Source organism: Garra rufa, chromosome 24 (genome assembly GCF_049309525.1).
Source record: "Garra rufa chromosome 24, GarRuf1.0, whole genome shotgun sequence".
Taxonomy (NCBI): domain Eukaryota; kingdom Metazoa; phylum Chordata; class Actinopteri; order Cypriniformes; family Cyprinidae; genus Garra; species Garra rufa.
The window spans coordinates 35,014,489-35,132,528 of NC_133384.1; the positions used below are offsets into that span (position 1 = coordinate 35,014,489).

The 118,040-nt window shown below is 33.3% G+C and overlaps 10 protein-coding genes across 12 annotated transcripts; 5 read left to right on the forward strand and 5 right to left on the reverse strand.

The window, feature by feature from the left end:
• Positions 1 to 17,878: 17,878 nt before the first annotated feature.
• rhbdl1 (rhomboid, veinlet-like 1 (Drosophila)) lies at positions 17,879 to 35,280 on the forward strand. The gene is made up of 7 exons (XM_073831163.1): positions 17,879 to 18,091; positions 22,279 to 22,503; positions 25,495 to 25,643; positions 27,477 to 27,589; positions 31,564 to 31,664; positions 33,675 to 33,735; positions 35,009 to 35,280. Exons 1-7 carry the CDS (start codon positions 18,026 to 18,028, stop codon positions 35,278 to 35,280), a joined length of 987 nt encoding a protein of 328 aa, XP_073687264.1. The 5' UTR covers positions 17,879 to 18,025.
• A 10,984-nt stretch (positions 35,281 to 46,264) lies between these two features.
• Positions 46,265 to 51,219, reverse strand: LOC141300984 (uncharacterized). Its single transcript, XM_073831260.1, has 6 exons — positions 51,183 to 51,219; positions 50,955 to 51,096; positions 49,434 to 49,527; positions 49,077 to 49,236; positions 46,706 to 46,858; positions 46,265 to 46,637 (listed from the first exon to the last, which is right to left on the reverse strand). The coding sequence occupies exons 2-6, from the start codon at positions 51,092 to 51,094 to the stop codon at positions 46,438 to 46,440; spliced, it is 747 nt and encodes a 248-aa protein (XP_073687361.1). The 5' UTR covers positions 51,095 to 51,096; positions 51,183 to 51,219; the 3' UTR covers positions 46,265 to 46,437.
• A 124-nt stretch (positions 51,220 to 51,343) lies between these two features.
• On the forward strand, positions 51,344 to 68,181 carry wdr24 (WD repeat domain 24). Of its 2 annotated transcripts, none has more exons than XM_073830883.1 (14): positions 51,344 to 51,372; positions 52,895 to 53,015; positions 53,221 to 53,291; positions 53,471 to 53,578; positions 55,217 to 55,577; positions 55,717 to 55,894; positions 56,954 to 57,378; positions 59,248 to 59,513; positions 59,814 to 59,923; positions 60,013 to 60,113; positions 63,101 to 63,205; positions 63,282 to 63,619; positions 65,507 to 65,691; positions 67,698 to 68,181. In XM_073830883.1, exons 4-14 carry the CDS (start codon positions 53,477 to 53,479, stop codon positions 67,864 to 67,866), a joined length of 2,340 nt encoding a protein of 779 aa, XP_073686984.1. In that variant the 5' UTR covers positions 51,344 to 51,372; positions 52,895 to 53,015; positions 53,221 to 53,291; positions 53,471 to 53,476; the 3' UTR covers positions 67,867 to 68,181. The 2 variants fall into 2 exon arrangements, with proteins under 2 accessions (XP_073686984.1, XP_073686985.1); XM_073830884.1 differs by having other exon boundaries at positions 63,285 to 63,619.
• A 2,580-nt stretch (positions 68,182 to 70,761) lies between these two features.
• anks3 (ankyrin repeat and sterile alpha motif domain containing 3) lies at positions 70,762 to 85,484 on the reverse strand. Its single transcript, XM_073831056.1, has 15 exons — positions 85,305 to 85,484; positions 83,011 to 83,209; positions 82,777 to 82,898; positions 82,183 to 82,264; positions 80,765 to 80,882; positions 80,545 to 80,682; positions 78,127 to 78,252; positions 77,918 to 78,030; positions 77,686 to 77,835; positions 77,483 to 77,607; positions 76,090 to 76,231; positions 73,544 to 73,775; positions 72,178 to 72,237; positions 72,004 to 72,099; positions 70,762 to 71,651 (listed from the first exon to the last, which is right to left on the reverse strand). The coding sequence occupies exons 1-14, from the start codon at positions 85,481 to 85,483 to the stop codon at positions 72,017 to 72,019; spliced, it is 1,869 nt and encodes a 622-aa protein (XP_073687157.1). The 5' UTR covers position 85,484; the 3' UTR covers positions 70,762 to 71,651; positions 72,004 to 72,016.
• Positions 85,485 to 86,422: 938 nt separating this feature from the next.
• c24h8orf33 (chromosome 24 C8orf33 homolog) lies at positions 86,423 to 89,165 on the reverse strand. The gene is made up of 5 exons (XM_073831181.1): positions 88,930 to 89,165; positions 88,441 to 88,643; positions 87,934 to 88,024; positions 87,280 to 87,426; positions 86,423 to 86,794 (listed from the first exon to the last, which is right to left on the reverse strand). Exons 1-5 carry the CDS (start codon positions 88,952 to 88,954, stop codon positions 86,571 to 86,573), a joined length of 690 nt encoding a protein of 229 aa, XP_073687282.1. The 5' UTR covers positions 88,955 to 89,165; the 3' UTR covers positions 86,423 to 86,570.
• Positions 89,166 to 90,252: 1,087 nt separating this feature from the next.
• h3f3d (H3 histone, family 3D) lies at positions 90,253 to 94,520 on the forward strand. The gene is made up of 4 exons (XM_073830790.1): positions 90,253 to 90,382; positions 91,379 to 91,525; positions 93,750 to 93,903; positions 93,997 to 94,520. The coding sequence occupies exons 2-4, from the start codon at positions 91,398 to 91,400 to the stop codon at positions 94,123 to 94,125; spliced, it is 411 nt and encodes a 136-aa protein (XP_073686891.1). The 5' UTR covers positions 90,253 to 90,382; positions 91,379 to 91,397; the 3' UTR covers positions 94,126 to 94,520.
• A 130-nt stretch (positions 94,521 to 94,650) lies between these two features.
• uqcc4 (ubiquinol-cytochrome c reductase complex assembly factor 4) lies at positions 94,651 to 96,880 on the reverse strand. Its single transcript, XM_073830789.1, has 2 exons — positions 96,748 to 96,880; positions 94,651 to 96,406 (listed from the first exon to the last, which is right to left on the reverse strand). Exons 1-2 carry the CDS (start codon positions 96,825 to 96,827, stop codon positions 96,064 to 96,066), a joined length of 423 nt encoding a protein of 140 aa, XP_073686890.1. The 5' UTR covers positions 96,828 to 96,880; the 3' UTR covers positions 94,651 to 96,063.
• Positions 96,881 to 97,147: 267 nt separating this feature from the next.
• On the forward strand, positions 97,148 to 108,194 carry chlsn (cholesin). The gene is made up of 6 exons (XM_073831171.1): positions 97,148 to 97,211; positions 97,522 to 97,676; positions 100,972 to 101,067; positions 105,502 to 105,737; positions 105,821 to 105,902; positions 107,591 to 108,194. The coding sequence occupies exons 2-6, from the start codon at positions 97,605 to 97,607 to the stop codon at positions 107,771 to 107,773; spliced, it is 669 nt and encodes a 222-aa protein (XP_073687272.1). The 5' UTR covers positions 97,148 to 97,211; positions 97,522 to 97,604; the 3' UTR covers positions 107,774 to 108,194.
• LOC141300954 (G-protein coupled estrogen receptor 1-like) lies at positions 101,466 to 102,789 on the reverse strand. The gene has a single exon (XM_073831229.1). It carries the CDS (start codon positions 102,594 to 102,596, stop codon positions 101,466 to 101,468), a length of 1,131 nt encoding a protein of 376 aa, XP_073687330.1. The 5' UTR covers positions 102,597 to 102,789.
• A 1,017-nt stretch (positions 108,195 to 109,211) lies between the features above and the next one.
• Positions 109,212 to 116,695, forward strand: decr2 (2,4-dienoyl CoA reductase 2, peroxisomal). 2 transcript variants are annotated; one of them, XM_073830928.1, is made up of 10 exons: positions 109,212 to 109,339; positions 109,577 to 109,684; positions 109,818 to 109,886; positions 111,501 to 111,552; positions 111,639 to 111,774; positions 112,418 to 112,542; positions 112,683 to 112,776; positions 114,831 to 114,935; positions 115,020 to 115,260; positions 115,578 to 116,695. In XM_073830928.1, the coding sequence occupies exons 2-9, from the start codon at positions 109,584 to 109,586 to the stop codon at positions 115,238 to 115,240; spliced, it is 903 nt and encodes a 300-aa protein (XP_073687029.1). In that variant the 5' UTR covers positions 109,212 to 109,339; positions 109,577 to 109,583; the 3' UTR covers positions 115,241 to 115,260; positions 115,578 to 116,695. The 2 variants fall into 2 exon arrangements, with proteins under 2 accessions (XP_073687029.1, XP_073687028.1); XM_073830927.1 differs by having other exon boundaries at positions 115,020 to 115,208.
• Positions 116,696 to 118,040: the final 1,345 nt, after the last annotated feature.

The following is a 118,040-nucleotide window of genomic DNA, read 5'->3' on the forward strand; positions in this document are numbered from 1 at the left end:
TGTAATATGCATTGTTAAGAACCTAATTTGGACAACTTTAAAGGTGATTTTCTCAGTCTTTTTGATTTTTTTGCATCCTCAGATTTCTGATTTCAAATAGATGTATCTCGGCCAAATATTGTCCTATCCTAACAAACCATACATCATTAGAAAGCTTATTTATTGAGCTTTCATATGATGTATAAATCTCAGTTTTGTCAAATTTAACCTTATGACTGGTTTTGTGGTCCAGGGTCACATATACCAAAAAAATTATAAAACAAACCATTTTTTATTTAAACCTTAAAATGTTAAATATAGTATGCAAGAAAATAAAGAAATGGCCAATAAAACATTGAATTAATGTTATTAAATTCATTAAAATTTGGAGTAGATACACTAAAACAGTATTTTTTATTGTGAAACATACTCCAAAAATCTTTGTTTTATTTACAACTTGTTTATTTTTTTATATCTAATTTATTTATTTATGTATTTATTTACTTATTAAATGGAAATGAATGAGATCTCAAATCAAAATCAAAGTGAGTTTTAAAGCCAACAACAATTCGAGCGTATTGTCATACAATCTTGTGTCTGAGAAAATCTCCACAGCCTGTTTAGCCTCGGGTGAAAATCTGTTGCGATTTTTAGACTCGCTTTTATTTGTTACACTATTTGAACAGACAGTCTTAATGTAAAACGAAACAGAATGGTTCATTATACCAATTTAGCTGCTTTTAGTCCATGTTGACTCGATCCAAATCTAACCGTGCTAAAATGATGACCCAGATATCTAAAAAGAAGAGCAGCGAATTTACACAAGGGGTCAGTACCTCTTTACCAGACCACATCCACCCCATATGCCATCCTAGTTATTAAAAAATCCCTCTTTCACAATAAAAATCCCCGAAAGCTTCTTAAAAACATTAACATCAACTATATTACTTTTATTTACTCACACCGCACATAGCACATAGACGTTTTAGACTTTAGAGATTCATCTTCACATTTATTACCACACTTAACCAGTCCTCAGAGATGATAACCAAGCCAAATGGCTTCATTAAATAGTAAGCTGCTGTACAGAGGCATGCCAAAGTTTAGGAGCCCCTTGCAGAATCTGTGAAAATGTGAATAATTTGAACAAAATTAATACAAAATGCATGTTATTTTTTATTTAGTACTGTCCTGAGTAAGATATTTTACATAGAAGATGTTTACATATAGTCCACAAGACAAAAAAAACCTTACTGTGTGTGGTTACCTAAATGATCTACGACTGTTTTTGTGTGTGTGTGTGTGTGTGTGTGTGTGTGTGTATTTTGTGATGTTTGTTCATGAGTCCCTTATTTGTTCTGAACAGTTAAACTGAGCACTGTTCTTCAGAAAAATCCTCCAGGTCCTGCAGGTTCTTCATTTTTCCAGCATCTTTTGCATATTTGAACACTTCGCAGCAGTGGCTATGATTCATCTCTTCACACTGAGGACAACTGAGGGACTCATACACAACTATTAACCCGTTTAATCCCATTTTTTTTCCCAGACATGAAGATATCCACATGATGTGTCATTATTACCCCTTTGAAATAATCAATAATATATATATTTAAAAAAAAAAAAAAAAAATCCAAATTATTGTATATACTGAAGTAACATTTTTCATAAAAACTGTTATATCTTAGCCCAGGTATTTTAAACTCATTGATCACATTCTATGGTTACTATTATGCATAAAAAACCTTATGCAACATTGATAGGAGCACTAAAATAAAAGACAAAAACATACAACCAGTAACATATTTTAAAATTGTTACCTTTTTGTTAAATATAACATAAAATTATGTTAGTGCTACCAGTATTAGAACATCAATATTGTAAAGTAGAATTTTTTATTTAGTGCAATATTTTGCCATTGCAACATTTTAGTGTAATTTTCATTAACAACTGCAACTGGATTTTATATTGTATACGGTACCTAAGTTCAACTGTTATCCCACCGCTCACAATTGTGACCATCATCAGCATGTTTACTCATTCTATGACAACACTCAACAAAACTGAATATATGTGACCCTGGACCACAAAACCAGTCTTAAGTCGCTGGGGTATATTTGTAGCAATAGCCAAAAATACATAGTATGGGTCAAAATTATTGATGTTTCTTTTATGCCAAAAATCATTAGGAAATTAAGTAAAGATCATGTTCCATGAAGATTTTTTTGTAAAATTCCTACTGTAAACCTATCAAAATGTAATTTTTGATTAGTAATATGCATTGTTAAGAACTTAATTTGGACAACTTTAAAGGTGATTTTCTCAGTATTTTGATTTTTTTGCACCCTCAGATTCCAGATTTTCAAATAGATGTATCTCGGCCAAATATTGTCCCATCCTAACAAACCATACATCAATAGAAAACTTATTTATTGAGCTTTCATATGATGTATATATCTCAGTTTTGTCAAATTTAACTTCATTACTGGTTTTGTGGTCCAGGGTCACATATGTGAATTTATATAATGTGGACCAAAAATCTTTGTCATATGTTTGTTAACATACTTTACTAGCCTTATGTTTTGGAGCTTTGATGCAGCCATCAACTTCTCAAGGTGCAAACAGGAAATAAACTGCTCTGGTCATGTGACAATTTGCACTAATCATGTGAAACTGCACATATTTAATTGAGACCCTTTATTCCATATTTGCAGGAAGTGCATTAAAACATCAGTCAGTAAGGTTTTTAGAGCTTTATCAATGAAAACCTTTTTTTTACGGTCACAGTTGTGGGGTTAACTAGTGGGATTAAATGGGTTAAAAAAAAAGGTTCAAACATTCACTGATGCTCCAGAAGGAAACACGATGCATTAAGAGTTTTGCACAGGATGAAGATGTTCAATTTTTTTTTTTTTTTTTTGAAATATCATTGTTATTTGCCCTTCGGAAGCAACAAAAGTCACTTGTGTGTTTCCCAGAAGACAGATTAAGTCAAATTTATCTTATTCTTCAATTCAAAAAGCTTGTAAAGTAAACCTTTTTTAATAGTTGTGTTTGAGTCCCTCAGTTGTCCTCAGTGTGAAAAGATAGATCTCAAAATCATACAGTCACTGCTGGAAAGGGTTCAAATATGCAAAAGATGCTATAAAAAACGAAGAATCTGCAGGACCTGAATTATTTTTCTGAAGAACAGTGCTCATTTTAACTGTTCAGGACAAGGGACTCATGAACAACCATCACAAAATAATTCCGTTCACAAAAAACAGTGCTCTGTCTGACAGCTCTGACTCTGATTGCTCTGTCAATTCGTCGTCATCAGTCAGGAACCTAGGCGTCCTATTCGGTAGCAATCTATCCTTCGAAAGCCACATTTCTAGCATTTGCAAAACCACATTTTTTCCATCTAAAAAATATATCAAAATTACGACCTATGCTCTCGATGTCAAATGCAGAAACGTTAATCCATGCGTTCATGACCTCAAGGGTAGATTATTGTAATGCTTTACTGGGTGGCTGTTCTGCATGCTTATTACGCGGCTCTTTGGAATGCTTGATTCTGATTGGTCAGTTGAGACATTTGCAGGTTCGTTCTTTTCAAATAATCACCGCTCCAAAGTAATAACGCATAGCCGGTACTACTTGTATGTTTAAAAATCCCTCCGTGCCAACAAAGATTACCGTTTGGCGCCATCTTGTGACAAACACTGGACAACCACAATTAACAATGGAAAATTTCGACATTAATCTATTTAAACTGTCTTACTAATGTACATAGTTTGAATTTTAGTCACGTGGTACTATATCGTTTCGCGGAAGGATAACAATGTTAATTTAAAACAAATATGCCAATAAAAGGTTTCAAATTCATATTCATGTCCAGTTTTTTTCCTTATGTGGCAAGTAGCCGTGTAATAAGCGGGATAATGAATCCCTTACTTATTAAACAAACTCCAGCTGGTCCAAAATGCAGCAGCAAGAGTTCTTACTAGAACCAGAAAGTGTGACCATATTAGACCAGTTCTGTCAACACTGCACTGGCTCCCTATTAAACATCGTATAGATTTCAAAATCTTGCTAATTACTTATAAAGCCCTGAACGTTTAGCTCCTCAGTACTTGAGCGAGCTCTTATCATATTATAGTCCCTCACGTCCGCTGCATTCTCAAAACTCTGGCAATTTGATAATACCTAGAATATCAAAATCAACTGCGGGCGGCAGATCCTTTTCACATTTAGCGCCCAAACTCTGGAACAATCTACCTAACACTGACACACTCTGTCAGTATAAATCTAGATTAAAGACCCATCTCTTTAACCTGGCCTACACTTAATACATTTCATAATCCAAATCCGTTAAAGGATTGTTAGGCTGCATTAATTAGTTCAACCAGAACCAGGGACACTTCCTATAACACCTGATGTACTCGTTGCATCAGAAGAAGAATTGCATCTACGCTAATATTAGTATCTTTCCTTCTTATTCCAAGGTCACAGTAGCCACCTGTATCCAGATCAGACGGTCACTGCAGTCTCCCGGATCTAGTCCGTGCCCATCAGCACTCAGAGATATCCTCTACGGCCCTGAATGCCAGCTGAGACCACATCACATCAAGACCGCGAAAACCAGATGAGTCCTCTCCAATCTAATTTTGTGGCAACTTGGAACTCTTGCATCTACATTAATATTAGTCTGTTTGTTTCTTATTCCCAGGTCACCATAGCCACCAGATCCAGTCCGTATCCAGATCAGACGGTCACTGCAGTTCCCCGGATCCAGTCCAAACCAAGAGCAGACGGTGGATCAACACCTACAGCCGAATGTCAGCAGATACCGTGTCAACTAGATGAGCCCCAGAGACAGATCTTCAAGAAAGAACTCCTACCCTAAACGGCCACAGGAACCAGATGAGTCCTCTCCAATTTGACTTTGTTGCAATATGGAACTCTTGCATTATTATTGACATTTTATTTTATTAATTTTATACTGTAATGTTGCTTTGACACAACTTGTATTGTAAAAAGCGCTGTATAAATAATCTTTTATTTATTAATCTTTTATTAAGAAGGGTTCTCCCAAGCTTTCGAACAGGGTTATATTTACTATATGTAAACATCTTTTATGTAAAATATCTTACTCAGGACAGTACTAAAGAAAAAATAATATGCATTTTATATGATCTCTCTTATTTTGGTAAATTAATAACATTTTCACAGATTCTGCAATGGGTTCCCAAAATTGTACATGCCACATTCGTGATCATCGGCATACAGCCAGTGATTGAACGCCCTGAGAATGTGTTTTAGGCTCCGTAGTATCTGCTGCGTTTGATTAATGTCTGATTTAGGAAGCCTGAGTGCGCCTGCGTGTCGTGTGTGTGTGTATGTGTGTGTGTGCACTGCAGTGAATGTGTGTTTGTGTGTTTAGTCTCTCTTTAAGACTCCTGCAGGGTAGATGGAGAGCTGCAGCCCTTTGGACACGCCCCTCTCGCTTCCGATTGGCTGGAGACCGCCGCCTCCTTCCCCTCCTTCATTGGTATTCAGGTAGTACGGTCTTTGTGGAGGACAGAGGAGAGAGAGAGGGCAGGAGGGAGAGATTTACAGAGGTAAAGGCGATAGGAGCACAACGCGACGGGCGAGCGGAGAGGGACGGGCGGAAGGCTTGAGAAAGGAAACTAGAAGAAAAACAGACAGAAGTGGACAGACTGCAGGCTAAGGGGCGATTTCGAGGTGGATGGAAGCGGGTGCGAAAGTGCCACAGGAGTCTGTGGGTTCTGGACGGTGAGTGGCAGTTTGGATTTTAACCCAGCTGGAATCAAGCAAACCCTAGACTGACGGCTCTGCTGGAGGACATCCTGCGGATTCACCGCTGGCCTTTACTGGTGCGAGCGTGCGAGGGGTCTCTGTCCCCCCATCGGGGAGGCGTGCCGCGCAGACGGACGGACGGACCGCTGGCGTGTGTGTGTGTACGTGTCTCTGCGTGCCATTTCCCCCTATGTCCTTCTTTTTGTGGCTGTGTGCGCACCAGGGCCCAGTATATGGATAGAAGCTCTCTGTTTCAGCTCATACAAGAGCAGGTAAGCAGCAGCAGGTTGCTATGGTTACTGCATCCTCCTATGCATCGATGTGTGTGTGTGTGTGTGTGTGTGTGTGTGTGTGTGTGTGTGTGTGTGTGTGTGTGTGTGTGTGTTTCTAGGCCGATACGGTGCGAGATGGACAGTCGGAATGAATGAGTATTGGTGTTCAGTCAGTGGATGTTACTGTAGTAGTACACTAGATAACAGCACTGGTGCTGGACACATGCTTGGTTATGTTTATGCTGATGTATGGAAATATGTGGATGTGTACACCTACATGCATGCTATTTTATCACTCTAAATCATTTAAACACACTACGGTTCAAAACTTTGGGGTTGGTAAGATTAAAAAAATATATGTTTCTAAAAAAAGTCTTTTCTGCTTACCAAGGCTGCATTTATTTGATTAAAAATACAGTAAAATCAGTAAAATTGTGAAATATTATTTCAATTTAAAAATAGCAGTTTTATGTTTAATTTTTTTTAAAGATATAATTTATTTCTGTGATGCATTTTCAGCATCACTACTAGAGTCTTGAGTGTTACATGATTCTTCAGAAATCCTTTTTTTTTTGCAAATGTATGTAAATATGTGGATGTGTGCACTCGCATGCTATTCACCCAAAATCATTAAAAAACATACTACAGAAACAAAAGTTTGGGGTTGGTAAGATTAAAAAAAAGAAAGTAAAATAAGTATTTTCTGCTCACCAAGGCTGCATTTGTTTGATTAAAAATACAGTAAAATTGTGAAATATTATTTTACTTTAAAATAGCGGTTTTCAGTTTACATATTTCTTTAAGGTATAATTTATTTCTGTGAAGCAATGCTGAGTTTTCAGAATCATCACTAGAGTCTTGAGTGTCACGTGATCCTTCAGAATTTTTTTTTTTTTTGTGAATGTATTTAAATATGTGGATGTGTACACTTACATGCATGCTATTTTGTCACCCAAAATCATTTAAACACACTACAGTTCAAAAGTTTGAGGTCGATAAGATTTAAGAAAAAAATTTTTTTTTGCTTTTCTGCTTAACAAGGCTGCATTTATTTAATTACAAATTTGAAATATTATTTCAATTTAAAGTAGTGTTTTTCTGTTCTAATATTTTAAATAAATATAATTTATTTCTGTGACGCAAAGCTGTAAAATTGTGAAATATTATTTGAATTTATAATAGTGACTTTCTGTTTGAATATTTTTTTAAACAATTTATTTCTGTGACGCAAAGCAAAATTTTCATCATCATTACTAGAGTCTTGAGTGTCACATGATACTTCAGAAATAATATTTTTTGCTAATATATAGAACGGTGGATATGTGGATGTGTGCATTTGCATGCTATTTTACAACCCAAAATCATTTAAACACATACTACTAAAAATACAGTAAAATCAGTAAAATTGTGAAATATTATTTACATTTAAAATAATGGTTTTCTGTTTGAAAATTCAGCTTGCATTGCAAAAATAAATTATATTTAAAAATATTCAGTGTCAGATGATCCTTCAGAAATAATTCTAATATGTTAATTTACTGCTCAAGAAACATTTTCAATGATAAAAACAGATTTACTGCTTCATATTTTAGTGGAAAGAATTTTTTCAAAAAATTCTTTGATGTTTCTTTGAGTTTAAAAACAGCATTTATTTGAAATAGAATTAAATACAATATCTGTTGTAACATTATAAATATATTTGCCACCATTTTTGGTCAATTTATTGCATCCTTTCTTTAAAAGAAAATCTAATGACCCCACATTTTTTAACAGTAGTGTTTATATTTCAATATAATTTTTCTTAAATAAAAGATTGTTAAATCTAGCTCATTTCATTTCAGAGCTGCAAAACGATTAGTTGTGATTAATCGATTTCAAAATAAAAGTGTTTACATACAATTATATGCAATACATATAAATATTTTTTTTAATATATACATATGTGTGTATTTATATATATATATAATAAATATACACAGTACACGAACATATAGTATGTAAATGTAAAAAACTTTTATTTTTAATTGATTAATCGCGACTAATCGTTTTGCTGCTCTACATTCAACTCAGTTCTGTTCCGTTTAATTCAATTTTATTGATCATTTTAAAATGGATATTTCAGTTCAGCTTCATTGGAATTGTTTCCAAGTTGCTATACTCATAAAACGTATCATCCACTGGATGATAAGAACAGGGAAAACTCCTTCAGATAAATGAAAGGAAAGAGGAGACCCAAAAATACTCGATACAAGTCATCACTGATCAAAAAAGAGCTTTAGTAGATGCAGCAACAGACACCAAGAAATACCAAAATATGTTTAGTCAAAAATGATGTGTTATGTTTCTAGCACAGTGGGGTTTTTTTTTTTTTTTTTTTTACAGCTGGCAGATTACACTGCTGTTTGTGTGCAAACACTGCAAAAACATGACTTATTTATACCTTCAGTCTGACCCGCCAGTTTGTAGAACGCATTACTCTCTACGTACAGAAGTAGAAATAGAAGGAGGTCAGTGAGAACTTTAAAGTAAGAGTTTTACTGTTTGAACAGTGAGATGTTCTGGATAAGCACTTCTCGTTCAGCTTTCTTGGCACAACCAAAAAAACGGGAAAGCTCTTTGTAAGTCCTGGCAGCTCACATCACAAGAGTTCAAAAATTCATCAGGATTCAAACAACAGCTTGGTTTGAATACATATACATGAGCATATGCTAATTAGTTTCATTCTTGAAGCAAAAGCAGCTCTTCAGACATAAAATTCAGATTTAAAGGTTCTCAAATAAAGGTCACGCTTTCTGGTCTAGGTTTATAAATGGGATGCCATTTGCAATTCAGTGTTTCCGACTGATTATTTTCACACCTTAAGTAAATATTAATAAAATGTATAATAATAATAATCAGAATGTACGCACTACCAGTCAAAAGTTTTTAAACAGTAGGATTTTTTAATGTTTTTAAAGAAGTCTCTTCTGCTCACCAAGCCTGCAATTATTTGACTTAAATTTTGAAATATTTTTACTATTTAAAATAACTGTTTTCCATTTGAATATATTTTAATATGTAATTTATTCCTGTTATCAAACCTGAATTTTCAGCATCATTACTAGAGTCTTGAGGGTTACATGATCCTTCAGAAATCATTCTGATATGCTGATGAATTTTATATTATTATCAATATTTAAAGCAGTTTGTATTTTACAGAATACAAGAGAGAAATTATAGAAATTAATTTCTTTTATTTAGCAAGCATGCGTTAAATTGATCAAAAGTGATAAAAAAAGACATTTTATATATTTATGCAAAATATTTCTATTTCAGATTAATGCTGTTCTTCTTGAAACCAATGAAACCTAAAAAAAAAAAAATTCTAACCTGCTTTTTCCAACATAATAATAAATGTTTTTTGAGCAGCAAATCAGAATATCAGAATGATTTAAAAGGAGAAGGATCACGTGACTGGAGTAATGATGCTAAAAATTCAGCTTTGAAGACACAGGAATAAATTACATTTTAAAATGCATTCAAATAGAAAACAGTTCTTTTAAATAGTAAAAAAACATTTCCAAATTTTACTGTTTTGCTGTACTTAGGATCAAATAGATGCAGAATTTCTGAGCAGAAGAGACTTACTTAAAAAACCTTAAAAAAACTTACTGTTCAAAAACTTTTGACTGACAGTGTATGCTTCTTCTAACATAATTCATTAGTTTGCCAAAAAAAAAATGTAACAACTCAAGAGTTGAGCATGCATGAAAACATTCTAAATACCGTAGCAACCATGATATAACACTCCAGCAACATTGTAAGTAGCAAAAATTTGTGGCAATAGCCAACAAAATTGTGTGGGTCAAAATTATCAAATTTTCTTTTATGCCAAAAATCATTAGGATATTAGGTAAAGATCATGTTCCATGAAGGTATTTTGTACATTTCCTACTGTAATATACTTTTTAATTAGTAATATGCATAGATTTTTTTGCACCCTCAGATTGCAGATTTTCAAATAGTTGTATCTCAGCCAAATATTGTTCTAACAAACCATACATGAATGCAAAGCTTATTTATTCAGCTTTCAAAAAATTGACCCTTATGACTGGTTTTGTGGTCCCGGGTCATGTATATCAATAGCTGCTTTTTTTAGATAATAATCCGACATATATATTGAATGCATTTTCAATGTGAGTAAATTGTCAACACACTGATTATTTTTAAACTGTGATTTGAGGATGCTGGCAGTCATATTAGGCAGTATCAGTGTGTGTGAATGTGTGTGTGTTTGATTTTGTTGTCTAATCTATGCTGATGCTGAGAGATTAGGTTGATTGATGGATAGGAAAGGCAATCATTCAGTCGGAGGGGCAGAATTGATCCTTGCCTCCGGGAGATGAGGGACACACATACTCGCATCTGAGAGTCATCAGCTGAGTGAGTGAGTGTGTGTGTGTTTGTGTTGGTACAGAGTGGGTGTGTTTCATATGTTTTCACTTCTGCTCCTGATTTTGCTTGTACAGTAAGTGTGTTGTCAGACGGAAGCAATGCCGGATGGTTGGCTTGTGTCGTGTGGGTGTGTGTTTAAGTGTACGTATGGTGTGATTGTGCTGCAGCTACTGTGTGTGTAAAGGCAAGATGCTTAACCTTTCAGTTTATTATGATTTTTTTTTTCTTCCGTAGGAAGCAGTGCTGAGCTCAGACTATTTCTGGCTCTAATGCACACGCACACAGTTCACACGTGCAAACACACACACACACACACACACACACACACACACACACACACACACACACACACACACACACACACACACACGTACAACGCTCTGTGTGATAAACTGAATTAATGAAAGACAGCTCTAAATTACAGAATTACCCGGTGTCTCTTCTCACCGACTGGAGTTTAGTTAGTGCTGCTTGTGAAAGTAAGGATCGCTGTTGCTTATACACTCAGTGTTAAAGGCTTGTTCAAGGTTTTTATAGGTAACTAAAAATGGTAGCACTTTACAATAAGGTTCATACATTAGTTAACTTGAACTAAGAATGAACAATACTTCTACAGCATTTATTAATCTTAGTACATGTTCATTTCTAATAAGTCATTCCGTGTCAAATCAACCAAATCTCAAAAACTTCCCCGGCTCATTTTTTTTATTTTGCTAATATTTATTCTGAGGAAAGCCATTTGTTTGATGAAAGTACATTTTTATAGAAATTACTACTTTTATTTAGCAAGGATGCTTTAAATTGATCAAAAGTGATGATAAAGACATTTTCTAATGTTACAAAAGATTTCTTTTTTGAGGTAAAATCTGTTCTTCTGAATTTCTGTTCATCAATGTAACCTGAAAAAATTGTACTCAGCTTTTTTTCAACATAATAAATGTTTTTTGAGCAGAAAATCAGTATATTGCAATGATTTCTGAAGGATCATGTGACTGGAGTAATGATGCTAAAAATTCAGCTTTGAAATCACAGAAATAAATTACATTTTAAAACCTATTCAAATAGAAACCAGTTATTTTAAAAAGTAAAAATATTTCAAAAGTGTGCTGTTTTTGCTGTACTTTGGATCAAATAAATGCAGGCTTGGTGAACGGAAGAAAAAAACATTAAAAAAACTTTTGACTGGTATTGAATGTTTCTTCTGACTAATATAATTCATTAGTTTGACAAAAAATGTAACAACTCAAGAGTTGAACGTGTGGAAAACATTCTAAATACCATAGCAACCACAATATAACACCCTAGTAACAACCTTAGAATTCCGGTGGTCACTTCTGTAACCCTGGACCACAAAGCCAGTAAAAATGGTAACACTTTACAATAAGGTTCACACATTAGTTAACATGAACTAAGAATGAACAATATTTCTACAACATTTATTCATCTTAGTTAATGTTAATTTCTAATAGGTTACATAAAAAATATACATAACTTCCCCGGCTCAAATTTTTGATTTTGCTAATATTTATTCTGAGGAAAGATAGACATGCATAGTGATGAAAGCCAAAATATTAAATGTCATGGATGAATATTTACTGAGTAATCCACTATTTTGTAGAGGGTGGTCAAAACGGCCATTTTCACCTTAGATTCAGAATCAAGTTACAGGGGGTTAAAGTTTACTTAGGAAAGATGGCAGCATCTTATTTTTACACAGAGATTGGTAGTACTATTAGTAAAATCTGTTGACTTTAGCAAGCTTTGTTGCATTATGTGCCAATGGTGACCATTCAAAAATGGGGAAACAGCACTTTTCAAGTTTTTCTCCAAAGTTGGCATGTCTGTAACTCAAGTAGTATTAAAGATATTTGAATGCCCTTTTAGATGTTGGGTCTTAATAAACTGTCCTTTTGGCATCTTTATTTTTAATTCCCTATGAGATTCGGTTCCAGAGATATTGGAATGTCAATATGGATCCAGGAGTAAATCATTCAAATGTAGACATTATCAGTGGTCGAAAACCAAACGTGGGTCAGTTTGAAAAAATACAATACTTATTTTCTTTTAAAAAGGAATGTCTGAAGAATAAATATTGTTAAAACTAGAGATGTATTATGTTTCTTTCAGTCAAGACAGCTTTATGTTTGTAAGCAGTCTTTGCTTTGGCACCAGCTGTTGGGAGAGAAAGAAGGCAGTTGATAGTTGGATTGCCGCACCATATTTAGCATTATATTTGCATAAAATAGCAGCAGTTTGTCCTCTAAGACTCCTCCTCAGTGACCAGCTGCAGCGGTAGAGACTTCAGATGTTTCTCCTGAGAAAAAGACCACAAAACCAGTCTTGAGTAGCACGGGTAAAAATTATCGATTTTTCTTTTATGCCAAAAATCCTTCCTTCATTCTTCCTTTCTTCTTTCTGTTTTTTTCTTTCTTCCTATGGTCTTTTGCCTTCCCTTTCCTTCCTTTTATTTCCCATCCTTCTTTCTATCCTTCCTTCTTTGCATCTTTTTCTTCCTTCCTTTCCTCTAATTTCCCTTCCTTGCTTCCTTCCTTTTTTCCTTTCCTTTCCTCTAATTTCCCTTCCTTCCTTCCTTCCTTCCTTCCTTCCTTCCTTCCTTCCTTCCTTCCTTCCTTCCTTCCTTCTTTCTGTTTTTTCTTTCTTCCCTTTCCTCTAATTTCCTTTTCTCTTCCTTCCTTCCTTCCTTTGGTCTTTTGCCTTCCCTTTCCTTCCTTTTATTTCCCATCCTCCTTCCTTCCTTCTTTGCATCTTTTTCTTCCTTCCTTTCCTCAATTTCCTTTCCTTTCTTCCTTCTGTCGCTTTCTTTCCTTCCCTTCTTCTAATTTCCCTTCCTTGCTTCCTTCTTTCCTTCCTTCCTTCCTTCCTTCCTTCCTTCCTTTCCTCTAATTTCCCTTCCTTCCCTCTTCTTTTCCTTTTCTTTCCTTTCCTTTGTTTCTTCTGTTTTTTCTTCCTTCCATTTCCTCTCTTGTAATTTCCTTTCCTTTTTTCCTTTTCTCCTTTCCTCCTTCCTTTCTTCCTTGCTTCCATCTTTTGCCTTCCCTTTCCTTTCTTCTAATTTCCTTCCTGCCCTCCTTCCTTCTTTGCATCTTTTTCTTCCTTCTGTCATTTTCTTCCCTTCCCTTCTTCTAATTTCTCTTCCTTATTTTCATTTCTAATTTAGAATTTTCTCTAATTTCTTTCCTATTTCATATGTATGATGTTCCATGAAGATATTTAGTAAATTTCCTACTGTAAATAAATCAAAACTTAATTTTTGATTAGTAATATGCATTGTAAAGAACTTCATTTGGACAACTTTAAAGGCGATTTTCTCAATATTTAGATTTTTTTTTTGCACCCTCAGATTCAAGATTTTCAAATAGTTGGATCTCAGCCGAATATTTTCCTATCCTAACAAACCATGAATCAGTGAAGATCTTATTTGTTTAGCTTTCAGATGATGTATAAATCTCAGTTTTAGAAAATTGACCCTTACGACTGGTTTTGTGGTCCAGGGCCACATATAAGCAAGAGTGCATTCAATTAATCAAAAGTGACAGTAAAGACATTTATAATATTACATAAGATATCAGTTTCAAATAAATGCTGTTCTTTTGATCTTTCTGTATTACTTTAATAATAAGAAACGCCTCTTGAGCAGCACATCAGTATATTAGAATGATTTCTGAAGGATCATGTGACGTTGAAGACTGGAGTATTGATGCTAAAAGTTCAGCTTTGCATCACAGATATAAATTACATTTTAAAATATATTCAAATAGAAAACAGTTCTTTAAATTGCAAAAATATTTCACATTTTTAATATATTTTTGATTACATAAATGCATTCTTGGTGTGCATAAAACACTTAAAATCTTTCAAAGGTGTGTGTGTGTGTGTCAGTGGATGCCATTTGAATACCCTGGTATTTATTAGAGCACTCTAATAGTTTCACCTGATGCCGTCATTGTACCATGGTACTGCTCCAGAACTGCTTTGTAAACTTTACAGTGTAAATCTAAGATCATTAGTGATGAGAAAGCTGACATATTTTACTACTAACACCATATCATTGCTCAGATGTTTCTGGGCTCAGCCATATGGTGTGTATTTTCAGAAACCATGGCAACAGTAAGGCTCTTTTTAGCACACTTTAGCAGTGAACACCAGGCGGAGGGAAACGGCTTTGTTCAAGCTCATGTAATCAATGAACAGACCATCGGCTGCATTCAGACTGACATGCACTTACTAGACTGATGCTTTACTACAGCTGGAATGGCAAGCAGATTCTGTTCACCGTAGTATTTAGATGGTAGATGTGCTGTGTTTTGGTGATTTGTGTACATGAGGTGACAAAAGTGGATCAGTCGCTGACGGTGTTCACATACGCAAGCGATGTCAGTCTTTCTCGGGGTGACACATTGGTAATTTGTAACCATGGTAACACGGCAGCGGCTGAATCGCCTCACTAACTGATTCTTTTACTTCCATCCTTCGCTCCACATGTGTCTGCTGCTCTCATCCCTCCATCCTTCATCCTCCGCTCATTACACAGAGCCCTCGCGTTCACCCGCTCGCCTTCCTCTTCCTCCTCCTCCTGTCTGTTTCAACATCATTACAGGCTAGCACATTATTTATTAGTTTGTATGTGCTTCTTTCTTTTTCTTTCTTTCTTGTTTTCTTTCTTGCTTTTTTTCTTGTTTACTTGGAGCCCATGTTTTTCGTCCTTCTTTTTCCTTTCACTTCCTTTCTTGTGCTTCTTACTTTGCATTCTCTTATTCCTTCTTTATTTTTCTTTCTAATTTTCTCTTTTTCTCTAATTTCCTTTCCCTTTCCTCCTTCTTTCCTTACTTCCTTCCCTTGTCTCTAATTTTCCTTCTTTCTTCTTTCTTTCCTCCAATTTCTCTTTCTGCTCTCCCTTTCCTCTAATTTCCGTTCCTTCATTCCGTATTTTTCTTTCCTCTAATTTCCTTTTCTTCCTTCCTTTCCTCTAAAGTCCTCTAAATTCCTTTTTGCATTCATTCCACCTTTTTCTTTTTCTTTCCTCTAATTTCCCTTCCTTCCTTCCTTCCCTTTGTCTTTTCATTTCCTTTCCTTTCCTTTCCTTTCATTTTCTTTCCTTCCTTTCTTTCCCTTCCCTTCCCTCTGTCTGTTCATTTCCTTTTCTTTCCTTTTCTTTTCTTTTCTTTTCCCTTCCTTCCTTCCTTCCTTCCTGATTTCCTTCCCTCCTTCCTTCCTTCCTTCCTTCCCTCTGTCTCTTCCTTTCCTTTTCTTTTCTTTTCCCTTCCTTCCTTCCTTCCTGATTTCCTTCCCTCCTTCCTTCATTTCTTCCTTCCTTCCTTCCTTCCTTCCCTCTGTCTCTTCCTTTCCTTTTCTTTCCTTTTCTTTTCTTTTCCCTTCCTTCCTTCCTTCCTGATTTCCTTCCCTCCTTCCTTCCTTCCTTTCTTCCTTTCTTCCTTCCGTCTTTTCCTTTTCTTTTCTTTCCTTTACTTCTGTCTTTTTCTTCCTTCCCTTTCCTCTAATTTCCCTTTCCTTCCTTTCTTTATTCCGTCTTTTCTTTTCCTTTCCTTTCCTTTACTTCTTTCTTTTTCTTCATTCCCTTTCCTCTAATTTCCCTTTCCTTTCTTTCTTCCATCCTTCCTTCTTCCATTCCTTCTGTCTTTTTCTTTCTTTCCTTCTTTCCGCTTTTCTTCCTTTCCTTTCCTTTTTTCACCTTTCCTCTAATTTCCCTTTCCTTCCTTTCTTCCATCCTTCCTTCTTCTTTTCCTTCTGTCTTTTGCTTTCTTTTCCCTTCCTTCCTTCCTTTCCCTTCCCTTTGTCTCTTCCTTTCCTTTTCTTTTCTTGTCCCTTCCTTCCTTCCTTCCTTCCCTCCTTCCTGATTTTCTTCCCTCCTTCCTTCCTTCCTTCCTTCCTGATTTCCTTCCCTCCTTCCTTCATTCCTTCCTTCCTTCCTTCCTTCCCTCTGTCTCTTCCTTTTCTTTTCTTTTCTTTTCCCTTCCTTCCTTCCTTCCTGATTTCCTTCCCTCCTTCCTTCCTTCCTTTCTTCCTTCCGTCTTTTCCTTTCCTTTCCTTTCCTTTCCTTCTGTCTTTTTCTTCCTTCCCTTTCCTCTAATTTCCCTTTCCTTCCTTTCTGCCTTCCGTCTTTTCCTTTCCTTTCCTTTTCTTTCCTTTCCTTTCCTTTACTTCTGTCTTTTTCTTCCTTCCCTTTCCTCTAATTTCCCTTTCCTTCCTTTCTTTATTCTGTCTTTTCCTTTCCTTTCCTTTCCTTTCCTTTCCTTTCCTTTACTTCTCTCTTTTTCTTCATTCCCTTTCCTTCCTTTCTTCCATCCTTACTTCTTCCATTCCTTCTGTCTTTTTCTTTCTTTCCTTCTTTCCGCTTTTCTTCCTTTCCTTTCCTTTTTTCACCTTTCCTCTAATTTCCCTTTCCTTCCTTTCTTCCATCCTTCCTTCTTCTTTTCCTTCTGTCTTTTTCTTTCTTTTCTTTCCTTCCTTCCTTCCTTCCTCCCTTCCTTCCGCTTTTCTTCCTTTCCTTTCCTTTTTTCCCTTTCCTTATTTCCCTTTCTTCCTTCCTTATTTTAATTCCTTCTTTTCCTTCCTTCCTTCTCTTTTTCCACCCTGTTCTTTTTTGTCCTTTCATCCTTTCCTTCATTCTGTCCTCATTTCCCTCCATTCTTTCTTCCTTCCCTTTTTATTTTTTCCTTCCTTCAATCCACCCATAATTTGTCTTTATTTTACCTTCCTTTCTTCCTTTTCTTCCTTCCCTTTCCTTTTCTAGAATGCTTCCTTCCTTTCTTTCAATTTCCTGATTTCCTTCCTTCCTTCCTACTTTGTTCCTTTTCTTCCTTCCTTTCCTTTTCCTCTCTTACTCATCTACCCCCTGAAATTTAAATATAGCATTCAGAAGTAATTCAGAGTAAACACAGACAGCAGAAACAGCCGCGTGTGTGTCCTCCTGGGTTGTCTCTTTACTGTTTGGATCTGTTAGTGAAGCGCTTCAGGCTGATAGTCACACACAAACTCACACAGTAATGTGAAATACTTAGAGAACCTCTGTGTGAGTGTGTATGTCTGTGGCAGACAAATGAATGTGCAGAATGACTATGTTTGAGTCACAACCGTGTTGCTTCAACTAACCACGTATGTGTCCATTTTTAAGGGGTCATATCATGGAAAACAGGATTTTTCTTGCTCTTTTTCTTGCTTGAAGAGCTTGATGTACTATAAAGGCTATAAAAAGCATTCTGTAGGTTTATCCATCATATATATTCACCCATGTACAGCAGTTTCACTGTTCACCTACTGGGAGTCGTTCCACTAGCTTTTTAGTGTCACATCATTTTTAGGTTTGTCTTGTGTGTTGCATGTAATAAATGCATGTTAGTCCTTAATGTTTACTGTATGTGCATGCATATAAATTAAACACTTATTTGCTCTTTCTTTCTGTTGTTCAGCTGGACCCAGAGCAGACTGGTTTTATAGCAGTGGAAAATTTCACCAGTCTAGCTGAGCACCATGAGTTACAGCTGGACCCCAGTAAACTGGAGATGCTGCTGGCGCTGGTACAGAGCAACGAACACGGACACGTCTGCTACCAGGAACTCATAGAACTGGTAAGATGATTTTATTTATATGAGAAACTCAGTTACAAGTTACCAAGTATAGCCATATCTCACATCTACTCGTGTGATACTGTATTTATACAACAGTTAGACGACACAAGTGTGTAATTACATAAGCAAAACTATAACAGAGTGTCTTTAAAAGCCCTCTTTTGTGCAGAACTACTTCCTCCCTTCACGGATTCAAATCTAAAGTTGACGGTTTAACAGCTGAGACTAAGCCTCCGTTACTGATTCAAAGACGTCACTTTAGAACTAGTAATGAAGGAATGTTGCGTTGCTTCATTGAAAACTTCTGTATTAAAAGCTCACTGTATTACGTATGGTAGAGTATTATGAGAGAGAGATGGACTGGGCGAGCGTGATTACCTGCATCTGATACAGCATTCATTCTTCAGATCAGTCTCGTATTCACAATAAACATTGGTTTGAATATCTGCTTAGGGAAAACGTTATCTTTGTCGTAACGTTAAAATCCTTATATCTGTTAATGGTGATTTTGCTGCTCAGTGTATTTGTTTGCTGTGTCAAGCTGTTGCTGAAACTAAAAATAACTTCCGTTTATAGTGATAATACGGCTATAACACGATAAAAACAGTCTTTTGTTGCCATCTAACATCTACTTCTTACAGCGAGTGTCATGGCAGACCGTATATTTGGGAATACCGTAAATTTGGTTGTGCTAGCATGTGTGGAAATATTTAAACCAAGTGTGTTAGAATTAACCCCGCGTTAGTCTACTCTATGTCTGTTTAAATGTCTGTGTTTAACTACAAACGGCGTCTTTGATGACAGTATTCTATAAAAATTATTTGCATTCCGATTTTACCATCAAAAGGCACAAATACATTTTTTTCTCTTATTCCATGGATTTGACCCGTTTACCTCCACTTGTTACCCGTGTTTTTCTGCAAGCACTGTGTGCGCGCATGTGCAACTGTGACATCTACTGTAAATTTGGACAATATATACAGTCATATCTCACGTCAACTCATGCGATATTGCTCATATATCTCATGTTTAATCACTAAAGAGACATCAGAGCCAGCGGTAAATTCAAGAAGATCTGGCCTGAGTGAGGTGCTATAGTGCGGGTTCATGAGTGCAAAACGGGCTCTGACGATCTGGAGCTCACATGTCTGAAAACGTCAACGCAAATTTTCAAATAGACGTTATCTTTATTAACAAAGTGCATTTTTGAACTATAAACAAGTACATTCTCGCCTAAACCTCTTAAATCTACATTTCGTGACACAAAAACGGTAATAGACACTCGCTGTAAGAAGTGATACGATTACAAATGGTGAAACAGCTGTTGGAGTTCTGATATCACTCTAATATCACACTCTTATCAGCCAATCAAATTCAAGGACCAGAAAGTACTCAATATGTGCTTAAACTGCGTCCCAGTGTAGCTGCGAGCCGCCTGTAATGGCCTGGAGCAGATGAATGCTGTTTGCGTGTGTGTGTGTTCATGAATGAAACACTCTTCGCACAGCCAATAATAGACTGCAGGTCTCAGCTCTGTAATTTCTGAACCTCCACGTGCTTCCTTTACAAATCCAGCCGTGTTCCTCTCAGGACCTTCTTCGCTCTCTCACACTTGATACGAGGGGGCGTAAGTGTTTTCGCTCTGGCACAGACAGTTGAATCAATTTTGCCGCAGGCTCTTTTAATATACACACACACACACACACACACACACATATGACTGCGGCGCTCTGTGTTGAGAGTTTTGGTGCTTTAGCTAGACTCATTCAAAGATGTGATACGAACCCTCACGTAATCACACCCCGATGCACGCGCACAGATGCCGTAGTCTCTCCGTGGCTGGAATTCAAGGCGTACGGTGATTTAAAACCGTGTTCTACAGGAAGAGAGACTGAGGCAAAGGCGGAGAGAAGGCTATGAATTTAAAAGGATTTGGGTGAAGTGTAAATCTGGGGCATGAGGGAGATGGAGGAAACGGGGAGAAGAAAGATGAGAGTGTGAGAAATCCTGCATACATGGAGTAATCTGGAAGAAAGTCACAGTATTAAACTGTTTTGTGTCTTTAATTGTCTCTGTGTAAGTGTGACTATTATAAGGTCTGTTAAAGAGTGAATATACATAAAACCACACACAAATACACTGTAAAGACTAGTACATTTTATATTTGGAAGATATATTAAAATACACAAGTTAAATGATTAATTGTAAGCTGTAATATTGTGTTATTATATTATTAAATTATATATGTGACCCTGGACCACTTAAGTGGCACGGGTATATTTGTAGCAATAGCCAACAATATGTTGTATGGGTCAAAATTATTGATTTTTCTTTTATGCCAAAAATCATTAGGATATTAAGATCATGTTCCATGAAGATATTTAATAAATTTTCTACTGTAAATATATCAAAATTTAATTTTTGATTAGTAATATGCATTGCTAAGAATTTCATTTGGACAATTTTAAAGGCGATTTCCTCAGTTTTTAGATTTTTGATTATCAAATACTTTTCGACCAAATACTGTAATGGTTGTTAACAAACCATTCATCAATAGAAAGCCTATTTATTATTAAAAGACAGTACTTGGCATAGTCAATTATTGATGATAATAATTATAATTTTAATTAATTCATTATTAACGAATAAAAAATGTAAACTATGTAAATTATATAATTGTATTTATATTAAATTATTAAATATTCTATATGTTAATATTTATATTTACATTATATAAAAATGAGTATATTTATATAATTATGTAATATAAGTATATTATTGAAAAAATTAAAATAGTTAAATTAAATCAATTAAATAACAACAATTACAATTATAATATTGAATTATACAAATTATATTTATATAATGGTATTTATATTAAATTATTTTGTATTTTATATCCTAAATATTAATAATTAAAAGATATAATTTTAAATTAAATACATTATATTTATATATTTATATTTAATTATTTTGTATATTTTAAATATTATATTTTAAAAGTCAGTATGTCATTTTTTAGCTATAAAAATATTATAATATTAACCATTAAAAAGTTTAATTTATTTCTAAAATTGTATTTATATTAAATTATATTATATTTTATATAATGTTTATTATTTATAATTGCATTACATTAAAAACATTATATTTATATAATTCTATAATATAAATATATTATTATAGAAAAATATTTAAATAAATAATTTAAATAATTAAATATTACCAATTTTTTATTTATATTTCTATATTTATAGTTACATTTATAATTAAAACTAATAATTTACATAATTATATATAGTATTATAGAAAAATATTAAAATAATTATTTAATTAATTAAACAATTAACAATTAAAAAAATATTTTAAATAATATAAATTATACTATTGTTAAATCATTTTGTTTGTTACATTTAAATATTATTTATCTTTGTATTAAAATTAATTATATGTATATAATTATGTAATATAAATATATTCTCATAGAAATAAAGAGAGTAAAGGAGTTTGCAGAAGTGACTGAGTGACTTATTATTTTTGTTTATTTGTTTTTGTATTTTTGTTTTATTATGCTCTGTTATTATTCTCTGATGGTGTTTTGTCTTTGTTTGTATAACACTGTGCATATCTAACACATTTTTTAGGAAAATAAGAGTCTAAAATTGCATTATTTAGAGAAAACAACAAAGATAATTTAAATTTTTATTACAATCATAAATAACGTAAAATACTTACCCAACCTTATACTTACCTATCCATGAAATTAAATTCAAGTATAAACTAAAAAACTATTGTGGCAATCATTGCAAACAACATTTAAAATCATTTCAGGTGATAAAAGATGTCACTTATATTCTGGAAAATACAGAATATGTCATTTTTGCTGGAAATGCCGCATTGTGATCTACTGTGGATGCATTTGTGTTATTATTTGAGTACTGAGCAGATTATTGTGGTTTAATTGAATTTTTGTTGGTGTATTAACATTATCATTATTTAATAATATATGTTTGTTTATGAACTGAAACAGTTATGAACCACAGACGTACAAACATTAAATTACACAATTTCTCACTTTATAAAGAGCTAATGGGATCTCTCTCTCTCTCTCTCTCTCTCTCTGTCTCTCTCTGTCTCTCTCTCTGTCTCTCTCTGTCTCTCTCTCTCTCTCTCTCTCTCTCTCTCAGCTGAGCAGTAAACGTTCCAGTAGTTTTCGCCGAGCCATTGCAAATGGGCGTCGCACCCTGCAGCGCGAGATCCTATTGGACGAGACGGGCCTGGGTGTGTATAAGCGCTTTGTGCGCTACGTGGCCTATGAGATTCTACCATGCGAGACGGACCGCCGATGGTACTTCCATCAGAGCAGACTCTGCCCACCTCCTGTGTTCATGGCCATCATTACCATTGTACAGGTACACCTTGCTCTTTATATTGCATTATGGCTTCATCTGATCAGCACATTTGGCTCTTTAATACACCAGTAACTACAGCGAAACGTTCTTGCCAGAAGCTTTCGGTTAAAAAATCTAAAAAAAAAAAAAAAAACGAGATTTAAGTCGTAATATTTTAAGAATAAAATTGAAATTACGAGAATAAACTTGAAATTATGAGAATAAAGTCAAAATATTATGAGATTAAAGTAAATACTACAAGAATAAAGTCGGAATACTGTGAGGATAAAGTCGAAATACTATGAGAATACAGTCGGAATACTGTGAGAATAAAGTCGGAATACTGTGAGAATAGAGTCGGTATACTACAAGAATAAAGTCGGAATACTGTGAGAATACAGTCAGAATACTACGAGAATAAAGTCGGAATACTGTGAGAATAGAGTCGGTATACTACAAGAATAAAGTCAGAATACTGTGAGAATACAGTCGGAATACTACGAGAATAAAGTCGGAATACTGTGAGAATAAAGTCGAAATACTACAAGAATAAAGTCGGAATACTGTGAGAATAGAGTCGAAATACTATGAGAATACAGTCGGAATACTATGAGAATAAAGTCGGAATACTATGAGAATAAAATCGGAATACTACGAGAATAAAGTCGGAATACTATGAGAATAAAGTCGGAATACTACGAGAATAAAGTCGGAATACTACGAGAATAAAGTCGGAATACTACGAGAATAAAGTCGGAATACTACAAGAATAAAGTCGGAATACTGTGAGAATAAAGTCGGAATACTATGAGAATAAAATCGGAATACTACGAGAATAAAGTCGGAATACTACGAGAATAAAGTCGGAATACTACGAGAATAAAGTCGGAATACTACAAGAATAAAGTCGGAATACTGTGAGAATAAAGTCGGAATACTACGAGAATAAAGCCAAAATACTACGAAAATAAAATCGAAATATTACTAGAATAAAGTTTAAATACTACGAGAATAAAGTCGAAATATGTGGAGAATAAAGTCAAAATATTATGAGAATAAAGTCGAAATACTACGAGTATGAAGTCGGAATACTACAAGAATAAAGTCGGAATACTATGAGAATAAAGTCGGAATACTACGAGAATAAAGTCGGAATACTACGAGAATAAAGTCGGAATACTACGAGAATAAAGTCGGAATACTACGAGAATAAAGTCGGAATACTACAAAAATAAAGTCGGAATACTGTGAGAATAAAGTCGGAATACTACGAGAATAAAGCCAAAATACTACGAAAATAAAATCGAAATATTACTAGAATAAAGTTTAAATACTATGAGAATAAAGTCAAAATATGTGGAGAATAAAGTCAAAATATTATGAGAATAAAGTCGAAATACTACGAGTATGAAGTCGGAATACTACAAGAATAAAGTCGATATACTACGAGAATAAAGTTTTAATAATATTTTGAGAATAAAATTTAAATTATGAGAATAAAGTCGAAATATTACAAGATTAAACTTGAAAATTTTTGAGAATAAAGTCGAAATATTACAAGATTAAACGTGAAAAATTTTGAGAATAAAGTCTAAATATTTTGAGAATAAAGTTGAAATACTATGAGATTAAAGTCGTAATATTGTGAGAATAAAATTTAAATTATGAGAATAAAGTCAAAATATTACGAGATTAAACTTGAAAACTTTTGAGAATAAAGTCTAAATATTTTGAGAATAAAATCAAAATACTACGAGAATAAAGTCTAAATATTTTGAGAATAAAGTCGAAATACTATGAGAATAAAGTCGTAATATTTTGAGAATAAAATTTAAATTATGAGAATAGAGTTGAAATATTACGAGATCAAACTTGAAAAATTTTGAGAATAAAGTCGAAATATTTTGAGAATAAACTCAAAATACTATGAGATTAAAGTCGTAATATTTTGAGAATAAAATTTAAATTATGAGAATAAAGTCTAAATATTACGAGATTAAAGTCGAAATATTGCGAGATTAAAGTCATAATATTTTGAGAATAAAGTCGAAATTATGAGAATAAAATTGAAATATTATGAGAGTAAAATTGCAATTATGAGATTAAAGACGAAATATTACAAGAATAAAGTCAAAATACTACGAGAATGAAGTCGAAATACTATGAGAATAAAGTTGAAATATTTTAAGAATAAAGTCAAAATACTACGAGAAGTAAAAAAATTTTGAGAATAAAAGGCCTACCTTGTGCACCTGTAACTGGTAACATGTAATATTAATAATTTGTTAGAAGGTGTTTTTTTATTTTATTTTATTTTATTTTATTTTATTTTATTTTATTTTTTGTGTGTAGTTACTTACTGACTTATTGGTTAATTATATTTATTGTATTCCACTCTATATTTATATTTATATTTATATTATTGATCAACTTGTTATTGTTATTCAATCTGTATTGTCCCACAAAAGACCAATAAAAAGATTTGAAGTAAAAAACATTGTGAATAAAGTTGAAATGTTTCAAGAATTTACCACGTTATCACCACAATAAAGAGTGTGAAAAGCACATTATTGTAATAGACATATTGTTTGTATTTCCCAATAAAACTGACAGATTTTGAAAGCTGAGACTGAATTTCTTCCTGTTGCTCTCAATCTGGGCCATCTGCATGCACAATAGGATAGAATATACTCTCGAAATATTATAACTTCAATCTCGTAATTGCTACAAATTAATTCTGATAATTTTGACTTTATGCTTGAAACATTTAGAATTAATTCTTGAAACATTTTATTCTTGTAATTTCGACTTTATTTTCGAAATATTTTGACTTTATTCTCATAATATTTTGACTTTATTCTCAAAATATTATGACTTTTATCTAGTTTTTTTCTTTTTTTGTTCTATTTTAACGTGACACTAAAACGCTGTCATGTTTTTCTGACTACCTTGTGATATATGAGGCGTTGCAGGTTTAAGAGTGTTAAACATGTCTGTGTTTGTGTGTTCCAGATCATAGTGTTTATGTGTTACGGCGTGATGCTCAATAAATGGGTGTTGCAAACCTACCAGCCGGATTTCATGAAGAGTCCGCTGGTGTATCATCCTGGACACCGAGCACAAATCTGGAGGTTCTTCAGCTATATGTTCATGCATGTTGGGTAAGACCTTTGCACAAGCTAAACTCTAGTTTAGATCTCCATTTATAAATAAATGAGCGTCAGCTGTAGTGCACTTGGTTAATTATGCAACTAGCAACTGTTCTTCAAATAAACCATGTTCGTATGTGTTCAGAAACTGAGTTTTACAAGCTTTAAAGTCAAACATTAACATATTTCTTCATGCATGTTCCTGGTTTTATTGTGCACGATTTATTCATTTTTAACCGTTTGTCTTCATCTTTTATCAAAATGCAATACCTCTGAAATGACTTTGCTTATCTACTGATGGCACCAAAACCATTTTCAGCCTCATGCTTCAATCATTTGTCATACTGAGATGCTTTTCACTGTGCAGTCAGTTCCTAATGGACAAAATTTAGTCCTGTTTGCATTTTTTCTGAGAAATACATCACATTACAAAAGTAAAATGGGTTGTGAACACCATTTCACATTCATTTTGACTTTAAATGCACATTAATGCAGGCAACATATTATAGAGCATTCAGTACATTTATTATTCTGAGCATTAAAAGTAGGACCCTATAAAATCTTTTTTTTTTTTTTTTTCAAATTCTGTTTTTTTTTTTCCAAATGCATTTTTTCCAGTTTTACTCTGTTTTAATGGTTAAATGACAAAATATTAATCAAAAAGCATGTCTATTTAAAGAAATCATGACATTTACAGTATTTAACAGCAAGTTTATTACCAAAAATTTAATTTTTAAGGCCCTATGAAATATGTTTTATTTTTTTTTCTCAAAGTCAGTTTTATTTTGACCAAATTCTGTTTTTTCATAATTTTTTTTAGACTGTTTTAATTGTTTAATTAGAAAATATCAATCAAAAAGCATGTCTAATTAAAGAAATTATGAAATCAGTAAACAATTTAACAGCAGTTTATTTACAGAAATTAAAAATTTAAGGCCCTATGAAATACGTTTTATTTTTTTTTCTCAAATTCACCAAATTCTATTTTCCATATTTTTTTAAGACTATGTTTTAATGGTTAAATGACAAAATATCAATCAAAAAGCACATCTAATTAAAGAAATCATGAAACATACACAATTTAACAGCAGTTAATTAAAAGCTAAAAAAACGTATAAAATACGTTTTCTTTTTTCCCAAATTCAGTGTTTTACATTCATTTTTTTAGAGTGACAAAATATCAATCAAAAATCATTTGCATTTATGTATTTACATTTTTCTAGTAAATAAATTCTGATAAATAATATTTCTGATTAATATTTAAGTATTGACCCTTCGCAAACAGCTTGATTGACAGGTGATCTGACCAATCATAACACCGAAACATATTTCATAAGGGCCTAGGTTTTCATTTCTCAAAATTCATTTTTTTTTTTTTTTTTTTTTTAACAAATTCTGTTTTCCATTAGTTTTCTGGAATCAAATGCTGTAGTCCAAAGGAGCCGTTCATTGTAGTTCTTGAAAAGGGATTTTTAAAAACCTAAATATCTAAATATAAATACACCACACAGTGGCTAAAATTCAAAAAGTCAAAAAGCATAATATGACCCCTATAATGAAAAAAAATGACACTGTTGTAACAGATAGATAATAGAGTACTCAACTGGTTTATTCTGTCTGTGATTCCATAGGGGGCACCCATGTGTTTTGTAAGCGTTTGAGCAAGATTAGGTTCTTTGAAGATGAGAGACAGAAGTTTGACTTTGTTCAAAGGCTGATGAGAATTTCATAGTGTTCGTCTGTCTAAATTTAGCTGTACAGACTAAGTTTCACATTTGGATGTGTGTATGTGTGTGTGTGTGTGTGTGTGTGTGTGTGTGTGTGTGTGTGTGTGTGTGTGTGCAGGTTAGAGCAGTTGGGTTTCAACGCTCTCCTCCAGCTGATGATTGGAGTTCCTCTGGAGATGGTTCATGGGATCCTGAGGATCAGTCTGCTGTATATGGCAGGAGTCGTCGCCGGTGAGTTAGTGCGCGTGTGTCCGCATACATCTTGCTGTCCTTGCACTCTGACGAGTTCACCAGGAGAATGTGCTCATATTTATGATGGACATGTCACCAGTGGGCAATGACCTAATCAATAGCCTCTGAATTATTCACTCACTCCACACACACACACACACACACACACACACACACACACACACACACACACACACACACACACACACACACACACACACACACACACACACACACACACACCATGTCTCGTCACACACCCTCCAAAGCGGCAAATATACCACCTCTGGAGTCAGTGTGTGGTGTAATGGAATACATTTACATTTTAATGCTAGCTATGTTCTTCATATTAAAAGACAGAGATATATATTGTTCCTTTATCAGGGCTATTTCATTCCTAGAGGGCCGCAGCCTTGAGAGTTTCACTCCAATCCTAATTAAACACATCTGAAACAGCTAATCAAGGTCTTCAGGGCAAGTGTGGTTAATTAGAGTGGGGAATATATATATATATATATATATATATATATATATATATTAACAGCACTCTATTTAAAATACTAGGAATATATATATATATATATTATTTTTTACATTTAAACTAAAGCAAAATATCAAGTAAAATTCTTATTTAAATAAAACTATTTTTAATTTAATTAAAATAACATGTAATTTACTAGAGGTTCTGACAAAGTGTTAATTGTTCATTATTAAATTAAATAAAATTCAAATGAATAAATTCAATAAAATTACATTTTTTAAATTAAAATAAATAAAAGAAATACATTTAACAAATATATATAAAAAAATTATATTAATCTGAACAAAATAATTTTGCATGGAGTCAATGTCTCATTCATAAAGAAAATAGGAGATATACAGATGATGTCCTGCTGTTACTGTATATTCTGTTAAATTCAGAGCCCAATCAAACAAACCTGTCTGTAATTAATAAATAATCCTGAAGACCTTGATTAGCTGCTTCAGGTCTGTTTAATTAGAGTTCATATAAAACCCAGCAGGATGTGGCCCTTCAGTCCAGGAACAGAATCAAATAGCCTTGATGTTGCATAATACAACTTAACTATTGCAAATGACGATGCTAAGGTCAGTTTAAAGAAAAGGACAGAAGAGAAAATGCATGTGTGAGAAGAAAGAGTATTGAGAAAAAGCAACATAAAAAGAGCAGAATGATGAAGACGATGGTGGAGTAAGAGTGCTGAGCGCAGCACAGCTCAGTGTCTAACGCACCGTATAGACGATCTGTCACACACAGGATATGCCAATATTCAATTATCTCACCCGCTTCTGCTGTATTTTGCATGCATGTTTGCTTTCCTTTGAGATTTTAGTTTAAAGTACACCATTAGCTTTACTCGATGTGTTTTGTGCCGCTGTGGGTTTTAATGTTCTGTATTAAATTAAAGTGCACTTGGGAATGGCCACCTAATGACCAGCCAGAACATCTTAGCAACCATATGGCAAGTTTTGTGTGGGAAAAAAGCACCCATTTTCCACATATAATGTCAAAATGTAGTATAGTATGTGTTTAGACTGGAGCACTGAGCCGCTCTGTATCCTATAATTACATGACAACTATTAATTACCTTTATTATATTCATTAAATGGGTCAGCAATAGTGACGCCAGTAGTGTAGAAATACAGGTCAGGAGGGGTTTATATGCATGCATATGTGACCCTGGACCACAAAACCAGTCTTAAGTCGCTGGGGTATATTTGTAGCAATAGCCAAAAATACATAGTATGGGTCAAAATTATAGATTTTTTCTTTTATGCCCAAAATCATTAGGAAATTAAGTAAAGATCATGTTCCATGAAGATTTTTTGTAAAATTCCTACTATAAATATATCAAAATGTAATTTTTGATTAGTAATATGCAATGTTAAGAACTTAATTTGGACAACTTTAAAGGTGATTTTCTCAGAATTTTTTGCCCCCTCAGATACCAGATTTTCAAATAGATGTATCTCGGTCAAATATTGTCCTATCCTAACAAACCCTATATCAATAGAAAGCTTATTTATTGAGCTTTCATATGATGCATACTTCTCAGTTTTGTAAAATTTAACCTTATGACTGGTTTTGTGGTCCAGGGTCACATATTAGGTATGTCATTTTAATGTGTTAATTTTTAGTGTTTTATGAAAGATAACACAATAAAGACTAAAGCATGCTTCCTGAGCTGTATGTAAATACTGTTATTTAAAATAATTTTTTATTAAATTGATTAAATTAAATACATTTGATGACATGTACAAATTGAAACTTTTGCAACGATGCTATCATAACATTGTTCCTGGTTACTTAATAAACTAGCTACAGGGAAATTAAATGAAATTAAATTAAATAGATTCAATAAAGTCAAATAAAATTAATTAATTACAATTACATTTATTACCTATATTTATTAAATTTGATAAAAATAAAATCAATCAATTCAATAAAATTTAATTTAAATGTATTAAATTTGGAGTCAGTTCAATAAATTAAATAAAATTACATTTATTGATGTTGAAAAATAAATAAATAAAATTTAAATATATGAAATAATGTATTAAGTTAAACACAACAAATAATAATGATAAATTTAAATTTTATTACATTTATTTTATTACAATTTTGAAAGAAAAAACATTTTTATTACATTTATTAAATACATTTGATGACATATATAAATTTGAGTAAAATTAAAACGTCTTTTATCATAACATTCTTCCTGATTTATTTATAAACTACCCACAGGAAAAAATAAATTTAATTTAATTTAAAATGAATACATTCAATAAAGATAATTAAAATTAAATGTAATTAAAATTACATTCATTAAATACATTTATTAAACTAAATAAAAATAAAATGAATCTGTTCAATAAAATTTCATGTACATTTATTAAATAAAATTACATTCAATAAAGTTAATTTAAAATTATTAAAGTAAAGGAGTCAGTTCAATAAATATAATAAAATTACATTTATTAAAGTTATTAAATGAAAAATAATATTTATAAATAAATCAAATTATCATATCAATTAAATAAAAGGAAATGTCTTAATGTATTAAATTAAATAAACATAGTAATAATAATAATAAAATTAATTTTTTATTTATTTATTTTATTACATTTTAAAATTTGGAAAAAAAAATATTTAAAAACTCCTTATAAAAACTTATTTAGGTAAATGAGCCAGTTAATAAACTAAATTAAATAGACATAATAATAATAATAATAATAATAATAATAACAATAATAATAATAAAACTAAAATTTATTTACATTTATTTTATTAAATTTGAAAAATTTGAAAAAAAAATACATTTAATATTTTTTATTTAAAAACTCCTTATAAAAACTTATTTAGGTTTTCAATTATTCTTAAGGCAAGTAAGACAGTTAATAAACTAAATTAAATAGACATAATAATAATAATAAAACTAAAATTTATTTACATTTATTTTAATAAATTTGAAAAATTTGGGGAAAAAAATACATGTGATATTTTTTTAAATCCTAATAAATAATAATATCCTTATAAAACCTAAATGTAGGTTTTATTCAGTTATTCTTAAGGCAAGTAAGACAGTTATAAAACTTCAAATAATAAAAAAAAAACTGCGCCGGTGGTGTACAGGTCTCTATGCGGGACCTCCTCATGTCATTATGAGCCAATTATATTATAATTAAATTTGCCAATCAACAGCAATTTTACTCAATAGGTGCTTTCTAAAATCAAAAGTGTTTTAACGTTGCACAAAGGTATTTAAAAGAATCACAGTCGCAGGAAACAATGTATCACATGCTCGAATTTCAAATGTATCGATTCAGATGATGTCATCACTCCACATGGAGTCACTACTTGTGGGCGGGGCTTTTGTGCAGGACCAAATATAACAAATAATCCTAGTGTTGGTCAATACAGAAGGCTAACCGTGTGTCCTCGCGTGTCTCCTCAGGTTCACTGACGGTGTCCATCACGGATATGCGCGCTCCGGTGGTGGGCGGGTCCGGCGGGGTCTATGCACTCTGCTCAGCACATCTCGCCAACGTTGTCATGGTAACCGAAACTAACTGCTGCCATGGCGACGTCTGTCAGAGTGAATGAAAAGGGGGAAATCAGGCAGAGGAAGAGAGAAACGCGGAGGGATAAATCTCTCCGGATGCTTTATATTGCGGCTTCCCTAAAGATCAAAGAGTCTCTAATCACTCGCGCGCAGACAGATACAAACAGGCCTCAGAGAGTCAGAAAGTCTCTTCAGAGTCTGCTGCGTGCTGACGGATGCGTCTCAGCTCTTCCTCTTCCCTCATGCCGCGTTGTTAAAGCGCCTTTTAATTTGTGTGAGAGGAATTTAAGGAATGTTCTGGATTCGGTGCGCTGTCAGTCACAACAGGAAATCATTTCAACTTGTTCCTCAAGCAAAATCCACCTTTAAAGAGGTGTAGTTTTACCTCTAGGAGGTGATTTCGAAACTTTACAGCTCAAATAACACATTTTTTATATTTATGAATTAATATAAGCACAAAGTCTATATAAAATCAAATTTGTCTTATTGGTTCATTCATTATTGGTTCATTGGTTCTAATTCGTTCATTTTGGTTCATATTATAGTATGTATTGTTCACTTTTCACAATTTCCACTAAATAAAATCAAGTCCTGTCTTACATTTTTATCATTGAATATTCTATTTTACTCAAAAATATCATATTAACAAAGTTAAATAGGTTGCAAAACACAGTCAGTGTTATTTTAGTGTAATACTGTTTATATACTATTATATTATATATTTTTATATTTTTAATTTTAGTGATTTTATGTACCGTTTAATATTTCTATTTAGCTGTAATTTATTTTTAATTCAAGTTTAGTGATTTTAGCACTTCAACCTAAATGATTTCAGTTATTTTACCTACTTTTTTATTATTTATTTATGAGTACAATCAATAAATCAATTGATCAAATTAAATTACATTTATTAAATAAATTATTTTTTTTAATTAAACACATTATTTAAATTTAATAAAAATAAAGTGAGTCAATTCAATAAATTAAATAAATGTAATAAATTTATATTAGTAATAAACATAAATTAAAATTAAATTACATTTATTTTATTATATTTTAACATTTTGAAGCAACATTATAAAACCTAAGTAAGTTCTATTAAATAATTTTTTAAGGCAAGTAAGTTGAATTAGCTTTTATTTTTATATTTTTCATTTTAATTTTAGTGATTTTAAGTACTGTTTTTTTTATATTTCTTTTTAGCTTTAATTTATTTTTAATTCAATTTTAATAATTTTAGCACTTTATTTGCAAAGGCATCATTTTTAATTTCTGAATTCTGTTTTTTTCTGTATAATTTGTATTTTATTTTATGTGTCTAAATTACATACATTTAAATTAAAAGTCAAATGAACACAATCAATAAATCAATCAATAAAATTAAAGTTACATTTATTAAATTAAAACTAAAGTGAATCAGTTTAATAAAATTAAATTTAAATTTATTAAATTAACGAGTCAATTCAATAAATAAAATAAAATAAAATGTCTAAATGTATTAAATGAATAATAATAACAATAAATTAAAATATTTCTGCATTTTTTCTATGTAAATTGTATTTCATTTATATTATTATAATTTTTTTATTTTTATTTTTATTTTATTTTTTTTCAATTTTCAATGTTTTAAATTTATTAAAAATACAGATCTTTTTAATTTTTTAAGTTCAAGTTAACAATAATGATACTGATGGCACTTCACATTAGCTTTAGATTTTAGCTTTTAAAGAAGTCTGACATACACTACCAGTCAAAAGTTTGGACAAAAGTTTCCCCATTCTCTTTGATAGGGAAGTGTGTCCAAACTTTTGACACTTTTTTTTACATCTCTAGAGAGACGTCTGTCATTTCAGAGGAAGGAGTTTTTATTTTATTTTATATTAAACATTTTAAGATAAAAAAAAATTAAGAAATGCATACATGGATGAATAGTTTACAACTTACATTTACAAAATAAGTACTTCTTCACAATGCCTTTTAACACATATGTGTTTGTGTTTCAGAACTGGGCCGGAATGAAGTGTCCATACAAATTGCTACGGATGATTCTTGCACTTGTTTGCAGTAAGTAACTTTACTTCACAGACTGAACTGGTTGTGTTCTCTTTATGACTTGTCTTTAAGTTGAATACCTTGTCCATCGTATTCACCATAGTATATACTATTACTGCCTACTGTTTTTTTTATTGTTGAAACATTATGACTTTATTGACAAAACATTACGACTTTATTCTCGAAATCTTTCAACTTTATTCTTGTAATTTTGTCTTTATTCTCTAAACATTTCTACTTAATTCTCTAAATATTTTGTCTTTACTCTCGAAACATTTCGACTTTATTCTCAAAATATTTCGACTTTATTTTCATAATTTAGTCTTTATTCTTGAAACATTTCAACTTTATTCTCAAAACATTTCAACTTTGTCCTCGAAACACTTTGACTTTATTGTTGAAACATTACGACTTTATTGACAAAACATTACGACTTTATTCTAAAAAAAATCTTTCAACTTTATTCTCGAAATCTTTCAACTTTATTCTTGTAATTTTGTCTTTATTCTCCAAATGTTTAGACTTTATTCTCGAAATATTTTGACTTTGTCAAAACATTTCGGCTTCGTCCTAGAAACACTTCGACTTTATTGTTGAAACATTACGACTTTATTGGCGAAGCATTAATACTTTATTCTTGTAATATTTTGACTTTATTCTTGAAACATTTTGACTTTATTGGCGAAGCATTACTACTTTATTCTTGTAATATTTCAACTTTATTCTTGAAACATTTTGATTTCATTCTCAAAACACTTCAACTTTATTCTGGTAATTTTGTCTTTATTCTAAAAACATTTAGACTTTATTGTAGAAACATTACGACTTTACTGACATAACATTCTAAAAATCTTTCAACTTTATTCTCAAATTCTTTCAACTTTATTCTCAAAATCTTTTGACTTTATTCTTGTAATTTTGTCTTTATTCTATAAACATTTAGACTTTATTCTCGAAATATGTCGACTTTGTAAAAACATTTTGACTTTGTCCTTGAAACACTTCGACTTTATTGTTAAAACATTACGACTTTATTGACGAAACATTACTACTTTATTCTTGTAATATTTTGACTTTATTCTCGTAATCTTAGTTTTTTTTTTTTTTACGTGGCACTAAAACACCGTTGTAGGATACAGTATATCACACATTTGTATATTGTACTTTTTTGCCAAACAGTCATCTGGTAGATCCCAAAAATGTTATATATTGCAGAAATAGTTTAATTAATAGAGTAGTATGCTGTCCCAAACATCTGCCAATCTCTTTCCTCTGTGTTTATCAGTGAGTTCAGAGGTGGGCCGCGCCGTATGGCTGCGTTTCTCCCCGCCCCTCCCCTCCTCCGGACCGCAGCCCAGTTTCATGGCTCATCTGTCGGGCGCGGTGGTGGGCATCAGCATGGGGCTGCTGATCTTGCGGAGCTATGAGGAATCTCTGCATAAACAGTGCTCCTGGTGGGTCCTCATCTTCTCCTTCATCACCTTCCTCCTCTTCGCCATCTTCTGGAACATTTTCGCGTACGAGCTGCTCGGGGTACAGATCCCGCCCCCTCCCTGATGACACGCCCCCCTCTGTGGCCTCAGTAAGCCACGCCCCCTCCCCCGTCCGACACAGGTCCGACCTCAATCTACTCCGCTCGACCAGCAGCGGAGAAACGGACATGAAAACCGGAAAGGAAGGATTTCGGAGGTGTGAAAGGAAAACGAAACGCATTCTCACATTCCATACAGAAGCAGCGAATACAAACGGCGTGGTATTTTTAATGAACACCCGGAGGCAGCTCAAGGGTCCGGCGAGCTTATTTAAACAGACCGTCTGAGGAAACATGCACACAAACACACACACACACACACACACACACACACATGTACATCAGATTTGTTGTGTATTTCAGCCCGAGGCTCCTTCATGATGCCTTTCTGTATTGTTTTGATTTGACAGCCTCATCTAAGCCTGTTATGCATTACAGATACCATCTGTAGTAGATGAAACGCCGTCACTTGAACCAGGAATCTCGCTGACTAAAAACAAAGCCTTACGCTTGAAGACACGGCAAAGTCCTCGGTGAGGTAGGGGGTTGATGTTGATGTCATTTGATGCTGTTTGTTTTGGGATAATTACGAATTGGATACGGTGAAACGAGGTGCAACTCCTTTCAAAGGGTAAAAAGTATGTTTCTGAAGCTTTACTTTGTTCCTCAGCTGAACACAAACATTAGCTCTGTTCCAAATCATAGTGGGCTTTCTATGTAGGCAGCATGGTACAGCTGCATTCTAAGAACCTTTTTTCTCTGTAAATTATTAACGCAGAATTCTCAATAAAGTCTAAAGAATCTATGGCGACAAGCTCCAAAAATCGTTCAAAGATCTGGGGTTCGTAATGTTTTTGAAAGAAGTATTTTATTTTCACTAAGGGCGTGTTCACACTTGACGTCTTTTTTTCAAACTGCCAGCGTCTGTTTTACATTATAATCCTATGGAGTAAACTGTGTTTTTACAAAAGTGAACGCTTTTTTAAACGCCACCGCCGGCGTCTTTTTCTGCAGCTCGGAGCATCTTTTCAAGTTGAAAAAATGTTAACTTTTCTGAAGAAAACGCCCTACGTCAAGCGTTTTTTTGAGAGCTGACCAATGACAAGCGAGTAGCTAGACCTGTCGTTTCCATAACAACAAGATAAAATGGGGAAGGTGCCGTTATATAGACTTTTATTTTATTGTTGTGAACTGGATCAAAGTCCTTTTAAGACAAGTCATGTCACTCGGCGGCCATCTTTGAAACGCCTCTCGGGCAGCCAAGTGCAGCTCCTATCTATTTGAATGGAGAAAAATCAAATTCTCCAAAACTGTTAGCCAAACTAAATCTCTCCAAAGAAATCCAACAAGAACTGCCTCATAAATATAGTTCCTTGTGCTTTAAAAGCGTTAAAAAAAACGCTTATTTTTCCCGGCTAGATGAGCCAGTGCGCATGCACAGTACTGAACGCACGTCTTAGAGCGCAGACTGTTTCTATAGCAACCGGGACTTCTAACGCGCTGACTTTACTAATTAACGATTGGCTCTTTCACTAAGAAGGCGGAGCTTCGCGGCCATAATGACCGTTGCATTTTTCCCCATTCAAAACTACACGAGTGACATGTCTTTGGTATTCTATAGTCTTTGACTGGATTCGCCTCCCCGTTAACTTCAAAAACCGTCGTGCAGCATTGTTAGCTTCTTGAGCCGCACATTGACATGTACAGTAGCGTCGTTGCACTTCGGGCGTTCCTTTTTCGAGCAGACCTTTCCCGATCCCGTCCCCCTATCTCTCTCCCACTTCGCTTCCTGTCTAAATACTGTCCTATCAAATAAAAGGCAAAAATGTCAAAAAAGAAAAGAGCCAGCTTCCTCTTTTATCGACATTTCTGCTCCACACATAGGCTACTGTTGCAGCCGTTGTTATAGCAACAAAAAGACGCCCTCTGCTGCAAAGCGTCCAGATTTTTTGTTACTAAAAAAGCGCGCCTGTCAACTTTTTCTTGTCAGAAAAGACGGCAAGAGTGAACACGGCCTAAGGCTGCATTTATTTGATTAAAATGCGGTAAAAACTTGAAATATTATTACAATTTAAAACACCTACAATAGCAACGTGCAGTAAACGGTAAAACTGTTTGCAGTACAAACCAGTGTGTCCATACACTAGTTTACAAAATCAAGCCGCAAAATGAGCTGTTTTGTACTGGACGCAGATGACACTGGAAGCCAGACCCATAAAATTTACAAAATGGCTTTTACAGGAAGAATCAGGTGGATTGTAATATGTTTTAAAATTGGAGATGCACCGATCAACCGTCTTCAAGATGTTTTTCGCCATTTTCAGCACCATTGCAATGTGACATTGATATTATACAATAGTAAGTAAATAAACAAGAATTTAATATTAATTGACTTACATTTTGAAAGCAGTATTGACTGTTTTGGCTCAGTTTCACTGAGGAAAACCACTTTAATATGCTAATCATGGTAAAAACAAGCTTGCAACATGCCAGTAAAGCTAAACATGCTCGTAACATGCGAATCATGCAATGAACATGTTAGCAACAGGTTAACAGCATGTTAATCATGCTACTTAAATGATAATCATGTTAAAAACATACTAGCAATATACTAGTAACTTTTTGATCATGCTACAATCATGCTAGAAACATGTTATCATGCTAATCATGCTAGCAGCACATTAGTAACATCCTAAGCATGGTAGAAAAATGTTAGCAACATGCTAACTACATATTAACATGTTAAAAACAAGCTAATAGCCTGTTAATCGTGCTTGCAAAATGCAAATCATGCTAAAAACATGCTAACAACATGCCAGTAACTTGTTAATCATGCTGGAAACATGCTAATAATGCTAGTAACACATTAGTAACATCTTAATCATGTTAGCAACATGCTAATTATGGTAGAAACATGATAACAACATACAAACTACATATTAATCATGCTAGCAACATGTTAATCATGTTAAAAATATGCTAGCAAAATGCTAATCATACTAACAACACGATATTAACATGTTTATCATGTTAACAACATGTTAATACATTGCTAATCATGTTATCAACATGATTATAGCTTGCTAATCATGATAGCAACATGTTAATAATGCTACAAACATACTAGAAACATGTTAACATGCTAATCATGGTAGAAATATGCCAACAGCATATTAAGTAAATAGCAACATGTTAAAAAACATGTTAGCATTGACTAATTATACTAACAACATGCTATTAACATGTTAATCATGTTGGAAACATGTTAACAACATATTAGTAACGTTAACAACATGCTTGTAGCTTGTTAATCATGCTAGAAACATACTAAAAACATGCTAACAAGTTAGCATCATGCTAATCATGCTACAAACACATTAGTAACATCCTAATCATGCAAAAAACATGCTAGCAACATGCTAACCATGCTAACAACATGCTAGCTACATGTTAATCATGTTAACATATTAGTAACGTGCTAATCATGTTAATAAAATGCTAGTAAATTGCTAATTTTGTTAGAAACATGCTAGAAACATGCTAACCATGCTAGCAACATGCTAGCTACATGTTAATCATGCTAGCAACATGCTAGTAAATTGCTAATTATGTTAGAGACATGCTAGCAACATGCTAGTAAATTTGCTAATTATGTTAAAAACATGCTATCAACATGCTAACCATGCTAACAACATGCTAATCATGCTAACAACACTTTTAAAACTACTTTAAACTTTAATCCATTTCAGAGTGAAAATCGTCAAACTTAAAACTTGAAATCTTTGAAAACTTTTTCAAACTTTCTAGTCAGACAAACTTTTTTTTATCTAGTCGTTTAAATTCTAAATTTCCTTTATTTCATTTATTCCTGTGATTCAAAGCTGAATTTTCAGCATCATTACTCCAGTCTTCAGTGCCACATGAACCTTCAGAAATCATTCTAATATGCTGATATAATTAGATTTTTTTCCCATTATTTATATCAATGTTAAAAACACTTTTTGCTGCCTAATATTTTTGTAGAAACCATGATACATTTTTTTTGTCAAGATTTTTGGATGAATAAAAAGTAAAAAAAAAAAAAAAAATTTTATTAATTTTTAAAAATGTTTTTACTGTCATTTTTGATCAATCGAATGCATTCTTGCTAAATAAAAATAATTAAAATATTACCAAAAAAACACTAAATCATCTTACTGACCCCTTCTGAACTATTCAAACAATAAATATTCTACCTAATATTTTTATGCGTATTCAAATATTGTTTTGTAAACACTCCAAATCAGGTTCCATTTCTCAAGAAACCCTTCTAGTACACAACAAGAAACCTCACATGATTTGGAACAGAGTCCATATATCTAACCCTTGACCTTTAAAAATAGTTCTGGTGAACACAAACACAAGCCAGTGAGAGAGTCAGGAGTTTACAAGCCACTATATCTGTGCCACATCTGCACTAATGATTTCTTCAGTATTGCTGTGCAGATTGCAGTTGTTATGGTAACGTGATTCAACAAGATGCTTTCGACATAGAAACGAGTGTCACGACCACCAATACCGAATGTTTTGCAACTCCAGTCATGGGGAATTTCCATCAGTGAAGGGTTGTTTTAATAACAATGATGACTGGGTTTATAGGAGGATTTACTTTTAAAATGAAAAGACGGAGTATTTCACGACCCTTAACTCTAAGACAAAAAATTACAGAATTCAGTAGTGCCAAGTTATCATTCGCTAAGCTGCTAAAAGATAATTAAAGGGAATTAATTAAATCGCTAAAGGAAAGATGTGTATAAGATTGCCGTTTCTTTTCATTTTCGAAAAGCTCGATCGTGTGTCTGTTTAACGTCGTGGATTTTTATGCCATAGTCCTATATTTATATTTATTCAGAGTGGATATCGTTGGATTGTGGCGTCTGTAAAGATGGTCTTAAACTGAAGAATGCAATGAAGATGAAGATGATGAAAAACGAAATGAAAAGCATGTACAGAAACAGAAAGTGCTGAAACAAAGAATATTAACAATACAAAATGTTTAATTAATAAATTCAGCTGTGCCCAAAGGTCACGCTTACGTAACAAAACACATTAATGCTTTCCAGGGAACATGAGAGTTAGTTGAATATTTAAAGTCAGCATGAAACAGCACTCGCAATCTGTTTCACTGCTATAATGTGACACATACAGTCAAGCTCGAAATTATTCATACCCCTGGCAAATTCTGACTTAAAGTTGCTTTTATTAATCCAGCAAGTTTTTTTATGATTAGAAATGACACAGACGTCTCCCAAAAGATAATAAGATGATATACAAGAGGCGTCATTGTGGAAAAAAATATTTGTGGGAAAAAGTGGCATGTCCAATATTATTCATACCCTTCTCAGTAATCAATAGAAAAGCCTTTATTGGCTATTACAGCAATCAAACGCTTGCTATAATTTCTGACCAGCTTTATGAATGTCTCCACTGGTATTTTTGCCCATTCATCTTTAGCGATGAGCTCCAACTCTTTCAGGTTGGAGGGTCTCCTTGCCATCACCCTGATCTTTAGCTCCCTCCACAGATTCTCAATTGGATTTAAGTCAGGACTCTGGCTGGGCCACTGCAAAACGTTAATGTTTTTGTCTGCTAACCATTTCTTCACCACTTTTGCTGTGTGTTTTGGGTCGTTGTCGTGCTGAAATGTCCACTGTTGCCCAAGGCCAAGTTTCTCTGCAGACTGCCTGATGTTGTTGTTGAGAATTTTGATGTATTGCTCATTTTTCATGGTGCCGTTTACTGTGATTAGGTTCTCTGGTCCACCGGCTGAAAAACACCCCCAAAACATTAGATTCCCACCACCATGTTTGACAGTGGGGATGGTGTTCTTAGGGTTGAAGGCTTCTCCTTTTTTACGCCAAATGAAGGCCAAACAATTACATTTTTGTTTCATCTGACCATAAAACAGAAGACCAGAAGTCGTCTGATTTGTCCAGATGAGCATTTGCAAAGGCCAAGCGGGCTTTTGTGTGCCTTATCCGGAGAAGTGGTGTCCTCCTTGGTCTGCGTCCGTGGAACCCAGCGGTGTGCAGTGTCTGTTGGACTGTCTGCCTTGAGATGTTGCCACCAGCAGAGCTCAGATTCATCAGGATGGCCTTGGTGGTGATCTTTGGATCTTTTTTTACCTCTCTCACTATCCTCCTGGCCAGCACAGGTGTCACTTTTGGCTTCCGACCACGTCCTCTGAGATTTTTCACAGTGCGGAACATCTTGTATTTTTTAATAATACTTTGCACTGTAGCCACTGGAACTTCAAAGCATTTAGATATGGTCTTATAGCCCTTTCCTGACTTGTGAGCAGCCACAATGCGCAGCCGCAGGTCCTCAGTGAGCTCCTTTGTCTTAGCCATGACTGTCCACAAACCAACAGCAGAGAGCTTCTGTTTTTCACCTGTTGAGTTGATTAAAACAGCTGTTCCCAGTGATTCAGGGTAATTAGGATTCTTTAGAACAGCTTGGACTATTTAGAATGGTATAGAACTTTGGATTTTTCCATAGACTGTGACAGTTTGCAAAGGGTATGAATAATTTTGGACATGCCACTTTTTGTTCAAATGTAAATAAAAGCTGAGAAATATTTTTTTCCACAATGATGCCTCTTGTACATCGTCTTATTATCTTTTGGGAGAAGCCTGTGTCATTTCCGGTCCAAAAAAACCTGGTTGAATAAAAGTAACTTTAAGTCAGAATTTGCCAGGGGTATGAATAATTTCGGGCTTGACTGTATGTAGGTAAAAGCTGATATTTGAGAAGAAAAGACTTGATAAAGTAGGTAAATAATGTCAGTTTTGGTTTCAGGTTGACTTTAAGTATTCTGATCCAGCATGCAAAAGTGTTTTTATAGAGTGAATTTATAGAGTTCCTCTAATATTCATCTGGCTGGCACTTTTAGACAGGTGAGAAATGAAACGCTGATGAATATTTATCAGACACGCTTATAAACACTGAGAAAGAGAGAGAGGGATGTTATAAAAAAAAAAAAGCTAAAAGCCGTATTGGGATATGTGGGGAACAAAATGAGGTGAGAAAGACGGGACAAATTGCTGATGAAATGAAGGAAAATGGAGAGAGTGGTGAATGATGGATCTGTTGTTTTTTTGGACACTCATCAAATGGATGCTGGAAGTGTGTGTGTGTGTGTGTGTGTGTGTGTGTGTGTGTGTGTGTGTGTGTGTGTGTGTGTGTGTGTTAAACATGCTTTAATGTGCTGTATGACCATTGTTGGATTTCAGACTGTTATAAGCACAGATGCTGTAGTCTGTGTGTGTTTTAGCGGTACGTGAGCGTGGGAAACAACAAACCTTTGGACCTTTAAAACTGCTGGGTTGTGTTCTGAGTGGAATACTAGCATACTTACTGCATACTTTGCAGTTTATACCGTATACTGCCTACTATTTTTAAAATGTAATGTGAAACAGTGTGCATTTTGCAATTCTGAATGTTTCTAACAGTGGTATACAAGATGGCCATGTGACATCTATTTGTCATATTTTAAATTAAATTTAATTTTGAGTAAGACAAGAAACAATATTAAGTAAAACTAAATGTTAAAAGTTGATTATGTGGTTTATTTAAACACTATTTTAGTATAATTATTTTGAAACTATGATACAAAATTATAGTATTTATTAATGTTATTTTTTTCATTTTTATATTTTCAGTTTTTTAAGTTCTAGTTATTTATTTTTTTCTTATAGTTTTTGTCTTTTTGTTTATATATATATATATATATATATACATATATATATATATATATATATTTTTTTTTTTTTTTTTTTTTTTAAATAGCTCTTTCAATTTTAAATCCAATTTTGAAAAATAAATGAAATAATATGAAGTAAACTGTCTTGATCAAATAATAAGACTAAACTCAAATAGTTCTTTCAATTTTAATTTAATTTTGAGAAAGAAAAGAAATAATATTAAGTAAAACTAAATGTTAAAAGTTAATTATGTGGTTTATTTATTTTCAGAACTGTTAGTATTATTTATATACTATTTTGGTATTAATATTTTGAAACTATAATTCAAAATTTTAGTATTTATTAATGTTTATTATTTTTCATTTTTATATTTTCAGTTTTTAAAGTTCTAGTCTTTTTTGTTGTTATATATATATATATATATATAGTATTTATTTATTTAAAATAGCTCTTTTATTTTTTTATCTAATTTTAAGAAATAAATGAAATAATAATAAAAATGAGGTCTTGATCAAATAAGACAAACTAAATGTTAAAAGTTGATTGTGGTTTATTTATTTTCAGAACTGTTAATATCATTTATGTACTATTATAGTATTTATTAATATTTTGAAACTATAATACAAAAGTATAGTATTTGTTAATATTTATTTCTTAATATTTGTAGTTTTTTTGTTTTTAATTTAATTTTAAGTTCTAGTTATTTAATTTTGTATTATAGCTTTTGTCGTTTTTTTAAATATTTCTGTTTTAATTTCAGTTTTAGATTTAGTCATCCTAGTTTATTATTTAAAAAAAGAAAATAAAAGAAATATATATATATATATATAAATTTAATATATTTTTTATATTTTTAGCTATTTCTATATAGCTTACGTATGTATTTATTTAAATACTAATATAAAAACTAATATATTTTTATTTTTAATTATTATTTTTTATTTCAATAATTTTAGCTGCTGTATTTATTTATTCATTTCTTCTTTTTTTTGTAATTTTAGCACTTCAACTGTGCTAAAATTATATATATTTTATTTATTTTTATTTTAATAATTTTAGCACTAACTCTTGAGTTCCCAAGGCAAGTGTGTGTGTGTGTGTGTGTGTGTGTGTGTGTATATATATATATATATATATATATATATATATATATATATATATATATATATATATTGTTTTTGTTTTAGCCTCAGTCATTTTAGTACTTTTTCTAATATTATTTTAATTGTTTTGTTAATGATAACAACACTGTTGCAGAATGCAGAGTCCATTCTATGATGGGATACAGTTTTTCCAGTGTGCTCTGTTGTATGCTGCACATTTGGACAAATATCACCAAGTCATCCACGTATGCCATTTCTACTAAACATTAGCATAATGTGCCAGTATGCATACTAGAAAACTAGTATGGGTAGTATGGTAGTATGCCACTCTGAACATACCCTGGATGATGAAGTGTACTCAATCTTCTTACAAGCCAATCTGGGAACAAGCCTATTTACCAAGGACCGCCCCCCTTAACCCCGCCCACATTACGTCCCAGCCAATAGCTGCTCTCGAATCTCATGCTTCATCAGTAGCAGGCCAATCGGCACAGATCTCGGTGTCGTGCGTTTATTTTTCTCCATGATGTTGTAGGTGTAGGTCGCAAGAGTGTTGCTTTGAGCTCATCGCTGCGTTCCAGTGAGATCCTCTGTGTCGCCGCTACACCTGTAGTCCTACTGAGAAACGTAGTCCATTTACAGATTTCAAAATGGTGCCAAAAGACGAGAGACGACAACTCGTTGCAGTAAAAGATTCTGTTTACAAAAAAAAGAAGTTAAAGCTAAAAATATACTATAAGGCTAATAGTTTTCTCTGGATCAGATGATGATTAAAAAAAAGAGATGTAAATATTGATAGTTTCTATCAAATTCTTTATCATTTCATGATGTATTGTACTAATGAAATATTGGGACCTGAGGCAATTTTGTTTTTGTAGTTTTATTTTGTATGGTTTTGTGTTTGCTTTCATTTCTCAGCTGTATGAAATAAAGACCATACTGTGAGGAGACATGTCTGTGTCTGTTTTTGGTTTTTGCTTGTTTATTTCTTGCATTTCTGACTTTTCTTGCAAATGGTAGTTTATATCTCACAATTCTGACTGTTTTTCTCACAATTGCATGATATAAACTCCCAAAATCAGAATAGCTGGATATAAATTTGTAACTGCGAGAAATAAAGTCAGGATTGCGAGATTAAAACTCAAAATGCATAATAAAATCTTGCGATTCTGACTTTTTCTCGCAAATGCTAGTTTGTATCTCGCAATTCTGATGTTTTTTTTTCTTAATGGCTTGTTTCTCACAATTTTTGTTCTCGCAATTTGACTTTTTTCTCGCAATTCTGACTTGTTTTCTTGCAATTGGTAGTTTGTATCTTGCTACTGTTTTTTCTCGCAATTCTGACTTTATCACAATTGCTAGTTTATATTTCACAATTCAGACTTTTTTTTGCAAATGCTAGTTTGTATCTCACAGTTGTGACTTTTTATCCCAATTGCTAGTTTGTATCTCGTTATTCTGACTTTTTTTCTCGAAATTGCTTTTTATCTCGCAAATCTGACTTTTTTCTTGCAAATTGCTACTTTGTATCTCGCAATTCTGAATTTTTCCTCTTAAATGCTAGTTTGTATCTCGTTATTCTGACCTTTTTTTCTCACAATTGGTAGTTTGTATCTTGCAATTCTGAATTTTCTCCTCAAATGCTTTGCATCTCGCAATTCTTTTTTTGCAAATGCTAGTTGATATCTCACAATTCAGAATTTTTTCCTCTCAAATTTAGATAGTAATAGTTTGCATCTCATTATTTTCTCGCAATTGCTAGTTTATATCTTGCAATTCCGAATTTTTTCCTCTCAAATGCTAGTTTGTATCTCGCATTTCTTACTTTTTTCTTGCAATTGCTACTTTTTATCTCACAATTTTGACTTTTTTCTCGCATTTGCTGTCTCCCGATTCTGAGGGGAAAAAGAATATGTTCTCAGAATTGCAAGTTTATATCTCACAATTCAGACTTAAGAACTCACAATTGCAGTTTATAAAGTCAGAATTGTAAAAACTTGCAGTTCTGAGAAAAAAAATCAGAATTGCGAGATATAAACTGGCGATTGCGAGAAAAAAGAATTGTAAGACAAAAGTCGCAATTAGCTTTTTTATTTTGAATTCAGTGGCGGAAAAGGGCTTCCATAAGCAACACAGCTGTTTACACCACTGATAATAACCAGCTGTAATCTTTACAAAGGTTTTATTGCATTATTAAAACATTTATATATAAACAATTACAAATTCAGAGAAGAAATTGTGAAGTGCATTTCGTGATCTTGGACAATCTTACAAAGGAATGTGCTGAAAATGACCTCCAGATAATAATATCCAGATCATAAAAGAGAAGTGCTGCTCTTTAAGATCTCTTAGTCTTCTGTCTCTTTGAGGGCTCTTCATCAGCCGTCTTCCTCTTCTCTGGCTTCTGATTGGCCACTGTTTCTGTTGCTTCCGTCAGACTGAGCTCCTGGAATAAAGAGGGCTGAATCTGATTGGCCACGGCCCAGGCCCATAAACACTGCTCCACCTTGTGAGGAGTCCAATCCTGCTGGCCGTCCGCTGAGACAGAAACATCTCAGTTAGCTCCTGATAAAAAAACGCTTTAACATGCATCTTAAATGTCTTACCTTTATTAAGCTGGGATGTTTTATTCAGTATTTTCTGAAGGAAAAGTGCATAATGTTTGGCCGTGTACTCGACCGGTCTGAGCTCGGCGATGCTCTCCACAGCTTCATCAGCCATGAAAGCCACTTCATCCGGAGCTCCGGCCGCTAGAACGGCTGATAGAGACAGTTTGGATGCTTATTAAATGTACAGTGGTGTGAAAAGGTGTTGGCCCCCTTCCTGATTTTTTTTTTTTTTTGCATGTTTGTCACACTTTAATGTTTCAGATCATCAAACTAATTTAAATATTAATCAAAGATAACACAAGTACACTGTAAAAAATGAACATGAATTTAACGGTAAAAAACTGTAAAAATGCTACAGTAAAAACCTGTGAAATGGTTAAAGGTAAGTGCCCCTTCTATATATACGGTGAAAAACTGTGTTGGACATTGCATGTAATTTTACGGTAGTATACCGTTTTTGGAAGTGAAAAAGAAGGTTGAATTTACAGTGAATGTTTTTTGCATTATTTCAGTTTTATGTGTGTTACCATGATGGTCTTTAGTGTTTGTGTGAATGACACTGTGCACCTTCTATATATGCTATTATTTAAAACCTCCTTGTGATGGGCTTTGGTTCATCATGTTGTCATCACCACCTGCTTTTGGTGGTTATCAGTGTATTACAAAGGTGCAAAACAGATTTCAGTAATTCAAAATTTCAGTATTTTCACATTACCATTATATCAGTTAATGAAATTTAAGTGAAAACCATAAAACATTGCTACCATATTTTTTACGGTAAACTTCTGGCAACCACAGCTGCCAGTATTTTACCGTAAATTTTATGATTTTTTTTTTTACAGTGTAAACACAACATGCAGTTTTTGAATGAAGTTTTTATTATGAAGGGAAAACAAAACCCAAACCCACATGGCCCTGTGTGAAAAAGTGTTTGCCCCCTAAACTTAACAACTGGTTGGGCCACCCTTAGCAGCAACAACTGCAATCAAGCGTTTGCCATAATTTGCAATGAGTCTGTTACAGCGCTGTGCAGGAATTTTGGCCACTCATCTTGGCAGAATTGTTGTAATTCAGCCACATTGGAGGGTTTTCGAGCATGAACCGCCTTTGTAAGGTCATGCCACAGCATCTCGATAGGATTCAGGTCAGGACTTTGACTAGGCCACTCCAAAGTCTTCATTTTGTTTTTCTTCAGCCATTCAGAGGTGGATTTGCTGGTGTGTTTTGGATCATTGTCCTGCGGCAGAACCCAAGTTCGCTTCAGCTTGAGGTCATGAACAGATGGCCAGACATTGTCCTTCAGGATTTTTTGGTAGACAGCAGAATTCATGGTTCCATTTATCACAGCAAGTCTTCCAGGTCCAGAAGCAGCAAAACAGCCCCAGACCATCACACTACCACCACCAGATTTTACTGTTGCTATGATGTTCTTTTTCTGAAATGCTGTGTTACTTTTGCGCCAGATGTAATGGGACACACACCTTCCAAAAAGTTCAACTTTTGTCTTTGTCAGGCCACAGAGTATTTTCCCAAAAGTCTTGGGGATCATCAAGATGTTTTCTGGCAAAACTGAGACGAGCCTTTATGTTCTTTTTGCTCAGCAGCAGTTTTCGTCTTGGAACTCTGCCCTGCAGGCCATTTTTGCCCAGTCTCTTTCTTATGGTGGAGTCATGAACACTGACCTTAACTGAGGCAAGAGAGGCCTGCAGTTCTTTAGATGTTGTTGTGGGGTCTTTTGTGTCCTCTTGGATGAGTCGTCGCTGCGCTCTTGGGGTAATTTTGGTCGGCCGGCCACTTCTGGGAAGGTTCACCACTGTTCTATGTTTTCGCCATTTGTGGATAATGGCTCTCACTGTGGTTCGCTGGAGTCCCAAAGCTTCAGAAATGGCTTTGTAACCTTTTCCAGACTGATAGATCTCAATTACTTTACTTTCTCATTTGTTCCTGAATTTCTTTGGATCTCAACATGATGTGTAGCTTTTGAGGATCTTTTGGTCTACTTCACTTTGTCAGGCAGCTCCTATTTAAGTGATTTCTTGATTGCGAACAGGTGCGGCAGTAATCAGGCCTGGGTGTGGCTAGAGAAACTGAATTCAGGTGTGATAAACCACAGTTATGTTTTAACGGGGGGCAAACACTTTTTCACACAGGGCCATGTGGGTTTGGATTTTTTTTTAACTTCATAAAAAAACCTTCATTTAAAAACTGCATGTTGTGTTTACTTGTTATCTTTGATTAATATTTGCATTAAAGTGTGACAAACATGCAAAAAAAATTAAAAATCAGGAAGGGGGCCAACACTTTTTCACACCACTGTATATTATTAGAGTAATTGCATGCATGTGTGATTTGATAGGTGTTTGTGTACCTGATGCCGTCGCTGGCCCAACACCTTTGAGTTTGCACAGCTCTGTAATCGCCGCTTGGACATCTGGCAACAAACCGAACGCTTTGCTGGTCGAGCTTTCAACCACCTCCTCACTGTTTGAACCAATCAGCTGCTGCAAACGAGGCCTGAACTTCCCTTTCTGGGTGAGAGAATTCATCATCAGTCAACAAAGAGAGAAACACACTTGTGCGTAATTGTTGTATCTATGTGCACGCAACTGATCAGATGACATGGGAGTGAACGTCACCGCATGCAACCAATGAGCGAGACGCCTGTTTCCGGCACCACGTTTCTTGTTAATTACGTAGGGTGTGAATCTATTTCTATTGTGCTTACAGTCAGCTTCCACTCCATGAGTTTGATGAGCTCAGCGTGTGTGAGGGAACGCTCGGATCGGGCTGAGATCGCTGCCGGCAGATCCTCCTGAAACCTGACAAATGAGAGACACAGTGTCACTATGATTTAATTATGTATTCTGTTCTGATGCAAAAACAATAATGAACAGAAAATGTGTTTGTGAGAACTGAAATCTATTTTTTTTGGAATCTTCAGTTTTTATTTATATAATTCATAATTTACCTATTTTAATTCCTACAAATTTTTGTCATTTATGGTTATTAATATATAAATTATTATTCAATTCTATTCATTAAAAACAATAATGAAGAGAAAATGTGTTTGCGAGAAGTAATTTGTTTGTAAGAATTATTCATAATTTAACAATTATTTCATTTACACGATTTATTTTTTGAGATTTTAGTCATTTATGATTATTAATATATAAATGAGTATTCAATTCTATTCTGATGCAAAAACAATAATGAACAGAGAATGTGTAAAAATGTAAATATATATATTGTTCTATTTATATTTTTCATAATTTAATATTTTAAATTCTACATTATTTTGTAATTTTAGTAATTTATGATTAATAATGTATAAATGAATATTCAATTCTATTCTGATGCAAAAACAAAGAACGTGTTTGTGAGAATTTAAATATATATATATATATTTGTGTGGTTGTTCATGTGACTTTTTTTGCTTTTTTACTTATATTAATCATAACTGAACAATATTTTAGTATATATTTTAGTCATTTATGATTATTAATATATAAATGAATATTCATTTATTTTCTAAAACACACACAAAAAAAAAGTGTAGTTCCTTTGACTATTTAAATGTGACCCACATCAAATAAAGGAAATGCAAGTGAAGCTGCATTTAATGTTAATAGATAATTATAAGGAATAGGCACAAATTATAAATTAAATGATCAGGATAAAATTAATGCAATCATTTTAATTCAATTTTAAAAGGTAACAATATTTCAATTTATATAATTTATTATTTATCTTAATTATGTATATACTTTAGTTTTTGTATCTGTAATTTATGATTATATTTAAATGATATGGTCTATTTATTTTAAATGTTTATATTTTTAAATGTATAGAATTAAGTGTTTATATTTGTAATTTATTTCAACTCTCAATAAAGTTTATTATTCATAGTATTTAAAATTTATATTATTATTAATATTCATTTCTATTCGGATACAAATACAATTATCAGCATTAAAACATATGTGGCCCATATCAAACAGAAGCAATGCTACTAAAGCTGCATGTTAATATCTAATTATGATGAGTAAGCAAAAATTAATTAATTACAATTATTACAATAATTTTCACATGTATATAATTGATCATTTAACAAAATTTAACTTAACATAAGTTTTTTTTTTTTAAATGTATACATTTTAGTAATCTGTAATTTATATAATCAATAATATACAAATACTGTAATGAACATAAAAACACATTTTCGGTGTGTGTTTGTGAGAACTCAAACCATTTGTCCAGTTTCAAGAGTTTTCCAGCGGTCTTCCCCTTCACAGCTGACTTTGCTTCCACCACAGTCCAGTATTTCTCATAAACTGCTCTCCACACCGCTGCATCTTCACATTTATACAGTCTCTCATTCACAGACATGGCTGACAGAGAGAAACATAACGTAAACACAGACTTTATAACATTCACAAATAAATGTAGCAATCTAAATAGCAGCATATTATCATACCAGGATGTGTTATGACAAATATTCAGTTGTGTGAACTCTCCTGCAGTGTGTGACTCACTTTAGCAGCCTGACTGACTGAGAATGACTGACTGAAGGCGCGCGCCATGAGACGGGAGATGACGTCAGCCGCGAACGTAAACAATGATTCTACATCCGCTTCTCGTGAACGGACACATTTGTTTTTAAAAGGGTAAGTTCTGCGCGGTTATTTCGCTAATATCTAAAATCATATTATAGTTCGACATTCATATTCGAAAGCTGTATTACTGACTCGCTTGGCATGAGTTATGACTGCTGTACTGAGGTGTTTTTTATAATATTATAGCCACTTTTTTGTGACAAGTGACTGCTGCGAGTTATCAAACATTAACTTACAGTATATTCTAGGCATACAGCTGTAGTTTCACTGTGTTGCAAAATGTATTGCATTTTTATAATCTCGAAGGACCAATCGGTTAGTGTGCTTAAGGTGAACATAAATGGTTAAAAACACTTACAGAAAATCAATTACTTTAACACACAACAATAACACAGACAAAACACTCCGCTCATTTTCTTAATGTTAATAAGAAAGTAATATTTCTATATATATCTATATATAATATTTGCAGTGAAAATGCATGCACTGTAATAACAATTATGATAATGTCTATCCATTTGTAATATATATATATATATATATATATATATATATATATATGATTAATTTAATGTGTTTCTTTATTAATTTAATCAGTCAATAATTAATATAAATTATTAATTATATTATTAATTATTAATAATAAATATTCACTTTAAAAATACTGTTTTTGGGTGCTATTCAACACACACTGTAATAACAATTATGATAATATCTATCTATTTTAATATATATATTATTAATTTAATCAGTCAATGATTAATATTATTTATTAATAATTATATAATGAATTAATAATAAATATTCACTTTTAAAACACTGTTTTTGGGTCCTTTTTAAATAAGATAGGTTAACTTGTGATTGATCAAAACATATTCCCAGTGGTGTTTGCTAGGCAAAATATTTTAAATATTTTAATTTGATTTTTAAAAAATATTTATTGTTATTATTTTTTACAATTTTAATATTTTAATATTTAAGTTATATGATTATTAATAAGTAAATTAATATCCAAGTGGTCAATTACTCATATCAGTAAGTAATAATTCAATGTTGATAATAAATATTAATATTCAAAATACTATTTTGGGGTAATGTCATTAGAGACAGTTAACTTTTATGTTTCAGTTGGTAGAATTTTTTTAAAAATTTATTTATTTTAAATGTTTTACACTTGAGTGATTAATATTTGTAATTTATATGATTATTAATATGTAAATTAATGAATAATATTTTAAATATAAAAAAGTGAAATTGCAGGCCGACAGCAATCAAATACAACATGCACTGTAATAATAAATAGGATAATACCTTTTTAATACTACTACTAATATATATATAGATTATGTAATAATTAATAATACTTCAGATTATATGCTTTATATAAAAGTTCAAAAATACTAGACTTTGTATTAAGCAGCAGCTAATTGTACAATATAAAATCAGTTTTACACTTCCTTTTTTTTTCTATTTTTGTCTTTTTTCTCTCTTTTCTTTCTTTTTTTGCTAATATGTATTGCTGTCTGATGTCCCGTTGTATTATTAATATTGCTGCCTTGTTTCTGTTTTGCAGATGGGTGTGTAATTCCATATGAAGATGTTAACCGTGATCTCGTGAACGTGTGCGTGACGTCACGCTCTGACTGTCACGCAAGGTGTCATTTTTATTTTGAGCTGTGAGGGAGAAACAGACGGTGAGATGCTGAAAAACTGAATTGTGTTGCAGTAGCATTAATATTTGTTATTATTCAACTAAACTATTTGAAAAAAAAAAGCATCCAAATATCTACTCATTCAAATATGGTCTGTAATGAATAATTTGATCAATTATTTATATTTGTTGTAAAATAAACACATTAATGGAATGTCTTTGCTGATTCTGGCCTTATTTTCCCATAGGTTTTGGTGTCAGTGAATGAGAAAGTTAAAGGTTATTTTAAGTGTAAAAGAGCAGGCTTTGAACACAAAGCGTAAGTGTGAATCTTTCTCTTCATTCCTGTATGTTTTTACATTTATTTGTGATATTGATGAGTCTGTCCTCCACCTGCTGGCCGGCCTGAGAAGGAACTGCAGCAGAGTCTATTTCATCTCTCTCATCTCTTTCTTAATGTCCTCCATCTATTTTACTTTCTTGTTTTTGGTTTTGCAGCTTGAGATGGAGAAGATGACCAGGGTCAGCACCATCAATGGCCGTACCATGTTTTGCCACCTGGATGCACCTGCCAACGCCATCAGCGTGTGTCGGGATGCTACGCAGGTGAAAATGAGATGAAAATTGTATTCATAACACAAGTCAAAGACACCGTTTTTTTTTTTTTTTTTTTTTTTTTGTGATGGTTTACATAATCAAAATGATTATTACAATAACTTTTACATAATTTATGTATTATATTTATATTAAATTCACTTTTATATAATTTTTTTGATCAAATTCAGCAATATTTACAATTGTATAATTTATTATTAAATCAGTTTCCTATTATTTATATTTATTATTATTAATTTATTATTATTTATTACCATAAACTTATATATTTTAGTAAATTATAATGATTAACGATGTAAATTAATATTAAAATTTTATCAATCTAATATCAATTAATAATAATTACATAATAAATGGTCAATTATTAAATATTTCCTTTCAAAATACTATTTCTAGGTATTTCAGGTGGTGTTTGCCAGGCAAAATAATTTAAATATTTTAATGTGTATAATTTATTAATTCATGGTTATTTATATTTATTGTTATTAATTTATTATTAATGAATGTAGAATTTAAGTGCACAGAATATAATAATTTATGAAGTTATGTGATTATTATATATATATGTAAGTCATTAATCAATAATATTGTAAATAAATATATCTAAATTTATTTAAATATTTAAAATATTATTAATGATTTATATAAAATATATATATATTATATATATATATATATATATATATATATATATATATATATATATGTTAATAATAACTTAATAATATAAATAATAATATAAATATAAATATATATAATATAAAAATATATATTAAAATGTTATATATATATATATAGTTATATATAAAAATTATATAAATTAATATTAATTAATTAATTATTTTTAATTAGTTATATTTAAAATATTTAATATATACAATTTTATTATTATTATTCAATTAATTTATTATTATTTATTAATTTATTATTATTAATTCATGTATTATTTTACTATGTATATTTAATAATATGTAAATGAATATATACACATAAATATAAATTTCATATATCAATGAATTAATAATATTTTAAATATTTAATTTATTTATATATATATATTTTTAAATTAAATTAATTTATATTATTCATATTTATTATTATTAAATTATGTTATATGTTACTATGTGTGTGATTATATGTAAATGAATATATATATATATATATATATATATATATATGTGTGTGTGTGTTTTTAAATGAATTCATTTATTATTATCTATATTTATTATTATTATTAATTTATGAAATATTTTACTGTGTGTATAATATATATTTGTAATTTATGTGATTATTATTTAATGAATAATAATATTTTAAGATAGATATATAATATAAATAATATGATATATAAGTATTAGGGCTGGGACACGATTAATCGCGATTAATCGTGTCCCAGCCCTAATAAGTATATAAATCTAAAATTAAAAAAAATATTATTTATATTTATTATTATTAAATATTGTTGTATCCTAACAAGCCATACATTAGTGTAAATATAATTTATTCAGCTTTCAGATGATGTATAAATCTCAATTTCATAAAATTGACCCTTATGACTGATTTTGTGGTCCAGGGTCACATATTCAGTCTGTCATTAGATACAGTTAATTTAATCGCGGCATGTTTCAGGTGGTGGTTGCCGGGCGAAATATTTTCAAGATATATGGTCTGGAGGAAGAGGGTTTCGTAGAGCGACTCAACCTACGTGTGGGACGCAAACCCTCTCTGAACTTCAGCTGTGCGGACGTCATGTGGCATCAGATGGAGGAGAACCTGCTGGCCACCGCCGCCACAAACGGAGCCGTGGTGACGTGGAATCTGGCGCGGCCGTGCCGTAACAAACAGGAACAGCTGTTCACTGAACACAAGCGCACAGTCAATAAAGTCTGCTTTCACCCTACTGAGGTCAACATGCTGCTGTCCGGCTCTCAGGACGGGTTCATGAAGTGTTTTGACCTGCGGAAGAAGGAGAGCGTCAGCACCTTTTCTGGTACGTACAAACGTGCAGATGTGCATCTCTGACTTTACCACAACATCAGCACTATTTTCAATGCACTTTAATTTGAAAAGCACATTTAGACTCTAAATCTGATGCTATAAACAGACTGTACACAATGTGTGTTTTGCAGGTCAGTCTGAGAGTGTGAGAGATGTGCAGTTCAGTATAAAAGATTATTTTACATTCGCCGCCTCGTTTGAGAATGGAAACGTGCAGCTGTGGGACATCCGCAGACCCGACCGATACGAGAGAATGTTTACTGCGCACACCGGACCTGTCTTCTGCTGTGACTGGCACCTTGAGGACAGGTGTGTGAACTAAACTAATAATAATAATAATAATAATAGTACATTTTTTTTATTTCAACAATAACATTTTTATTTGAATAGCACCTTTTAATATGTACAAAGTGCTTTACAGGTCAGCAGTAAAATGAAAATAGGAAGATAAAAACAGAGGGAAGGGAAATGATAATAATAATAAATATAATTCTATATAATGAAGATTTAATAAAAGGTTAAAGATTACAATTTTACTATTACAACAATAATTAGTAAATTAGTAAATTTAAAGTAAAAAAAAATAAATAGTGAAAATTAAAAAAGGAAGATTAAGTGAAATCGAAATGTTTAGATTTTTTGTATTTATATTAACAATAATAATAATAATTATTATATCATTAGTATTATTTATAATAAATAATAGTAATAATAATGATACAAAAATAATATTTAAAATTATTAATAGTGACGTCAAATAAAAGTAAAACAGTTTAAAAGGTTAAATAATAATTATTACTATTATAGTACAAAGTTAAATAATGACTTAAGAAAAAAGTGAAAATTAAAAAAGGAAGATTAATGAAAAGGAAATAATAATAATAATAATAATAATAATAAAATTCTATAAATAGTGATTTCAAAAACAATAAAAGTGAACATTTTAAAAAAAGTTCAAAAAAAAAATCTATAATAATAATAATAATTATTATTATTATAAATGAACTATTATTAATAAAAAATATTTTCATTATTATTTACAATTAAAATTTTTACATTTTTGTAACTTTTAAAATAAAATTCTAAACTTAAAGTGGAAATAAAAATGAAGGAATTAATAATAATAATAATAATAATAAAATGTAAAATAAAATTAATAATAATAATAACAACAAATTCTAATTAATGATTAATAAAACCAAAATAAATAAAATTTTATATAATTTCTTAAAAACAAAAACTTCTACTTAATACTCAAAAGCAAACTTAAAAATATATTTTTACCTAATTTTAGCGGGTTTACCTGCATTTTAACCTCAACCTCTTTGACTCTATTTTGTATATATAACGCTTTTCTCTGTCTTGTAGGGGTTGGCTCGCCACAGGTGGACGTGACAAGATGGTAAAAGTCTGGGACATGTCGACGAACCGCGTGAAAGAAATCTACTGTGTTCAGACCATAGCATCAGTGGCCAGGGTGAAGTGGCGTCCGGAGCGCCGATATCACCTGGCCACCTGCTCCATGATGGTGGACCACAACATCTACGTGTGGGACGTCCGCCGGCCGTTTATCCCCTTCGCCACCTTCGAGGAGCACAAAGACGTGACCACAGGAATAGTGTGGCGGAACCAGCACGACCCCTACTACCTGCTGTCAGGCTCCAAGGACAGTACACTGTACCAGCACATGTTTAAAGATGCCAGCAGACCGGTCGACCGCGCCAATCCTGAGGGACTCTGTTTCGGGCTGTTTGGTGACCTGGCGTTTGCTGCTAAAGAGAGTCTGATGACTGGTGAGTGACACAAATGAACTGCAGTAAACCCTCCTATTTTTGTGTTTTGGGCTAAATTGAAGTGCATTGGTTTCCATGCAACTTCTCAAATATTGATAAGCTTTAATATTTAGTATCTTGTATCTGTTAGATTTCTTCTACTTCTGTTTTTTCTTCCACTCTTGAGTCTATTGCCGCCCATAGAACCGCTTGCGGGAAAGTTATGAAATTTGGCACACAGATAGAGGACAGTCTCAACATTAACTATAGCAAGTTTGGAGTCTCTAAGTCAAACTCTCTAGCGCCACCACTTGTCCAAAATTTCACTCATGTTTATTCTAATAACTTTTGAATTGTAGAGTCTAGAAGGAAAGTTATTTGTGACCTGGGACCACAAAACCAGTAAATAAAATAAAAAAAAAATAAGATTTATACATAATCTGAAAGCTGAATAAATAAGCTTTCCATTGATGGTTTGGTTTGTTAGGATAGGACAATATTTGGTCGAGACACAACTATTTGAAAATCTGGAATCTGAGGGTGCAAAAAAATTCAAAATATTGAGAAAATCACCTTTGAAGTTCTTAGCAATGCATATTACTAATCAAAAATTAGGTTTTGATATATTTACGGTAGGAAAATTAACTAAATATCTTCATGGAACATGATTTTTACTTAATATCCTAATGATTTTTGGCATAAAAGAAAAATCCATAATTTTGACCCATACTATGTATTGTTATGTATCGTTACGAAACTAGGTACGTGTCTTCAGCACCGTGCCCTGACAGTACTCAAAAAGTTTGAGGGCATAGTTATGAAGACATTTCAAAACATGCTAATAAAATAAGATTAAATTGGCCTATTGTAATCTCAATATATTCCTTGGGTCATGCCAAGAACATTGATACCAATTATGCCAAAATTGGCCGAATGCAGAATGTCCAAAACCTACTTTTTCGAACTCCTCCTAGACCACTGCTCCAATTTTTTTACCAACTTTGTCTTGGATCATCTTCAGACGATGCTAGCAAAAAGTTATGGATTTCGTGTCAATATATGAAATGGTTTTCATTTAACACATCAACGAATTTGTTGAATTTGCAGAGCCTGTTTCTCTGCAAAGCTTTGAGATATTAACACCAAACGTTTTCGAGAATGGTATGTATGTCACCTCATATTGACCACGCCACATCAATTTGGTAACAGCGCCGCCTATTGGTCAAAAGTGATTTTTATTGCATTAGCCTGTTGTAATGAAACTCAATATCTCAAAATATTCCTTGGGTCATACCGACAGCATACATACCAATTATGCCATTATGTCCGCCATTTTTATATTTGTTGAAACCAAAATTGAGTCAGATCATCTTTAGACTGGGCTGACAAAAAGTTATGGATTTCATGTTGATAGACAAAACTGCTTTTTTTTTTTTAGGCATAATGCCAGACTACGTCTGAGGCTTTATCTCTGCAAAGCTTTGACATATTGACGCCAAACTTTGTGTGTGCCATTGTCTCCTTACACTGACCACGCCACATCAGTTTGGTAGCAGCGCCACCTATTGCTCAAAAGTGATAATCCATTAAATTATATTACTAGTAGTTTTATATGATTTTTCAGCCATTTGGACTAAAATCGTTTCAAAATGGCATCAATTACTCATTGCTACAGTTGGTCTGATGCTTGCTCCTGTAGTGCGTGGCCCCATAATTGCTGCTTGCAGCTATATTTTGAACTGTTTTTGTCACCTACAAGATTTTAAGTTTGTATCTCAATGATTTAACAACACATTTGCATGTTTGTGGTTCTTTGTTGTTGATGTCCTATCTGTAGAAAACTGTTGGGGGAAAAAAAAGTTCTAATCTGAACATTGTCTTTCTTCATAGCTCCCCAATCTGTAGGGGACGTGGGGCGTAAAACCTACCCGGGCGGTGATCGGCGGTATCCCATCTTTTTCTTCAAGAAGCCTGATGTGACGGAGCAGTTTGCACAGGTGTCGAGCGCACTCAGCGTGTTTGAGAGCGAAGCGGGCAGCGGCGTTGGGATGGACTGGTTCATTAACACCGCAAAGAGTTACCTGCTTAGTGGGAAACCCTTCGGTGAACTTTGTGAACACAACGCTCAAGTCGCCAAGAGACTCAACAGACCACAGGTATAAATGGAATTTGTCAGCTGAACTTCTTGAAGTCTCCCCTTGAGATTTGAAGTTAATATCTGAGTGATTTAACAACACATTTTCATGTGCATGGTTCTGTGTTGTTGATATTCTTTCTTAAAAAAAAAGTAAAAGAAAAAAATATATATATTTCTGATATGCAAGTTAACTAACTGAAATAAATAAATAAAAAATGTAAAAAATGAAAAATTAAATTAATACATTTTGCAAAAAAGTATGATAATTCTGATTTTACAGGAGTTTTTGTTTAGAATTTTATGTTTGTGTGTTATACAGGAATCAACCACATGGACGATGCTGCGAATCATGTTTTCAGAGCCGGCTAATCCGTCCTTGTCGACCAACCACAATCTGAATAAATCAGGAAACCTCCCGCTCGTCAACAGGTATGTGTGATTTTTTAATTTCTGAAACCTAACTCTAATATTGTTCATTGATGCTCAGTTCTGTCTTTTACCTGCTTCCTGTACTCTAGCTTCAGTATGAAGGAGATGAGCGCTGCTCTCAATGAGAGAAACAAAGAAAACAGACAGGACAACCTCCACAGTCTGGAGACCAACCTCAACAACAATGACGGTGAGACAAAGACACATAAACACACAGGACTGCATCCTGCATCCTGATGAGAGACTAATTAAAGAGAAATGCAACGTAGCAAGTTATAGTCAGCTAGATTGTGTTGACAGAGCAAACTTTGTGCATGCTCTCTCAAAACTTCTGCATTCCCTCAAGAAATGTTGCCTTCGATAACAAAACCTTTGCATTTCCCTGGAAAATTTTTACATGCAAAACCTTTGTGTTTCTTTAAGTTTTCTTACAAAACCTTTCCTTTTACCAGAGAACCTTAGCATTTGCTTTTAAAATCCTTGCATTTCCCAGAGGAACTTTGCTTTCTCTCATAAAACCTTTCCATTTCTCTAAGAAACCTTGCACTTGCTTGTAGAAACTTTTCTTTTGCTTGCAAAACTTCTGCCCTTCGAAAATCATTGTGCTTCCTTGAGAAACTTTGCTTTCACTTGCAAAACTCTTGCAGTTTCTCCAATATACGTATGTAATCGCAGAACCTTTGTGTTTCTCTAAGAAACCTTAGAGACCTTGCGCTTGCAGGTATAAAAACTTCTGCCTTTCCTTGAGAAACTTTGCTTTCACTTGCAAAACCTTTGCTTTTTCCCAATAAAATGTGCAATCATCTGCAAACCTTTGCTTTTACCTGAGAAGCTTTGTTTCCTTGAAAAAATTCAGTTTCCACAATAAACTTCGTTTGCTCGCAAAATCGTTTCCCAGAGAAACTTTATTCACTTGCAAAATTTCTGCATTTGTCCAACAAACTTAATTTGTTTCCCAGAGAAATGTTGGGCTGGCTTACAAAACCTTTCTCTTTGTCTGAGAAATTTTGCAGTTGCTTTTAAAGGTCCCATATCGTACACATTTCTGGAGGTTTATTTTATTTGTTGATGTCCTTAAGAATATATATTTGCGGTATAAGTGCCAAAATCCATCTCAATATATTTTTACAGCTCCTTTTTTAGGAGCTCTGTCAAAAACAGGTCGATTTTGGCCCATCTAATTAATATTCATGAGCCTCTCTTCTGATTGGCCTGTTGTTTTCTGAGTGACGCACAACCAGGCCAATCACAGGTAACTACGGTCATGTATGCTGTAAGCGTAAGCGAGCTCAGAGCAATAGAGAGAGCTGATACTCAACAGGATATTTTAGAATGATCATTAATGTTTTTTCTTTTACAAACACCGAATGCAGTAAGCTACATAACTGTTGCTTTAGTAAAGCCCCTTTCACAATGCGCGCTGATTCTGGAAAATTACGGGAACTGTGTGAACCAAAGCCAGAACCTAAAGGCAGTGTTGTAGTAATGATGCACGTTATCAAGCGACTCTTCACAACGAAAAATAACGTTACGTGCAAAGTGGAATGAAGCAGCGATCATCAGGCAGAGTCAGCTCCTCACTATCAGCGCTGAAGCACAGTTTGTTCAGGTTAGTTTCAGTTTAGTGAAACGTACGCGTCGCATTACATCTCACATCCAAACGTCACATGTCTTTATGGTTTGTGTGTAAAGCACGCACAGATCCCGGAAAACAACTGTGAATGAACCAAATTAAACAATTCCGGAACAAATCGTGGGACACATTATCCGTGTATTTACCGGAATCGCTGTGTGAAAGAGGCTGAAGTTGACGTGCCGCTGGTCTCTTATATTAACGTTGTTCTGAAGCCTGTGTAATGATCGTAGCTTGACATCTATCGACTGAACAGGGTTTTCTCCACTTGTTTTCCTGTTGTTGTTGCTCAATGGAATGGATGCGTTGTTGTCTGGGGGTTTGACATAAGGAGGGTGGGACGTTGGTTTGTGACTGAAGGCGGTGAATGAGTAGATCGGACGTCACATCGTTACGGAAGTCACAGCTGCTCGTGAAAATGAACAGCTACTTTAAGCAGGCTGTGTGCAGTTTACTGTGGATTGACTGTTTTGAAACTCATATGGTAGTTAGATAGCCCCTAGACCTTAGTTATCATGAAAAAAGCCAGGAAATTTTGATTTTGACGATATGGGACCTTTAAAATTCCTACATTTTCCATAGAAACTTAGCTTTTTCCCAATAAATTTGTTCATCTGTAAAACCTTTGCATAATCCTGAAAAAATTCACTTTCATTCGCAACTTTTTTCCACGAAAAGTTGTTCAATTGCAAAACCTGTGTTTAAGAAACCTTTCATTTGCTTGTAGAAACTTTGATTTTACTTGCAAAACGTCTGCCTTTCTTTGAGAAACTTTGTTCGCTTACAAAACCTTTGTTTCCCAGAGAAACTTTTTGCTTGAAAAAGTTTCCACAAGAAACTTTACATTTGCTCGCAAAAACTTTCAAAAATCTTTGTTTCCCAGAGAAACTTTTTTTCGTTTTTCACAAGAAAATGCATTTTCTCGCAAACCTTTGCATTTACCAGAGAAACTTTGCATTTGCTCACAAAACTTCTGTTTCCCCTGAGAAAAGCTGCATTTGCTTACAAAACTTAACACATTTTCCCAAGAAACTTTGCATTTGCTCACAATACCTTTGCCTTTTCTAGATAAACTTTAAGTTCACTTGCAAAACGTTTGCTTTTGCACAAGAAACTGCATTAAGTCCCAATACCTTTGGCTTTCCCAGAGAAACTTTGCCTTCACTTGCAAAACTTCCATGTTACCACAAGAAATTTTGCGTTTGCTCGCAAAACCTTTGCTTTTCCCAGAGAAACTTTGTGTTCGCTTGTAAAACTTGTGCATATTCCCAAAGAAACAAAACCATTTCAGTCCCCTACAAAACTTCACTCACAAAGAACTCAATAGTTTTGCAAGCAAATGCAAAGTTTCTCAGAAAAAATTTAAAACATCTGCAAGAGAAGGGATAATTCACTCAAAAAATATATTTTATGGTGCTTTTTCAACTTTTAGAAACTTGGATATTCTTTCAAACATCAATTATGTTCCACAAAAGGCATAAAGTCTGTCAGGAAATCGTTCCAAACACTAAAACTGTGAATAAAAGATATATTTCTGTGTACAGAAAATGAGGAGACAGAGGGCAGCGAGGGTCAGGCAGAGTATCTGTTTGGAGATGCTGAACTGGACGACGATGATCTCTACAGCATGGAGCATGACAACCAGGCAGGTTAGTCAAAACATCCAAACACATCCCACATGTTTAAGTTTAAAAAGTGCAATCAAAAAGTCTCTGTTCTCTCCAGCAGAGGAACCCGAGTACCTGCTCCCTCAGGAGGCGTTCCCGTTACGGCACGAGATCATGGACCATCCCTCGGCCCCAGAGCCCATGCAGGAGAAGCCCGAGTCGCCTCACGTGAGCGGGAGCGAAACCGAAAGCTCGTGCCTGACTCCCATGGAGTCCTTCAGTCTCATTTCCGTCTCGCAGCTGCTTTTCTCACCTCACCTTCCACCCAAGTTCTTCTGCCCCATTGTGAAGGAGATGCTGTGTTACTACGCAGAACAGGGAGACGTGCAGATGGCCGTATCTGTGCTGATTGTACTGGGTGACCGCATCCGTAAGGAGATCGACGAGCTCACGCAAGTAAGAAAAACCGCACCAGTTTGATGTTTTACGTGATGTTTTAAAGGAGTAGTTCACTTCCAGAACAAACATTTATAGATAATGTATTAACACCTCTTGTCATCCAAGATGTTCATGTCTTTCTTTCTTCAGTCGTAAAGAAATTAACATTTGAAGATTTCTCCCCATATAATGGACTTCTATGGTATCCCTGAGTTTGAACTTCCAAAATGCAGTTTAAATGCAGCTTCAAAGGGCTCTAAATGATCCCAGCTGAGGAAGAAGGGTCTTATCTAGCGAAACAATCAGTTACTTCCTCAAAATTACAATTTATATACTTTTTAAGAATATACTTCAAATGCTTATTCGACATACCCTAACTTTATTGAACCGCAATACACATAGTTCACACCATAGACTGTAAAAAATATGGACATAGTGTCCTTGATGTCACCCGTAGGTTACTGAAGAGCATTTTTGAAGCTCATAGTGGGCGGGAGTCAGTCGTCGCCATCTTGGAATCGCGCCATCGTGCGTCACTCCCGGATATTCGAAAATGGGCAAAGACAGTGCGCGACAGTGGTGACAGCAGCGGCAATCCACCTGTCACTCAAGTGGCCACGCCCTTAAAGGAACACTCCACTTTTTTTTGGAAATAGGCTCATTCTCCAACTCCCCCCTGAGTTAATAAGTTGAGTTTTACCGTTTTGAAATCCATTCAGCCGTTCTCCTGTTCTGGCGATATCACTTTTAGCATAGCTTAGCATAGATAATTGAATCCTATTAGACCAATAGCATCGCGTTCAAAAAAGGAAGTTTGCTGCTGTAATATGGCCGAAGCAGGCGAAGTATTATCAGAAATGAGTTCCCAGCTAGTTTAGCATTTGCACATGTGCTGCGTGATATTACTGCGTCTGCTTCGGCCATATTACGGCAGCAAACTTCCTTGACTATTACGCCAGAATGGAAGTGTAGTTCCTAATCTCATCAGCCTAGAAACTCGCAGCTTTGCATTTCCACCGGTCTTCGTAAACGATATAACTACAGAAGAGTCAAGTTTAAACAGGACAAATATCGAAACTCGTTGGTCATTTCTGAATGACCAATGCTATTGGTCTAATAGGATTCAATGATCTATGCTAAGCTATGCTAAAAGTGATATCACCAGAACAGGAGAACGGCTGAATGGATTTCAAAACGGTAAAACTCAACTTATTAACTCGGGGGGAGTTGTAGAATGAGCCTATTTCCAAAAAAAGTGGAGTGTTCCTTTAATTATGCAGAACTTTAAGGCTTAATATAACTTAAACGGATGAGTTATAAAAAATTCACCCCCCTCACAGTTGACAGGAAGGGCAAAATTAGCTATATAACCACCTTTTGTACCAGGCTGTACACATATTTTTTTCTGCTGTAAAGTTGGGCATTTTAACATGGGAAGTCTATGGGATTGACTCCCTTTTGGAGCCAGTCTCTAGCAGCCAGTCGATGAATTGCAGTTTAAGTCACTTCCGTATTGGTTTCAATTGAGAGCGGGAGGTTGCCACTTGGTTCATGCAAAGCTAGACAAGAGAAGCATTTGAGGTTAAAAAGTATATAAATTGTAATTTTTTAAAGAAAATAACCAATTATTTTGCTAGCTAAGACCCTTCTTCCTCGGCTGGGATCGTTTAGAGCCATTTGAAGCTGCATTTAAACTGCATTTTGGAAGTTCAAACTCAGGGGCACCATTGAAGTCCACTATATGGAGAGAAATCCTAGAATGCTTCCCTCCGAAAACATAATTTCTTTACGACTGATGAAAGAAAGGCATGAACATCTTGGATGACAACGGGGTGACTACATTATTTGTAAATTTTAGTTTTGGAAGTGAGCTTCTCCTTTAATCTGTGTGCGTTTGTGTTTCAGGAGCACTGGTACATGTCCTACATCGACCTCCTGCAGCGATTCGAGCTGTGGAACGTCAGCAACGAGGTGATCAAACTGAGCACGTGCGGCGCCATCATGTGCCTCAATCAAGCCTCCACCACCTTACACATCAACTGCAGCAACTGCAAGCGACCAATGAGCAACAAGGGCTGGATTTGTGACCGGTATGACCTCCAATACCCAACTTTTTCTTGTTTTTCTGCTTTGTCAAGTCAAAAATCAACTAAGATGTGAGTTTTAGTCCTTTATCTAATGTGTTTAAAGGAGATTTTTTATTTTTTTTTCCCTTTTAATATTTATAGAAAGGCTTATATACATGCCTTATGAACTTTTAAAATGAATTTTTTTATTACAAATTTGAAGTTGAAATTATAAATTATTATAAATGTGTTATAATTTATGATATTGTTATTCATTATAATTCGTTTATATAAAAATAGCAAAAAAGCTATATTTTGTTTTGTTTAAATTCTAATTATAAATAAATATATTTACTGTTATAATATTCATGATGTAATATTTATATTATTTAATAGGGATGCACGATATATCGGCATGAATATCTACATTTTTTAACCGATATCGTACCATGTCTTTTAAATTACGGTTATGTCACAGTTCTCATTTTTGTTTGAACATTTTTATAGATGGGTCTTAAAATTGACTTGTTTTTTTTTATGTTTGCTTGGTAGAAACCTTGTTTCAGGGTTTGGACATTTACATTTACATAAAAATGTGCACGAACAGTCAGGATATGTGTTGGATATTTTGATTTAGCCTTTTTCCTCAAATTTGAGTTTAACTGGAGTGCACAAAGCTGAAAACATGTTACCATGAATACTGGCATGCTTGATAAGTGGTAAAAGTTGGTTACTTATGTTTTATGGTAGCCCTGTAACCTTGTTATTTGGAAATAAAATACATTCTGAAAATAAAGGAAGAAATTAAGTATGTACAATATTTTATCATCTCAGAAACATTTTTTAAAAACACATATCGATATGGATAAATATCGGTCATCGGCCATAACAGAAAAATTAATATCGGATATTGATATCGGCCAAAATTTTCATATCGGTGCATCCCTATTATTTAATACATTTATTGTGAATGTATTACAATTCATGGACTATAATGTCACTTTTAATTTAATTTAATTTATTATTAAAATATTATAATTTGGAAAAATTAATAGAATTTTACACACTTTAGGTTCACTTAATAAATATGTATATTAATTTTAAATTATAATTAAATAAATGGTATAGTGTGTGTGTGTGTGTGTGTGTGTGTGTGTGTGTGTGTGTGTGTGTGTGTGTTTTATATATATATATATATATAATATTTTTAAATATTTTTTAAATAATAAAATAAATACATTTAATTTTATTATACATTTAATAAAATAAAATTAATATCATTTTGAAAGATCACTACAATTTTAGATAATTTTACACAATTTGGGTTCACTTTATAAATAAATAGTATATACATTTTAAATTATAAATAAATACATTGTATTATATAATTATATAATAATAATAATTTATTTTTATATTCTTTATAAACATGATTTTATTACAATTCACTATTATATCACATATAAATTAATTTAATTGAATTAAATTTTACACAATTTGGTCCACTTTATAAATAAATACAATTAATACATTCAATTTTATTATACATTAAATTAAATTAAAATATTATAATTAGGAGAAATAGAGAATTTAGAGATTTTTAGAAAATAAATTAAATATTAATTTAAAAATTATAAGTACATTTTATTATATATCTGGAAAATTAGCTAAAATATTAGAGAATTGTACACAAAAAAATATAGATATAATTTATTATAATTTACTATTTTACCACTTATTAATAATTTATATATATATATATATATATATATATATTTAAAAAAAATCAAATATTATTATTATTTGTAAAATTTGCTAAAATCTTATTAAAATATGTATTATAATATGTAATTAAATATCTTTTTTTTTATAATTTATTATAAACTTATTTATTATCATTTATTTATTATCACTTATTCACAAGTGTAAAAAATACATTCTAAATGATTTAAAAATGTTATAATTTAGAGAAAAATGTCAAATATATTTATTGATTGATTATTTGTTGATGTATTTAAATCCGTCCCCAGGTGCCACCAGTGTGCGAGCGTGTGTGCGGTGTGTCATCACGTGGTCAAAGGCTTGTTTGTGTGGTGTCAGGGCTGCAGTCACGGAGGACACCTGGAGCATGTGATGGAGTGGCTCAAACAGTCCAAACACTGTCCAGCCGGCTGTGGACACCTGTGTGAATACACCTGACGAACACACAGACACTCTCTCTACCAGAGGAGCGACCAGGCTGCTACTCAACTAATGATTAGATGATAATCAAACACAAAGGGAATCTGTACACACTCAATGTGTGGTAAAACAATCAGCCAAACTATTTTTTAGTTTTTGAAGATTTTGTTTTATAAATACAATCTAATGTATATAAACTGTGGCTGAAATGCACTTGCTTTAGGAATGTGATTCATTCACCTTGAAAACTGTAAATGAAGAACACATTGTGTTGAAATCAGATTTATTTAAAAAGAAACACTGGTGTTTGCCAATAAAGCCAGTCTTTACTAATCACCTGTTTGAGTCTGTGAAAACAAAAACTAACTTTCAGTTACATTTTTGGGAACTTGATGTAAATGTAACCACTTTATATATAAATCAAATATTAATTTGAAATTATAATTATAAGTAAATATTATAAGTATATCTATTAAGCTATTCAAATTGTAGAGAATTTTACACAATTTGGTCTACTTTGTTAATTAATTAAAATTAAATAGTAATATTATAATTTGGAAAAAGAATTTTATACACTTTGGGGTTCACTTTATAAATAAATATAAATTATAATTATAAATAAATACATGTTGTTATTATATATATATATATATATATATATATATATTATAATTTATTGTAGATGTTTATTACATCACATAATTTACTATAAATTAAATCAATTAAACTATTATCATTTGAAAAAATTGTTAAACTTTAAGGGACAATTTGGTCCACTTTGGAAATAAAAAACTGAACACGTTTAATTTTATTATATATAAAATTAAATTAAAATATTATAAAAATACTAAAATGTTTGAGAATTTCACACACATTAGGTCTACTTTATACATAAAACTAATATGTTTTATACATTACAATTATAAATATTTGTATTGGGTTATTTAAAAATATATAAATTAAATTAATTAAAATATTATCATAATATATTGGATCATTTTTATCATTTGCTACATTTTTGGAGAATTGTACATAATTTGGTCCACTGTGTAAATAAATAAAATGAATACATTTAATTTTGGAGAATTTTACACACTTTGGGTCCAATTTATAAATAAATAAAATATAATTTTAAATTATAATTATTATATTAATTTATTATAACTTATTTAATATCATTTATTTGCTAATTATTTTAATGTATTAACTAATGTAGGCTGATTATATATAAACGAAAATAATAGATTTAGCTTTGCATTAGTTACAGTACATAATATTAAACGTAGTGTCATTTATTTTTATTTTTTCAAAATATTTGACAAAGTTTAAAATTTAGAAAGGTTTAAAATGCTAAAAGTGGGCGTGGCCATGTGTACATTTTATGGGTGTGGCTACTGGTCTCATCAATCCAGCTAATTTTAGCTGTACAGAACAGCTAGCTTCACTGCTTGAATTGGTGTATTACCATATTATTTTAATGTATTACTTTGATTATAAGTACATTGGTTTGTAGTGCAAACAGTTTTACCGTTTACTGCCGGAAGTCTCGCCCATAAGCTTACTTTTGCGTTCATTAATGTGATTTTCAACACCTGTGTGAACTTGAGGAGTCAGAACAATCGCCTCATCACCAGCTCAATAAACCTTATTGCTAAAATCCTGGCAACATTTTGCCATTAACTTTACTATTTTGCTAATTCAGATGTTGTCTTAAGTGTTCAAACTAGTTTGGAGCAACAAGACTATCTTCCACTCCTCAGATGACTAATTTCTGTGTTTTTGGCTCAGGTAAGTGTCTTCTCTTTAATTATATTGTCTATTATTTCCCTTTAATCTTGCAAAGACAAATACGAGATTTAAAGTAGCTGAACGTTTCATACCTTGAAAAATCAGTTTATGGTGGCACACGGACTGTGTTTATTTTTGACGCTTCACTCCAAATATGTGTTCTATCAGTCAGGGTTGCCAGGTAAATTTAAAACGCGGACTTGGCAACCCCCTGCAAGTTTGTTGAGCGGGAATGAAATTCCGAGGAAATGGCGGCTTGTTTTATCCAGCAATAAACACGTGTTTACAGCTTTTCCAACGTAATTACGACGGTGAATTCCAGCAAAGTCCCTTTAAGCGTATTCTATAGTCCTTAATTCCAGTCACTTAAGGGGAGACACAGCAGGCAAAAACGTTTTTTTTTTCATGCACCTGTCAAGTTTGAGATTTTGGGTTTTTCATTGTGTTTTTTTTTTTCATACTAGTGGAAAGAAAAAATAAAATAAAAACAATGTTAAGTGTTTCTTTTGTAGCACTTTATCAATTTGTGTCAATAGATTTCAATCCATATTTTTAAAGGCTGTTTTCTCAAAATTAGTTTTTTTGTCTTAAACTGAAAAACTTCAGTAGCACTTACACACACCAAACTTTACATTTTATTCTTGTCTATATCCTGAAGGTTTTAACAGAGGGATTTGTTCATGATTTACTTGATTTTATACAACATTTTATTCCCCAAAAATGGTAAAAAAGTGTATCCTGTCTGTTCTAATTGTTCTGAATTATGTTGTGACGAAATGAGATACCCAAAATCTCCTCTGTAAAAACATTTGACTCTAATATGTCAAAAAAATTAAACAAGAATTTTGAAACTGACCTCATCCATTGTTTAGATATTTGTACTAGAAATGTTTGCAAATTAGCGCATGCATCATTTGCATATTTAAACATTCTAACATTTTAGAAAACTTGTAAAACAAAAAATGTTTGCAATTATCAATGTAATCAATTACCTGGATAAGTAAGGTGATAATTATTTTTTTTCCCTATTCACCTGCAGTGTCTCGCCTTAACTGTAGAAGGCAAAAGTCGTCCAAAGTCGCAAAAATACACAAAACTACACACAACTTGTTTCAAATGGTTCATTTTAAGACATTAAAAGACTTGATTCATGTACATTTACTGACATTGACACAAAAACAATAAAGACTTTTTTCCATAATTGACAAACAAGCTGATTAACACATAACAATTCTCATTTAAAATTGATATTCAGAGTATTTTTTACACATTTTAATGATCAAAAAATATATAAATGTACAGTAGCTCCAACATAAATGACCATACACCTGGACATAAAGACCAGAAATGGTCCTTAATCATTAAAACACCAGCAGAAATAATTTCTGTGTACATTTTTGAATCAGAATAAACTGAATATTCAGTTCACAATGTTCTCATGTGTTATTGTTTAACTTAAATTGTCACGTAGTAATAATAGTAAAAATATACAGTTCTATTTTTCTGCTTATATTCTCATCTTTGCTCGTACTGTATTACTTAGTCATGCCAATCTGAATGAATTCAACTGAATATGGCATTTTGATTTAAGACTCAAACAGCCTCATTATTCAGGCTTTAAAAAGGCTTATTTCAAATCTAATCTAATTGAGGTTTGATTCGTTGAACAGCAATAAACAGTATTTGTGCTTGCAGTTTTTTCACACATATTTCTGTGTGCACTGAATTCCTGACAGGAAATTCAAATCCTCTGGCTCCGCCCTGTCTGACACAGCTCTGTCTGTGATTGGTCGGTTCTCATGATGCATGTATCATGCGACTGGAGCACAGGCGAGAGATGCTCTTCGCCCGCTTGTCGTTTTTGGCCGCCTACTATTGTCTTCGGTTCTCATTCAGCCCGTCGTCTCCATCTGAACTTGTCATGCTGGAGCGACGCGGCTTAGCTCTCTGGCGCGTTTCTGCAGCCGTCTGTGTTCAGGGTGTTTTTTCACCCTCCGTCGGTAAAAGCGAATATCCTGCAAGGACAAAAACATCAGTTAGAACATAATTCAGACAGAAATGATCTAAAACAAGAAGTCTTTTTTGCTCACTAAGGCTGCATTTATTTGATGATAAATTACCGAAAAAATTGTAAAATTGCGAAATATTATTACAAATAAAAATAGCTGATTTTTATGTGATTATATTTTAAAATATAATTTATTCCTGTGATGCAATTCTGAATTTTCAGCATCATTACTCCAGTCTTCAGTGTCAAGTGATCCTTCAGAAATCATTCTAATATGCTGATTTGCTGCTTAATGTTGAAAACCGTTGTGCTACGTAATATTTTTGTGAAAAATAAACAATAAATATTGTTCAACTGACCCATTCTTAGCTGTTAGGATTCTTCCCAGTTGTGTGAGCTTTTCTCTGAAGTGCTGAGATGCTGCAGACTCTGAAGGATTTCCTTCAGACCGTCAGCTGGATAGAGAAACACAATATGAATTCACACGTCCACGTGAAAACATCATACACGCATGCAAAAAACAAAAGTCTTACTGAGCTCTGCCATATGAGACTCCATTTTGGACAGCAGCTGAGAGCACATCAACCCATCACCTAAAACAGACACACATCAGATCGGTTATTAATACAGCTGTGGTCTGACAGATCAATGCATTACGACAGCCTGAAGTTAACCTTCTGTTAAACTGTTTAAATCTAGAGCTCAACAGACAGACATAAAAATGTTATTCAAATCATATGCATCTTACAAGATGGTCCTGCCATGAGATGCAACTAATGTCTTTTGCACAATGATTAAAAAAAAAAAAAATCAACATTTTTCACTCTCAATATAATTAACTAAAGTTTCTGAAGCAAACCTCCTTCAGGAAATTACAAAAATGCATATATAAATAAATAATTGTTTTGATCAAATAGCTTTGATACCTCTTTTTAATGCAAAAAAAAAAAAAAAAAAATGTATACTGCAGAAAAAAAATTAATAAAAAAACAAATAGAGATAAATAAAACGGTAAAAAAAAAAAATGAATTAAAAACAAAATATTCATGAAATAAATTAAATACATTTTAAGAAAATTTAAATAATACTGTTAAATAGTGACATTTTTAATTGCATTTTTGAATGCAAACTAAAAAAAAAAAAACACAAAAAATGTTAATACTGTAGAGGCCACAAGTGGGTTGTTTTACTGATGTGCTGACGTTAGTGATGATTGGGCGATGCAAATGTTGGAGGTGTAACTATTAACGATCTTGGGGATGTTGCGTAACAGTCTATTATGTTGGAATTGACCTATTTTTCGGTGGTCTTTTGCAAACACTACATTTATATAAGACGGAGGAAACGATGGTGTTTGAGACTCATGGTATGTCATGTCCATGTACTGAACTGTTATTATTTAACTATGCCAGGGTAAATTCAGTTTTCCATTCTATGGCACCTTTAATGTTACCACAGACAGGACAGTTAAATATAGGCTGTGTGTGGGGTAAAAAGTGCGTGAGATAACAAGACCACAAAAATCTGTTAATCTGTTAACGGTCTAAACATATACATTTGGACTATATTTTTTAGATACATACGTTTATATGTATTTAAATTTGAAAGTAAAATAAATTACAATATTTATGTTATATCATAAAATGCGTGACCCTGCCGTTGATTTGCTTTGATGACGTTCCAGGACATTCCAAATGAGCGATTATTGTCAGCGAAGTCCACTTCAACGGATATACCGTGCATAGAGAGTAGGGAGCAGTGAACACTGCGTAGGGACTCTGTCGATCGGAACGCACCTACTGGTTATACTGCACAATTCGCAATGCATTCTGGGAAGTAACTTGTGAATTTCCTTGTTCGGATTTTATGCTAATAAAAGCATTAGCAGTTTCGGCACACCTTTTCCCGTTGCTCGAGCGTCCTCCTGCGCAACCTGCGTGAGCTGCGTGTGAGTGTTGCGTAGAGTATGTAGTTTCCCACTCAGCGTCTGAATGCGTTTGCTGTTCTCCTGCAGCTCCGCCTGAACGCTCTTCCATGCCATCTTCTCCTCCATCAGACATCCCTCCATCACGGCACGCAGCTCCTTCTCTTGACTCACCTGACCTTGCAGAGACTCCGCCTCCACACAACGCTACACACACACACACACACACACACACACACACACACAAAGAAAAGCTTAAAGGATTAAATTACTTCCAGAACAAAAATGTACAGATAATGTACTCACCCCCTTGTCATCCAAGATGTTCATGTCATTTTTTTTTCAGTCGTAAAGAAATTGTTTTTTGAGGAAAACATTTCAGGATTTCTCTCCATATAATGGACTTCTATGGTGCCCCAGAGTTTAAACTTTCAAAATGCAGTTTAAATGCAGCTTCAAAGGACTCTGAACAATCCCAGCCGAGGAAGAAGGGTCTTATCTAGCGAAACGATCGGTTATTTTAAAAAAAAGAAAGAAAAAAGACAATTTATATCCTTTTTAACCTCAAATGCTCATCTTGTCTAGCTCTGTGTGAACTCTGTGTATTCCAGTTCAAAACAGTTAGGGCATGTAGAAAAACGCCCATCTCATCTTCTCCAACTTCAAAATCATCCTACATCGCTGCAGAAGTACCAACCCAGTGTTTACAAACTGAACATGCAAAAAAGAGCAAACACCCTTTACAAAAAAAGGTCAAACAGCAATGTTGGATGATTTTGAAGTTGGAGAAGAAGATGAGATGGGCGTTTTTCGCCATTCCCTAACTGTTTTAAACTGGAATACACAGAGTACACACAGAGCTAGACAAGACGAGCATTTGAGGTTAAAAAGGATATAAATGTAATTTTTTTTTTATTTTTTTTTTAAGGATAGACCCTTCTTCCTCGGCTGGGATCGTTTAGAGCCCTTTGAAGCTGCATTTAAATTGCATTTTGGAAGTTCAAACTCGCTGGCACCATTGAAGTCCACTATATGGAGATAATTCCTGAAATGTTTTCCTCAAAAAACATAATTTCTTTATGTCTAAAGAAAGAAAGAAATTAACATCCTGGTTGACAAGGGGGTAAATTATCTGTAAATCCAACGCTCTCCATTGACTTTTTATTACAGAAAGCTGCCTCCTTGTCATTTCTGACTTAAAACAAAAATCAGAACAATGTCTTAAAGCTGCTATGTGACAAGGTGTACAGTAAACAAGCTAAAAAAAACACAAAACTACATCTTTATAAACTGTCAACATAAAAACAAGCATTTAAGTACACAAAAGTAGAGCGCAACGTGTCTTATTACTCTGAGAACTACGCCCACTGGAGGGAAATTTAACGGCAACAGTAAACATTCATTATTTTTAATCATGTCAAAGGATTATTTCAATACCCTGAAACGAGATATATTGAGAAACAAAATTTTATTGGTCTATGTCAGTGCACATTTTCCTTACCTTCCTTTTGTTGGAGAAATGATCCAACTGAATGGCCCAACATGAAATACCTACAGCTATTTGTGTCTTTAAACATTATTTTTTTTAGGTCGACAGCTTATAAAAACAATTTTTTTTTTTTTTAACTTGTTTACTGTACACCTTGTCACATAGCAGCTTTTAGACATTGTTCTGTTTTTTGTTATAAGTCAGAAATGACAAGGAGTCAGCGTCCCGCAATACAAAGTCAATGGAGAACGTTGGATTGTTTCCCCTCCCTGCGGTGTGGGCATGGCCTAAATGCAGTCTGTCTCTATACGGTGTGTATTCCATCAACTGGCAACCCTGTTGTGTCAAAACACTATTGGTTAAATTGGCAGTGTGCGAAGTCACACAAAACAAAAACAAAAACAGACATTCCGACACGGAACACACATTTCGGAGAAACAAGTATGTCACCTTAGCATGTTTTCTAAATATCTGCAAACATATCATGGTACTTTTATGCTTCAGTACAGTCAAAAAATTACATAAAGTACTCTTACGTAATAAGAGAACCACACAAATCACTACAGCAAACTTGCAGATGTTATGTGGTAAATTTATGGCAATGTTGTTGCCAGAACTGTGCTGTTTTTACAACATCAGCTTTATGCATGGCAACCCTTGTGCTCAACTCATTTTGATAGACTGTTTTTATAGCATGTTGTTCATTTTATTGTGACCCATTACACAACCAAATGGATATAAAGTCCAGTGAAGCTCTGAAATTTTATACATTTTAACCTGGTTATATAGCAACTCTACCTGTTAACATTTAACAACTGTGACATTATTTGGTGAAATAGGTTTAGAAGGTCAGTCTTGTCACTCTGCGTACATTCAGAGATTTTTGTATTCAGTGTTGATTTTACTGTTCGCACTTAGTCACAAAACTAGGTGCCAATTCTCTTCCCTAAGCTTCAGTTTTACAATTCTTCTCACATGCAAATGAGGTTAATGAGGTAAAGATCTTATGAATGGAAGTCATGCAGTCAGTACCTTATGAAGCTGAATGGCCATTTCCTGCATTTCTGCCTCTAGTTGGTCTGCATATGCCTGCTCTAAAGCATCACTGGGCGGCCGGGCGTTACTATGCCAGCGGGCTATTGCTGACGTCATCTTCCTCTTAGGACCAAACAGACTATAAAGAGAAAAAAATTAACAAAACAATACATTTGAATAAAAAAAAAAACCACTCTCTCTCTCTCTCTCTCTATATATATATATATATATATTTTTTTTTAATTGTAGTATAATATAGTAACAATTAAAATATACTAACAATTTAAATGGTGATAAAATTAAATGCAGTATAGATAAATTATGAAAAAAAAAACATTTGAATAAAATAAAAATAACTATATAAATAAAAAGACAAATAATATTAATGAAAAAGCATATTTTAACAAAAAATAAATGTATTTTAATAAAATAAAAATAAAATGTAATACTTTTTTAATTAAAATAAAATACATAAAATATTACTTAAGTGATCAATTTTAATTAAAAAAAAACAACTAACAATTGAATAATGAAAAAAGTGCTAAGATTGTAAAATAAAACAAAATATTAATTTATTTTTTTGTTTTGAAATGACAAATGTTAAAACAAATTAGTAACAAGTTCTAAATTTTAATCAAATAAAAAATTAATAATGAAAAACAGATGGTAAAAAAATATAGAAATACTGTACAAATAAAATAAAAATCTAAAATAATATAATAAAATGTATTATTTATTTATTCTAAATAAAATACATTTTAACTAAAATTATTTTAATAAAATAAAACACTTAATTTAATTCAAATATTTTAATAAATTTAAATAAAATTGAAGATAAAATTAATTTTAATAAAACAGAATGACATTGGTTTTTAAGATTGTGATTAATTGTAATTAAATGAAAAAAACATGAAATACAATACATTGTAACAAAATGTAAAAAATACAATAAAGTGATTAAAATTGAAGAATTTTTTTATAAAATAAAACCAATTTTAATAAATCATTTAAATAAAATTTAAAATAGAATATTAAAAAGAAAAAATATATATAAATAAAACAAAAAATTTAAATAATATTAATGAAATTAAATACATTTTAACAAAATCAAAAATACAATAAAGTGATTAAAAAAATAAAAAATAAATATGTAATAAAACACTTTTTTTAAATAAAATATTTTTTAAAAGAAAAAATAAACAATTGAATATTAATTAAATAAAGTACATTTTAACAACAAAAAAATTCAAGGAAGTGATCAAATTGTAAAAAATAAAAATAATAAATAAAAAAACAAAATATTAAATACATTTTAATAAAACAAAATAACATTATTTTTTAATAAAGTGATCAATTTTAATAAAAATGAAATAACAGTGCAAAGACTCACGTGATGCCAACTTCCTTGAGGTCGTTCTCAGTAAGCGTGAGAAAGATCCTGAGGTCGATGTCCTGCTCCTCCAGCAGGGGAAGGTACTTACTAAACCCGATCTGCTCCAGGAACTCCGCAAGATCCTGTGAAACGTAAACACACTCTTTATTGGTGCACCTGAACTCTCTCTCACACACAGAAGTGACTAGAAGAACACACACCTTGGGTCCAGTGTATGAAGGAGGAGGTCCAGAAGAAGATGGAGCCTTGCGGAAACCCGTGCTGCCACTGCTGTTAGCAGGACTCCTGCCTTTGGAGTGCTGGAGTTTGTTGGATCGACGTGGACAACTTCTCTTCGCCTGATCAGAGTCCTGTAAACATGATGAGATGTTAAGAGAACTCTTTGCTGGAGATGTTTGTTGTGAGTTGCAGTGATGCATGATGGTTTCAGACCTCGTTACTCTCCAGTGACGCCTCCCTGCTGAGTCCGAGGAGATGAGACAAACCCTCGCTGCTGCTGCTGCTGCTCCTCATGGTGGGCATGTCGTTATCAAAGAACAGCTCATCTGCATCCAGAAAGGAAAAGCATGGAATCACATTACATTGCATGTTCTTAGCAGATGCATTGTTGAGAAGGACTGACATCCTGCTGAACTTCACACCTCTGCTGCTGTTGCTCTGTCCATCGAGATCATTGATAGGGGATGTGACGTCACGATTGCAGATTCCCTCGCTCTGATCGCCAACGTCCTGGAAGGTCACGTATCCGGGCGGAGCCACGGGAACCTCTGCAATGAAAGAACACATTATATAGATCCAACATACCCTTACACTATTTTGACTTATTTTATTTTATTAAAATGTATTTGTTTTTATTTAACTTTAAGTAAATATGAATACATTTATAAATTAATTTAAACATATTTACAATTTAATATAATAACCATTTCATTAAATATTTTTTTATTGTATTGTATTAAAATGTATTTAAAATATTTAACTCTAAATAAAAGTATTTATACGTTAAATATTTTAAAAAAAATTATAAAATAACAATTTCAAAAATATTTATTAATGTAGTGAAAAAAACACTTTTGTCTATATACTGATTCAACATCCCCTTCCACTATTTTATTGTTTTATAACCATTTCATGTATTATATTTTTTTATAAAATATATTAGTTTTTAAAGAAATCTGAAAATATTTATAAAAAAATTCAAACATATTTACAATTTAATATAATAACCATTTCATTAAATATGTTTTTATTGTATTGTATTAAAATGTATTTTAAATATTTAACTCTAAATAAAAGTATTTATACTTTAAATATTTTTTAAAAAATTATAAAATAACAATTTCAAAAATATTTATTAATGTAGAAAAAAAAAAAACACTTTTTTTGTCTATATACTGATTCAACATCCCCTTCCACTATTTTATTGTTTTATAACCATTTCATGTATTATATTTTTTTATAAAATATATTAGTTTTTAAATAAATCTGAAAATATTTATAAAACAATTCAAACATATTTACAATTTAATATAAAAACATTTAATTAAATATTTTATTTTATTGTATTCAAATGTAATTTTTTATATTTAACTCTAAATAAATGTAAAATATGTAAAATTGTATAAAAGAACCATTTTATTCAATATTTTTTGTATTAAAATGTATTTTTTATATATTTAACGTTAAATATAAATATATTTAAAATACTTTAAATATATTTAAAACTGCAAAAAATAACCATTTAAAAAATATTCATGTAGAGAAAAAACACTTTTGTCTATATACGGATTCAACATCCCCTTCCACTATTTTATTGTTTTATATTATTAAAATGTATTTGTTTTTATTTAACTTTAAGTAAATATGAATACATTTATAAATTAATTTAAACATATTTACAATTTAATATAATAACCATTTCATTAAATATTTTTTATTTTATTGCATTAATGTATTTTTTAAAATATTTAACTCTAAATAAAAGTATTTATACTTTAAATGTTTTTTAAAAAATTATAAAATAACAATTTCAAAAATATTTATTAATGTAGTGAAAAAAAACACTTTTTTTGTCTATATACTGATTCAACATCCCCTTCCACTATTTTATTGTTTTATAACCATTTCATTAAATATATATTTTTTAATAAAATATATTAGTTTTGAAATAAATCTGAAAATATTTATAAAACAATTCAAACATATTTACAATTTAATAAAAAAACATTTAATTAAATATTTTTATTTTATTGTATTCAAATGTAATTTTTTATATTTAACTCTAAATACATGTAAAATATGTAAAATTGTATAAAAGAACCATTTTATTAAATATTTTTTGTATTAAAATGTATTTTTTATATATTTAATGTTAAATAAATATAAATATATTTAAAATACTTTAAATATATTTAAAATTGCATAAAATAACCATTTAAAAAATATTAATGTAGAGAAAAAACACTTTTTTGTCTATATACGGATTCAACATCCCCTTCCACTATTTTATTGTTTTATATTATTAAAATGCATTTGTTTTTATTGAACTTTAAATAAATATGAAAATATTTATAAAATAATTTAATATATTTACAATGTAATATAATAACCATTTCATTACATTTTTTTTAATTGTATCAAAATGTATTTTGTTTTTATTTAACTTTAAATATGAAAATATTTATAAAATACTTTAAATACATTTAAAATTGCATAAAATAACACTTTTTTGGTCTATTTATATATTAAACATCTCTTTCCATTTTTTTATTTTATTAAATTTTTTGTTTTTTTACTTTTAATAAATGTAAATGTATTTCTAAAAATTTCACATATTTAAAATTTTATAAAATAACGATTTACAAAACTTCAAGTAAATATGAATATTTATAAATTAATTTAAACAAACATTTTTTTTTTTACATAGAATGATTTCTGAAGGATCATGTGAGTAATGATGCTAAAAGTTCAGCTTTGCATCACAGCAATAAATTCCATTTTAAAAATATTTTTAAAATAGAAAATGGTTATTTTAATCATACAACATCTAGTGTGAGTACCGTGTTTGGAGCCGACTCTGAAGCGTGCGATAGCTTGAGGCCCGTCGTGAATGCTGGGTCCTCTGGTTCGGCTCCGAGCTGAACGGACCCTAGGAGTCGTACTCTCTTCTTCAGATGAGCTCAACTCCTCATACAGAGCTACAAAGACAGATCAGATTGTGTTAATTTCTGCATTCATGACAAAGAAGGTCAATTACAAATGCAAAGGTGCGTGACTGACATGATTTGGCTCTCATGACGTGCATATCGATGAGGCTGGCTATTTTAGTGTGTCCGTACATCATAGCCAGAGCTCTCGCCGTTTCTCCTTTAATGTTCCTCTCCTCCGTTCGTACACCCTGAAACATACACAGGACCAAAAATAATGAAGACACGCAAGCAGTTTTTAATCATGAAAATTTGGTCGCAATTAAGTTTGATATTATTCTTTATTTCGATGTACGCCACTAGTCAAAAGTTTTTGAACAGTAAGGTTTTTAAGTCTCTTTACAAAATTACAAAATTTTGTAATATTTTTACTATTTAAAATACTCTTTTCTATTTGAATATATTTTAAAATATAATTTATTCCTGTGATGCAATTCTGAATTTTCAGCATCATTACTCCAGTCTTCAGTGTTACATGATCCTTCAGAAATCAATCTAATATGCTGATTTGCTGCTCAAGAAACATTTTCTTCTTCTTATTATTATTATTATCATCAATATTTAAAATATTTTTATTAGGATTCTTTGAATAAAAAGACCCAAAGATCAGCATTTATCTAAAATAAAAAGCTTTCGTAACATTATACACTATACCATTCAAAAGATTGGAGTCAGTATATTTTATTTATTATAGAATATGTATTATATTTTAGAAATTATAGAAATTAATACTTTTATTTAGCAAGGATGCTTTAAATTGATTGATCGAAAGCGATGATAAAGATTTTTGTAATGTTACAAAAGATTTATATTTATGATAAATGCTGTTCCTCTGAACTTTCTATTCATCAAAGAAACCTGAAAAAAATATACTCAGCTGTTTTCAATAATAATAATAATAATACATGTTTTTAAGCAGCAAATCAGAACATTTAAATGAGTTCTGAAGGATCATGAGACTGGAGTAATGATGCTAAAAATTCAGCTTTGAAATCACAGGAATAAATTATATTTTATAATATATTAAAATAGAAAACAGTTATTTTAAATAGTAAAAAATATTTTACAATTTTACTGTTTTTGCTGTACTTTGGATCGAATAAATGCAGGCTTGGTGAGCAGAAGAGACTTATTTCAAAAAATATTAAAAATCTTACTGTTCAAAAACTATTGACTGGTAGTATATAGCTATTTAAAAAAACTAGGCTTTAAGTAAGTGTAACTAGAAGGTTAGTTTATACCCAGAAGTAGTTTTGGATTAGGTATGGACTTTATTTTCAATAAGAAATGTTAATAATTAATTATTTAACACTGTGAAACTGCTTTGAGACAATCTGTATTGTATAAAGTGACGTATAAAGGTGATTATTCGATTTTATAATTGATGCATTGAGTTTTCATTGCCAGACTGATGCAAATCCATAATTATTATACATACAATTTAATTTTTAATTCAAAATAAGTCACAATTTAGTGTAAGGTCACACTTGCATGGTTAAGCAGGTACTGAACGATGATTTCATGGCCGGACGCAGCAGCTTCCATGAGTGGTGTGAATCCCGACAGCGGCTCTCTGTGAAGGCAAAGGTCAAGGATTTAACATGCTTACTAGCTGTTCAAGCAAGATTATGTCCAGAATGAAACACTAGCATTTATTGCATACTAAGTAGTAAATACAGTACTGTTGATGTATAAACTGTGGTGTCACATGAGCAAAAAAACAGAGGAGCCGAATGTCCAGAAATAAAAAGATAAAAAGTTTTCATTTTTAAACCTGTCAGCAAATGTATAATAAAAAAAAGTCAAGAATCTGGTGATACCACTTTTCATGTTATATTTTCATGTAAATTATATATTAAAAAATATTTCAATAGAAAACAGTTCTATTAAATTGTAGTAATATTGTGATTACTGTAGTTTTTACAAATGCAGCCCTGGTGAACATAAAGACATTTGCAAAATCTAATTATTCCGAACTTTTGACTCATAATGTAAACAGTCTGTTTGTGTAAGAAAGAAGATGAGTTCAAGAACATATAAGGACATTTATTTTGCTTTATATGAATGAATGCAATTGTTCCTCACTTGATATTTGCATTGGCATGATGCTCTAATAAGAATTTGACCATCTGCTGATGTCCTGTAGCTGTGCTGTGCAGTAAAGCCGTCCATCCGTGCACATCCTTACACTCGAGCTGTGCTCCTTGCTGTACAGAGAGAGTTTCATTCAGTATTACAAAGTTAATTTGTTGCAATCTGGTACTTTTCGTAGAAAGAAATCACATAAACCAACTAACAACTTGATCATGTAAATGTGACCTGCAGTAGGAAGTAGGCGATGCTCTCGTTTCCGCAGCTGGCGGCGAGAATCAGGGGTGTGAGTCCTTTAGACGTTGTGGCGTTGACACTGACGCCCGTCTCCAGCAGCAGGTTAGCGATGTTATCGTGACCGATATACGCAGCGTACATCAGAGGAGTCCAACCGCCAATGTTCTTCCCATCCAAATCCACATCTCCTCTGAATAACGATTGGATGAGAGACAGTGGAGGTTTGGTAAATAGATGTCTTTTTATTGCTGTTTTTGCTTACATTTGGTAAATGAGATAGACATCTGTCTGTCTATTCATCTATGTACAGTTGAGCTCAAAGTTTAAATACATCTTGCAGAATTTGTGAAATATTAATTATTTTACAAACATAAGATGGATCATGCAAAATGCATGTTATTGTTTATTTAGTACTGACCTGAATAAGATATTTCAAATAAAATATGTTTACATATAGTCCACAAGAGAAAATAATAGTTTATAATCATTTATAAAAATGACTTTGCTCAAAAGTTTACATCCCCTTGATTCTTGATGATTTTTTTTTTTGTTTACTGAATGTTTATGAGTCCCTTGTTTGTCCTGGACAGTTAAACTGCCTGCTATTCTTCAGAAAGACCCTTGAGGTCCAACACATTCTTTGGTTTTGTAGCATTTTTGTGTATTTGAACTCTTTCCAGCAATGACTGTGTGATTTTGAGATCCATCTTTTCACACTGAGGACAACTAAAGGACTCATATGCAACTATTACAGAAGGTTCAAACGCTCACTGATGCTCCAGAAGGAAACAAAATCGATTAAGAGCTTTGTTTTGGAATCGACTTTTAAAATTTAAAGATCAGGTTAAATAAATTTGACTTATTTTTTCTTCTAGGAAACATGTAAGTATCCTCTGTAGCTTCTGAAGGAGAGTACTTCATGGGGAACAATGTGATATTTAAGCAAAATACGAAAAATGTACACATCTTTATTCTGTTTAAAAGTTTACACCCCCCAGCTCTTGATGCATCGTTTTTCCTTCTGGAGCATCAGTGAGTGTTTGAACCTTCTGTAATAGTTGCATAGTCCCTCAGTGTCAAAAGATGGAGATGGAAAATGGAAGTAGATGGTTTTAGCTGGTCTCCCATCCTCTCCAGCTAAGGAAGTGGCCAAACCCCATTGAAAACCAGCTTGCTGTCCAGATATGAACAGCAAAGACCAGCTAAAACCAACCAACCATCTTAGCTGTTTTTTTTTTCAGCAGGGATACAATGCAATTAAATATAAAAGTCAGCAAAATGACTCGTATCAAACAAAATGCATCCCAAAGAGTTAAACTGCCTGCTGTTCTTCAGAAAAACCCTTCAGGTCCCACAAATTCTTTGGTTTTTGAGCATTTTTCAATTACTGTATGATTTTGAGACCCATCTTTTCACACTGAGGACAACTGAGGGACTCATATGCAACTATTACAGAAGGTTCAAACACTCACTGATGCTCCAGAAGGAAACACGATCAGTTAAAAGCTGAGTTTTGGAATCAACTTTTGGAATTTGAAGATCAGGGTAAATAAATTTCACTTATTTTGTCTTCTAGGAAACATGTAAGTGTCTTCTGTAGCTTCTGAAGGGCAGTACTAAATGAATAAAAAATATATATTTAGGCAAAATAAGAAAAATGTACACATCTCCATTCTTTTAACAGCTCTTAATGCATGTTTTTTTCTTCTGGAGCATCAGTGAGTGTTTGAACCTTTCTGTAATAGTTGCATATGAGTCCCTCAGTTGTCCTCAGTGTGAAAAGATGGATCTCAAAATCTCAGTCATTGTTGAAAAGGGTTCAAATACACAAAAATGTTTAAAAAAAATAATAATAATTTGTGGGACCTGAAGGATTTTTCTGAAGAACAGCAGGCAGTTTAACTGTTCAGGACAAACAAAGGACTGATAAACAACTATCACTAAACAAAACAAAAAAAACAGCTGTGGGTCATTCAGGTAACAACACAGTATTAAGAATCAAGTGTATGTAAACTTTCAAATGGGGTAATTTTTTATAAATGTAACTATTATTTTCTCTTGTGGACTATATGTAAACATCTTTAATGTGAAATATCTTATTCAGGTCAGTACTGAATAAAAAATAACATGCATTTTGTATGATCCCTCTTATTTTGCTATAATAATTAACATTTTGCAGATTCTGCAAGGTGTATGTAAACGTTTGACTTCTCAACTGTATCTATCTATCTATCTGGATTAGTGGGAGACATATACAGTATGAACAGCAGATTCTTCCATCTGACCTGCGGATGCATTCAGCCACAACATCATACTGTCCGATGGAGCAGGCGGTGTGAAGATCCAGCGGCACGTTCAGCTCCTCGGGGCCGATCAGAGCGTTTCCTCCATCCGCCAGCCACACGGACAGACTCGAGCCTAACTGATCCGACTCACTGCTCGCCTCGTCGTTCAGCTCAGACATCCTCCTCTGGAAATGAGGTTTGATATTGAATATGTACAGTTCTTTGCAATAGATTAAACTAATGTGTGTCAAAATAAAACTTTATTTTATCCTTTTATTTAATAAACGTATGTTTCGTTATCTGGTATCAGACATTTAAAGCACTGTTGTCCGTCAGTTAATTCAACACGGATAAATGTTAACGTTACCTCATACTAATATTTGTATTTGTTTATAACACAGTTATGAAGCTTAAAAGTTACAGTTGCAAAAAATTATGGAAATGACAGGCTTTAACGACAACCGTTGCCATAAACGTATAACTCAGCAACCAAATAAAGCACACGAGAAATAAAACTGAACAAACCTTGAAATAATATAAACTTCCTAAACTGGCAAATCAATGTTTTGTTCAGAAATTCCAACAGCAGCGGCAACTCAAAGGAAGTTTTGTGTTGCAGCCGGGGCGTGTTGTTAAATGCGTCGAAGGGAGTTGTAGTCTTTTATCTGCTTCTCATAATACAGTTTAAACGGCTAGCGCACAATATAAGACTTCAAATCCCATGAGCCTCTGCGTCAGCACTCATATCTTACGTGCCTGACGACATCAAACAGCAACATGCTTGTTGATAAAGTGCAAAAGAATGCTACACATAATAAAATATCTAGAATAAAAGATTGGTTTTCACTTAGAGCATTGACTTGAGGTGAAAATAACGTACCTAAATTATGAGAAATAAGTTGATATTTCTAATATAAGCCTTTCAAATACGTTGCCATAGCAACTCCTAGTATACATCGGTAACACCAGAGCCATATAAAAAGATATGGCTCTGGGTAACACCAAAGTCTTTGGTAACACGCTACATTTGCACAAATTAAATGTATATTTTAATCATAAATATTAGGCAATAAAAAAAAAGACCTTGTTATTAAAAGTAAATAATTACTTTTTGGTTGTATTCGCTTTATTTGGATTTTGAACATTACAAAAAGTGAAATCTAGCAACAATGTATTGCTTAATTAATTATGCAATAGAAGTACATAATATTTGACCATGCATCTGCTTAAGGCACAAATCCTGCTGATTGATGTTACTGTGTCCAATCATAAATTGAAATTAAAGCGAAACTCTTCTTGTGTTTTAGTGAAAACAAAAGGTTTTGTGTCCTCATCAGTCTTTGTGTGTGCATTTGTCTCCTGGGGTTCTTCCAAAGTGTGTGTCTCTTGAGATTTGTCTGTTTTGTTTGTGGGTTGTGTGTTCTTCTCAGCTCGTCTGTGAAACACTGGCTTGCGCTCAGGGACACTGGTGACTCGGGCGGAGGTCATTGCTGTGGAAAGAGAATTTTTTTAAAACAGAAATATGTAAACAATATTTGTCCGAATAATGTAAGGCAAGGGTTTTAAAAATGGGGTATGTGGGAAAGTTAAGGGGAAAAAAAAGGATTAAATAAATAGATATATTAGAATTAATTAGAAAAAAAATTCAATTAATAAATATATGTTTTTCTAAATATAAATTAAACAATCATTTCAAAATACAAGTTAATAAAAAAAAAATCATTCTAAAAATTATTTTAAAATTATTAAATATTCATAATTTAAAACACATACATAATAATTTTCTTTAATGTAAAAAAATATTTTCAAAATATAAACCAGTAAAATTAAATATTTATGAATAAACACGTATTGCATTTTATTAAATAAATCTTCATTATAAATATTTGGAACACCAATTACACACACTTTCAATTGCAAGGCACATCAAAAATAGGTATAGATATATAAATGTACATCTATCCCACTGTCTTACCTGACTGTATGAGTTTAAACTGTCTGGCTTTTTCCTCTTCCATCTTCTTCCTGTAGTCTCCAGAGACAGCTCGCATCACCTGCCTCTTCTTCACTAAGGGTGCTTTGGAGCTGCGTAACGTTTTCAGAGCGCGGCTCGCTTCTTCCCCTAAATGGAGGTGTACATTTAGACAGGACAGAAGGTGAGGGTTTCTTTTTCTTTTGAGTTTGTGTAAACTATGTATATGACCCTGGACCACAAAACCGGTCATAAGTAGCACGGGTTTATTTGCAGCAATAGCCAACAATACATACATTTTTCTGTTAATGCCAAAAATCAAGAGGATATTATGTAAAGATTATGTTCCATGAAGATATTTTGTAAATTTCCAAACAAACTTAATTTTCGATTAGTAATATGCATTCCTAAGAACTTCATTTGGACTTCAACTGTGATTTTCTCAATATTTAGATTTTTTTTGCACCCTCAGATTCCAGATTTTCAAATAGTTCTATCTCGGCCAAATATTGTCCTATCCTAACAAACCATACGTCAATGGAAAGCCTATTTATTCAGTTGATGTATAAATCTCTATTTCCAAATTGAGCCTTATGACTGGTTTTGTGGTCCAGGTGTCATATAGATGTTGTACTTGTTGTTTTGTCTCTTTCTCACGTTGTTTGCTGGAAGTTTTTTGGGTTCTCAGGCCAAGCTCGAGCTGTTCAATGCACCAATCCAACTCTCGACTCAGCTGCTCATCGGGAGTCTAACACACACACACACACACACACACACACACACACACACACACACACACACACACGTCTGCTTTACTATCCTTGTTGGGACTCTCCATAGGTGCGATGGTTTTTATACTGTCCACACTGTATTTTCTATCCCCTTAACCTACCCCTAACCCTCAGAGGGAACTTTCTGCATTTTAACATTCTGAAAAAAACTCATTCTGCATGATTTAAGCTTGTTTCCCCATGGGAACCTCAATTTAGGTCCCCACGGAGACACAAGTCCTCACCAGTCTGTGTGTATTCAGGTTTAGGTCCCCACCAGGATATAAAAACAAGTCCACACACACACACACAGACACAGTCAAGTTATTTATTTGACTTTGCCACAGCTTATACATGAAAACACATATATAAATCCAAGTGCGTATGTGCTTACCAGTTCTGTGGTCTCTTGTTTAGGTGCTTCCTCATTGCTTTTTACCACTTTCTGTTGATTATCTTTTCCATCACCTGTTTTCTTTTTCTTCTTCTTGTGTTTTTTAGCAGTGGCAGAAGTGTCAGCATTTGAAGCTGCTGTTTTGGGGTCATCACCACTTTGGCTATCTGTGTTTTTCTCATTTGCTTGTATTCTGGGTGTTTCTGGAAAGCATGAACAAAGTAAGAGGATGTTAGATTTGATGTTATTAAGTCAACCCTGCTGAAAACCCCCCCAGCTAAAACCAGCCTAAGCTGGAAGTAGCTGGTTTTAGCTGGTCTCCCAGCCTCACATCAGCTAAAACCAGCCTACTGACCAGTTATGACCAGCTAAAAGCAGCCAACCGGCTTAGACTGGTTTTAGCAGTTTTTTTTTCAGCAGGGATACAATGCAATTAAATATAAGTCTCGTAAAATGACTCGTAAATTCAATACGTTTTTACAATCTCACCTGTTGCAGCTAATTCATCTGCCATAACTGAAGTTTAATCTTCTGAAACCACAAATACACACTAACAGCTACTATAAAAAAAAACACAAACGATCACCTATCAAGTGTGCAGCACTTAAGGAAAAATATAAAGTAATATAATCGGTCCACTACTTCTGCTCGAAGGGTTTTATTTTCAAATCTATTTACAGATTTTAGCAATGCATGTGAGAATATCCCTAATATGTGTGCAGCAAACAAAGGCTTCCGCTGATAACGCATTCACTGTTCTAAAGGTTCCCACTGCAGCGCAATAAAAATTTGCCGTCGTTAGGCAATGGTGACACAAAGACTGCACTAAAAATAGTAGATTGTGTTTTTTCGTTATTGTTTGCGATACAACGGTTGTTGCAATAATAAGTCAATAATGTTATGCATTTGCTATAATTAAAAGGAACCGTACGTCTCGTTAAGTATGGTTGGGGTTGTTTTTACACGGTTATGTAATCGACACCAAACTGGTTCAAGGTTGGAAATGGAAGGATTTTAAAAGCATCCAACGCGGATGTTTTATAAAGTTTAAACATCAAACATTCATAAAGCGCCATTGGATCTCCAAAGAAGAGTTTTGAAATATAAATAGACTGAAAAGCCGTTTACACTTACATCAAAACCGCGTTAAAACTATTATAAATAAATAAACACTAAAGAGGAGTAAATTCCGGACCTCGCTTCTCCAGCCAATGAGAGCCGACGGGGGCGTGGCTTAACCCGCGCATAGACGTCATTGACTGTATAAACGTTCATAAACACTATCGGATTCTCTGCATTTGAGTGGATTTAGTGTAATAATATACTTAAGTGATCATAGATTTGAAAAAGATAAAACATAAAACATATTTCATACAATTGTTAACTTTAAAGGGGAAGTTTCATATATTAATAAAATGAAGTGGTCAGGCTCCAAACCAAACTTTTCTCACTTGATAAATTATTTCAAGCTGTATTGTAAGGTCCTGTGTAATAAAAAGGCTATTAGAACTCATGATATAATTAAATTATGTATTAAATACAAAATATATAATTGTAAGCAGGTATGCTGTTGTATAGAGTGACGACCAATTTCTTTTTATTTAATTTAATTTATTTGGCACTGTTTCTTATAGTGTTCTGATGTGTGACATAATAACAAAAATAAACATAAGAACTATAAAAGCTAGTTTTAATCCGATTCATCTAAAGAAACAAACCGAATGGCTTTTACAATTACGTCAAACTCGCGCTAAAACTATTACAAATAAATACTAAAGAACAGTAAATTCTGCTTCTCAATTCTCCAGCCAATGAGAATCAGTGTGGGCGTGGCTTAACCCGCCCACAGACGTCACTGGCTCTATAAATACCAGACGGCGCGTTCTGCGCGTGACCGACGTTCCTTGTTTTGGGTTTGACGGATTAACCGAAACAAAAAATCGTGAGTATCGTTAACGGTCGGTCCTAAACCGACCAAAAACTTCTTTTGGGGTATTTAATTCTTTTAAATTGTGTTTTTAAACGTTTTAGGATATAGAAAATCTCTTTAGTTCTCGTTTTGTGTTTAGAGTCGTAAACGGCGGTTTTAGATGATTTTGTCGCGGTAGCAACAAGCTAAGCTAACAAGCGCCAGTTCGTATTTACTTCTACTTTGTCTCAAAAGTTCGTTCACGGTTTTGACTTTAAATCTTTGTTTTTAATTCGTAATACCATATTAATTGTCGTTTTTAATTTGAATGCTTTCAAACTGACTTATTTAGTTGTCGGTGTAGACAAAGAAAAGGCTGTAATAGGCTTTCTTGGGCGCCATGTTACACATAAAGGCAGAAACGTGTCTGTGTCTCATCTTGAGATGGTGGACTTCTGCTGCGTTAATCAGAGCTTCCGAATCTCTTTTTACCGGTTGTTTTTGATCTCATTCGCCGTGACTAAAGGGAACGTGGCGTAGATGTAGTACTAGTTGCTGAATGGGTGAATGAAAGTCGCTGCAGTTGAAGATTTTTGCCTTCAGGCAAACACTGTGTGTGTGTTTGTTGAATGGGACGTGTGTGTGTGACCCAGTGTCCCACTGTGAGTTATTCAGGTTATTGATTCTCCACAGCAACACTTGTTTGTACTTGCATATATACATATGTGACTATCTGTTCTTTTACTTTATAAAAATAGAGCGTTTATAGAATTACATACTTGTTTATCCAGCTCATTTACTTTTAAGTTTCCGTTTACCTTTAGTTTCCCAAATAGCGCCCCCAAGTTGTAAACGCGCTTATTTAGGATATTGTCGTCATGGTGTCCTTTTCCGAAACATTCGATGAGTTACTGAATGACTGTATTATTGGGCGGGCCAGACGCGGGAGTTTTGTTGTGGGTGACGTCATGGCGTGCGGAATTCCCCGCGGCCGCGGTTCTTTCTTATCGGTTTTTGTCTCTTCTCCAGACCGCCTCATTAGAGTGCCATGGCACGTACTAAACAGACCGCCCGTAAATCCACCGGCGGTAAAGCGCCCAGGAAGCAGCTGGCCACCAAGGCGGCCAGGAAGAGTGCGCCCTCCACCGGTGGAGTCAAGAAGCCCCACAGATACCGGTGAGCAACACTAGACACGTGGAGTAGATCGATGCATAATTGGACACTGCAAGTTTTAGATATTTGATATCATGTACATACTGAATACTTTAAGTATTTACACTATGTATCAGTTTAAACACAATATTTACAAATACGGTTTTGTCTTGTGTATATACATTGTTTTATATGGTGTGTTTTTATACTTTTAGCTTATACACGTGCATATACTAGTGCTGTCAAACAATCGCGTTAATCGCATTCAAAATTTACTGTGTACACTGTGCATATTTACATACAGTATATATTTTGAAAATATTTACATGTCTTGTATTCATATAATTTAGATTATGTGCATATAAAAATATAAATGCAACCTTATAAATGTATGTGTATTTATATATACGTAATGTGCTTAGTGCACACATTATGTACATAGACTTATTTTGGATGATTAATTGCAATTAATCATTGCCCAGTGCTAATTTTATGTGATAGTGTGTTTTTTTTCTTACACATGCATGTGTACATTTATATACATAATAAATATTCACTTTACATGCACAATATGTAAACTTTTGATGTGGTTGTTTTACTCATTTAAAAGGAGAACCTAATTTTTCATATGCGCATGCATGCACAAGCATAGTGCATATGCATTATGTACTCTCTTATTTTGGCTGTGATTAATCATCGCCCAGCACCATTTAACATGTAAATTTAAAAAAAGTATGCATATGTGTATTTATATGTACATTATGTACATGCAAAATGTAACAACTTTTTCAAATATATAAGTAGTACACATTGTACACAACTTTTATTTTGGATGCAGTTAATCGTTGCCCAGCACTAATTTAATAGGCAAACAACATTTTTCATAAATGTAAACATGCGTGTGTATATTTATATATAGGTAAGTAAATATACATTATGCGCTAATTTAATATGTAAACATAACCTTTTTCTTAAATAGATGTGTGTGTATTTTTATTAGGGGTGGGCATAGATTAATTTTTTTAATCTAGATTAAATCTTGGAATTAATCTAGATTAATCTAGATTAAAATGGCTGATTTGAATTCTGCTGAAGGCATTCAGAATATGTGTGCTACCCAAATAATGACTTAAAGTCTTTGAGAATGGATCATAAAGCTCATAAAGCTGTTCTATGATCATTTGTTGGTGAAAATAAATTGTTCAATTAGATGTACTTGTGTTTACTAACTAACTAACAATGAAATTATTTTTTCTACCTATTTGTGTTTTTTAACGTCAACACCTACCCAGCCCATTACATGTTACACCGTACTTTTATTTTGACAGGTTGCCTTAAAGTTTCTGTATCATACAGTATGATATGATGCTTGGTTTCTCAAATGAAACGGTAAAAGTGACACTCACAGCAGTTTGGGAGATTGAGTTTATCTGTTCATGTGAGATGAAAATGCCAAAAATTAGCGGGAGCGTCACGTGTGTTTCAGTATGCGTGTAGTAAAAGCTAGTCTCCGCAATGCATACATACAGCTAGGCAAATGGAACATATCGGATTCATATTAAAACGGTCTTTTTGCATTTCAGTTTTCACATACACTAGTCCATATCGCGATTTGAATTAAGTGACTGACCAACATTTGATTTATGAATCCAAAAAACGACGAATTTACGTGGCATTTCGCGCTATGGTAGATTCGGTTTTTATGAATGGAGGACGACGCGATCCCGTCTGTGTTTTGGCGGAGGAGACGTAAACGCGCGAACATATTCTATAGTCTTCGGTATACATCCGCGTTAAACTATCAAGGTGAAAGTCATCATAGCTTGCGTAGTTTAGACCCAGCTCCCAACCCAATTTTGAGAATAGATTAACGGCGATATTTTTTTTTTATCGCGCGATAAGAGTTTCACGTTAACGCAGCACGTTAACGCCGATAACGGCCCACCACTAATTTTTATATACATAATTATTCACAGTACATGTGCACAGTGTAAAATTATTTTTGGATATGATTTGCGATCCGCTGAATGTTGTGTATAAATGTGTGTTAGCCTATTGTGGATGCACTGAATGTTGTTAAACGCATAACAGTGTTCATGTGACTTTTATATGTATTCAGTATATGCATGAGATAATGTATATACATAAATGCAATGAGGAGAAAGCCGGGTATTGTTTATGTAACAATTATGCATTATCCCAGTAACAGCGAATCACCAATTTCTCATTTTCTGCCTCTTTTTCTCAGTCCTGGAACTGTGGCTCTTCGTGAGATCCGTCGGTACCAGAAGTCCACAGAGTTGCTGATCCGCAAGCTTCCATTCCAGCGTCTGGTTCGTGAGATCGCTCAGGACTTCAAGACCGACTTGCGTTTCCAGAGCGCTGCCATCGGAGCCTTGCAGGTACGTTTTCTACTACTGGATTGTGTATAGATCTACCTCTCACTTTTTTTTGTTTTGCTATTTCTAATGTCATTTTCTCGCTCTGCTTTGTAGGAGGCAAGTGAAGCATACCTGGTGGGTCTGTTTGAGGACACCAACTTGTGCGCCATCCACGCCAAACGTGTCACCATCATGCCCAAAGACATCCAGTTGGCCCGTCGAATCCGTGGAGAGCGTGCTTAAACTCTCTTGACTATTTACTCGACTTTTTTTGTGTGGAGGAATATATGGGGCGGGGTTTGATGTGTGGGCGGGGTTGGGTGGGAGGGGCATCGGGGGTTCTTACTCTTGACTATAAATGCCTGTGTAGTTTAAGTTTATTTTTTTGTATTTTTTGGTAGTTGCGGTAGGGGAGGGGTATCTTGTGGTTCAAGTCAATAGGGGGGGGAAGCAGCGTCAGAACATTCCGGGAGCTCCTCAGGGTTTTAAAGTTTGTATTTTAGACTTTCATATACCTCTGCCTAGTCTGCATGCTTCATGATGAATTAGAACGTGTCCCATTTAATTTCTATCGTTATTATATTGGGTTTCTCTTCTATTGTGGCCATTTGGTTGTAAATAAACTTTCCACTACCTCAGCGTTGTGTGCTGTTCATTCCTTTGGCTTCAGTAGAGCTTAAAATGCTTTTTGTGGGAATTAAAGCTTTAAATCAAGTCTGTCCAACACAAGGTGTTAAAACAAAAGCAAACTTTTTGCAACCCTTTCATTTTAATTTCTTTAATGTATTTCACCCGTTTTTAGTTGCATAAATCATGTTTTGAAAAGCACAACTAGGTTTCCCCATCTATGGTTTATAAACCATATTAAAGGAGTAGTTTACTTTCAGAACAAAAATTAAGAGGTCATCCAAGATGTTCATGTCGGTCTTCAGTTATAAAGGAATTGTTTTTTGAGAAAAACATTTCAGGATTTTTCTCCATATAGTGGACTTCTATGGTGCCCCTGAGTTTGAACTTACAGAATGCAGTTTAAATACAGCTTCAAAGGGCTCTAAATGATCCCAGCTGAGGAAGAAAAGTCTTATATGTGACCCTGGACCACAAAACCAGTCATAAGGTAAAATTTTACAAAACTGAGATGTATACATATGAAAGCTCAACAAATAAGCTTTCTATTGATGTATGGTTTGTTGTGATAGGACAATATTTGGCCGAGATACATCCATTTGAAAATCTGGAATCTGAGGGTGCAAAAAAAAAAAAAAAATACTGAGAAAATCACCTTTAAAGTTGTCCAAATTAAGCTTTTAACATTGCATATTACTAATCAAAAATTACATTTTAATTTATAGTAGGAATTTTACAAAAAATCTTAATGGAACATGATCTTTACTTCATTTCTAATGATTTTTGGCATAAAAGAAAAAATAATTTTGACCCATTCTATGTATTTTTGGCTATTGCTACAAATATACCCCAGCGACTTAAGACTGATTTTGTGGTCCAGGGTCACATATAGTGAAACGATCGGTTATTTTCTAAAAACATTTACCATTTATGTACTTTTTAATCTCTACACAGAGTACATGCAGAGCTAGACGAGGTGAGCATTTGAGGTTAAAAACTATATAAATTTTTATTTAGAGCCATTTGAAGCTGCATTTTGGAAGTTCAAATTCGGGAGGCACCATAGAAGTCCATTATATCGAGAGAAATCCTGAAATGTTTTCCTCAAAAAAAACAATTTCCTTACGACAGAAGAAAGACGTGAACTTCTTGGATGACGAGGGGGTGAGTACATTATCTGTAAATTTTTGTTCTGAAAGTGCTACTCCTTTAAGTAATGGTTTTACAGGTCACCTATGAATATTTAATGCTAAAATTAATTTTACAGCTTAAGTATCACTTTAAACAATATTCTCAATGTCGACTTTCAGTGTGTTTAATAGTTCCCTGATATTATTTATAAACTAGTCACACCACAATTGCAATTCAAGTTTCTCCATTATGCTTTCTATACGATGGCTTTACATAATCTTCAATATAAATCCATCTACAGGTGATTTCACTTTCAAGAGCACAGAATGTGGACGGTCAAGTTTGGAGAAGACATTTTTACTTCCAAAGGCATCAATGAACAATAAATAAACATTCCAGACTGAAAATGTCTCTCTTAAACCGCTATGATGGTTTGTTTTTGATGTCGACTTCATCCTCTTCTTCGTCAGACAGCAGTCCTGGTAAATGTTCATAAAGGTTTTTCTCCAAAGAATCGTCAATCTCGCTCTCTCTCCTGAAAATGCACCAGGCGAGGAAGCCTACTCCAACGAGGCTGATGGGGAGAACTTTCCACCAGGGCCGCTCATAAGTGCTGCCCATAGAACGGTCCACTTTCCAGGTTCGATGACTAGCTTTGCTGGTCGAGAACTGGATGGGATTGGAAGCTGCTTCATTGTCCTCCGGAGGTTTTCTAGACTTTGCATTGCGCTGTGATGTTAAGGACAGCATCCTTGTGACACATGGCCTACAAGATGAAACACAATACTTTTGAAAAGCCATAAATTACATTACAAAATATTAGGAATAAATCCAATCCTTACTTTTTGCCAAGAAAAACCCCCAACTAAAATGACATTCACACAGAGATCCCTCTAACCAAGGTCAGTTGCTATTATAAGAGACCATTAAATGTATTTTATTAATTACATAAGTGTTTAGAAATCAGTTTAAAAACAATTTATATACGTCTCAGTTAACTAAAGCCTTGATTTAATTAATCTAATACAAAGCAAATGGTTTGCATAAATTCTGCTGAGATAAATGATGGTTATTTAATGATCTATACGAAGAAAAACATCAACTTGCCTTAAATTCCCATGTACTCGGTTTGTAAAAACATTGCAACCAAGAGAAAACCGTGACAAATGCACACAGACTTTTGACATCTTCAGGATTTCTTATATCAGGCGTGATTCTCCCAGGTCATGTAACGAGCGCCACCGTAAATTCTGACCGGAAGGAACACTTCATTTAATTGAAACGTAGTTCCGCTTTGATATTTAAGCGTTTAAAATAAAACTGTTTGTCTGATCATTCAAGATATATTTTAAAGTGTTACATTATTACCCAAATGTTTTTAAAGTGTCTTCGCATGAAGTGTATTCTAAGAATCCGTGACTATAAATTAAAGCGGACTACGTCTCCCAGAAGTCTAAGCACCAACCAATCAGAGATGCAGATTTTGCAAAGCCGTCGGAACGTCATCAAATAGCGCTGTTTGTCCACACGTGAATGTGAGGAAACATCGGAAGATCTTCATATTTCTTTAGGTAAGTCATCTTTACGCCTCTATAAACGCAACACGCAAATTATCCAACGTTACTGCTATATTACGAGTTTAAATCAATTACATTATTTAATGTTTTTGAAAGAAGTATAATGTTCATGCGATCCTTCAGAAATCATTCTAATATGATTATTTGCTGTTAAATGCTAATAACGTTTAAGGAAGAACCGAATATAAATCTTTTGTAACATTATACGTCTTTACCATTTTTATCCATTTAATGCGTTCTTGCTGAATAAGAATATCAACAACTTTCAATAACTAACGTTAACACGTGTGCTGTTTTCTTCCAGAATTGCTGAGAAAGTAAAGAAACTTCGTTTTGTTGGCGGACCTCGGCATCTCAAGAATAAGAAACTTACACAGTCTTGATAAAATGAGGCATGAAACGTTACCAAATGAGAGAAAAAAGGCAACGAAAGGCAAAAAAAGAAAGGCTAATGATGAGGTTTGTAAAAAAAAAACATGAATTTCTAGAGAGTTTGCACTTGTGTTGTGGTTTGGTCAGTTACCCGGATGCTCGGCAATATTGGCGATACTCCGATGTAAACAACAGCATAAATTGTACGTTAATGTACTACTGAAGACTTGTGTTGCTTTCTTCAACAAAAATTATGACTAAATATCGTCGTCAACGAACCTTTATCACGTGACCGAAACGAAACGAAACGAAAATGCTGGTCGATGAACATAATAAAATAGTTTTCGTTGACGGAAACGAGACGAAACGAAATGTTATAACGTTAGATTGATGTGCGCATGCCCAGTAGCCAGAGCTGTATCCCTTCTAACCATCTAATGACATCTTGTGGTCAAATGTGAATAAAGTTTCTTTTGCGTCCCAGATGTCCAAGCGATTTTTGGACAGTTTCATAAAATAAATCAATTTGTGCTACGAAAACCATAAGAAATATTTTACTTACACAAGGTATAAATGAATTAATCTGTAAATAAACTTATAAAAGTACAAGCATGATTTGTGTGGGCATAGATGATCAAAGTAAATTAAGAATATTATTAAGTTAACTAATATTATTATTAATTAGAAGTGCTTTTGAAGCGGGCATTACTACAAAATGAACATGCACAAAAGTACACATGTACATATTTATTAGTTTTATGATTTATTCTTAATAAAGAAGTGAAAAACACTTGAAACCTGTGCAAGTGGTTCGTGTTATTTTAATGAGAAATTGAATACGAAGCAGTCACGTTTGCGAAAACGAAGCTTGGGACGTCACAGGTCACGTGGTTATGGCAAAACGAATCAAGCTCCGTTCGGCTACAGTGGGTTCTGTGAGATGTTTCGTTTTTTGATAAAAGCTTCGAAGCCTTCGAACGTCACATCACTAATTTTTAGTATGTTATTGAAGCTTGAGCATTCAAACACCTTTGTTTCTCTTTGTTAAACTTAAATGTTTTTTTTTTCTGGCATTGTCATGTGATGCTATTTTATTTTATTTATTGTTTGTATTTATGTTATTTAAATTTATGTGTGTGTACTTCTAACATGTTTGGTAGGTAAAATAGATGTTGTAAATTCAAATGAGAGCATCTTCCATGTCTGGAATGGATGTATTCTTGAGCCTATATAAGGTAACAATAATATAATAAGACAACCTTGTTTGAAATGGATTTGGCTAAAAGAAAACTTTGGTTTCGTCTATACCACTATGTACTTATACTATATTGACTGGGTTAAATAAAATTGCATTACTAAAAATATACTAAAATAAAATTTTCATTGACTAAAACTAGACTAAATGTCATCAGTTTTCGTCGACTAAAACTAGACTAAAATAGTCATGGGTAATTCTGACTAAAATAAGACTAAAATGCTCAGACTTTTAGACGACTAAAACATGACTAGACTAAAAAGAGTATTGGCGTGACTAAAACTAAAATGACAGCTTCACACAAAGACTAGACTAAAAGTAAAATTAAAACCGGCCACCTGCTAATTTATGCTGTTTAAACCATGGAAAAAACGCGTGGAAGCTGCTAAATCATATAGAGAAGGACTTAGTAAGCAGGAAAGGGTGCAATATTTTGACAAACTAAAGTTAATAGGTGGTAAAGATACGTACAAGCAGTGTTAATTAAGATATTAGCCTAATATTTCACCTACCTGATTGGAAATGATTAGAACAAAGATAAATGTCGTCAAGATTCTTGCCCTGGAAATCCCGGTTCAGTTTGGCCAACCACAAACGCCTTTTGTTCCTCAGACAGTTTTTTGCACTCTTCTCCTTGATTTGTTATAACTTTTGGCAGTTTGTTGTACTTTAAGGCCCGGTTTCACAGACAGGGCTTAGACTAAGCCAGGATTAGGCCATAGTTCAATTAGGACATTTAAGTCATTTTTATAAACATGCTTAGAAAAAAACATTACTGGTGTGCATCTTGAGACAAAACAAAGGCACTGATATATTTTAAGATCAATCAGTGCAATTTTGTTTCAGTTGAAACAGCTCAGACTTACATTTTAGTCTAGGACTAGGCTTAAGCCTTGTCTGTGAAACCAGGGGAAAATGTTTTTTCCTGTCTGACCAATTAGTACAGCACAAAACATGACAATAATTGATCATTTTCAGCAGTAATAATCAGCAAAATATGCGAGTTGTGTTCGGTTCAGTGACATTGTTTATGTTTACGTTCACTGCTGCCCATCAATGATGTGTCGTGAAAACATATAAGTGAAGGTATTTCCAGCAGACATACATTTATTATAATAACATATGTATAATGTGTTCTATAACGTCTTCCTGGTGAAAATAAAATCAGTATGTCACTAACAATATACTATTATGCCATGTACTGTATATCAATATTGTTAAGATCAGGGTAAATTTAATTTATTTTTTTCTTCTGATAAACGTGTAACTATCTTCTTTAGCCTCTGAAGGGCAGTACTAAATGAAAAAATAGGATGTTTAGGCAAAATAAGAAACATTTACACATCTACTTTCTGTTCTTAATGCATGTTTTTTTCTTTCTGGAGCATCAGTGAGCATTTGAACCTTCTGTAATAGTTGCATATGTCATTGTTTGAAAGGGTTCAAATGCACAAAAATGCTATAAAACCAAAGAATTTGTGGGACCTAAAGGATTTTTCTGAAGAACAGAAGGCAGTTTAACTGTTCAGGACAAACAAGGGACTCATGAACAACTATCACTAAACAAACAAACAAACAAACAAAAAACAGCTGTGGATCATTCAGAAAACAACACCGTATTAAGAATCAAGGGGATGTAAACTTTTGAGTTATTTTTATAAATTCAACTATTATTTTCTCTTGTGGACTATATGTAAACATCTTTTATGTGGAATATTTTTTTCAGGTCAGTACTAAATAAAAAAAAAACATGCATTTTGTATGACCCCTCTTATTTTGGTAAAATAATTAATGTTTTAATAATTAATTTGCAGATTCTAAAAGGGGGGTGTAAACTTTGACCTAAACTTTTACTTTTACTACTTTAAGTTTTTTTTTTAATAAATAGAAGTTGAAATTGAAATCTTTTGCAACATTCTACTGTCACTTTTGGTCAATCTAATGCATGCTTGCAAAAGTATTAATAGTATTAAATATTCTTTCTTTCTTTCTTTTTTTTTTTTTTTAAAAAGGATAAAACCACAAATTTGAAATTACGCTCACAAATTTAAAGCTGCTGTGTTTTGATGTTGTCGTCAAGTTGAATGCGAAGAGAGTGTGTTTTAAATTCCTATTTTGAATTTGCAGGACTCCGAAGCAGCTGTTCCTGAATCAGATCTGGTGACGCTACAGATAGATGAAACAGACACAAACACGAAAGCAAAGAAGAAAAATGAAGCTGAGGTGAGTCAAAATAATCAGATTTCTTCCCTTACAGTATAACAGTAATATTGAGAAATATAATCACACTTAAAACAACTGATTTCCAATTGAATATGTATTAAAATATAATTTATTCCAGTGATGCAAAGCTGAATTTTCAGCATCATTACTTCAGTCTTCAGTGTCACAAGATCCTTCAGAAATCATTCTAATATGTTGATCTGCTGCTTAAGGAACATTTCTGTTCATTATTAATGTTGAAAACAGTATCTTTGCAGAATCCATGCTTCCTTGATAAATGGAGAGTTCTTTTTTAAATATCATCACCTGTCACTTTTGATCAATTTAATGCATCCAAGTATTAATTTCTTTCAAAAAAATAAAAGAACTTGTCCTGCGTCATTACAATATGACCATATTTATCCCACTCTGTCACACACACACTCGTGACCCTCCTCGCCGCTTCTAAGGTTGCATTCTTCCTCTTCCGTATTCTCATGCGAGCATGAATGGTGCACATTTGTGCATGTTACACAAGGACAAGGAGGTGTTTCTCTTGCATTCTGCGTGTGCAGACACGGCACATGGTGCGCGACAAACACCTGCAGTTTCTGTCTAAAGGTGTTTCCCAGCAGGCTGTAGACAAGCGGGTTCAGGCAGCTGTTGGCGCAGGCCGCTAAGGTCACGATGTGTCCCGTCAGCGGGTACCGCTGCCACAGAGTATGGTTTCCACGTCGGCGTGAGGCATCCGTGTCGCCAGTCAAAAGATGCACGCTGATGAACACATTCTCCGGCAGCCAGCATACAAAAAACACACTCACGGCTGCGACGATCATGCGCAGGGCTTTGGTTCGCTGCGGCCGTTCGGAGCGCAAAAGCACACGTGCGATTAAAGTGTAGCAGATGCCCATCACGCAAAAAGGCAAAGCGAATCCCAACGTCACTTCCAGCCATTGCACCTCAGCCACGCCCGCAAAACAGAAGCCACGCCCCCATCCGTGATGCACATGTGCAGTAGCGAATGGGATCAGAGTGCACAAGGTGGCCGCCGCCCATATAGTCACACAAGCTCTGCGTGCAACGCGTGAACGATGCGAAACCGAGACGTTTTCAGGTAGCGCACGCGCTCTGAGGCCCGTTAGCGCAAGGCAGCGGTCCAAACTCATCCATGTGAGGGAAAACACACTGCTGTACATGTTGACCTGTAGAAAAATGGCCATGCACGAGCACAAGACCGCATCGTCGTAATAGTGAGCGCTCAGGTTGAACACTTCAATTAGCGAATCCAGAACCAGAACCAGATCAGCCAGAGCTAGATTAGTGAAATATAGATCTGGTGTGCTCATCCGCTGCCGAGGGTCAAAGTTCACCAGCAGGATCAGGATGTTACCTATGAGGCCAAGCGGGAAGAGCAGGATGGTGTAGATGCAGGAGAGGAGGAGGCTTATGACGTAAGTGTCCGCAGAGGTGGAGTTTGTTGCGTTGACGTCAATAACGGACCAGTGCAGGATGGAGGAATTCGTGCGGAACGTCAGAGGATCTTCCGTCATCTTCCCCTCAATTACTTTTGTTGTCACATGGCATGGAAATGTGCTGTTTTCTGCATTTTGTTCTTTTCAAAATTGTAAAACAGAAAAAGACGCATGTTTCAGTGAGAACCTCAAAGCCTCAAATTTAAAATCTTTGAAATTTTACTGGTAAAACACTTTAAATGCCACAGTAGAAACCTTTTTAATTGGTTAACTGGTGGTTAAAGGAACACTTTTGGAAATAGGCTCATTCTCCAACTCCCCCTGAGTTAATAAGTTGAGTTTTACCGTTTTGAAATCCATTCAGCCGTTCTCCTGTTCTGGCGATATCACTTTTAGCATAGCTTAGCATAAATCATTAAATCCTATTAGACCAATAGCATCGCGTTCAAAAATAACCAATGAGTTTTGGTATTTTTCCTATTTAAAACTTGACTCTTCTGTAGTTATATCGTGTACTAAGATTGGCGGAAAATGTAAAGATGCGATTTTCTAGGCCGATGAGATTAGGAACTACACTTCCATTCCGGCGTAATAGTCAAGGAAGTTTGCTGCTGTAATATGGCCGAAGCAGGCGCAGTAATATCACACAGCACAATGTGACCAACTGCATGCAAAGGGAGCGTTCCTCGTTGGAAGTTACCTAGCTGGGAACTAATTACAGGCGCTGCGTGATATTACTGCGCCTGCTGCGTCCATGTTACGGCAGCAAACTTCCTTGACTATTACACCGGAATGGAAGTGTAGTTCCTAATCTCATCGGCCTAGAAAATCGCATCTTTACATTTTCCGTCGGTCTTAGTACACGCTATGAACTGCAGAAGAGTCAAGTTTTAAATAGGACAAATACCGAAACTCATTGGTTATTTTTGAACGCGATGCTATTGGTCGAATAGGATTCAATGATCTATGCTAAGCTATGCTAAAAGTGATATCGCCAGAACAGGAGAATGGCTGAATGGATTTCAAAATGGTAAAAATCAACTTATTAACTCAGGGGGAGTTGGAGAATGAGCCTATTTCCAAAAAAGTGGAGTGTTCCTTTAAGTTCCCTTAGGCTGTAAAATGTAATTCCTCAAGGGCCACTGTTCTGCAAAGTTTAGCTCCAACCCTAGTTAAACACACCTGAACCAGCTAATCAAGGTCTTCAGGATTACTAGAAACTTCCAAGCTGGTGTTTTGGAGCAAAACTCTGCAGGACGCCGGCCCTTCAGAAACGGAGTTTGACACATACAATACAAAAACACCTAGAAATCTTTCTGTGACACTTGCCTTTTGATCTATCTGTCTATCTACAGTTGAGGTCAAAGGTTTTCAGAATCTGCAAAATGTTAGGGATCATACAAAATGCATGTTATTTTTTTTAGTACTGACCTGAATAAGACATTTCACATAAAAGTCGTTTACATTTAGTCCAAAAGAGAAAATAATAGTTGAATTTATTAAACTACCCTTCATTCTTAATACAGTGTTGTACCTGAATGATCCACAGCTGTGTTTTGTTTAGTGATAGTTGCATACGAGTCCCTTGTTAAACTGCTTGCTGTTCTTCAGAAAAATCCTTTTCCAGCTTTTTTGTTTATTTAAAGCCTTTCCAATGATGACAGTATGATTTTGAGATTCATCTTTTTACCATAAGGACAACCGAGGGACTCCTATGCAACTATTACAGAAGGTTCAAACGCTCACTGATGCTCCAGAAGGAAACACGATGCATTAAGAGCAGGGGGTGAAAACTTTTGAACAGAATGAAGATGGGTACATTTTTCTTATATTCTTTATTTAGTATTGCCCTTCAGAAGCTACAGAAGATACTTCTTCCCCAGAAGACAAAATAAGTAAAATTTAAATTCCAAAAGTTTTTACCCCCCAGAAAGTGTTCAAATACAAAAACACATGCTGAAAAACCAAAGAATTTGTGGGACCTATAAGATTTATCTGAAGAACAGCGGGCAGTTTAACCATTCAGGACAAACAAAAACCTTATGAACAACTATCACTAAACAAAAAAACAAACAAACAACACAGTTGTGGGTAATTTAAGGTAACAAAACATTATTAAGAATCAAGTGTATGTCAACTTTTGTACAGGGTCATTTTTATAAATTCAACTATTATATGTAAACATCTTTTATGTGAAATAGCTTATTCAGTTCAGTACTAAATAGAAAATAACATGCATTTTGTATGATCCCTCTTGTTTTGATTAAATAATTTACATTTTGCCTTTTGACTTCAACTGTATATGTTTTTTGTTTTTTTTATTCTAACTGACGTTATTTTTTACTATTAAATCTTGCTGATGTTATTTTACAGTGGAATTTTCAGTTTATTTTGTTTGGTAATCTGCTCATAGTTTGCAATGAAGCTTTCAAAATGAAGATCTTACCTGTTTATTCTATTGTCCAAGTTTATCTGGGTATATAACGTTATCCTTCTGCTAGGTCTTTAAAGGTCATTCAGAAATAAATGTAGAAGTCTTTTATTTGTTATTCTTTTCTTTCTCCATTTGCTCGCTCTGAAGGTGCAGGCGTCTCTCCTGCTGAAGTCTCGCTGTCTCATCTACAAATACGTAAATACAGGAGGGCCAGGTTGTGCCAAACAGAAACGTACAATGGCCGCCTCTGTTTACCCCAAACAATATGATGAAGAAATGCTCCATTACCTCCTCTGCTGGCTAGAAAATTAGACAGAGGGAAGATATAGAGTTTCATTGTGAATGAGAATGCATGTATTTGTGTGTAACGGGCCTTTTTTAAAAGAAATTAGTAATTTTTTTTTTTTTGAAGGTCACATTAAATTGATCAAAAAAGACAAGAAAGATTTGTATCTCAAATAAATGCTGTTCTTTCAACTTTCTTTTCATCAGTGAATCCTGTAGGGGGAAAAAAGTGAATATTGAACAACATATGATTTTCTGTTTTAGAGTTGTGAAGAGGAGAACACCTCACAGCAGGAAGCACCACCTGGAGCAGAGGATGAAAAGGGTTTAGATGATGAGGACGATCTGACTCCTGAGGAGAAACGAGTCTTGGAAAGAAAGTTGAAGAAGATTCGGAAAATGGAAGAGAAGAAGAAACTGAGGGGCGAAGGCAAAATCATAAAAAAACCCGTAGTCCAGAAAAGTGGTGCAGAGAAGGAGGCGCTGGAATACCTCGCATGGTGGGACAAACAGTTATTTTGACGCATGCGCATATTTCCCAATTCTACCAGTGGATTAACTTGATGTTTGTGTGCTTGTTTAGCTGGTCTGAGAAACGGGAGGAGTGGAAGTTTGTCAAACGCAAGCAAACATGGTTACTGCAGCACATGTATGACACCACAAAGGTACATAAAACTCTACAGCTTTTCACTTTACACACTTATCACAGTAATAAAACATGGAGCACAGGCTTTCCTACTCATGTTGTGTTTTACAGTTGAAGTCAAAAGTTTACACACACCTTGGGGAATCTGCAAAATGTTAATTATTTTACCAAAATAAGATGGATCCTACAAAATGCATGATATTTTTTTTTATGCATTACTGACCTGAATAAGATATTTTACATAAAAGATGTTTACATTTAGTCCACATGAAAAAATAATAGTTTCTTTCAAAAATTTACATACACTTGATTCTTAATGATCCACGGCTGTTTTTGTTTAGTGATAGTTGTTCATGAGTCCCTTGTTTGTCCTGAACAGTTAAACTGCCGGCTGTTCTTCAGAAAAATCCTTCAGGTCCCATTAATGTTTTAGTTTTTCCGCATTTTTGTGTATTTGAACCCTTTCCAACAATGACTGTATGATTTTGAGATCCATCTTTTCACGCTGAGGACAACTGAGGGACTCATATGCAACTATTACAGATGGATGGAAACCACAATGCATTTAGAGCCAAGGGTGAAAACCTTTGAACAGAATGATGTGTGCATTTTTCTTATTTTGCCTAAATATCATATTTTTTAATTTAGTACTGCTAGTCCAAAGCTTTAGAAGATACTAACATGTTTCCCAGAAGACAAAATAAGTTTTCAAATTCAAAAAGTTTAGTGCATTTTTCTTCCGAAGCATCAATGAGCGTTTGAACCTTCTGTAATAGTTTACATCCACTTGATTCGTAATGCTGTGTTGTTACCTGAATGATCCACAGCTGTGTTTTTTTGTTTAGTGATAGTTGTTCATGAGGCTCTTGTTTGTCCTGAACAGTTAAACTGCCTACTGTTCTTCAGAATAATCCTTCAGGTCCCACAAATTCTTTGTTTTTTTTCAGCATTTTTGTATTTAAACCCTTTCTGGGGGTGAAAACTTTTGGAATTTGAAGATCATGCTAAATTTTCCTTATTTTGTCTTCTGGGAAATATGTAAGTATCTTCTGTAGCTTCTGAAGGGCAGTACTAAATGGAAAAAAAATATGATATGTAGGCAAAATAAGAAAAATTCTGTTCAAAAGTATTCACCCCTGGCTCTTAATGCATCATGTTTCCTTCTGAGGCATTAGTAAGCTTTGAACCTTCTGTACTAGTTGCATATTAAGTCCTTAAGATGTCCTTAGTGTGAAAAGATGGATCTCAAAATCATACAGTCATTGTTGGAAAGGGCTCAAATACACAGAAAAGCTTAAAAACCAAAGAATTTGTGGGACCTGAAGGATTTTTCTGAAGAACAGCAGGCAGTTTAACTGTTCAGGACCAACAAGGGACTCATGAACAACTATTACTAAACAAAAAAACACAGCTGTGGATCATTCAGGTAACAACACAGTATTAAGAATCAAGTGTATGTAAACTTTTGAACAGGGTCATTTTTTTTTTTTATAAATTCAACTATTATTTTCTCTTGTGGACTATATGTAAAGGTCTTTTATGTGAAATGTCTTATTCAGGTCAGTACTTAATAAAAAATAACATGCATTTTGTATGATCCTTCTTATTTTGCTAAAATTAACATTTTGCAAATTCTGCCAGGTGTATGTCAACTTGACTTCAACTATACATTTTTACTGCATATGCATGAATTTCTCTCTATTTCAGGTAACTGACGATGATTTCAAGATGTTGCTAGCGTATATTGAAAGTATACGTGGATTAGCTCGAGACACCACGTTGCAGAAAGCTGAAGCGATTGTGCGTTGGGAGGGACAAGAAGAAGAATCACATACAGAGGATGCTGAAAAGAAAAAACAGAGAGCCAAACAGGTCGTCCAGTTGCTGTGATAGACCAGAGCATTGAACAAAACATCAAAATGAACTCTTTCTTTTTTTGTGCTTGTACGAATTTGTCATTGTACATTTTCATTCATTGAATGATTACTGTGAATTATCTTTTAATAATTCATTGACAGTGTTAAGGAAAGTAACTTTTAAATAAAAAGTAATACTTTACATTACTTTTGCATTACTTTTTAAATCTAGAGGGTGCAACTCAAACAAATCTTCCTGTTGTGCTGCAGTTCTGGATTGCAGGAAGAATAGGACGCAGGAAAAAAGTGTAACACTCATCAGGAATGATAAAAAAGAAAAGAAAAAATGAAAAACAGATGATTATATAAAGTAATTTTTACTTGTTAGTATGGTTGAATTGGATCATCGAAGGTCAACAGCAATGCCATTGTTTAATAAAATGGGATTAAATGCATGTGTTTATGTTGTCATTTAATTATTGCAGTTTTGCATCATATTCTGAGTTTACATTTCGCAGTTTTTATTCATTTTGAGAAATATGAGTCTGTTTTTGTGCAAAATGCATATATGCGATCACATTTGTACGTAAAGTAAGTAATCTTAAGTAGCATGGGTATATTTGTAAAAATAGCCAAAAATACGTTGTATGGGTAAAAATTATTGATTTTTCTTTTGTGCGAAAAATTAAGATATTAAGTAAAGATCATGTTCCATTTTGTAAATTTCCTACCGTAAATATATCATAACTTAATTTTTTAACAGTAATATGCATTGCTGAGAGCTTCATTTTGACAACTTTAAAGGTGATTTTCTCAGTATTTTGTATTTTTGCACCCTCAGATTCTAGATTTTCAAATAGTTGTATCTTTGCCAAATATTGTGCTATCCTAACAAACCATACGTCAATGGAAAGCTTATTTTTCACTTTTTAGATGATGTATAAATCTCAATCTCAAAAAATTGACCCTTATGATTTATTTTTGCGGTCCAGGGTCACATTTAGTCTAGAACTATAGTATGCAGATAGTAACTCGCATATTTTCTTGAAATTGTAAAAGTAATGCGTTACTTTACTAGTTACTGAAAAGGGGTAATCTAATATATGTAACGCTCGTTACTTTTGTTGCCTTATGCCAACACTGTTCACTAATAAAAATAAAAAAAAACATTATTACATGACCGTGTTACCACGTTGGTGTTCTCTGAAATGCCTTCCACAGATATAAATACCATATTATATAAAGGTGCTAATCATTCTGATGCCTTCAGTACTTTTTTTGACGACTCAGAAAACATGCGTTCTGTTTGTTCAATTTCTGTTTATTTATTGAATGTAATGTGAACAGTTTTTATCATTATGTAATATGTTCAAATTAAATAGTATGTAAGTTTAACACTCGGCTCAGTATTAATGCTAACGCCTAGCGCTAGTAAAAGCGAACTACATTTCCCATAATTCCATACGCGGGCACGTTCGTTTGACGTCACACGCATTTCGCCAGGTACAGAAGTCCATCGTGCAAAATGAAAACAACTATTGCATAAACTTCATTAATTACTCTGGAGATAGTCGCGTGTGCAAACGGGTTCACATTTTGGGTAAAGTAACTCTGAACTTCGTTTTACGCTTTGTTTGGATTGTTAGTTTTTTTTCTCGCTGTCGCATTGCAATAACGAAGTAAAGTAAGAGGTTGCAAATTCACATATGTAATACTATTTGTAGATGTGGATTTTTTTTATTTAGCCGACTGTCATGTAATGCAACGTAAGCAAAAGATGGGTTTTAACATGCAAATGACCTTTTGGTGGTTGTTATGTCTTTATGTGGTTATTAAGAAAGATCATGGCAGAGAAACCTCAGCTGGTCAATAATTTACCAGAGGACATTGGGACTGATGAGTGCATGAGCACATATACACACGTCTACAGCCCTGATTTGCTCATGTAAGCACAAGAAACTAACTTTTAAAGTAGATTTTTTTTTGCATTTGAAATCCCTGCCTTGTTTAATATGCATAGATATATATAAAGAAAGAGAGAAAGACAAACAAAAAGACTTATATGTGTGTGTTTGCAGTGATCAGGTGGCCTTTATAACTGGTGGAGGGTCAGGTATTGGGTTTCGAATAGCAGAAGTTCTGATGAGGTGAGTCGTAAGTGATTTTTCCACTGTAGTTTCCCACTGTCAACAATTTGTCCATGACTGAACCTCTCAGCTTGACTTTTTCACTCAGTTGTAATAGAAATTATTCCACCCCCTTTGACCTGCAAGTTTTGAACAAAATCTTGTGAAAACAAATTAACAAAGGCTTCAGTACACATTTAAAAGAATTCTGAGAATGCAAGTTGATGAATAATGAAAAAGAAAAGAAAATAGGCTCTAAACGTTCATGTTCAAAATGGTTTCAAAATTTGGTGCAAAATCTTTTATTCTTTAAAACCACCAATAAACACTGCTTGGAAGTGCTTAGAAGCTTCTGTTAGCTCTCTACTGCAATCTTTGCCTATTCCTCGTCTGAAAAAGCTTTCAGATCACTTTGGTTTTCACATTGCCACTTGCTTTCTTCAAATTCAACCAAATATTTTCAATGAGAATTAAATCTGGAGACTGAACAGGCCACTCAAGAACATTCTGTTACGAATCCCTGAATTAAGCAAAAGAGATTTGGACGTATACTTTGGGATGATTGGCCTGCAGGAAAGTCCATTGAACATCAGCTTCAGTCTTTGCACCAAAGGCATCACAATTCTTGCCAAAATGGCCTGATACTTCAAAGAATCTATGATGTCCTTCATACAGTCATGATCTCCACTTCCTGCTACAGTAAATGAACCCCATAACAGGACTGGTCCACCTCCATATTTGACGTTGGAGATGGTGTTCTTCTGCTCATAAGCTTAGCCTTTTTTGCACCAGACATACCGCTGATCTATACATCCAAAGAGTTCCAGTTCAGTCACATTACTCCATAGAAAGTCTTTCAGAACTCCACAGGTCTATCCAAATGAATTTTAGCATGTTTAAGTCAGCCTTTTTGTTCCTCTTGGTCAAGAGTGGTATTCGGCAAGATGCCTCAACACGAAAGCCATGCTTGTCTTGTGTTCTTCTTATATGCTGAAATGTTATTCCTCCTTTCGTTGGTTCATCTCGAAAGTCTTTGGCTGTACATTGCAGGTTTTTCCTCAGTTGTTCTGATCAAGCAGTTTTATGATATTGTGCTTTTTGTTCAACACCCTTAATGGTGTTCTGGTACAACACCTTTTAAACTAAGAACTAACGCTGGCAGCTGTCTCTAGGAACTTTTAAAGTCTTGGAAATCTTCATGTAGCTTTAGACTTTTAATGTAATAAAGCTATTTCTTCTGTATAGCTTTTGTGAGAGCTCTGTTGACTTTTTCTCAACTTTAGCACAAATCAAAACAGCGATGTTAAATAGTGCTTAAATAATTATGACACAGCTGTGTTATAAAAAAAGTCCTATAACTCAGAAACACTGCGTTATATATTAACATGATGAAAATTGCATCTATAACTGATTACTGGCATATTAAAAGTGATAAAGTCCTGAATCTTCAGAAAAGCTTGTATTTGTGGCATACTGCAGTCTCTGGGGGTTGAATAATTTTGATTGCAACTGTATATATTGATCTTTAACCTTTGTGACCATCAGTAACATGCCATCTTCTCAAGCCTACATCTATAAATTAATTTTAATATGTTTTATAATAATCTTGCTAATTTTTTTTACTTCTTCATCCAGGCATGGTTGTGACACGGTCATCGCTAGCAGAAACCTGGAGAAACTCTCTGAGGTACTGTCTCTACAAATCTGCAATATCTCACTTGTGTCATTGCTCTGTTGAAGAGTTGTTCATCTTTATGTGTTTGTGTGTTTTAGGCAGCGAAAAAGTTAACCAGCGCTACAGGCAGACGGTGTTTGCCGATTGCCATGGATGTGCGTAAGCCAGAGACCATTTCTGCTGCTGTGGATGAAACCTTGAAGATATTTGGACGTGTTGACATACTTATTAACAGTAAGGCTTAAGTTAGAAGGTCAAACACAGTGTCTTAACCTGTGATAAAATCATACGTGACCCTGGACCACAAAACCAGTCTTAGGTAGCACAGGTATATTTGTAGCAATAGCCAAAAATACATTGCATAGGTCAAAATGATTGATTTTACTTATATGCCAAAAATCATTAGCGTATTAAGTATTGATCATGTTCAATTAAGATATTCTGTAAATTTCCTACCGTATATAAATCAAAATTTTTGATCAGTAATATGCATTGCTAAGAACTTTTGGACGACCTTAAAGGCAATTATTTTTATTTTTTTGCATCTAGATTTTCAAATAGTTGTATCTCAGCCAAATATTGTCCTATCCTAACAAACCATACATCAATGGAAAGCTTTTTATTCATCTTTCAGATGATATATAAATCTCAATTTCAAAGAACTGAGCCTTATGTCTGGTTGTGTGGTCCAGGGTCACATATCATTTCCCAAACATACAGTGTATTTCCAAAAAGATATTGATTCTGTACATACAATTAAGTCTTAGATCAACTAACACTAACGTCTTATGAAGTGTTGGCCGTTCTCTAATGTGTGATTACACAATAGCCAAGCACATGCATGACACTTTTGTGATTTATAATTTTTATTTCACAGATGCTGCAGGTAATTTCTTGTGTCCAGCTACATCTTTGTCATTTAATGCTTTCAAGACGGTAATGGAGATCGACACCATGGGAACTTTCAACACCAGTAAAGTCATCTATGACAAATGGTTCAAGGTATATTATTTTTATTACCTAAATATCTCAGTTCTTGGTTTTTTCTTTGTCAGATGTTGAGGTCTATTTTTATTAAGCAGTAGTTTATAGTGTCTTTATAATGTCTAATAATATGTGGTTTTATTTCTTTATTTTCTCAGGATCATGGCGGCTCCATTGTCAACATCTCCGCCACACTAGGATACAGAGGTCAGGCTCTCCAGGTGCATGCTGGGTCAGCGAAGGCTGCAAATGGTTAGTGTTATTTTTGTTTGGTGTAATTTTCTGTTTGTCTGCTTTATTAAATCATATGATGTTGTTATAAAATGTATAATACATAAGTATTTATACAAGTAGCAGTGCTACATTTACATTTACAACTAGTATAAGGTATGAAGTTAATCATTTGAAGGTCAGATAAAAATGTGGAATTGGATAAGTGTAAAATATAAAGTGTAAAGTCGGCAACACTAAAGCTCCAAAAATATATCAAAAATATTTATTTTTAAAACAACTTTCGCATAGCATATGTGACGTTTCGAGCACGCAGGCTCTTCATCAGACAGTCTTATATATTTTGTACATGTTGCTTTTTAGTCGAGCACCCATTTGAGACTGATGTGCATGCTTTTGTTTCATTTTTCTGAATTGGATAAGTGTTAAATAAATCATATTGTATCTGGTGTTTAAAGATGGGATGAAAGTAAAATTTTCCACTTTTATGTATTTATTTTAATTTATGTTTGTGGTCTTATTATGCATGATTTATACAAGAGTATATTTTTAGGCATGTGTATATTTTTTCTTTGACCCTATTATGCCAGATATAATTTTTTTTACAAGCTGATTCTGAGGATACTAGATGTTCTAAATGTTACAGACAAAGACTGGAATTAGGCGCAAAAAAACTAATTCTTGAAATAAAATTAACAGTTACAAATAAATAAATAAATAAAATTAAAAAAAAAAATAGTAAAGCCTGAAAAGACTTTAATTTGACAAGAAATTACTAAAAAAATAGTTATTGATAAAATAAATAAATAAAAATAAATGGTAACTGGAAATTATATAAATAAAACAAATATTTTATTTTAGCTAGTTACATTTCTTAGCAAAAATAAAAAGGCATATTTACAAATAAATAAAATAAAAAACAGTAAAGACTGAAAAGACTTGGATTTGGTACAATGAACTAAAAAAATTGTTCTTGAAATAAAATAAAATGGTACCTGGAATGTTTTTAAAAAACAAATATTTTGTTTTAGTTACATTTCTCAACAAAAATTAAAAAGGCTTGTTTGCAAACTAAAAAAAAAAAAAAATAATAATAATAATAAAGGCTGAAAAGACTTTGATTTGGCACAAAAAATAGTTCTTTAAAAAATTAATGGTAACTAAAAAAAATAAAAATAAAATGAATAGGCCTATTTACAAAAAAATAAATAGATAAAAAAAACTAGTAAAGACTGAAAAAACTTAGATTTGGCACAGTGAACTACTAAAAATAGTTCATAAAATAAATGGTAACTGGAATTATAAAAATTATAAAATTAATTTATAAAAAATATAAAATGAAATAGGTGTATTTGCAAAATAAATTAATAAAAATAAAATGGAAAAACTGGTAAAGGGTGAAAAGACTTGGATTTGGCACAGTGAACTACTAAAAATAGTTCTTGAAACAAAATGATAACTGGAAAAAATACAAATAAAACGAATATTTTATTTTGGCTAGTTACATTTCTCAACAAAAAATAAATAGGCATATTTACAAATAAATAAATTAAATTAAAAAGTAGTATAATAGACTGAAAAGACTTGGATTTGGCACAGTGAACTGCTAAAAAAATATTTTTTTAAATAAAATAAATGGTAACTGGAAAAAAATAGATATTTAAATTCAGCTTGTTACATTTCTCAACAAAAATTAAATGGGCATATTTAAATAAATAAATAAATAAATAATAATAATAATAATAATAATCTACAAAATGTGACCCTGGAGCACAAAACCAGTCATAAGGGTCAATTATTGAGAAAATCACCTTTAAAGTTGTCAAAATGAAATTCTTAACAATACATATTACTCAATAAAAAATATAATAAAAAGTTTTTATATATTTACAGTAAGAAATTTACAAAATATCTTAATGGAACATGATTTTTAAGTAATATCAATATCCTAATGACCCATACAATGTATTTTTGGCTATTGCTACAAATATACCATGCTACTTAAGACTACTTATGGTTTTGTGGTCCAGGGCCACATAAGGACTAACTATCTGTGTATGTATATGTGTTTGTAGATGCCATGACAAGACATCTGGCGGTTGAATGGGGCCCCAGTGGTGTGCGGGTGAACACAGTGTCTCCAGGGCCCATCTCTGGCACAGAGGGATACCGTAGACTGGGCAAGACACTTGTTTGTGTGTTTAGACTCATTATAGTGTCACCATACCTTTCATTTTCACTATAGTTCACTATGATTCCTTCAGGTGGTTCACATGCTGAGTCAGCGGGGGCTTTCCACAGCATCCCATTGCAAAGAGCCGGCAATAAGACGGAGATGGCGCATGCGGTTCTTTTTCTGGCCAGCCGCGCGGCTTCATACGTCACCGGCGCTATACTGGTCGCCGACGGAGGAGCGTGGCTCACCTCGGCCAATGACGTGGAGCAGCTGCTGGGTATTATCTCATCTCGCTCTGCAAAACTATGAACAGACAGCACCGCACACGGGTGTGTTATATAGGCCTGAACTGATTAGCATTAATCAATAATTAGAATGATTATTCAAAATCTCAAATGAGAAATCAGATTTTCAAAAAAAAAAAATTCTATACATTTTTCTACTACTATATGATTGACCTGTGAAAATAGTTGCAAACGGGGTGAAAATTTCCAGTTAATTTCCGTAAACTTTCCAAAAATTCCTGAAAGATTGCAAAAAAGTTTCAAAAATTTACTGGAAATCTTCCACTTTTTTGCAACCCTATTTGAGTAACTTTTGTTATAAATCGAATGTCATTCTAACTTGGTTTCTCTTATGTTTCTAGGGTTTTGGTCGGCAGAGAAAAGAAAGGATAAATAGCACGAATATAAAGGATGAAATGAACAACAATGGACCAGTTGATCATGAAAACATCTGTATGATAAATGTTGAATATTACGAATACGCCTACAGGAAGAAATAAGAAATTCTATTCTGTGTTAAGAAAATTAAGCCCAATTTTAATACTTAATTTTTTTTATACTTTTTGGGTAGTAAATTCTTTGGATTTTCACCATAAATTACAGTTCGTACAAAGAACAAGTTGCAATTTTAATCCTATTCATATTTTTCCTACTTTATGATAATGAGTTTCTTTTATCTCATTGCAGTAGTGTCTGCATTTGTTTACGCAAATATATTTTTAATTTTCTTCCTTTGATTTTCAGCTGAAATATGACATTTTTTGACTGAATTTTATGAGAGAAGATCCCTTGAACTGTGTCTTCTCATTACATAATTGTTATATTGATATTTCAAGCATGTTTAATCACAAAGTATTAGTAATTATTAGTATGTTTTACTTCTGGTAACATAACTGACCACTTTAGCACTACATCGGTGTCTTTTTTTTAATTTTCAGCTAGTAATTTTCAGCTACTACCAGTCAAAAGTTTTTGAACAGTAAGATTTTAATGTTTTTTAAAGACGTCTCTTCTGCTCACCAAACCTGCATTTATTTGATTCAAAGTACAGCATTTAAAATAACAGTTTTTTTTATTTGAATATATTTTAAAATGTCATTTATTTCTGTGATCAAAGCTAAATTTTCAGCATTACTCCAGTCACATGATGCTTCAGAAATCATTATAATATGCTGATTTGCTGCTAAAAATTCAGCTTTGATCACAGATATAAATTATATTTTAAAATATATTCAAATAGAAAACAGTTATTTTAAATAGTAAAACTTTTTCTAAATTTTACAGCTTTTGCTGTACTTCGGATCCAATAACTGAAGGCTTGGTGAACAAAAGCGACTTTTTAAAAACATTAAAACTCTTACTGTTCAAAAACTTTTGACGGTTAGTGTATGTATAAAATTTTAAACTTAAAATTATGTAAACTTAATTGTGTTCTTGTATACCTAACAGTTTTCATAATAAATCTTTTATAATTCTTGTATTACCTTTTCTAGGGTATTATTAGCTGTAATATCTTCATTCGCTCACATGAGGGCGCAAGAAAACAACTGTAAATTATTGAAAATAACTATTTGCTTAACAAATAAGCATTTCTTCTGAGTACCCGATTATATAATTTAATTCTAGCGAACTGTTTAGATTATATTAGTCACTATTTCACCTCAGCAGTGCTAAAAACCAAATGACGGCATCATAGTCGTCAGTTAACTGATTCGCGGGAATGTGACAGTCAAAAAAAAAGCCGTTATAAATCTGCATTCCATCATCACCATCGCAACCAAAAGCACAGATAACTGCTAAAGGAATGATTCTTGACGCCTGTGGTTTAAAGCGGTAGACTGCGGCGCCGGAGTTGCGCATGCGTGTTGCTGACGTCGGTTTGTGTGCGTGTGTGTACACGCGAGTGTGTATGTGTGAGTGAGACAGCAGAGGTTGTGTATTGCTGCTGATGAGAGAGAGACACAGATATAACTGAAACATCATCCGTCGACTAAATAACAGAAACGCATCTTAAATCTCGGATTTCGGGTTAACGGATAAACCGCCGCCGAGGGATTGAAATAAAAGGGATTCGCGCTTTATTTACGGGATTAACAGTGGTCTCGATCTGATTTGATCCCGCTAACAGGCTAATAACAAGCGCAGGTGGATGACTCGCGAGACTCGACCTGGATCTTGGCCTGTTTTAAAAAACAAAAGACAAACTGAGGAATAAAACACCCAGCGTTAAACCAAATTAATGGATTACATCAAATCTGCCTGGAACCAGAGACATATCACGGGTCGTCTTTTATTTTAAACTGGAAATGAGAGGGGGTCGTATGGGCCAGCTAGTCGGCTATTTGGTTTACCTCAGATGTGGAGGATGCTGATGCTAACCGCTCTAGAACAATCTATTTAAGGGTTTTCGTGTTTTTTTGGTGTAATATCACAATGACAGTTGTTTAAACAAAGTCTGTTGTGCTTAATATGTAAAAAATGCTGATATGTTCAGTTTTAGACAATCTTGAGTGAGATGATTGAATACACTGCCTCGTGTTTATACATTATAAACAGTTTGTAATAATTAATAGTCAATCCAGGGCCTGTGTACCATTAATGTGAACGCTTATGGAATTTGGATATACAGTGTAATATTAACAATGATATAGATTTTGATGTAAATTCATGTATTTTCTTATACATGTATAGATTCTAAAATGGTATTTTTATAAAGAATTTATAAGTGTTTTTTAATAGGTAGCCTTGAAGTAATCCTGTTATTATGTGTTGATTAGGATGTGGATTAGCATGTTTTGAGAAGTCTTATGTTAAATGGATTAGAT

Coding starts and splice junctions, on each gene's coding strand:
- anks3 (XM_073831056.1), bottom strand. CDS start 85,483: ATGTCTGAGCTGAACGACGAGGCGAGCAGTGAGTCGGATCAGTTAGGC. Junction 77,608..77,685: donor CTTCATACACTGGACCCAAG/GTGTGTGTTCTT, acceptor TACGTTTCACAG/GATCTTGCGGAGTTCCTGGA. Junction 73,776..76,089: donor TGGCCATTCAGCTTCATAAG/GTACTGACTGCA, acceptor GTGTGTGTGTAG/CGTTGTGTGGAGGCGGAGTC.
- wdr24 (XM_073830883.1), top strand. CDS start 53,477: ATGGAGAAGATGACCAGGGTCAGCACCATCAATGGCCGTACCATGTTT. Junction 63,206..63,281: donor GGAGCATGACAACCAGGCAG/GTTAGTCAAAAC, acceptor TGTTCTCTCCAG/CAGAGGAACCCGAGTACCTG. Junction 63,620..65,506: donor AGATCGACGAGCTCACGCAA/GTAAGAAAAACC, acceptor TTTGTGTTTCAG/GAGCACTGGTACATGTCCTA.
- LOC141300984 (XM_073831260.1), bottom strand. CDS start 51,094: ATGTCTGTGAATGAGAGACTGTATAAATGTGAAGATGCAGCGGTGTGG. Junction 46,859..49,076: donor TGGGCCAGCGACGGCATCAG/GTACACAAACAC, acceptor TGTCTCTATCAG/CCGTTCTAGCGGCCGGAGCT. Junction 46,638..46,705: donor AACATCCCAGCTTAATAAAG/GTAAGACATTTA, acceptor TTTCTGTCTCAG/CGGACGGCCAGCAGGATTGG.
- uqcc4 (XM_073830789.1), bottom strand. CDS start 96,827: ATGTCAAAAGTCTGTGTGCATTTGTCACGGTTTTCTCTTGGTTGCAAT. Junction 96,407..96,747: donor CGAGTACATGGGAATTTAAG/GCAAGTTGATGT, acceptor TTCATCTTGTAG/GCCATGTGTCACAAGGATGC.
- h3f3d (XM_073830790.1), top strand. CDS start 91,398: ATGGCACGTACTAAACAGACCGCCCGTAAATCCACCGGCGGTAAAGCG. Junction 91,526..93,749: donor AAGAAGCCCCACAGATACCG/GTGAGCAACACT, acceptor TCTTTTTCTCAG/TCCTGGAACTGTGGCTCTTC. Junction 93,904..93,996: donor CTGCCATCGGAGCCTTGCAG/GTACGTTTTCTA, acceptor TCTGCTTTGTAG/GAGGCAAGTGAAGCATACCT.
- rhbdl1 (XM_073831163.1), top strand. CDS start 18,026: ATGCTGCTGGCGCTGGTACAGAGCAACGAACACGGACACGTCTGCTAC. Junction 18,092..22,278: donor ACCAGGAACTCATAGAACTG/GTAAGATGATTT, acceptor TCTCTCTCTCAG/CTGAGCAGTAAACGTTCCAG. Junction 27,590..31,563: donor TATGGCAGGAGTCGTCGCCG/GTGAGTTAGTGC, acceptor GTGTCTCCTCAG/GTTCACTGACGGTGTCCATC.
- decr2 (XM_073830927.1), top strand. CDS start 109,584: ATGGCAGAGAAACCTCAGCTGGTCAATAATTTACCAGAGGACATTGGG. Junction 111,553..111,638: donor ACCTGGAGAAACTCTCTGAG/GTACTGTCTCTA, acceptor TGTGTGTTTTAG/GCAGCGAAAAAGTTAACCAG. Junction 114,936..115,019: donor AGAGGGATACCGTAGACTGG/GCAAGACACTTG, acceptor TGATTCCTTCAG/GTGGTTCACATGCTGAGTCA.
- LOC141300954 (XM_073831229.1), bottom strand. CDS start 102,596: ATGACGGAAGATCCTCTGACGTTCCGCACGAATTCCTCCATCCTGCAC.
- chlsn (XM_073831171.1), top strand. CDS start 97,605: ATGAGGCATGAAACGTTACCAAATGAGAGAAAAAAGGCAACGAAAGGC. Junction 97,677..100,971: donor AAAGAAAGGCTAATGATGAG/GTTTGTAAAAAA, acceptor TTGAATTTGCAG/GACTCCGAAGCAGCTGTTCC. Junction 105,903..107,590: donor ACATGTATGACACCACAAAG/GTACATAAAACT, acceptor TCTCTATTTCAG/GTAACTGACGATGATTTCAA.
- c24h8orf33 (XM_073831181.1), bottom strand. CDS start 88,954: ATGGCAGATGAATTAGCTGCAACAG. Junction 87,427..87,933: donor AAAAACTTCCAGCAAACAAC/GTGAGAAAGAGA, acceptor ACCTCCATTTAG/GGGAAGAAGCGAGCCGCGCT. Junction 86,795..87,279: donor GTTTAAACTCATACAGTCAG/GTAAGACAGTGG, acceptor CTCTTTCCACAG/CAATGACCTCCGCCCGAGTC.